At 40.9% G+C, this 144179-nt stretch overlaps 1 protein-coding gene and 2 pseudogenes across 5 annotated transcripts; 1 reads left to right on the top strand and 2 right to left on the bottom strand.

Moving 5' to 3' along the window:
* The first annotated feature begins 38194 nt into the window (after positions 1-38194).
* On the top strand, positions 38195-119899 carry SPIN1 (spindlin 1). 4 transcript variants are annotated; one of them, XM_027550383.1, is made up of 7 exons: positions 38195-38344; positions 71329-71542; positions 78262-78340; positions 92851-92899; positions 106176-106429; positions 111143-111376; positions 116363-119899. In XM_027550383.1, exons 2-7 carry the CDS (start codon positions 71537-71539, stop codon positions 116560-116562), a joined length of 822 nt encoding a protein of 273 aa, XP_027406184.1. In that variant the 5' UTR covers positions 38195-38344; positions 71329-71536; the 3' UTR covers positions 116563-119899. The 4 variants fall into 4 exon arrangements, 3 of the variants coding, with proteins under 3 accessions (XP_027406184.1, XP_027406185.1, XP_027406186.1); XM_027550384.1 differs by lacking the exon at positions 78262-78340 and having other exon boundaries at positions 38224-38344; XR_003512363.1 differs by lacking the exon at positions 78262-78340 and having other exon boundaries at positions 38243-38344; positions 106176-106311.
* Positions 52981-54265, bottom strand: LOC113897586 (annotated as a pseudogene).
* LOC113897584 lies at positions 88799-92844 on the bottom strand (annotated as a pseudogene). The gene has a single exon (XR_003512364.1). The product of XR_003512364.1 is annotated as a 40S ribosomal protein S3 pseudogene (transcript).
* Positions 119900-144179: the final 24280 nt, after the last annotated feature.

Raw genomic sequence — 144179 nt, 5'->3', positions numbered from 1 at the left:
TGGAGTGGGTGGCCATCTCCTTCTCCAGAAGATCTTCCTCATTGGTAAAGAATCAACCTACTAACCCAGGAGGCACACATCAGATCCCTGATCCAGGAAGATCCCACATGCCATGGAGCAACTAAGCCTGTGTGCCACAACTATTAAGTCTGTGCTCCAGAGCCTGGGAGCTGCAACTTCTGAGCCCACATGCTGAAACTACTGAAATCCATGCCCCCTAGAGCCCATGCTCGACAATAAGAGAAACCACTGCGATGAAAAGCCTGCACACCACAACTAGAGAAAAGCCTGAGTACAGTAACAAGGACTTAGTGCAGCCAAAAATTAATAAATAAATAAAATTATCTAAAAAAAGAAATTAAAGGGGGAGCAGATGGAGCACTCTTCAACACACATTGTCTTAAATGTGAAAATAGGCCGAGATTGGTAAAAGGATCTTGCAATGTCCTCCTGTGAGCTGCAGGGACATGGGTTCATGTGCAGACGCCTCCACGAGGCTTCGCCCCTGCTTTGTGTTCTCGCCACCCTCCCTCCAACACCAGAGGTTGATAGACAGGTGCTTGTCCCTTAGTTCTGAGAATGCAGAAGTGACACTTCCTACCAGTCCCTTGGTGACCACTGCCATGCCCTTCCCCAGCACCACTTTGCCCACACCTCATTTTCTATATTTTTTTAAAGAACGACATGCATTTCGGGAGGTAGTACACTGTCCACTTACCAAATACAGAAACTGACAGCTCTCTCCCCAAATTCCCTCTGGCCATAGTCCAGTCACCTGTAGGAACAGACCAAGAAGTGACAACTGGGCCACTTCTCTGTTTGCTTCTCAAACAAGCTAAAAGAAATTATTCTGATGCCTGTTCAAATGGTAAAGAACACTTTTTTTTTTTTTTTTCCAAGACAATTGCAATAAGGGGCAAGAGATCAGGCTTGACTCAGAATGGAGCAAAGACAGCTGGGGGGTTACAGCCAACGAGAAGACTGTGAGGTTGGTGGACATGAAATGGCTAGGAGGAAAGATCCAGGATGGGGGATTCTTGATGAAGGTATCAAGAATGAGCCATCCAGGGTAGGGAGACGAAGAGTTTGGTTAGATATAAAGGGTGGGTGAATCTGGTTAAAGTGACATAGCAGGATCTTTCGCCAAGATAATTTTCCACAGGCCAAGGATGAGGAGCTTGTCTAAAGCCTGGTCAAGCAGAAAGTCTTTGTGAACCAGCTGACTTAAATTGGGGTAGCTGGTAGACCAAGACGACTGTAAGGTTCATTGCCTTCATCAAGAATGCCTTGGCCAAGGACCTGGTACTGATGGCGTCCTTCACCATCTGGGGTCTGGTTATAACTCTGCCCACAATAAACCCCTACACCAAGTATGCCACCATGATCAGCCAGGCTATATCCTACACCTCCCCAGTGCTCCTTCTAGATGCTGAGAACCTAACCAACAGATTCAGCCAACCCCAAGACCCCCAGGGCCCAATCTTGGAGTGACTGAAGATGCTGTGAGCACCTACATTGAGAGGGAGAAGTCTCCTTCTCTGTATCCCTCAATAAATATATGAAAACTGGCACGGGGCGGGGTGGGGAATGAGTATATGTGTCTGTGTAGGTACTTGTGTTTAATTATTGGACTAGGAGAGGCAGAAACAAGTGCTATTTTAGATGAGACAATCCATGCCCTTAGGCTGAGTTACTCCAGGCTACTTGGGGATCAATTTCCCACCTCTACTCAGAGATTTGAACCAGCAAAGGTTTGTTCCATCTGTTTTTTGAAATATAACTATAATCTCAAGTGAAACCATCTGCCTCAGATTGGGACTCAAACCCAGCCAAAAACCACACTACCTGGTTTCAGGACCTAACGAAGCTCAGGTTCTTGATGTCTCATCATAGAAAGAATACAGTGAGAGACAAAGTAATAGGTAAGAAGTGAATTTATTCAGATTCAGAGAGGAACACACTCCACAGACAGTGTAGGCCATCTCAGAGGGTGAGTTTGGCCATGAAAAGTGGTGTGGTTAGTTTTTATAGGCTGGGTAATTTCATACCCCAATGAATGGGAGGATAATTCCAACTATTTTTCAGAAAGGGTGGGGATATCCAGGAATTAGCCAATGCCCACTCCTTGGTCTTTGACAGTGCCTTAGAGCTGTCATGGCACCTCTGGGTGTGTCCTTTAGCTTGTTGATTGAGTATCAAGATCTAATCAAAGTTGACTTGTCTGCCATCTTGGACCCATTTGATTCTAATTGGTTTATGTTGTGTCCTTGGGCCATGTCATTCTTTTAAAAGTTATGCCCTGCCCCTTTCTCTCCTGTTATAGAAGGACAAAAAACTGTTTGTCTCAGGGACAATCCAGCAAGGGAACTTTCAAAGAAATGAGACAAGAGTTGGGGGAAATGGCCCACAGCATTGTCGTAACTTATACTGCAGAATGCGTCTGGCTGGCTGCCCCCCCAAAATGTCTGGGCAGTCTGCATACTAAAATCTAAGGAAAAAAAATAAATAAATAAAATCTAAGGGTGAGAAATCTGCCTTTAATCCCCAAATATTTACTGAACACCTAACTGAGCTGGGCCCTGAGAAGGTGCCCAGATCACGGCATCTGGTCCCATCACTTCATGGGAAATAGATGGGGAAACAGTGGAAGCAGTGTCAGACTTTATTTTGGGGGGCTCCAAAATCACTGCAGATGGTGACTGCAGCCATGAAATTAAAAGACGCTTACTCCTTGGAAGGAAAGTTTTGACCAACCTAGATAGCATATTGAAAAGCAGAGACATTACTTTGCCAACATAGGTCCATCTAGTCAAGGCTGTGGTTTTTCCAGTGGTCATGTATAGATGTGAGAGTTGGACTGTGAAGAAAGCTGAGTGCTGACGAATTGATGCTTTTGAACTGTGGTGTTGGAGAAGACTCCTGAGAGTCCCTTGGACTGCAAGGAGATCCAACCAGTCCATTCTAAAGGAGATCAGCCCTGGGTGTTCTTTGGAAGGAATGATGCTAAAGCTGAAACTCCAGTATTTTGGCCACCTCATGCAAAGAGTTAACTCATTGGAAAAGACTTTGATGCTGGGAGGGATTAGGGGCAGGAGGAAAAGGGGACGACAGAGAATGAGATGGCTGAATGGCATCACCAACTCGATGCATGTGAGTTTGAGTGAACTCCGGGAGATGGTGATGGACAGGGAGACCTGGTGTGCTGGGATTCATGGGGTCGCAAAGAGTCAGACACGACTGAGCGACTGAACTGAACTGAACTGAACCATTATCTTCATTACCTCTACCATAGTTTGGCCCCAGGTAAATAGCAGGGAGGGAACACAGCTTCACCCATCAACACTTTTTTTGGTTTTTGTTTTAATTAACCCATTTTTTAATGACTCCACTTTTTTTTGTTTGTTTAAATGAATCCACTCTTTTTTTGTTTTAAGGATTAGCACATTCTTATGGAGGCCCCACATGTATGTAGTATGTAATTAAATTTTATTTTCTCTTGTTCTCTTATGTCAGTGTGATTCTTAGACCAGCTAGAGGAACCTAGAAAGAGTAGAGGGAAACTTTCTCTTTCCCCAACATGGCACCATGCACATCTTTCTATCTAGCATTGTATTGCCTCGTTCACTTTGCTGCTGCTTTTCCGTATTCTGAGAAACACAGCAGGTCTCCAAGGAATATAAGGGTGTCCAACCCCACTATGAGGAAAGGTATTGAGTCTGTAGGGGAGGAAAAAACTCTCTCCCTCTCTCTTACCAGGTTCTCCAGCTGGGGCCCTGCAAAATAGACTGATAAGAGAGACAGAGTAAGAAGAGAAACTTGAGAGTTTCCTGGTGGCCCAATGGTTAAGACTCCACACGGCCAGTGCAAGGGGTCCAGGTTCAATCCCTAGTCAGGGAACTAGATCCTCCATGCTGCAACTAAGGCCTGGTGCAGTCAAATAAAAAAAGAGAGAAAGAAACTCAAATAGAGTTTGTTAATGTGAGTAGCACATATAGACCTAGGGAAACTCAGGGATGTGGGCATTTAATAAAACAATAAATTTCTAGAGAAGTGACCAGACTCAGAAAAAGATGTTCAGGATTTAAAGGCAACAAACTTTGGAAGGTAAATATTTGGGGAGAACTCATGGAAAAGAAGAGTTGTTTTAATCGGCTCATTACCTACGTCCCTTTCCTGCTATTTCAGGGGCTGAGAAGAGACTCAGATCCATCCTCCTCTTTCTGGTACAGGACAGGGAAAAAGCTTTACAAATGGGAGTTTATGTGCTTTTAGGCAGATGAGGGAGGTGTTTGGCACCTGCTGTTTCTCAATTGTCTTCAGCTCGAAATAATCTTTATGGCCATGTGGCGTATTTTTGGGGTGGCCTGTTCTGACCCCTACAGTCCTTAATAATCTCAAATCTTGATTGGTGGCCAAATACGCTGCCCTCATTTGAGGACAATCACGGTGATGCACAATTTATGTACCGATAGTACAGTAGTGTTTAAGACACCTTGGAAGGAGGTGGGGCAGACTTGTCACCTTGTTCCAGAATTTTTAGGCAAAGCCTACCTAATGTGACAGGTTGTATGTCCTTGACTGTCAAAGAGTTAGATTTCTTTCTGCAAGCCTTGTAGTGAGTTACATTGAATGCCTGTGATGTGCATCGGATCCTGGTTTAATACTTTTATTCAATAATAATAACATATATTTTCCTTTCTACTTCTGTGGAGCAGTTTTCTGGGGTGGGAAAGAATTTTGCAATTGTATTTCTCCCACACTGGTCGAGAACAAGCCTCAGCACACCTGGCCGAGCACACCTCCAAGCGGTTGTAGACAGCCCCCTGACCCAGTGAGTGCTCTTCTCCTTGCCAAACCTAAAGCACTAGGGTGCTCTGGAAAAGACCAAGGCCCTGTGGGAGCCCAGGCCAATTATCACTGATCAAAATTTCTGGGGTAAAGCTTCCCTGATGTCTAGGTGGTAAAGAATCGCCTGCCAATGCAGGAGACACTGGTTCAACCCCTGATCCAGTAAGATCTACATGCTACCGGCCAACTAAGCCAGTGCACAACTACTGAGCCTGTGCTCTAGAGCCTGGGAACTGCAACTACCATGCTCACTGAACTACTGAAGCTACAACTACTGAAACCCAAACATCAGGAGCCTATACTGTGCAACAAGAGAAGCCACTGCAATGAGAAGCTCTTGTACCGCAACTAGAGAAAAGCCAGAGCGGCAACAAAGACCCAGCACAGCCAAAAATGAACAAGGTAATAAAAAATTTAAAAAGTAAAAATTTTGGACTAGAGCTGGGAAATCAATTGTTGCTGTTGTTCAGTCACTAAGTCATCTCCAATTCTTTGAGACCACATGGACTACAGCACACCAGGCTCCCCTCTCCTTCACTATCTTGAGGAGTTTGCTCAAATTCATGTCCATTGAGTCAGTGATGCTATCTAACAAATCTTATCCTCTGCCAAATCTTTCCCAGAATCAGAGTCTTTTCCAATGAGTTGGCTCTTTGCATCTGGTGACCAAGGTATTGGAGCTTCAGCATCAGTCTTTCCAATGAATATTCAGGGCTGATTTCCTTTAGGATTGACTGATTTGATCTTGCTGTCCAAGGGACTCTCAAGAGTCTTCTCTAGCACACAGTTCAGAAGTATCAATTCTTCAGTGCTCAGCTTTTTTTCTGGTCCAACCCTCAAATATGTACATAACTACTAGTAAAACCTTAGCTTTTACTAGATGGACCTTTGTTTTTGGTTTTTAATATGTTGTCTATTCTTGTCATAGCTTTTCTTCTTTTGATTTCATGCCTGCAGTCACCATCCACAGTGATTTTGGAGCCCAAGGAAATAAAGTCTGTCACTGATTCCACTTTTCCCTACTATTTAATTCCAGAAAAACATCTACTCAGCTTCATTGACTATGCTAAAGCCTTTGACTGTTTGGATCACAAGAAACTAGAAAATTCTTAAAGACATAGGAATACCAGATCAACTTATCTGTCTCCTGAGAAAACTGTATGCAGGTAAAAAAAAAAAAAAAAGCAACAGTTAGAACTGGTCATGGAACAACAAACTGGTTCAAAATTGGGAAAGGAGTATGTCAAGGCAGTATATTGTCACCTTGATTATTTAACTTATATACAGAATACAACATGCAAAACACCAGGCTGGATGAAGCTTAAGCTGGAATCAAGATTGCCGGGAGAAATATCAATAACCTCAGATATGCAGATGACATCACCCTTATGGCAGAAAGTGAAGAGGAACAGAAGAGCCTCTTGGTGAAGGTGAAAGAAGAGAGTGAAAAAGCTGGCTTAAAGCTCAACATTCAAAAAACTAAGATCATGGCATTCAATCCCATCACTTCACGGCAAATAGATGGGGAAAAAATGGAAACAGTGACATATTAAATGCAATACTTTAACAGCATTGTCTTTTAGGATAGTAAATAGCTCAGCTGGAATTCCATCACCTCCACTAGCTTTGCTCATAGAGACACTTCCTAAGGCCCACTTGACTTCACACTCCAGGATGTCTGGCCCTAGGTGAGTGACAAGACCATCATGGTTATCTGAGTCATTAAAACCTTTTTTGTACAGTTCTTCTGTGTATTCTTGTCACCTTTTCTTAATCTCTTTTGCTTTTGTTAGGTCCTTACTGTTTTTGTCCTTTATCATGCCCATCCTTGCATGAAGTCTTGATAGCTCCAATTTTCCTGAAGAGATCTCTAGTCTTTTCCATTCTATTGTTTTCCTCTATGTTTTTGCATTGTTCATTTAAGAAAGCCTTCTTATCTCTCCTTGCTATTTAGAAATGTTACTACACTTAGAAAATGAATGAATGAATCATTAAAATATATACATAGTGACTTCTAAGCATTTATGCACTGATTTGCCTTGATATTATTTTTAATTTATTAATAACATGCTTTGAGAGATGAGAACTTTGTCTACTTACCTACATTAAAAAAAATAAGCTGCCATTAGAATCTGTCCAAATAAATCTTCTATCCTACTTTTTCGTTTCTAATTAATTTTATTTTTGGTTGTGCTGGGTCTTCATTGCTGCATGTGGGCTTCTCTAGTGGAAGCCAACTAGAGAAACTAGAGGGAACTTATCTCTAGCTGCCATGCTTGGGCATCTCATTTCAGTGGCTTCACTTACTGCAGAGCATGGGATTCAGTAGTTGCAGCTCCCAGGCTCTAGAGCAGAGGCTCAGTGGTTCTGGCATGGGTACTTAGCTGCCAGGAGGCATGGAATTTTCCTGGACCAGGGATGGAACCCATGTCCCTTGCACTGCCACGTGAATTCTTAACCACCGAGTCACCAGGGGAGTCCTCCTCTATCCTACTTTGTGCACTTGTTGGCTTGCCGTGAGAACCAGGTAATGTAAAATGTTTTCTACCAAAAATGAACTGTCCTTTGGTTCAGTTAAAATTCTAAATGAGTAACTTATACATGTGTCATGTTCTTTCCTTTCCTGACTGTGAAGTGGGCTCTCTGGCTTCCACACTGTCTACGGAAGCTGAAATGAAAAGACATTCGAAGCTCAGTGTTTGAACACTCTAGGATTAAAAAAGCTTTACAAGTAAGCTTTACAAGTACGTATTAATATAACTTTATATTAAAACCAAAATGACCCCAAAAGAGGGAGACCTTTTGCTAAATTGTATGAAAATAATATGTGATCAAGGATCCCTGTGGTAATAACTTGGTAGCAATTGTTCTAAACCAAAGGCAAGCTAAAGAATGCAGCATTTTTCATGCCATGTATACATGCGATTGCTGTTTAACTTGCATTCCATTTTTCTCGTGTTAAACTAGTTAAACTAGAATGTGAATTGCATTGTTCTTGAGCTTGTTTCCTGAGATAGCATGTAATATGTGTATGAAGTAACAGACGAGATGGTTAAAAGGAAGAATGTGACTGAGTAGAGCTAGTGGATCTCCCAGGGGCTGCTGCTGGTCCGTGATCCCCTCATTCAATACACATGAAGGTCCTAGAAGACTGACCATTCACAGATCACAAAGGGAGGGATTCTCCTTTCACTAAGAGTAGAGTAAAGGGGACAGAAATTATCTTCTACCTTGCCCAAATGAGAAACGGACCAAATATAGGAAAAAGCTATGGATTACTGCCTTGTTGGTTTGCTATCCATGGAGCATAATGGGGTTCCCAAATGTAGCTCAGCAGTGGCAGGACCCCTGGGTTAAGGAGACACAGCTCAGAGATGGAGGTGGCCAAGGCAGCTATGCTTCACAGGTGAGAGTGTCCAAAAGGAGAGATCTCCATAGAGCACTCCCCAAATCTCTTTGCAAACATGTGAAAGAGTTCTGAAAAATGTGAGTATGTGAAGAGAAGGCCAGAGAAACATCACCAGAGAGGATCAGGGGAACAATCCCCACTCACACAGTCCAGAAATAATTCATGTTCCACCAGCCAGACTGGAAAGACTCCCAATAAACAGGGTATTGAAAAAAGTAGTCAACAGTGTAATGTCTTAGGAGTAGGTACAAATTAGCCCTAGAGTAAAAATCAAGTCTCAGAAATATCAAACTATTTCCAAGTACTTACAGTACGTATCAGAATAAAGGCTAGTAACATTTAAAGGAATGATAAAAAAATTCCTACACTCAAGAATATATTTAACATATCTATCATACAATTAAAAATTTACCAAATAGGCAAAGATCTAGGAAACCATAACTCATGATTAGTAGAAAAATAAATTGATACAGTTCCAGAAATGTCACCAATGATAGAATTAGTAGAAAGGAATGTTAAAATAGCTACTATGAATGTTTTTCAAATGTTCAAGAAAGCAGAGAAAATTATATGTATAGAAGAGTTATTGGAACATATGAAGGGAAAAATAGACCTATATAATAGAAAGAACCTCAAGAAATGAAATAAATGATGCCTGAGATGACGGGACATATGTATTCCTATGGCTGATTCATGTTGAGATTTGATAGAAAACAACAAAATTCTATAGAGCAATTATCCTTCAATTAAAAAATAAATAAATAAGAAAATTACAGAGGATGGAATTAATAGCATTTTAGACAATATCCCAGAAAAGATAAGTGAACTTGAAGACCTAGCAGTAGAAATCATCTGAAATGAAAGACTATCAGTGAACTGTGAGACAACATACATGACAGTATTTTTGGAACTTGAGTCCTAGGGAGGGGATTTGATGAAAACCATAAAACTACAGCTTAAATAAATGAACAAGAATAAAAATAAAACTCAGCAACCACAAACAGAAGGATCATGAAGAAAATTACTCCAAGTTATATCATAATGCTGCTGCTACTGCTAAGTCGCTTCAGTCGTGTCCGACTCTGTGCTACCCCATAGACGGCGGCCCACAAGGCTCCCCACGTCCCTGGGATTCTCCAGGCAAGAACACTGCAATGGGTTGCCATTTCCTTCTCCAATGCATGAAAGTGAAGAGTGAAAGTGAAGATGCTCAGTCGCATCCGACTCTTAGTGACCCCATGGACGGCAGCCCACCAGGCTCCCCCATCCCTGGGATTCTCCAGGCAAGAACACTGGAGTGGGTTGCCATTTCCTTCTTCAAAGCATGCATGCATGCTAAGTCGCTTCAGTCGTGTCCGACTCTGAGCAACCCCATGGACAGCAGCCCACCAGGCTCCTCCATCCACAGGATTCTCTAGGCAAGAGTACTGGAGTGGGTTGCCATTTCCTTCTCTATATCATAATAAAACTGCTTAAAGTGATTGAGGAAGAAAAATCTCCCCGGCATCTGGAAAACAAAGGGCACATTAACAACAGAGAGATGAGGATGGCAGGGGGGTGGGGCAGTGGCCAGGGAGCCTAGGGTCCTCTGCCTGTAATGTTGGTATGTCCTTCATCTGTCCTCCTGGGCCCAGATCACAGGCCAGCTCCTGTGAGAGACAGGAAGGGACACTGCAACTCTTGGTTTTTAGGGTCTGTTTTACTGATGGGGCAAGTGAGGGAAGATACCCCTCTCCCCTCACTATGTATCTGTCTCTCCAAACTGTCTTTGTGTTTAGAAGGGGTAGAGGGAAAAAGACTTGCCCTAGCTGGATCTATGAAACACACTGACAACAGACACAGTAACCAGAACAAAAAGTATGTAAATTAATTTATTGTTAAGAAAATATATTTATTTATTTGGCTGTGCCAGGTCCTAGTTGCAGTACTCGGGGTCTTTGATTTTCATGAGGTACGCAGGATTTTTAGGTCCAGCATGCCAATTCTTAGTTGTATCACGTATCTGTTTCCCTGACCCAAGATCAAACCTGGGCTTCCTGCATTGGGAACATGAAGTCTTAGCCACTAGGGCACCAAGGACATCCCCAAAATAATTTATTTTTAACATCACAAGATTGGAGGAGTCTCAGGGAAAAAAAGTGAATACCCAAAATGGTGATAAGATTTGAGATCTTATATACTATCTTCATATGGGAAGGGAAGAAGGGATATGAACGTTTTAGGGGAGAGTAAATTATTTTAAAACAATAACAAATACAAGAAAAAAAAGAATCAAACAGATGGAAATTATGGTCATTTGTCTGAGTGTGGTGGTGACTTCCAGTCTCTTCTCCTATGATAAGAATTAATCTTCCCTGCTGGGTGAAAAACTCCTGGGAGGGAATTAATGGCAATTGAGTTCTTTTGGGGGGATTTGTCTTTAGGCAGATAAGCACTTGCTTTGTTCAAGTGCCTTCAGATCAAAATAATCAATATACCAAAGAAGCATATTTTGGGATGGTGTTCCTGAATTCCTTCAAAGGACCTGGGAATTTGTGGGTACAGAGTTAGACAGACTCCAAGTAACATCACTTAAATATCTAAAGAGTCACAAAAGACAAAGATTAAAAAAAAATACAAAACCTCAAAAGGATGTTAAGAACAATCTTAAGGGGGAGGCTGCCAATCTTAAGATAGGAGAATTAGATAATGCACAACTTGACTGATCAAAACATGGGCTGGGAGATCCTTTGGCACAGAAATATGTCCCTCATTTTGAGAAGGATCATCTGGATTTTCTGGAGCTGAGAGAATATCTTGCTTGGGATGGTTACTTCATGCCATTCAGGTGGGATCACATTCTTGTGTCTTTACAGTGTCAATGTGTCTTAGTCCAAGGGCTTCCCTGGTGGCTCAGATGGTAAAGAATCTGCCTGCAATGCAGGAGACCCCGGCTCAGTCCCTGGGTCAGGAAGGTCCCCTGGAGAAAAGAATGGCTACCCAATCCAATATTCTTCCCTGGAGAATTCCATGGACAGAAGAGCCTAGTGGGCTACAGTCCATGGAGTTGCAAAGAGTCTAACACAGTTGAGGAAGATTTAAAAATACTAGTATTTAAAATACTATATATAAAATAGATAAATAATAAGGACATACTATTTAGCACAGGGAATTCTACTCAATACCCTGTAATGACCCTTTTGGAAAAGAATCTAATAGTGGATATATGTATATAAATAACTGACTCACTCTGCTGTACAGTAGAAAACATAACATTGTAAATCAACTATATGCTAATAAAAATCAATTTTAAAAAATGTTAAAAGCAGGTGTAGACCTGATTCATAAATCAAGATTATAGTGTTAATATTTTTGTGCATACTTAGTATTTTATGTATTTTTGAAGTTTAGGATATTTAGGGCCCAACAATCTTGCAATTTCAGTTTAAAATGTGTAATTAAATAACTGATTAGACTATTTTTAATTTTCAAAGAAAACCCTAAACTTTGTAAACATTATTACCATGTAAAAGAATTTATAATTTATGAATCTATGAAGATTGATGACTACTTGGGAAAATTTTGTTAATTAATCAAACAACTAAATTACTTATGAAGGAAATCAAATTTTTGCTTTTCTTAAATTGGTGTATAGTTGATGGAAATCAAGTATATTGTTAAATGCTTAAGGAGACTTAGGTTATATAAAAGTATATAATTAAAGTTTATTTAAAGATTGGCTAGATTTTGGAATAAAATAATATGAATTATGTTTGCTTAAAGAACTAGGTTTTTACAACTTTTAGATCAGATCAGATCAGTCACTCAGTCGTGTTTGACTCTTTGCGACCCCATGAATCGCAATTTATAACTTTGATAAACCAAGTCAGTTCAGTCAGTTCAGTTGCTCAGTCATGTCCAACTCTTTGCAACTCCATGGACTACAGCATGCCAGCCTTCCCTGGCCATCACCAACTCCCGGAGCTTGCTCAAACTCATGTCCATCAAGTCGGTGATGCCATCCAACCATCTCATCCTCTATCGTCCCTTCTCATCCTGCCTTCAATCTTTCCCAGCATCAGGGTCTTTTCCAATGACTCAGTTCTTTGCATCAGGTGGCCAAAGTATTGGAGTTTCAGCTTCAGCATCAGTTCTTCCAATGAATATTCAGGACTGATTTCCTTTAGGATTGACTGGTTTGATCTCCTTGTAGTCCAAGAGTCTTCTCCAACACCAAATGGCAACCCACTCCAGTGTTCTTGCCTGGAGAATCCCAGGGATGGGGGAGCCTGGTGGGTTGCCGTCTAAGGGGTCGCACAGAGTCGGACACGACTGAGTGACTTCACTTTCACTTTTCACTTTCATGCATTGGAAGAGGAAATGGCAACCCACTCCAGTGTTCTTGCCTGAAGAATCCCAGGGACGGCAGGGCCTGGTGGGCTGCCGTCTATGGGGTCGAATAGAGTCAGACACGACTGAAGCGACTTAGCAGCAGCAGCTTTCTTTATGGTCCAGTTCTCACATCCATACATGACTACTGGAAAAACCAAAGCTTTGACTAGACAGACCTTTGTCAGCAAAGTAATGCCTCTCCTTTTTAATATGCTGAGTAGGTGTGTCATAACTTTTCTTCCAAGGAGAAAGCATCTTTTAATTTCATTGCTGCAGCCACCATCTACTGTGATTTTGGAGCCCAAGAAAATAAATTCTGTCGCTGTTTCCATTGTTACCCCATCTATTTGCCATGAAGTGATGGGACCAGATTCCATGATCTTAGTTTTCTGAATGTTGAGTTTTAAGCCAGCTTTTTCACTCTCTTCTTTCACTTTCATCAAGAGGCTTTTTAATTCCTCTTCATTTTCTGCCGTAAGGGTGGTGTCATCTGCATATCTGAGGTATTAATATTTCTCCTGGCAATCTTGATTCCAGCTTGAGCTTCAGGCAGCCTGGCATTTCTCATGATGTACACTATATAAAAGTTAAATAAGCAGGTGACATTATACAGCCTTGAAGTATGCCTTTCCCAATTTTGAACCAGTCCATTTTTCCATGTCCAGTTTTAACTGTTGCTTCTTGACCTGCATACAGATTTCTCAGGAGGCAGATCAGGTGGTCTGGTATTCTTATCTCTTTAAGAATTTTACAGTTTGTTGTGATCCACACAGTCAAAGGCTTTAGCATAGTCAATGAAGCAGAGGTGTTTCTGGAATTCTCTTGCTTTCTCTATGACCCAGTGAATGATGTTAATTTGATCTCTGATTCCTCTGCCTTTTCTAAATCCAGCTTGAATATCTGGAAGTTCTTGGTTCATGTGTTGTTGAAGCCTAGCTTGGAGAATTTTGAGCATTACTTTGCTAGCGTGTGAGATGAGTGCAATTGTGCGGTAGTTTGAGCATTCTTTGGCATTGCCTTTCTTTGGGATTGGAATGAAAACTGACCTTTTCCAGTCCTGTGGCCACTGCTGAGTTTTCCAAATTTGTTGGCATATTGAGTGCAGCACTTTCACAGCATCATCTTTTAAGATTTAAAATAGCTCAACTGGAATTCCATCACCTCCACTAGCTTTGTTCACAGTGATGCTTCCTAAGGCCCACTTGACTTTGCATTCCAGGATGTCTGGCTCAGGTGAGTGGTCACACCATCATGGTTATCTGGTCATTAAGATATTTTCTGTATAGTTCTTCTGTGTATTCTTGCCACCTCTTCTTAATATCTTCTGCTTCTGCTAGGTTCATACCACTTCTGTCCTGTATTGTGTCCATCTTTGCATGAAATGTTCCTTTGGTTTCTCTAATTTTCTTGAAGAGATCTCTAGTTTTTCCCATTCTATTGTTTTCCTCTATTTCTCTGCACTGATCACTGAGGAAGGCTTTGTTATCTCACAGTGCTATTCTTTGGAACTCTGCATTCCCCTGGGTATATCTTTCTTTCTTTCCTTTGCATTTCGCTTCTCTTCTTTCCTCAGCTATTTGTAAGGCCTCCTCAGACAACCATTTGGCCCTTTTGGTTTTGATCACCGCCTCCTGTACAATGTGCTGGTTTTCTTCTGGCCACAGGCAACACCTTCTGGATGTTTGTTATCTGCTAGGATGCCGAAACAATGGAAACAGTGATAGACTTTATTTTCTTGGGTTCCCAAATCACTGTGGATGGTGACTGCAGCCATGAAATAAAAAGATGCATGACAAACCTAGATGGCATATAAAATAGTGGAGATGTGTTTGAAAATGTAGGATCTGTCAGCCCCAGCTCTCCTGGGGTCCCTGCTATCTGCCCCCCCCCCCCCGCCCCGGGTGGGGTCATGAGAACAGGGCCCAACATTTAGGAAACCCCAACACAGGTCGGTTCCCATGACTGCTCTGGGGTCAACGTCCCCTGATTTTCTGAAGGAGAGGATGAAGGGCCTACTGGGTCTGCCATGGGAGCAGGAGGCATCTCAGTGCACCTCAGCCTCGACGCAGAGCACACCTGGGGCCGGGGGCAGGGGAGAGATGGCCATTCTCACTGTCCACCATATGCAGACTGTGGACCATGCACATGCATGGCCAACCTTTAAACTTTCAACATATTAACTTCAGAGAGATCAAAAAAATGAGTGAACCCACCCCAGGGGAGGGAGAGACGGCAGGGATCCCAGGGGAGTTGGAGCCAACAGATCCTACATCTTCAAGGCCAAGGAGACGGGGGTCATGAGCTTTTCCAAGGTGGGGGGGTGGTCGCCCCCCCCACCCCCCGCCAGGGAACAATGACTGTCACCTCCAGTGGACATGGCTGTACTTCACACACAATTTTAATATTACTAACCTCCACCCATAGTTCTTTAAGATCTAATCCCTTAAATCTATTTCTCAATTCCACTGTATAATCACTAGGGATTTGATTTAGGTCATACATGAATGGTCTAGTGGTTTTCCCTACTTTCTTCAATTTACATCTGAATTTGGCAATAAGGAGTTCATGATCCAGGTCTTGTTTTTGCTGACTGTATAGAGCTTCTCCATCTTTGGCTGGAAAGAATATAATCAATCTGATTTTGGTGTTGACCATCTGGTGATGTCCATGTGTAGAGACTTCTCTTCTGTTGTTGGAAGAGGGTGTTTCGTATGACCAGTGCATTCTTTGGGCAAAACTGTCAGCCTTTGCCCTGCTTCATTTTGTACTCCAAGGCCAAACTTGCCTGTTATTCCAGGTATCGCTTGACTTCTTACTGTTGTATTCCAATCCACTATGATGAAAAGGACATTTTTTTTTTTTTTTTTGGTGTTCATTTTAGATGGTTTTGTAGGTCTTCACAGAACTGCTCAACTTCAGCTTCTTTGGCATTAGTGGTTGGGACTTAAACTTGGAGTACTGTGATACTGAATGGTTTACCTTGGAAACCAACAGAGATCATTCTGTCATTTTTGAGATTGCACCTAAGTACTGCATTTCAGTTTTAATGTCTGAAAATTAATTTTCTGTTAGGTACATACCATTTCTGTCCCTTATTTCAATAAAGGACAGAAATGGTATGGACCTAACAGAAGCAGAAGATACTAAGAAGAGATGGCAAGAATACACAGAAGAACTGTACAAAAAAGATCTTCACGACCCAGATAATCATGATGGTGTGATCACTGACCTAGAATCAGACATCCTGGAATGTGAAGTCAAGTGGGCCTTAGAAAGCATCACTACGAACAAAGCTAGTGGAGGTGATGGAATTCCAGTTGAGCTATTCCAAATCCTGAAAGATAATGCTGTGAAAGTGCTACACTCAATATGCCAGCAAATTTGGAAAACTCAGCAGTGGCCACAGGACTGGAAAGGTCAGTTTTCATTCCAGTCCCAAAGAAAGGCAATGCCAAAGAATGCTCCAACTACCACACAATTGCACTCATCTCACACGCTAGTAAAGTAACGCTCAAAATTCTCCAAGCCAGGCTTCAGCAATATGTGAACCGTGAACTTCCTGATGTTCAAGCTGGTTTTAGAAAAGGCAGAGGAACCAGAGATCAAATTGCCAACATCTACTGGATCATGGAAAAAGCAAGAGAGTTCCAGAAAAGCATCTATTTCTGCTTTATTGACTATGCCAAAGCCTTTAACTGTGTGGATCACAATAAACTGTGGAAAATTCTGAAAGAGATGGGAATACCAGACCACCTGATCTGCCTCTTGAGAAATCTGTATGCAGATCGGGAAGCAACAGTTAGAACTGGACATGGAACAACAGACTGGTTCCAAATAGGAAAAGGAGTTCGTCAAGGCTGCATATTGTCACCCTGCTTATTTAACTTCTATGCAGAGTACATCATGAAAAACGCTGGACTGGAGGAAGCACAAGCTGGAGTCAAGATTGCCGGGAGAAATATCAATAACCTCAGATATGCAGATGACATCACCATTATGGCCGAAAGTGAAGAGGAACTAAAAAGCCTCTTGATGAAAGTGAAAGTGGAGAGTGAAAAAGTTGGCTTAAAGCTCAACATTCAGAAAATGAAGATCATGGCATCCAGTCCCATCACTTCATGGGAAATAGATGGGGCAACAGTGGAAGCAGTGTCAGACTATTTTTCTGGGCTCCAAAATCACTGCATATGGTGACTGCAGCCATGAAATTAAAAGACGCTTACTCCTTGGAAGGAAAGTTATGACCAACCTAGATAGCATATTGAAAAGCAGAGACATTACTTTGCCAACAAAGGTCTGTCTAGTCAAGGCTATGGTTTTTCCTGTGGTCATGTATGGATGTGAGAGTTGGACAGTGAAGAAGGCTAAACACCGAAGAATTGATGCTTTTGAACTGTGGTGTTGGAGAAGACTCTTGAGAGTCCCTTGGACTGCAAGGAGATCCCACCAGTCCATTCTGAAGGAGATCAGCCCAGGGATTTCTTTGGAAGGAATGATGCTAAAGCTGAAACTCCAGTACTTTGGCCACCTCATGCGAAGAGTTGACCTATTGGAAAAGACTCTGATGCTGGGAGGGATTGGGGGCAAGAGGAGAAGGGGACAACAGAGGATCAGATGGCTGGATGGTATCACTGACTCGATGGATGTGAGTCTGACTGAACTCCGGGAGTTGGTGATGGACAGGGGGGACTGGCATGCTGTGATTCATGGGGTCGCAAAGAGTCGGACACGACTGAGCGACTGATCTGATCTGACTGCATTTCAGACTGTTTTTGTTGACTATGAGGGTTACTCCACTTCTTCTAAGGTATTCTTGCCCACAGTAGCAGATATAATGGTCATCTGAATTAAATTCGCCCCTTCCTGTCCATTTTAATTCACTGATTCCTAAAATGTCAATGTTCACTTTTGCCATCTCCTGTTTGACCACTTCCAATTTGCCTTGATTCATGGACCTCACATTCCAGGTTCCTACGTAATATTGCTCTTTAAAGCTTCGGACTTCGCTTCCATCACCAGTCACATCCACAGCTGGGTGTTGTTTTTGCTTTGGCTCCATCTCTTCATTCTTTCTGGAGTTATTTCTCCACTGATCTCCAGTAGCATATTGGGCACCTACCGACCTGGGGAGTGCATCTTTCAGTGTCATATCTTTTTGCCTTTTCATACTGATAAAGCAAATATTGACTTAAAAAACAAAGTTTGCTCCACAGAATAGGTAAAATGTGTATGAACAGCTATTCTCAAGTATATCTTTTCTTTGAAAAGAAAGAACTTTTCCAATAAGAGAGGTTCTCTTTAGGTCAATAAGTACCTTCCCTGAACAGTAAAGGGGCAGGTGGAGCTCATTTTATACATTTCAGGCATTCTTTGTATCTTTTACAACAAGTATGCATCAACTTTCTGATAAGAAAGTGTTTCAACTAGAAAAACAGTTCTTTATCTTTCCTTTGTGCCCAAGGATGACCTATCATTCATGTTGACTTACAAAAATCACACACAATGTGAGATCCATGAGTTGAGTATAGCCTGGGAGACAGTCTCTCAGCTCTGAGAAACTGTTCTGAAGCAGTAGGGGAGAAGCCAGGATATATATGAGGTTTTTGCTGGAAAACAAAACCAAGCAAAAAATGAATCATCATGGAGTTGACATCAGATTACTGCTAATCCTAAAGAATAAACATCTCAAGTTAATGATTTTAGTGCTTTTCTGTATATGAAAAGAAGCAAGAATTTGGGGTCATTGAAAGTTTTCCTTAGATATGCATCTTAGCTATTTAGGGATGGGTACCCAAAGCACAGACTGCTTCCGGTTTTTCTCCATTCTGAATTTCGCCTCAGGTGCACTGTCTTTGAGCAGCTGCAATGACTAATGGTTTGATCTTTGTAGAACTGGAAGAGCAGGTAACATTTTATTTTCTTTACACTCAGAAGTCTAATTCTTCATCTGCAGTGATGGAGGAGGGGTCTGGAGCCTGCTGAGGAGCCTGCTCACTGCTTGGAACATAAAAGGTGAACAAGGGTAATAATGGAATGATTTGTCGGTTACTACTCCAAGAAGAGCTTCCAGGGGCCAGCTGACATTTTTCCTTGAGAACCAAAAATCATCTCTCCTGGAATTAAAAATTCTTCACCTCCTATTAGCACAAGCAGGTAGATTCTTTACTGTCGGAGCCTTCAGGGAAGCCCACCTATTATCTCAGCATTATCATTAGCACAGAGTCACTGCAAGTACTCTAACTGGGTGAACTTATACTGAATTTAATTGACATCCAAGGCAGAGAAGCAAAAGCTATGCTTTGCCAATTTTTTATATACAGATAGCAGTAGTATATATGGACACACATTAGGAGCACATTCACTCATGGGGTACTTGCTCAAAAGGTTTTCAACTTTGAGATCAACTTTGGTTAGACTGATGCTGAAGCTGAAGCTCCAATACTTTGGCCACCTGATGGGAAGAGATGACTCCTTGGAAAAGACCTTGATCCTGGGAAAGACTGAAGGCAGAAGCGAAGAGGAAAAGTTAAAACTTTACATAACCTCCTTCTCCTTCTGCCTCTGTAACTCAGCTTGCTCCTTACAAAGTCTGCATCATGTAGGTCACATAGTCTCAGAAAGTGGGGACTCACAATACTAGGAACTGGAGCTTATCTCCCTCACCCTTGTCCTGCTCTTTGCAATTGCCCAGCCCCTGCAAACCCACGTAAACATGCCTGTCCATGTATAAAAACTCTGCAACCCCTTTGTTCAGGGCTCAGAGCTTAGACTGTTAACTCCTCTGGGCCCACTGGCGTAATAAACCTGAGTTCTCCAACTCTCCGAGTGTGGTGCTTGGTTTCTCGAGTACTGGTTTCTGCAACATTTCTGGAGGCCCCAGAGAGATTCCAGCCATGCTGGCCCCTTGAGCCACCACACTGGTGGCTCTGCTGGGCTGGAGTGAAGGAACACAGAGAGGAATGAGGAGGTGCGCCACCTGATGGTATTCTGGGTTCTCTTTCGGACCAGTGTTCTGACTCCTGAATGGCCGAGCCCCAACCATACTCATTGGAGGGTCGGACCACCTCACCAGGAATGGCCACAGGATCAGGTAAGGCCCCGGAGCCAGTCCCCAGTTAGGTCCTATCCCAATGGGTAGGAGAAGAAACTGATCATCTTCTTGGAGTTCCCAGGAAGGGAGCATCAGATAGGGAGGCATTGTGACTGATAACTTCCTTGGATGTCCCAGGACAGGAGCAACAGTTAAGGAAAACTGGAGACTTGGAAGAAGGGAGGCATTGTGATAGCCTCTGAGTGATTGTGAGTGTGTGATTGCTGATTGAATGGAGTGAGAGAAATTTTTCTTTTGGAAACTGCAAAACCAATTCTTTTTGCATATGCAATTAAAAACAACTAGCTTGTTAAAAGGCCTGCCTAGGGAAAAGCTTGATGTTAACCCTTTCCATGTCCTTGAAATACACAGCCCACTTTGCGTGAGACCTCAGCCTTGGGCAAATTAGAAGTTCAAGCAAGGAAAAAACAAGGGGGTCAAAGAGATATTTTAAATCTCAAACAGAAAACTATAAGATCTCCGTCTATCTGTCTGGATTTATGTATGTATGTCTCAGTGTATGTCTTTTTTTTCTGATAATATTGTTAAAGTTAAATGAGTTCTAATTTAATTGGCCTAACAATGTAAGCTGGAGAAGGCAATGGCCACCCATTCCAGTACTCTTGCCTGGAAAATCCCATGGATGGAGGAGCCTGGTGGGCTTCAGTCCATGGGGTCGCTGGAAGTCAGGCATGACGGAGCAACTTCACTTTCACTTTTCCCTTTCATGCATTGGAGAAGGAAATGGCAACCCATCCCAGTGTTCTTGCCTGGAGAATCCCATGGATGGAGGAGCCTGGTGGGCTGCCGTCTATGGGGTCGCACAGAGTCGGACACGACTGAAGTGACTTAGCAGCAGCAGCAGCAGCAACAATGTAAGCACTTACAAAGCAAACAATTCTAAATACAAGAAAAGTTAACCTAAATGAATTTCAGATTTACGTGAACTGGGAAATATTCAATATTAAATATCTAGTATTAATGTTTGTTTGCTAATCTAATAAGGAAAATAGGATGTATGTTTTTAATAAAAAAGGTATAAAAAATAAAATTACATTTTATGAAGGGAAAAGAAAGTAGGTCTGACTTACAGGTGGCTGTTACAAAAAGTGATTAGAAGGTTTGTGGAAAGTGAACCCTGAAAAAAAAGTTTTGTGTATGGTTAGGATTGACTAAGTTTAAAATATGTTTAATTAAGTTTACCTAAATGAGTTTAAAGTAAGCTGATGCAAAAACTTGAATTTGGCCTTTCTCTCTGTTAAGAGGACATATTTTCTTCAGATGCTGAACTGCTCTTAATAATAGATTTAAGTTTCTTTACCTCTTAATTGATCTGTTCTATATTTACCTTTGAAATCTTTGTTAACTTTGGCAAAGTGAATAACTCTTATTTCAAAGTAACTTATATGATCCTCCCTGCCTGAGTGTTATAAACCCTTTTGACATTTATTGACAAAACTTCCGAAATAACTTGACTTCTAGCTAACTTTGGGACGCTTCAGAGGGACCCTGAGACATTCCAAAGAGCTATTAAGCTACCTTGGTTCATTGGACATGTTAAATTACATGAGAAGTACTTTTAAAGGGGTGATAAATCTTTTCAGGTTATACTGTATGGTTGATATTACTAATATAGATATCCTAAAATTATGTAAAATTCATATAGATCTGATATGCCCTGATAGAATATGGTTAATTATAATTCTAGTTATCATATTAAAGTGTTACCTATCACAGTGACCAGGTTTCTTTGTCAATTGCAATAGAATCAGATTTTAAACATGGCTTCTATGGTTTTACTCTCATGCCTTTAGAAGAATACTGCTAAGAGAACTGCTAGAAGAACTGCTAGTCCTTCAAGATTTATGGAAAAGACTTTCTAAGATTAAACAGATAAACAAATTTTGTTATTAACAGTAAGCTGGTGAGAGGGTAACAGGCAAGAAGGCCTGCTGCTGCTGCTACTGCTGCTAAGTCACTCCAGTCGTGTCCGACTCTATGCGACCCCATAGCTGGCAGCCCACCAGACTCCCCCGTCCCTGGGATTCTCCAGGCAAGAACACTGGAGTGGGTTGCCATTTCCTTCTCCAATGCATGAAAGTGAAAGATGAAAGTGAAGTTGCTCAGTCGTGTCCGACTCTTAGCGACCCCATGAAGTGCAGCCTACCAGGCTCCTCTGTCCATGGGATTTTCCAGGCAAGAGTACTAGAGTGGGTTGCCATTGCCCTCTCTGGGCAGGAAGGCCAGGGGTCTCCAAATGGAGGAAATAGGCTGCAAGTGTCAGACATTTTCCCACTCCAGTACTGTTGCCTGGAAAATCCCATGGACGGAGGGGCCTGGTGGGCTGCAGTCCATGGGGTCGCTAAGAGTAGGACACAACTGAGCGACCTGACTTTCATTTTTCACTTTCATGCATTGGAGAAGGAAATGGCAACCCACTGCAGTGTTCTTGCCTGGAGAATCCCAGGGACAGGGGAGCCTGGTGGGCTGCCGTCTATGGGGTCGCACAGAGTCGGACACGACTGAAGCAACTTAGCAGCAGCAGCAGCAGTCAGACATTTTTCTCTCTCTTAAGCGGCAGGAGGAAACAAACCAGTGATTCTTTTTCCTTCTCTATACAAATTTAAAGGAGGTTTCTCTTAAAATACTGTGTTTCCATAATGACACCTGGTTTCACCTAAAGCTAACTATTCTCAAACCTTGAGTTAACCAATGCATTTTTCTTATGGAAATGTTTGTCTTAAGCTATGTTAATGTACTATGCATTTACCCCAAACTCTGTCTTTAAGTCAGTTCTGCCTAATGGCTCAGAACCTACTTGACAAACCAGTATGTTATACTCAGATATTGTTCCCTTAATCTATGTAAACGAAACTATTTGTATGGTAATCTGCCCTCCTACAAGATTCAGGTCAATCATTTTATGGCCCAGGATGAATCATCCGGTGCCAAGATTATCCCAAAACGCATCTTATGGATGAGGGGCCTGGTGCCATTCTGAGTTTTAAGACATTCCTTTCTTTCATTAACAGACTACTAGATCAGTCCTGGGTGTTCATTGGAAGGACTGATGCTAAAGCTGAAACTCCAATACTTTGGCCACCTCATGCAAAAAGTTGACTCATTGGAAAAGACCTTAATGCTGGGAGGGATTGTGAGCAGGAGGAGAAGGGGACGACGGAGGATGAGATGGCTGGATGGCATCACTGACTCGCTGGATATGAGTTTGAGTGAACTCTTGGAGTTGGTAATGGACAGGGCGGACTGGCGTGGTACGATTCATGGGGTCGCAAAGAGTCAGACACGACTGAGCGAGTGAACTGAGCTGAACTGAGTGACTATATAACATCCAGCTGAAGACTAGCAGGGGGGTACTCTTTCTGCCCCCTTCTGATGCCTATGTCAGAAGCTTTCTCTATCTCCTTTATACTTTAGTAAAACTTTATTACACAAAAGCTCTGAGCGATCAAGCCTATCTCTGGCCCCAGATTGAATTCTTCTTCTCGGAGGCCAAGAATCCTGGTGTCTTTTCGTTCAGCAACAACTTTTTACTGGTACCAGACTGGAATTTGGTCTTCTCTCTGTTTAGAGACAAGAAGGCAATGGCACCCCACTCCAGTGCTCCTGCCTGGAAAATCCCATTGATGGGGGAGCCTGATGGGCTGAAGTCCATGGGGTCACTGGAAGTCGGGCACGACTGAGAGACTTCACTTTCACTTTTCCCTTTCATACATTGGAGAAGGAAATGGCAACCCACTCCACTGTTCTTGCCTGGAGAATCCCAGGGACGGGGCAGCCTGGTGGGCTGCCGTCTATGGGGTCACACAGAGTCGGACACAACTGGAGTGATTTGGCAGCAGCTGTTTAGAGAACAAAGTCTTCTTAGAATGCAGCTTTCAATGATAGATTATGAATTTCTTTGCCGTTAAGTGATTTATATTTGTTTTTAAAATCTTTTTGTTACTTTGGTAAAGTAAATAAACATTATTTAAGATTATGGTACATGTAGATAAAGCTCATTCTGCTTCTACAAAAAATAGCCCCTCACAGTTAGACTGTTGCTATCCTGATGTCCTTTTAAAACATGGCAATAGTCTGCTTCTAAATCAGGAAATTAAAAATGGGTAAACAACAGCTAAAAATCAAAGAGCCAGGGCTATGGGAAATCCAAGACTGCTGCTTGGCTTTTCCTAGCTCCCGGACAGACCTCATTTTTATTTGATGGGTTAAAGCCTCCCCTGGCTATAGTGTTAATACCCTCACAGTGAGTTTTCCAAAAAAGAAAAAAACTATGTTTCATTGAATATTAAGTACTAGTTCTGTTCATTAAAGTCTGTGCTTACTAAGACTCACTTCTGAGATAGTTCCTTGTTATGTTATATTACTAAAAGATTTAATTAAGTTATTAAAAGGACACTCTAGGATTGTTTCTAAAGCTTATCTCAGTAACCAATCTTTGAATAAAGGTCAGATGCTCCATGATGTACAACCAGGAGATTAGCACTTGGCTATAATCATTTAACTGAGTCAGATGACCTGGGGTATACTAGGCTATATCCAATGAAAGTTCTTGACTTAAATTCTTGCTTGTGACCTTACTAATATCTGCTGCTGCTACTGCTGCTAAGTCACTTCAATCGTGTCCGATTCTATGCGACCCCATGGACGGCAGCCCACCAGGCTCCTCTGTCCCTGGGTTTCTCCAGGCAAGAACACTGGAGTGGATTGCCATTTCCTTCTCCAATGCATGAAAGTGAAAAGTGAAAGTGAAGTCGCTCAGTCGTGCCCGACTTCCAGCGACCCCATGGACTGCAGCCCACGAGGCTCCTCCGTCCATGGGACTTTCCAGGCAAGAGTATTGGTAGCTATATTCTTTTCTATGTAGGTTGCTTCAGAAGATTATTTCTTACGTTACCAAATGTGTGACGAAGCCTGTGGTAAAATGCTAATATGCAGTTCCTTATGAGATCAATAATTGTAATAATGTAACACTAGATACGAAAAGAAGGAATAAGAGGAAATATTTTCCTGGATCAACAGGCTAGTAAGACAGGTATGGTCCAGAGATGTTTGCTACTTGCAAGGCCTGGTCTAGTGACAACACATTGAGTGGCTTGTCAATGGAATCTTTGTTAGACCTGGGAAAGAGCCTTCCCAGCACCGTGGGACACAATGACCATGAAATGCCCCCAAAACATGGTCAAATATGTGGCTATGAAGGAGCCCTGCTGACTGGAATTTGGCCCTTGCCAGCTGCCTCTACAAAGATTAAGTTAAGACCACTACAAGATGCTGACTTTCAAACATCCCCTTCAAAGGAGTTCAGGGTGGAGACAAAAAAGTAAGGCACTCTGTGCTCTAGGAAAAACCTGGAAAAACAGGCCTTCGGATAGTCAGAGGTTTTCAGGTAAAGATTTTTATAAGTCCAGATTTTTGCATCTTCTCATACTTAGAGAAACACTAATGTCATGAACCAATGTCTGGACCTGGTTTTCCTGGCTAGCCACACAGCAGCTTTCCTACTTCTATTAATCTTTGGGCCATATATCTTTAACTTTCTTGTTATGTTTGTTTCTCCAAGTAGCAGTACAAGAATATCCCCCAGCCAAGACCCAGACAATGCTGAAACAAACTGCCTTATCATTCTGTGGACTGTCATCTCCCTCTGTAAATGCATCCCGAGGTCCTCAGGCTATTCTCCCTTAGAGATCTTATAAGGGAGACCATTCCCAGTGATAGAAAAGCTCAAGAGAGACCACCAACATCCAGCTGACCTGGAAATGTCCCAACACCTCCAGGCCCTGGGAAAAGTCTTCTGTCATATTGCCCAATAAATCTCAGAAAGGACATCCATTCTTTTGGGAAATTGGGTTCATCCCTATCAGCCAGGAGATGTGGTATGGGTTAAAGATTAGGAGGGGAAAAAGAAAAAACTTCAGCCAGTTTGGACAGGTCCTCACACAGTTGTCCTGGTAATACCTACTGCTATTAGAGTCATAGGTGTCATCTCTTGGATCCACCACTCCAGAGTCAAGAAGGCAGCAACTTCCTGTGATGAGGACACCTGGAAAACAATTTGGGACCCCCAAAACCTTCTCAAGATCCAGTTCCAAAGACAACAGCCCTCACCCACGAAGGATGCTGAGCCCTGCTCCAGTCACTCCAGAAGCTGACTAGTCAATGCATGGCAGAAGCTTAAGGATTCTTCAGCCTTACTCCAGCCACACTCTTGCAGCTGGCTGGTCAATGCACGGTGGAAGCTTGAGGATCTGGCTATCAAAATATTGATAGATTTTCATTGTCAACGCTGGCCTCTATCCCTAATTGGTATTATTGCTGTACTCTTCATTACAGGACCAGCTAGACTCCTGGCTGAGGTGGTTTTACAGAATAGGAGAGGGCTAGACCTACTGACAGCTGAAAAGGGAGGACTCTGCCTCTTCTTTAATGAAGAATGCTGCTTTTATGTAAACCAATCAGAAATAGTCAGGGACATAGCCCAACAGCTAAGGGAAAAAAATCATAAAAAAGAGAGAGAAACTAGCTAATTCCTGGGGTAACTGGAACAATATCTGGAGCTGAGCATCATGGCTTCTCTCTTTAACCAGTCCTCTTTTCATGTTATTTGGGGCGCTCTTGTTTGGTCCTTGTATTCTTAATGCTATTATCCAGTTCATAACCTCTCAAATTGAATCCATAATATTACAAATGGTAACAGCTCCATATAGCCCCCTAAACAATGGGGAGCTCTGAATGTACCACCAAAACATGAGGTGATGCTTTCTACAATGAGTAATAGAAGCATCAAGATGGAGGAATGAAGAGGAAAAGTTAAAATTTTACACAACCTCCTGTTCTTTCTGCTTCTGTAACTCAGCTTTCTCCTTGCAAAGTCTGGATCATGTAGGTCACATAGTCTCAGAAAGTGGGGACTCACAATACTAGGAACTGGAGCTTATCTCCCTCACCCTTGTCCTGCTCTTTGCAATTGCCCAGCCCCTGCAAACCCACTTAAACATGACTGTTCGTGTATAAAAACTCTGCAACCCCTTTGTTCAGGGCTCAGAGCTTAGACTGTTAACTCCTCTGGGCCCACTGGCATAATAAACCTGAGTTCTCCAACTCTCCGAGTGTGGTGCTTGGTTTCTCGAGTACTGGTTTCTTCAACAGGAGAAGTGGACAACAGAGGATGAGATGGTTGGATGGCATCACCAACTCTTTGGTGATGGAAATGAGTTTTGGCAAACTCTGGGAGATGATGAAGGACAGGGAAGCCTGGCATGCTGCAGTCCATGGGGTCACAAAGAGTCAGACACAACTGAGCAGCTGAACAACAGGATGCCAATGTCCATTGTATGTGTTCCAGACTTTGCTCAGTCCTCTGAATCATCCTCACACCCAGAGGAGGTGCGGAGGGACCCAGCACTTACACCAAGGCTGAAGTTGGCAGAAGACTCAGTCCTGAAGGCAAATTGTGAAAACCACTCAGGGTCATTGTTCACAAGCATGGTGGCTTCACAGATTAAATCGCTTCCATTTTATGCTAATTTTTTCTAATTTACAAAGCAGTGAGCTTTTATGCTCTTAAGGCAAATCTGGACAGGAGAAGAGGGGGTTGGGTTCTTTATTATAGCCTCCTAAGCAAGGACATCCTGTCCCATTACTTCATGGCAAATAGAGGGAGAAAAGGTGGAAGTGGTGACAGATTTCCTATTCTTGATCTCTAAAATCACTGCGGATGGTGATGGCAACCATGAAATCAGATTTGTTTCTTGGGAGGAAAGCTGTGACAAACCTAGACAGTGTGTTGAAAAGCAGAGACACTACTCTGCTGAAAAATGTCTGTATAGTCAAGGCTATGATCTTCCCAGTGGCCACGTATGGTTGTGAGAGCTGGATGGTAAAGAAGGGGAGCGCCAAAGAATTAATGCCTTCAAACTGTGGTGTTGGAGAAGACTCCTGAGAATCCCTTGCTGTCCTGAGCCAGCAAGGAGATCTAACCAGTCAGTCTTGAGGGAAATCAACTCTGAATACTCATTGGAAGGACCGATGCTGAAGCTGAAACTCCAGTATTTGGGTCATCTGATGCAAACAGTTGATCCATTGGAAAAGTCCCTGATGCTGGGAAAGATTGAGGGCGGAAAGAGAAGAGGGTGTCAGAGGATGAGAAGGCTGGATGGCATCACCAATGCAATGGACATGAACTTGGGCAAAACTTTAGGAGATGGTGAGGGCCAGAGAGGCCTGGCATGCTGCAGTCCATGGGATCTCAAAGAGTTAGACATGACTAAAGAGACTTATTGTGCATGCACACAAGCAAGGTGTACACCCTCAGAACAAGGAAAACTACACACAACACACACACAGCCAAAAGTGGACATTCATAAACACATATAGATCCAGAACAAGTGACCCCCAGGAAAGTTTGTCTTTGATTTCTAGAGAAGTCATCTGTGGATGATAGAATATTTAAACATGATAGAGAATGAAAGTGGAAGATTTTGACTATTTGACAATGTCAGCCACATTAAAAACATAGAAAAATATTTAAAGACAAAATCAAATTTATCTTTTCCAGTGCTTAAAGTTATATCTATAATTTTAAGTTTTTAAAGAACAAAAAATGTTTCTGAACATGAAAGGAGAAAGAATGCACTGTTTCAGTATAGGGAAGACCTTTCTAAACATGTGAAAATAAAGAAGCAATATAAGAAAAGAGTGACAAATTTGTTAACATAATTTTTTTTTTTTTGACTATGGCATGTGGGATATTTGCTCCTGGATTAGAAGTTCTAACTACTGAACTGCCAGGGAAGTCCTCTACATGACATTTTTAAACTGACAAATTTCTTGACTGAAAAAATGTACAACCTAAAAGTTAACAATTGTATTGTATTTGGTGACTTCCTGAGGACTTATCCTGGGAAGCAGCCTCTCAGATAGGCAGTAGTGAGGATACACAGGAGTTTTTGCAACAAAAACCAGGTAGTAGAATTAAAGAAAACTAATTAAAGAAAGCCAGACATCTCAAGGTAGCACTTTTCTGTGTTCGTGAAGATGCAAGAGTCTGGGCTCATTGAAAGTGTTCCTTTTATGCACACCTTAATTTCTAGTATCCTGCTTTTCTCCATCCATCCTGAATTTCTTAATGGTGAACAATCCTGGGCAGCTGCAGTGGCTGAGGACTTGATGGCTACAACATCCATTATTTGCTGGTATATTGTTCCTTCCCCTAATGAAGGGTTGTTCAGTCACTAAGTTGTGTTTGACTTTGCATCCCCATGGACTGCAGCATGCCAGGCTTCCCTGTCCTTTACTATCTCTCAAAGTTTGCTCAAACGCATGTTCATTGAGTCGGTGATGCCATCCAACCATTCCATCTTCTGTTGCCCCCTTCTCCTCTTGCCCTCAATCTTTCCCAGCATCAAGGGCTTTTCCTGTGAGTCAGCTCTTGGCATCAGGTGACCAAAGTATTGGAGCTTAGCTTCAGCATCAGTCCTTTCAATGAATCTTTAGGATTGATTCGTTTGATCTCCTTTCTGTCCAAGGGACTCTCGAGAGTCTTCTGCAGCACCACAGTTCAAAAGCATAAATTCTTCAGCGCTTTCTTTATGGTCCAACTCTCACATCCCTGCATAACTATTGGAAAAAACATATTTTTATTTATATGGACCTTTGTCAGCAAAGTGGTGTCTGCTTTTTAATTGAAGGGAAACCTCACTAAAATAGATTTGGGAGGGCAGAAAGGGGAGCTCTCATACATGTACCCCTTGAAGTCAATAAGATCCCACTGGATGAGCAGGAGGAAGACAGATTTTCTTTTTGCCTGGCCATAGCTCAGACAACGAGAGACTGTCACAATTTAGCATATGTGCTGCCTAAGCGAGCACTTTCACAATTTAGCCAATGAAAAGTTACTATACCTTGAACTCCCAGTTTCCTTTAGTGGACTTTTTATTTACAACAGCCCATCCCAACTTTTCCTTCTTCTCAACAAAAACTTTCCTTTCTTTGCTGGACTTGCATGTGTCATAGTTGTATGTCTCAAATTGCACTTGTTTTCTAGTCCCAAATAGATTTGCTTCATTGGTAAAATAACTGGCTGTTTTATTGCCTTGGGCTAACAAAGCGTTTGCAGGGGGGAAAAATACTATAAACAAAATAAAAACCCAAATTAAAAAAATTGGGTAAAATTAAAAAAAAAATTGGGTAAAATTTTTGCTACACCTATAACAAAAGAGTAGTATTCTTCAATGTGCAGAGTTCCTACAAATAAGAAGAAAAATATAACAAAAATCCAAATAGAAGAATTCACCAAGGATATAGACAATTCACAAGAAATAAATATCAAATGATCTTTTTTTTTCATTTTTGAACAGCTTTTCCTGAGATTAAATTCATTTACCAGATAATTTAACCATTTCAAGTGTAAAATTTCATGGTTTTAGTATATTCCCAAAGTTTTGATTCTATTATCATAATTACTTTTAGAACATTTTCATTACTCTCAAAAGAAACTCTGCACCCCTTAGTCATCACCCCTCAATCTTCCTATTCCCCAGCTCCAGGCAATAACTAATCTACTTTCTGTCTTTACAGATTTGCCTCTTTGGGACATTTCATATGTAGCATTGCTGCTGGGCTGCTAATTGCTTTAGTCATGTCCAACTTTTTGTTACCGTATGTACTGTAACCCACCAGGCTCCTCTGTCAATGAGAAGCCTGCACATTCAACTAGAGAGTAGTCTCTGTTCACTGCTACTAGAAAAGGTTTGTACTGCTCACTGCTACTTAAAACAATGAAGATCCAGTGCAGAGAGGAAAAAAAAATTGAGAAGGGTGATTCCTCAAATTTTATTCTTCTTTTTCAGTATTGTTTCGGTTATTTTGGATCCCTTAAATTTGTACGCAAATTTTAGAAGCAGCTCTTAAAATTCTGCAAAACAGTCATCAGGATTTTAATAAGGGTTGCATTGAATCTGTATATCAGTTTGGAGAGTACTGCCATCTGTAAATACTCTTCCCATTTGTGAACACGAGATACTTGCAAATTTATCTAGTTCTTTATTTTGTGTGTGTGTGTGTAATAAAGTTTTATTAAAGTATAAAGGAGATAGAGAAAGCTTCTGATATAGGCATCAGAAGGGGGCAGAAAGAGTACCCACTTGCTAGTGTTAACAATGAAGTTATATAATCTAAAGAATGTCTGGAGGTTGTAAAAACCACACCAGACTTAAAATTTTTAAGATAACAGAATTAGCCAGAAGATTTAATCCAGAGACTGTCCTCAGGCAGGATACATTATTGTTATATAATCCTAAGGAATGTAGAGAAGGAAAAAAAGTTTGTCCTTTCTTCCTCCTTGAGAATTCCAGACCCCTCTCTCCTTGGGGACCCCTAGACTCCTTATCAATCTGCCTAGGAAATGACTCTCTCATTCCCCACCCCCCCTTTTCTTTTAGGAGAATTATGTTGCCTAGGGAAAAGAGGCATCGTTCTCGTTCCATAACTGCTTCCGAGTTGCCAAGGGGCATTGTCCCTAAATTGGTGAGGCAACATATTCTCCTAATCCTCATACTGAGGATATCTGATCCAGGGGCCCCAAATAGTAGTTGGAGGAAGCTAGAGCAGTAGCAGGAGTTTGAGCAATCATTTGTAACTTAAAAGGTTTCATGCGGCTAGAAACAAATCTAGTTATACAGTTACAGATGCAGGCAACATAATCATTAAAACAAAATCAAAATTAAAAGTCACATTATGTCGATAGTTAAAGTGCAACGAGTTGCACCAGTCCATTTTAGGGTTGGTAGATGTCATCAGATGAAGAAGAGGCATCGCATGTGATTGTTGTCGAAGGTATTCACAGACTTGGAGAAAGTCTTTTCCTTGAAGTGGAGATGTCCACCTCCGGAAGCCTTCCACTGATGAAGAGGGGAGTGCTCCACAGACCCAGCAGTTAGACCGCCTTACTTGCTTCACACAGGGCCTGTCCATTCATTCACACAAGCACATGGTAGAGTTAGTAAAGCACAGCAGAAAACGCGTTCGCTAAGAGAACAAAGAACTAAAGCTCCAAGCATCCTTACCTTGTCCTGAAGGATCCTGGATGATCCCCCAAGATGAAAGGTTGTTGTTGAATCATGTGAAGACACTGGGATTCTTGGCCCCCAGAGGAGAAGAATTCAATCTGGGGCCAGAGACGAGGCTTGATCACTCAGAGCTTTTGCGTAATAAAGTTTTATTAAAGTATAAAGGAGATAGAGAAAGCTTCTGACATAGGCATCAGAAGGGGGCAGAAAGAGTACCCTTAGTTCTTTAATTTCTTTCATCGTTGTTTGGTAATTTTCAGAGTATAAACTTTGTACTTTTGTTAAATTCATTCCTAATTTATTCTTTTGAAATCTATAATAAAAGGAAATTGTTTTCTAAATTCCACTTTTGGTTTGCCCACTGCTACTGTATAGAAATGATTGATTTTTGTATATTGATTTTATATCCTACAACCTTGCTGAACTTGTTTATTACTTCCAATAGTTTTTAGTGGATTTCATAGGCTCAAATGACTTTTAAATATATGAAAAGCAAACAATCTCTCTTAAAATAAAATAAATGCAAACAAAAACTATCATGGGATATGGTTTTGTTCACCTACTGCACTGGTAAAGATCTAAAGTGTTCACATCATTATATGAATGTGGTACCTATTAATATTCATATTCTTTATTCAGCAATTTCTCTTCTAGGAGTATATCCAAGAGCAGCTATCTTCTAGTTCACGTGCAGTTTCCCTCAGTTCAGTTCAGTCACTCAGTCGTGTCCGACTTTTTGTGACCCCATGAATCGCAGCACGCCAGGCCTCCCTGTCCATCACCAACTCCCGGAGTTCACTCAAATTCATGTCTATCGAGTTGGTGATGCCATCCAGCCATCTCACCTTCTGTTGTCCCCTTCTCCTCCTGCCCCCAATCCCTCCCAGCATCAGAATCTTTTCCAATGAGTCAACTCTTCGCATGAGGTGGCCAAAGTATTGGAGTTTCAGCTTTGGCATCATTCCTTCCAAAGAACACCCAGGGCTGATCTCCTTCAGAATGGACTGGTTGGATCTCCTGGCAGTCCAAGGGACTCTCAAGAGTCTTCTCCAACACCACAGTTCAAAAGCATCAATTCTTTGGTGCTTAGCTTTCTTCACAGTCCAACTCTCACATTTATACATGACTACTGGAAAAACCATAGCCTTGACTAGACGAACCTTTGTTGGCAAAGTAATGTCTCTGTTTTTGAATATGCTATCTAGGTTGGTCATAACTTTCCTTCCAAGGAGTAAGCGTCTTTTAATTTCCTGGCTGCAGTCACCATCTGCAGTGATTTTGGAGCCCCCAAAATAAAGTCTGACACTGTTTCCCCATCTATTTCCCATGAAGTGATGGGACTGGATGCCATGATCTTCATTTTCTGAATGCTGAGCTTTAAGCCAACTTTTTCACTCTCCACTTTCACTTTCATCAAGAGGCTTTTTAGTTCCTCTTCACTTTCTGCCATAAGGGTGGTGTCATCTGCATATCTGAGGTGATTGGTATTTCTCCCGGCAATCTTGATTCCAGCTTGTGCTTCTTCCAGCCCAGCATTTCTCATGATGTACTCTGCATAGAAGTTAAATAAGCAGGGTGACAACATACAGCCTTGACGTACTCCTTTTCCTATTTGGAACCAGTCTGTTGGTCCATGTCCAGTTCTAACTGTTGCTTCCTGACCTGCATATAGGTTTCTCAAGAGGCAGGTCAGGTGGTCTGGTATTCCCATCTCTTTCAGAATTCTCTACAGTTTATTGTGATCCACACAATCAAAGGGATGCATAAATAGTATTCAGGTGTCATGTGATATATAGGTATGTCACTATTTGATTCCATTTATATAAAGTTCAAAACCAGGCAAAACTAATCTGTTGAGAGAAATCAGCATGACAACATCATCATATCATTTAATTAAAACTTTTCAGGATATTTCTTTAAATCATAAGGAGTTCTTCCTTCTTAGACTAACCAAAATGCCACCATCATCCCCCTCTTCAATAATATAACTCCCCTCTATCATGGAGTTGGATGCTTGCTCTTTAAAGTTATTATATTATCCTTTTCATAAGCACTGTATCCAGTTCAAATTCTGTCCCCTGAAATTATTACAGTAGCCTCCTACATGGTGTCCTTTATGTCATAATTCCCACTGTAAATTCTCTTCTAGATAGCACCTGATTGTTTTTAAAAAGTCACCCCACAAACCTGACTGAACATCTTCAATTATTTCCCATGGGATGGAGAAACTCGCTCACGTGTGCATAGGTCTGTATAGAGTTTCTGTTGAACCTTGATATAACTCTGTGAGTAGGTAAGAGTTTAAATTCCCCAGTATCTTGGCACTTGGGGCTCTTCCTAAACCCTATGTTAACAAAGCCACATGATCCAGTATTCAGACAAGTCATCTATTCATTTATAATAAATAGTTGTTGAACCCTTGCAGTCCTCTGCAAGGTATAAAGGAAAACAGATATTGGCTCTGGCCTTTGGACTTTATAATGGGGTGGGTGGTGACTTAACAAGTCAGTTCAGTTTAGTTCAGTTGCTCAGTCGTGTTCGACTCTTTGTGACCCCATGAATCGCAGCATGCCAGGCCTCCCTGTCCATCACCAACTCCTGGAGTTAACTCAGACTCACGTCCATCGAGTCAGTGATGCCATCCAGCCATCTCATCCTCTGTCGTCCCCTTCTCCTCCTGCCCCCAATCCCTCCCAGCATCAGAGTCTTTTCCAATGAGTCAACTCTTCACATGAGGTGGCCAACAGTCACCTCATATGTAGGTAATTACAAGAGAATCAGTGCTACAAAGAAAAATAAACAAGGATGACAGTTAAAGGGAATAGAGGGCAATCTACTTGTGCAGGTGGTCAGAAGAGGCTTTTCTGAGAGGGTATCATTTTGAAGCATATATTTGGCTGCTGTGTAGAGAATGACCTGGAGAAAGGTATGAATGAGCCAGGGAGGAAGCTGTATAGTTGACCAGATGGCCGAACTCTCCTCCTGCTGTTTTTTCTTGGAGTTATCCATTCAGTAAATATTTTTTCAGTACCATGTGATGTTCCCTTCATGAAGTGTAAACATTCTTGTGTATGTAGACATAGTGTCCCCTCCAGAGACAAATGCAGTGCCCTGTGCCTGATAGGGTCCAGTTGATATACGTTGAGCCAGGTAGTGTGAAAGACTCTTCTGGTTCTCTTTTTCATCCAGCAGTGATAGTTTCAAACTGTTGGAAAGAAGCCTGGAAGGGGCATAGTACTCTAACTGATGATTTTCCTGTGGTTTCAGAAGCAAGTTAAGCCAAGAATGAGCATGGAAAGAGAGTACCTTTTGAAAAACAGGATTCTTGAGATGAAAGTGGTCCTCTTTGGTTCTTCAGGTCCCACTTCCAAAGAAAGAATATTGCAACAATCCGGCTCCCTCCCCACTAATAGGAAGACACTTTAGTGTGGGGTCTACTGAAGCTTCCTGGGAAGCAAGATGGCCAGACCTCTCTATTCAGAACGGGAAAGGAAGGGACTCACAGCCTTCTGGTTGAGGTTGTTGGGGCACCCAGTGGACTGCCTCCAAATGTGCTTCAATGGAACATTAATTATTTTGTTGAAGTTACTTACAGGTTTCCCAGGTGGTATGAATGGTAAAGAACACACCTGACAATGAAGGAGACATAAGAGACTGGGGTTCAATCCCTGGGTTGGGAAGATCCCTTGGAGGAGGGCACAGCAACCCACACCAGTATTCTTGGCTGGAGAATCCCATGGACAGAGGGGCCTAGTGGGCTTCAGTCCATAGGGTCGCAAAGAGTCAGACCTGACTGAAGTGACTTAGCATGCATGCACAGTTACGTAAGAAAGAGTCAATGCAAGAGGGACACTCTGACCTTCCCCTCTGTCTCCTTAAAAATAGGAAAAAATCTCCCATGTGAAAATTGCTGAAACCATGCAACTCAGATTGGGACTTGAACTCAGTTTTAACTGAGATCACACACATGGTCTCAGGACTTAATGAAACTCAGGTTCTTGATGTCTCATCACAGAAAGAATTCAGTGAGAGACAAAGTGATGGATAAGAAGTGGATCTACTTAGAAACATTCCACTGACTTGTCAATTTTTACAGGGGTGGGTAATTTCATAAGCTAATGAGTGGGAGGAGTATTTTAGTTCTTTTGGGGAAGGGGTGGGGATTTCCAGGAATTGGGAACGCCCTTTATGGTTCGCCCTTGAACTGTTATGGCGCCTGTGGGTATGTCATTTAGCTTGCTGATGTTACAGTGAGCATATATTGAAGCTCAAGGTCTAGTGGAAGTCAACTCATCTGCCATCTTGGACCTATTTGGTTGTGTCCTTGGGCTACCTCATTCTTTCAAAGGTTTCGGTACCTTTCTCAGGGTGGCTCAGCAGTAAAGAATTTGCCTCTGAAGGAAATGGCAACCCACTCCAGTATTCTTGCCTGGGACATCCCATGGACAGAGGAGTGTGGGGAGCAACAGTCCATGGAGGGTTGAAAAAGAGTCAGGCAGGACTGAGTGACTGAACAATAAATACCTTTCTTGTACCAGAAGGTACAGAGAGATCCTTATCACCAGAAACAAGGAAATCGGGCTGTAAAGCCTGTATAAACAAACCTTGTTAATTTAAAATTTACTATCCTAAGCCCAATTTCTGTTTAGATTTTTCACTAATTGTGCATCCCAACCCTATCTTGTCAACTCCTCACAAATTTATTTTTTGTCTAAAAAGTATAAAATCTGCCTGCTTTGGCCACCTCATAGATCCAATTTCTATGAGACCTATATGTGCATGCATTCAAATTTGTTTTTCTCCTGCTAATCTGTCTTGTGTCAATTTTGTCATTAGTCCACTGCATAAGAACTCAAGAGGGAAATTTCTCCCTTCCCACTACTGTCTGGGTTATAAACACTGAACATTGTGGAAAATTAATTTCCCGACGCTTTCTCCTTGGTAAGTACAGTGACACACTTTTGTATATCTGTATCTAAATTGGTCCTCTAGTTGGCCTGTGAACTTGCAGTTCTTGCCAAGTGTGTCATCTGAGATGAGCACTTTGTTTCAACAGGCACGTATCACTCTTACTTGGAAGAAAAAGGTGCCAGCAAAATCCCACAGAGCAATGCTAAGCGACAATTGGGCTGCAGGTTACTGTGTAGAGAGCGCTTTCCAATAATACGACTGTCATTTGACCCGACAACATTCGGGCAGGCGGTTTATTACGAAGCTTTTCGCATTCTAGGAACCACGTCCGCCAAGTGACTCTCTGGACGCCCGGGTGGTGGTGGGGTTGGGGAAAGGGCGGCACCGGGCCAGTGGGGGAGGGAACTGCTGGGAGAGAGTTGAGGGGGTATGAGGACGAGGGGAGAGGCGAGCGCCAGTCTTGGGACTGAAGCAGGTAGAGCTCCAGGATGGGGTGCGGGGTAGGGGGATTCAGACTCCGGGTACAGCCTGTGGGTATTGCACTCCGAAGGAGTCAAAACTGTTCCGGACTCTTCCTTCCTCTCCCCCTCTTCCTGCAAACAACCAACCTGACACGCAAAGGGCGTCTTGGGTGAAACAGAAGGCAAACAAGTTAGCGAGTGACCGTGAGAATGCCTGGCTCCTGACTTCTGCGGAAGGCCGAGCGAGTTGGCCAGTTTGTGGAGGGGGCGGAATACGGACAAGGAGGGAGTGCGTCGTCAAGTGCTGCAAAGCTCGTCCTCCCCCGCCACGTAGGGCAGGTGAATGGGCGAGACCCGAATTTCGGCCGCGGTGGCGCAGTGCGGCGGTGGGGCCCGATTGGGAAGCCCTCAGCGCTGAGTGCTGCGTTTCCTCGGCCACCACAGCTCTGTCAGCGGATGGCCGTGTCACTGTACTCCGCTTCTTCCAAAGGGGCGGCGCGTGCAACGCAGGTCGACTTGCTGCTTAAATTCAAGGACAGGGAGGATCAGTCAGTCGGTGAAAACCCTCCCACCCCGCGAAAACGAAACTTCTAAGGATGCCAGACTTCCGGCGCAATTCCGCGCCGTCCCCGGCCGCCGGGCCTTTGGGCCCTTAATGCCGCCTCTTGGAGCGCAGCTGGGACCCAGCCAGGCCCCGCCCCCAGGTGAGAGCCGCGCCTGGCCCCTCCCAGCTGCCAGGCCCCACCCCGGCGCCAGGCCCTAGTCCGCTGTGCTAGGCTACCAGGTGAGTGGTGCCAGGCCCCTCCCTGCAGCACCACCAGGCCCCGCCCCACCTCCAGGCCCTCCTTTATTCGGTCCCGCCCCGCCGCCAGGTGAGCAGCCTCCAGCCGAGTCCTGCCGCCAGGCCCCGCCCTCTGTCCTCTAGGCCCCTCCCTCCAGCTGGAGCGCCTGCGCAATACGGCCCGTCGGGCCGGGGCCGGGCGGTGCTGCCGGTGCAGTCGGCGGACGCAGTGCGCGTGCGCCGTGCGGTCGGGGGCGGGCGGCGGCGGCCGCGGAGCGGAGCGGGGGCGGGGCGGCGCCGTCTGGCTCGGTCGGGCCGGGGCGGGATCGCGGCGCGGGACGGCAGGGCCCAAGGGCTGCAGACGGCGGCCTAGGAGGCCAGCAGGTGAGGCCTGTGCAGCGCCGGGGAGCGGGCGCCGCAGCGGGGCCGCGGGCGGGGCGCGTTGAGGGGCGGTGGCGCCCAGGGAGCAGCGGGCCGCGGCGCATTGTCCGGGCGGCGGGCGGCGCCTGTACAGCGCCCCCTGCCGGCCGGGCTTCGGGCGGGGGCCTCGGGCTCGGGCCGCGCGCCTTTGTTCGCCGCCCCCGCCAACATGGCCGCCGCCCCCGGCCCGGCCGGCCAGCCCCGCGCGCTTTGTTTGGGAGGCCTCGGCACTCGAGCGGGCGGGGGGCGCGGGGTGGCTGGGCCCGGGGAGGGGGGGCAATGCGGCGGGCGCTGGCGGGGGGGCGGGGCGGGTGAGTGTTGCATAACCCGGCCTGGGCGGGGGAGGAAGGAATGAGACCCTCGGGGCCTGAGGGGGCGGTGTAGGAGTCCCCTGGGGCGGGGGTGGGGGCTGGACCCCCGGGTGGTGGGAGGGGATGTCAGGGGGGAGGGGAACGGCCCTCGGGGCGTGGGAGGGGCTGGGGCGGAGGGTGGAAGGAGGTGGGGGTGGGAAGGAGGACTGGTCTCCGTAGCTCGAGGGGCGCTGGAACCGGACCACTGAAAGGGGAGGGGGTTCTCCAAGATCGGGACCCTCCGGAGGCCTGGCGTTGCTCTCCTACCCAGGGCTGTGTACCTACGACGGCGTAACCTCCCGGGTGGTTGCCGGGGTTCTGCAGCAGTGGGCTTGGCGGAGAAGGTGGTTTTTCGGGTATCTCGGTAACCCCCCCCTCAATTCCCCCGCCCCCTTGGCTGCTTGTCCACGCGCCCTGGGCAGCTCTGCGCGGGACTAGCCGACGGCGGGCGTTTCTGCACACGCACACTCAAACACACACACACACACACACACACTTTTCTTTTTCATCACGAGTGACCTTGAGCGCATTCCGCAAGCATTTGCTGAGATTAATCGCACGGCGCGGAAACTGCGCAGTGCCTACGGTTGGCTCTGTTCATCTTTCCTGTTGGGGATGCGTTGTCGACTTTACCGGATTGAATTTTAGTGATGGCCTCAGCCATAAATGCCTAGAAATAAGCACCCCAAATCTGTTTACGCAGTTGCTTCACGCTTATTTGCTTTTTTTATGATTTGTGGGTTGGGATTCCTGGTTTTGGAGAGGGTTTTCCATGCATGTTGAAGTAGCAAATACAGATCTGCTGTACGTCAGAAAGCAACCCTCAGTACATTTAAGTGTTAAAGGATTGCGCTGTATAACCTGACTTCTGCCAAAGACGACATACCTCCCCAAATGCGAATTCCTATATAACTTCTGTTGGAATTTTCTGGAAGGAACTCTGCGGTCTGAAGGGATTGATGGAGAGTACAGTAATTGCTTTCTACATACCTTTGTTAGGAAATGAAAACTAAACCTGTACTTGAGGGTGTATATACCAGGACAGATTGAGTCTGTTAACGTTCTTAGAGGTTGTGAACTTTTAAGAGGCTGTGAAATTTCAGATGAGGGTCAAGTGAGATGAGGAAACTTCTGCCCTTCCCCCAATTCTTGGGTAAGAGGCAAATACCAAAAAATTGTAGCTAACAATTTATAGAACCTTTATCATCAGACTTGGTTTGTTGTTGAGCAGCTAAGTCGAGTCCGACTCTTTTTGTGACCTCCTGGACTAACCTACCAGGCCCCTGTGTTCATGGGATTTGACTTGATAATTGCATGCAAAGGTCGTTAAATGTTTGTCAGAGTCGTCGATAGTAGGTGTGTGTTTCTTGTGAGAAAATAGAATGTCTTTGAGTAGCAAAATGGTTACTTCAAAATTCTGAGAAATGAGTTAAGGAAAGAGACCTTCAGTCAATCTCTGTGATTAACTTAGAGTTTTTTTTTTTTTTTTAAGATTTTAGATGATCCCCAGAGTTTTGATAGTACTGTTTCTTTATTTACTAGTTTAGAACCCAGTCATAATGTTTACTTTGTTTTGAGTATATATATGAAGCAGCGTTTAAGGTGGTATTCTTTGTGACACTCATGCTAAGAAATGCTACAGGAAAATCAAAGGAGTCTTTGGTCACCTTAGTTTGGGAAACAGTGCTATGTTCTTTTCCTTTTCCCCCAGGGTAACAATTCACAGTATCCGGTTAGTGGTGCTGAGAAATAATACCAACATTGTTTTCCATATTTGACCTTATATAGTTTGTTGTTTTTAGTGTAACATGTAGTAACACTCATGAAATCTAGGTAATGGCGAAATGTTGGTCATTGGTGTCCTTACAGGTAATGGTACCACTCTCATAAATCATGGAGTGGGAGGTTGATGTGATTTTTGTTTGCCTGTGCATCCTGTGGGAAAGAGTACCTCAAATTTGACTCTTAACGGTATTGATATGATATAATTGAGCTATTAATTTGAAATCTTAACTAGAAGAAATTTAATTATGCAGTGTTCTCTCTTCCCAATGACTTATCTGGTTGTATACAGATAAACTCCATTGGCTGTACTCCTTAATTGTTAGCATTTTTTCCTCTGGTATGTTAGAAACACATAAAAATGATACTGCTGTTCTGGAAGAATTATGGTGGGTTATTGCAGAGATTAAAAATAACAGTGTTGTTGGATATTTCTTTTGAATTAGCAGAATTCTAATTTGTTGAGAAAAATATATGTCATGGAAATACTCCCTTATATTTATTAGATGCTTAATTGTGTTTTTTTTTCTTTCCTTTGAACAAAAAGAAATTGGAAATGGGGAATCCATTGTGAAAAAGATGTGAGCTCTGGAGTTGGATGTGGAGATTGAATGGCCTTCAACTCTGAAGAGTCTGGGTTGAAATCCAACCCCACTCCTTACTGGTCCAAAGCCACATACCTGGTTGATCACGTAGCCCTTCTAAGCGCTATTCCTCAACTGTAAACTGGGATGAAGCCTATCATGTAAGGCTATTACAGTAGTTAAATGAAATGGATGTGTAGAGTTCCCAGTACAGTTCTGAAATGCAGCAGCTGTGCCAGTCATTGTTGATTTCCTCCTTCTTCATGCTTTTGAACTTTGCTATAGTTACTAGCATTCTTTTTTCAACAATAGGTTGCTTAGTTGTGCTTGTCGTCTACTAAATTTTTAATTAAATCTTTATTGGGTGCTTATTTTTTGGCTTTAAAATTGCCATAAGTCAGATGTGGGCATGATACATGAAGATGTGCCCTTCGAGACCTTACAGCTTGGTAGGGAAGATACCCAGGCATATGGAGAGAAGGTGATGTTCCTGCAGGGTTAAGAATATAGGTTAGAGGAAAGCAGTCTAGATGAAGGAACAACAGGAGCGGAGTCATGATGAGTGTCAGACCATTGTCAGACCATTACAATCAAAAGTTTTCCTGTGTTATCTGTTATTCCCATGTGAGTGATTCCTAGGGCTTCTGGATATCATAAGTTCCCTGTAGGTATTGATCATACAACTGCTGACACACTTAAGTTTGACATGATCAGTCTGTCTAGGAATGAATTTGGGGCCAGATTTTAAATAATTGAACATATCACATTAAGGTGGTTGCTGTTTTATTCAGAGGGTGGTGGTGGTGGGCGGGTGCAGGGAGCCATTGAAAGACATTAAACCTTCTGAAAGATGGATTGAAGGAATCTACCAGTGTTCCATCTCAAGTTTACAAGAGTCTAACCTGTTGAATAAGGATAAAGTAATTTGAAGCAAAGGCAATTTGTCTGGAGACACTAAAATGTTAAATGTGTTGATTTTTTTGGGGTGGGGAGCATCAATTCATCATAGATATTGTTTTATCCATATGTTGAGAGAGTAAATAAAGAGACTAATGAAATATTTGAATACCACTTGAAATGTTTTTAGATTGTAGTAATAAGAGGCAGGACAACTTTTTAAACTTAGATTATATTTGTTTGCTTATATTTGTTGTTCAGCTTGCTTATAGTTACATCCATATAACTTAGGTTTAATATTTGGTCCTGTCTGCAGATGATCTACATATTTATTTATAGATGGTCTATGTAATTACAGACATGTATGTCTATATGACCTCAGTTCAATTCAGTTCAGTTCCGTCGCTCAGTCCTGTCCATGAATCACAGCACGCCTCCCTGTCCATCACCAACTCCTGGAGTCCACCCAAACCCATGTCCATTGAGTCAGTGATGCCATCCAACCATCTCACCCTTTGTCGTCCCTTTCTCCTCCTGCCCCCAATCCCTCCCAACATCAGGGTCTTTTCCAATGAATCAACTCTTCGCATGAGGTAGCCAAAGTATTGGACTTTCAGCTTTAGCATCAGTCCTTCCAATGAACACCCAGGACTGATCTCCTTTAGGATGGACTGGTTGGATCTCCTTGCAGTCCAAGGGACTCTCAAGAGTCTTCTCCAACACCACAGTTCAAAAGCATCAACACCACAGTTCAAAAGCATCAATTCTTCGGCGCTCAGCTTTCTTCACAGTCCAACTCTCACATCCATACATGACCACTGGAAAAACCCTAGCCTTGACTAGACAGACCTTTGTTGGCAAAGTAATGTCTCTGCTTTTCTATATGCTATCTAGGTTGGTCATAACTTTGCTTCCAAGGAGTAAGCGTCTTTTAATTTCATGGCTGCAATCACCATCTGCAGTGATTTTGGAGCCCCCAAAATTAAAGTCTGACACTGTTTCCACTGTTTCCCCATCTATCTGCCATGAAGTGATGGAACCAGATGCCATAATCTTCATTTTCTGAATGTTGAGCTTTAAGCCAACTTTTTCACTCTCCTCTTTCACTTTCATCAAGAGGGTTTTTAGTTCCTCTTCACTTTCTGCCATAAGGGTGGTGTCATCTGCATATCTGCTGCTAATGCTAAGTTGCTTCAGTCGTGTCCGACTCTGTGCGACCCCATAGACGGTAGCCCAACAGGCTCCCCCGTCCCTGGAATTCTCCAGGCAAGAACACTGGAGTGGGTTGCCGTTGCCTTCTCCAGTGCATGAAAGTGAAAAGTGAAAGTGAAGTCGCTCAGTCGTTTCTGACTCTTTAGTGACCCCATGGACTGCAGCCCACCAGGCTCCTCTGTCCATGGGATTTTTCAGGCAAGAGTACTGGAGTGGGGTGCCATTGCCTTCTCCGGCATATCTGAGGTTATTGATATTTCTCCCGGCATTCTTGATTCCAGCTTGTACTTTTTCCAGCCCAGCGTTTCTCATGATGTACTCTGCATATAAGTTAAATAAGTAGTGTGACAGTATACAGCCTTGACGTACTCCTTTTCCTATTTGGAACCAGTCTGTTGTTCCATGTCCAGTTCTAACTGTTGCTTCCTGACCTGCATATAGGTTTCTCAAGAGGCAGGTCAGGTGGTCTGGTATTCCCATCTCTTTCAGAATTTTCCACAGTTTATTGTGATCCACACAGTCAAAGGCTTTGGCATAGTCAATAAAGCAGAAATAGGTGTTTTTCTGGAACTCTCTTGCTTTTTCAGTGATCCAGTGGATGTTGACCATTTAATCTCTGGTTCCTCTGCCTTTTCTAAAACCAGCTTAAACATCTGAAATTCCACAGTTCACGTACTGTTGAAGCCTGGCTTGGAGAATTTTGAGCATTACTTTGCTAGTGTGTGAGATGAGTGCAATTGTGTGGTAGTTTGAGCATTCTTTGGCATTGCCTTTCTTATGGATTGGAATGAAAACTGACCTTTTCCAGTCCTGTGGCCATTGCTGAGCTTTCCAAATTTGCTGGCATATTGAGTGCAGCACTTTCACAGCATCATCTTTCAGGATTTGAAATAGCTCAACTGGAATTCCATCACCTCCACTAGCCTTGTTCGTAGTGATGCTTTCTAAGGCCCACTTGACTTCCCATTCCAGCTTGTCTGGCTCTAGGTGAGTGATCATACCATCGTGATTATCTGGGTTGTGAAGCTCTTTTTTGTATAGTTCTTCTGTGTATTCTTGCCACCTTTTCTATCTTCTGCTTCTGTTAGGTCCATACCATTTCTGTACTTTATTGAGCCCATCTTTGCGTGAAATGTTCCCTTGGTATCTCTTATTTTCTTGAAGAGATCTCTTGTCTTTCCCCTTCTGTTGTTTTCCTCTATTTCTTTGCATTGATCCCTGAGGAAGGCTTTCTTATCCCTCGCTATTCTTTGAAACTCTGCATTCAGATGCTTATATCTTTCCTTTTCTCCTTTGCTTTTTGCTTCTCTTTTCACAGCTATTTGTAAGCCCTCCCCAGACAGCCATTTTGCTTTTTTGCGTTTCTTTTTCATGGAGATGGTCTTGATCCTTGTCTCCTGTACAATGTCAGGAACCTCTGTCCATAGTTCATCAGGCACTCTGTCTATCAGATCTAGTCCCTTAAATCTATTTCTCACTTCACTGTATAATCATAAGGAATTTGATTTAGGTCATGCCTGAATGGCCTAGTGGTTTTCCCCGCTTTCTTCAATTTAAGTCTGTATGACCTACTTATCCATATATTAACTAATCATATCTTAATTAATATTCCTAGTATGAGTTTTAGGTCTTGACACAAGGCTAAGAATGTTCTTTTCCCTGTGTACAGGGTTGATTTGTTATTGTGTATTTCCTTTTGCTTTCTCTCCTTTAGGATCACTGTGGACCTATGGAATTTTATGTATTGTGTGTCTTAATCAAGTAGTCATCGTTCTTTTTCCTCACCTTATCCTAGTTTGGTCATGGCTTGGTGCTTTCAAACTAGTTTCTTGCCTTGGATGTGACCCTGTTAACCTTTGAACTGTTTCTTGCTCATGTTACACGATGTCTGAGACTGACTTTATGCTTTTTCTGCCCAATATCTATCAACCAGTTCTTTCAGCTCTTCTTAGCAGGCAGTGGAGTTTAGATACCAAAATCTAGTGCTGTGTGTCCTTATTGCCTTTGAGATGCCCTTGCTGTCATTGGCCGGACTTGGGAAATACTAGTTTTGATTTTGTGTTGCTAGTTCCAGTTCACATTTAACTTCATAGGGTTTTTACTTTGGGTTTATCCTTCTCTAATGTTAAAAATTTGCATTCTTATCAACTTTAATTACTTTCCTTTATCCTACAGTATAACCATAATAGTTCGAAAACTTTTTAACAGTTGAATGATTGTAGGTTTTCTATTTTATTCCCTTTGTTTTAAAAATGTTTACATTCTGAATTATGGAATTATTTGAAGACATTTTCTTTCTGATTTTGTAATCAATTTGATTATTAGTTTGGTTTATTTGAATGAAATCCCTAACATTTAAGGATTGCTTTAATGTTTTTCTAAACGCATTTTTTTCAGTGTGTAAAACATTTATGTAGTTCCAGAGTCAAAGCTGCATTATAAAGGTGTGTTCACATTCTGCCTTCTTTTCCTATCTCTAAACTCTTCTCCTCATGCTCTATTTTTATTTCTGGTTTATTTTTCCACTTATTTTTGCAATGTAAGGAAACATTTTTTTACCTGCTTTTCTTAAAAAAAAGTTTGTATGTGCTTTTGTTTCCAAAAAGCTTGTATACACTGTTGTTTCTTCTTTTTTACCTAATGTATTCTGCAGATCACTTCATATACACTTCTATATTCTTGGTATGTACTCTTTTGTGCTTGTAGTTCATTTTCTAAATATATATATAATGTTTATATTCTGCTGCTGTTAAAAAATTATTGCAATGAATAACATTTGATATATTGTTTTGTATTTGATCAGGTATAGTCATCTCTGCCATTAGGGAGCCTGGCCCTTGTTCTTTCCCTCTTCCTGGAATGCTTTTCTGTCCAAATTTCAGTTCTTCTTAGTCTGCTTTCCTTGTCTCAAGCCTCACTTTCTGATGAAAGCTGTTTTAATGAAAGTGTTTGTAAATTTTATAATAAAGGTAGAATAGAGAATCTCAATATATCCATCACTTGCTTGCAGTAACCATCAATTTTCTGAAGATTTTGAAGTTTTTTCTTGACTTTCGTCAAGTCCTTACATTAGAGACATTGCTGTCCTTCCCAAGTGCTTATCAAAATTACAGGGTTACATTTGTTCACATGATTTAATGAGTTTTTGTTTTCTTAAAAAGGCTGAGCTTCATGAGAGCAGAGATTCTTAATTGTTTTTGTCCATCAATACTTTTCTGGTCCTTAGCTCAGTTCTTGGGTTCTGAGAGCTCACGTCCCCTGGGCCCTAGCTAGCATTGTCCAAAGGCAGATTGAGGCTGTGTGGTTAAATGTGTGGTTTTCTCTCCAGGAGTCTGTCAGATAGTCTTTTTCAGAGATCTCAGTTAATACAGTGTAGGAGCTGGCGATGCAGCTTGTGTGCCTCATGCTAGACTTGTAGTCCATAGGACAAGAATTTGAGAAAGAAAGGTGGAAGTGCCTTGGGGAAGAAGACAGACTGGAAGCCACAGCAAGACAGATGGAAAGCTGTGTCAGTTGTGTTGCTTCTGACACTGGTGTGTGGGCATCCAGAAAGAGCTGGGCCTTTGTCTTGGAGCTGACCACACACATTGGCTCAGGAGACAGAGACTCAGGGAGCCTGGGGGAAGGTAGAGAAGCTGTTGCAGCCTCGCATCAGTGAGGCAGATGGGGAGTTAGTGAGTGCAGATGTCCTGCCAGATGCGCCCTCCGTCTGTGGCATGGTAGTCTCTCTGTAGCCCACCCAGTCCTGAAGCAAATACAAGGGAAAGCCTGGGAATGCAGTTTAGCCTAGCCAAGTTAAAACATTACAAAGCAAAATGATGAGCTCAGGGTTTTAAATTCCCAGTGAGGGTTCCCATAAGAAACCTGAAAGTTTCTGTGCTGCCCTAAAACTGCAAATTGAATTCCCTGTTAGTAGGTGAGAACTTGGATTGGTTAGGAGTGGAATCCTGAAAATTGGATTAGAGACATATGGTCAGTTTCTGATTTAGCTGGAGATCTTGAAGACCTAAATTCTGTTGGGTTACCTTTGCCAGTAGAAGCAGCCTTTTCATCCCCTGTCTGAACTTAATCTCTGTTTGCCTGAAAAACCTGCATTTGGCTTCACCTAGAATCCTCCCAGAAGGCCCCAAAGGATGAGGTGCAAAGTGTGATTCATGAAGAGGTAGACCTACCCTCCAAGAGTTTGCCTGGGGAATAATTGTGGGAATGGATGTTAAGGGTGTGAGATGATCCTGGAGGGAATGTAAAGTTGGGTTAGGCCAAATTTATTGATGTGGACAGGACACTGAACTGGGATCTGTAAATGCTGTGGTGACAGTTCCATCTTGGGCTGTCAGGTCTGTTAAATGGTCTTTTTTATTTAGAAAATTAATCATTGGGTTATAATAGGTAATTTTTGGTGACTCTGGTATTTTTGTATAATCTTAAAAAGTTTTTCTTTAAATGGACTCAGTTCAATTCAGTTGCTCAGTTGTGTCTGACTCTTTGTGACCTCATGGACTGCAGCACGCCAGGCCTCCCTGTCCATCACTAACTCCCGGAGTTTACTCAAACTCATGTCCATTGAGTCGGTGATGCCATCCAACCATCTCACCCTCTGTCATCCCCTTCTCCCGCCTTCAACCATTCACAGCATCAGGGTCTTTTCAAACGAGTCAGTTCTTCACATCAGGTGGCCAAAGTATTGGAGTTTCAGCTTCAACATCAGTCCTTCCAATGAACACCCAGGACTGATCTCCTTTAGGATGGACTGGTTGGATCTTCTTGCAGTCCAAGGGACTCTCAAGAGTCTTCTCCAACCCCACAGTTCAAAAGCATCAATTCTTTGGTGCTCAGCTTTCTTTATAGTCCCAACTCTCACATCCATACATGATAACTGGAAAAACCATAGCTTTGACTAGATGGACCTTTGTTCGCAAAGTAATGTCTCTTCTTTTTAATATGCTATCTAGGTTGGTCATAACTTTTCTTCCAAGAAGTAAGCGTCTTTTAATTACATGGCTGCAGTCACCATCTGCAGTGATTTTGGAGCCCCCAAAAATAAAGTCTGACACTGTTGCTCTATTTGTTTGCCATCAAGTGATGGGACCGGATGCCATGATCTTAGTTTTCTGAATGTTAAGCTTTAAGCCAACTTTTTCACTCTCCTCTTTCACTTCATTAAGAGGCTCTTTAATTCTTCTTTACTTTCTGCCATAAGGGTGGTGTCATCTGCATATCTGAGGTTATTGATATTTCTCCTGGCAATCTTGATTCCAGCTTGTGCTTCCTCTAGCCCAGCATTTCTAATGATGTCCCTGCATATATGTTAAATAAGCAGGGTGACAGTATACAGCTTTGACATACTCCTTTTCCTATTTGGAATCAGTCTGTTGTTCCATGCCCATTTCTAACTGTTGCTTCCTGACCTGCATGCAGATTTTTCAAGAGGCAGGTCAGGTGGTCTGGTATTCCCATCTCTTTCAGAATTTTCTACAGTTTGTTGTGATCCACAAAGTCAAAGGCTTTGGCATAGTCAGTAAAGCAGAAATAGATGTTTATCTGGAACTCTCTTGCTTTTTCGATGATCCAGCGGATGTTGGCAATTTGATCTCTGGTTCCTCTGCCTTTTTTAAAACCAGCTTGAACATCTGAAAGTTCACGGTTCATGCGGTACTGTTGAAGTCTGGCTTGGAGAATTCTCCAAGCATTACTTCACTAGCGTGTGAGATGAGTGCAATTGTGGGGTAGTTTGAGCATTCTTTGGCATTGCCTTTCTTTGGGATTGGAATGAAAACTGACCTTTTCCAGTCCTGTGACCACTGCTGAGTTTTCCAAATTTACTAGCATATTGAGTGCAGCACTTTTAACAGCATCATCTTTTAGAATTTGAAATAGCTCAACTGGAATTCCATCACCTCCACTAGCTTTGTTCATAGTGATGATTCCTAAGGCCCACTTGACTTCACATTCCAGGATGTCTGGCTCTAGGTGAGTAATCACACCATCGTGATTATCTGGGTCGTGAAGATCTTTTTTGTACAGTTCTTCTGTGTATTCTTGTCACCTCTTCTTAGTATCTTCTGCTTCTGTTAGGTCCATGACATGTCTGTCCTTTATTGAGTCCATCTTTGCATGAAATGTTCCCTTGGTATCTAATTTTCTTGAAGAGATCTCTAGTCTTTCCCATTCTATTGTCTTCCTCTGTTTCTTTGCACTGATCACTGAGGAAGGCTTTCTTATCTTTCCTTGCTGTTCTTTGGAACTGTGCATTCAAATGGATATATCTTTCCTTTTCTCCTTTGCTTTTTGCTTCTCTTGTTTTCACAGCTATTTGTAAGGCCTCCTCAGACAGCCAGTTTGCCTTTTTGCATTTCTTTTTCTTGGGGATGGTCTTGATCCCTGCCTCCTGTACAATGCCACAAACCTCTGTCCATAGTTCATCAGGCACTCTATCAGATCTAATCTCATGAATCTTTTAAATGGACTCAGTAAAAGATAAAAGCAATCTTATGTGCTTTCCCTTTATAAATAGTCTTCACCACAAGTTTTAGTCCATAAAGTAGTGTTTACCTAAAATGCATTAGCTTTAAATAAATAAATAATTTACATAACTGTGGGACTATAATTTGGTAGAATCTTTTTGGAAAGTGGCTTCACTGAAGAAATATAAATTGCCTATACTCTTTTTATTTTATCATTTTTTAATTGGAGTGTAGTTGCTTTACAGTGTTGTGTTTCTGCTATGCAAAAGCGTGCATCAGCTATAACTGCATACATCCGCTCTCTCTTGAGCCTCCCTCCCATCCCCTGCGTCCCACCCCTCTAGGTCATCCCAGAACTCAAAGACAAGCTTCCTGTGCTCTGCGGAAGCCTCTCAGTAGCTAGCTGTTTTACAGATGGTAGTGTGTATATGTCAGCGCCACTCTCTCAGTCCACCCCCACCCCCCACCCAAAGTCCATCCTCTACATCTGCATCTTTGTTCCTGTACTGCAATTTGGTTCCTCAGTACCATTTTTCTAGATTGCATGTATATTCCATGTATACATGATATTTGTTTTTCTAACTTCCCTCTGTTGTATGACAGATTCTAGGTTCATCCACGTCACTACAAATGACCCAATTTTGTTCCTTTCTATGGCTGCTGAGTAATATTCCATTGTATATATGCACCACATCTTTATCCATTCATCTGTCAACAGACATCAAAATTGCTTCCACATCCTTGCTGTTGTAAACAGTGCTGCTGTGAACATTGGGGTACATGTGTCCTTTTGAATTATGGTTTTCTCAGGGAGTATGCCCAGTAGTGGGATTGCTGAGTCATATATGGTAGTTTTGAGAGTTGTATTGATGTCTTTACTCAAATGAATACTAAGGTGAAGGTAAGAAGCGGGAGAGAGGGACGGAGAAAAAGAGGAAGGAATTACTTTTTCCTTTGGCCCCCATCACCCTCAGCATCACCTTTGGGCTTCCCAGCTGGCTCTGCGGTAAAGAACCTGCCTACTAATGTGGGAAACTCAGGAAACACTGGTTCGATCTCTGGGTCAGGAAGATCCTCTGGAGGAGGAAATGGCAACCCACTCGGATATTCTTGCCTGGAAAATTTCATGGATAGAGGAGCCTGGTGGGCTGCAGTCCATGGGGGTGCAAGGAGTCAGGCATGACTGAGCACACACAGATGATACTTTTATTCTTAGTTATTTAAGGATCCTCCACACTGTTCTCCATAGTGGTTGTATCTGATTAATAGTAAGTAGCCAATTCCTGTTTTGGTTTAAGGACAGTTGACTTTTCAGAGTCTTGCCTTTTTTTTTTTTCAGTGAAATATACTGAAAGTACAGAAGTAATTACAAATCTGTGGTTTGTGACACATTACCCGTGCAATTGTTACTCATTTTTGTCATTCATTTCATTCACAAGGTCATGTATAGTTGTGGTTTGTTTATGCATGTAATGATTTACTCATGTATTATCCATGGCTGTTCATTCTCCTGCTGTAAAATATTAGGTTGTTCCCACTTTGAAACTGTTCACTTCCTCCCAAGGACAAGAAAGGAAGTTCGGATTAGATTTTGCAGTATTGGGAGAAATACTTGTGAGAGAGTGAACAGCCCCTTGCAGGTCTGATGCATGTGGAGGAGGAAGAAATTGAAGAGAATGCCTGGTAATTTAGGACTTAAGTGCTGTTCTAAGAAAGTTTTAGCAAGGCCAGTGACATGTCCTCTAGCCAAAGATGGGACCAGAGGAGTCCCTTGTCCTGCTGAAATGGCCATTCTTAAGCATCCTGCCTATGGCCAGTCATTGGCTAGAACACCCTGTGGGAAGTATTGGTCTGGGTCAAGGGCCGTGATGGATTTAGAACCGAGCAGCTCCCCATATTAAGTGATCCAGGAGGCTCATTTCATGAGTGTCACGTGGCTTGTGTAAGTGGATGTGCTCTGAACATTCAGGTTTCTTGATTGCTTTTCTGTTGGGTAGACTTAGTAGAATTGTTGGGTCTTTTATGCCTATGTTCAGTATTAGATAATGACGAACATCCAGTGTGGGTATACCTATCAGTTTCTTTTCTGGTGAATGCATTCTTGTGATTCCACATCCTCACCAGTATTAAGTTTAAATCTTTTCTGAGAGCGTGTGGCAGTATTTTTGCTTTTAGTTTCTGCCTCTGAAGTTAAGTAACATGTGATTTGTCTTGGCCAGTGCAGTGTGAGCTGAAGAGACTTGTCACAGGCTTTAAGAGCAGTGGTGAGATTTCCCGTATTCCCTTCCTTTTGCCAGTGATCCTGTTTACAAGTGGAGCTTCTTGCAGTGCAGGTCTTTATGTGTCTAGAGCAAACTGAGAGCTGAGGATGTGGGGGGCAAGAGTGGAGAAAAGAGGAAGAAGGCAGGAAGTGGGAGTTTCTTTGGTCTTAAGCAACTAAGATTTTGAGAGTTGTTTGCAATCATAGCATACTCATTAACCTAGCCCGTCAGGTAAACTTTTTTTTTCCTTATTTCCAAATACACTTTTATTTTTAAGGGCAGCTTTAGGTTCACAGCAATACTGAGTAGAAAGTACAGAGTTCCCTGTATCCCCTGATCCCACACAAGCACAGCCTCTCCTGTTGGCAACATCCTGTACCAGATTGTACATTTGTTAGAGTGGATGAACCTACGTTGACATCATTGTCATCCAAGGTCACATAGGGTTCACTCTTTTTAAAATATACTTGTTTGTTTATTTGGCTGTGCGAGGTTTTAGTTGTGGCATGCGGGACCTTCTGTTCTCAGTGATGCGTGCCTGGTCTTTAGTTGTGTCATGCTAACTCTCAGTTGTGGCATGTGGGATCTATTACTACTTCGCTGACTAGGAACGAAAGCTGGGCTGTGTGTGTTGGGAACATGGAGTATTAGTTACTGGACCACCAGGGTTCACTCTTGGTTTTATATAGTCTGTGAACCTTTACATTTGTAATGTGTATCCACCATTACAATTACATACAGAATAGTTTCTTTGCTCTAAGAATCTTCTGTATTCTGTGTGCTTTTTTCTGATTTCTGTTTTGATTCCTTTGTGGTCAGAATACTATGGAGAATGCAATGGCACCCCACTCCAGTACTTTTGCCTAGAAAATCCCATGGACGGAGGAGCCTGGTAGGCTGCAGTCCATGGGGTCGATAGAGTCGGACCCGACTGACTTCACTTTCACTTTTCACTTTCATGCATTGGAGAAGGAAATGGCAACCCACTCCAGTGTTCTTGCCTGGAGAATCCCAGGGACGGGGAAGCTTGGTGGGCTGCCGTCAATGGGGTCGCACAGAGTCGGACATGACTGAAGTGACTTAGCAGCAGCAGCAGCAGAACACTATATGATTAAAAGCTTATGACATTTTTTGAAGCTTACTTTATGGCCTGACATATAATTTGATCAGGTTCTTTTTTTTTTTTTTAATGATTGGGCTAAGTGGCTTTATTAGAGAAAGCCAAGGTTATGGAGGACTTGAGAGTTGGCACTGGGGCCCTTCTTGCCCAAAGTGGGCACAACACTGACAAAGTGCTGGTTCTACTGCATAGGCTTCTTGGCCCAGTCTGTCTTCTTTTCGTCTTGTTTGGCACCTTCAGAGTCTGACCCTTACTTTCCCAGCAGGGGCCAGGGAACCATGGACCAACCATGAGGCTGGCTACTTCCAGAGTGCCCAGAACCTCTAACCCACACTGGCCCAGGGTAACCTCATCCTCTCCGGGCGTGCCTGCCAGGAGCAGGACTTGATCCTTTGGAGCAGTGCTCTCCAGTGAGACTACATACATGAGCCTTGATCTGGGCGACTGTCTCCTGGCTGCTCACCTGGAGAGTGTGTAGCTCCTGCGCGCTGACAGAGAGCTCCTTGTTGGCAACTAGATCATGGACGCTGCTGCTGCTACCACAGATGTGGAGTAGTGTGGGCGAGCACATTCTTGCTGCTGCTGTGCGCCACACCACTGCTTTGATCAGTTTTTGTAGATGACCTGTGTGTGCTTGGAAAGAACATGCTTGAACTTTGTTGGACGCAGTGTTCTATATTTGTTAGTTCAGCTTTGCTAGTTGTGTTAAATTCTTCTTGTCCTTTTATCCCTTCTGTTTGCTGGTTGTATTGGTTATCAAGAGAAATGTATTGGTATGCTTCTTTTGCATTTGTCTGTTTCTCCTTAATGATAATTTTTGCTTTATCTATTTTGTGGTTATGTTACTAGGTGCATACATGTTTAGCATTGTATATTTTCCTCACCACTGAGTCTTTTAAAATAATGTGTCCTTTAAGGCAAAAGTAGTATTAGAGGTAAAGTTCGATTAGCTTAATATTAATGTAATTGCATTATCTTTTCTCTGATTAGTTGGTATAGTGTGTGCCTTTTAATTTTTTTAACTTGTATTTGCAGTCTTTCTGCATACTTTCTATTTTTCTGTTGTCAACAATACATAGCTGGGATTTAAAAAATCTAGTCTGACAATATTTCTTGTAACTGGAGTGTTTGGTCTATTGATATTTAACAAAATGACTAACATGAAAGTGAAGTTGCTCAGTCGTGTCTGACTCTTTGCAACGCCATGGACTGTAGCCCACCAGGCTCCTCCGTCCTTGGGATTCTCCAGACAAGAATACTGGAGTGGGTTGCCATTTCCTTCTCCAGTGGGTTTAAATGTGTTCTTGTGTTTTCTGTTTATTGTACCTGTTCTATGTCTTTTCCTCAGTTTTTTGGATGTCTTTTTTTTTTTTTTAACTCTGCTAACCTCAAGGTTACTTAAAACACGGATCGCTGACTTGTCAAAATCTAACGTTTGGTTATTTCCCCCTCTTTGTGGACGCTGAAACTCCATTTATTTTATTTTCACTTATGTAGCTCAGTTGATGCTATTTTAACTGTGTATATTTTATCTTATACATTATTAATTTGTCCAGTAATCACCATTTATTTATTGTTTTTAAAAACCCCTCATTTGACTATGTCAGATCTTGGTTGCCGCACGTGGAATCTTTGCTGCCGCAGGTGGGCTCTTCGTAACTGCCTGTGGACTTTTCTCCACTTGTGGCGTGCAGCCTCACTAGTTCCAGCGAGTGGTGGGATCTTAGTTCAGTGACCAGGGGTCAATGCATGTCCCCTGCATTGGAGGGCAAAGTCCTGACCCCTGGACCTCCAGGGAGTTCCCCTAGTACTGGCCATTTACCTTAACCCTTTTCATTGCTCTTCATTCCTTGCTGTAATTCCAGTCAGTCCAAGTCCAGTTTCGTTTTCCTTCTGCCTGAAGAGCAGTCTTTGTTTCTCCCCTGTTGTGTGACTCCTCATAGTGAATTCTATGAGTTTGTGTTAGTTTAAAAATATCTCAAATTGATTTTTCTTTTTGAAGGATATTTTTGATATGTATAGAGTTTTAACTTGTCAGTTTTCTTCTAAGGTGTTGAAAGAACTTACTGAATTACATTTTCAGCTTTTATTTATTTTTTTTATTAAGTAAACTGTCAGTTTAGTATTTGCTGTCATGGATAGACTCTTTTTTACTTCATGCTTTTTATTTATTTATTTCGTCTTTCGTTTTGAACAGTTTTTGTGATTTTTTTTAAATTTATATTTTGTGTGTTTATATTTTGTATTTTATGTATTTTTTAATTTATATTTTGTGTTTACAGGTCTTACTGAATCTGTGGTAATGCTTTTTATTCTTTGGAGACGTTTGCAGTCATTGTTTTTTAATGTATTTCTGCTGCCCTGTCTCCCAACCCTCCACGCCATTAAAATACTTGTGAGATTTTCCTGATGTTTTATTTACCCTTTGCATGCTTCATTCTTGATATTTTTTCTGATCTCCCTTTGTTCACTAATTTTTAACGAAACTAGCTTACTGATAATCTGTCCATTGAGGTTACTGTGTTTTTTCACTTCTGGAAAATCTGATTCTGTAGTAGTTTTCTACCAGAGTTTTATATTTCATTTTTAATCACTTTGAATGTGATAGTTGCAGATGTTTTTTCATTTATTTATTTATTCCTGTAGCCTTCCTCCCATAACTTACTTTAAAGGATAATTTTGTAACTGCAATAGCCGGCAGCCCAGTTCAGTTCAGTTTAGTCATGTCCAACTCTTTGTGACCCCATGAACCGCAGCACGCCAGGCCTCCCTGTCCATTACCAACTCCCGGAGTTCACTCAAACTCATGTCCATCGAGTCGGTGATGCTCTCCAACCATCTCATCCTCTGTTGTTCCCTTCTCCTCCTTCCCTCAATCTTTCCCAGCATCAGGGTCTTTTCAAATGAGTTAGCTCTTCTTATCAGGTGGCTGATGAGAAGTATTGGAATTTCAAAACTCAAAGTATTGGAGTTTCAGCGCCAACATCAGTCTCACCAATGGACACCCAGGACTGATCTCCTTTAGGATGGACTGGTTGGATCTCCTTGCAATCCAAGAGACTCTCAAGAGTCTTCTCCAACACCACAGTTCAAAAGCATCAATTCTTCGGCACTCTGCCTTCTTTATAGTCCAACTCTCACATCCATACATGACCACTGGAAAAACCATAGCCTTGACTAGACGGACCTTTGTTGGCAAAGCTTTTTATTGTGCTCTCTAGGTTGATCATAACTTTCCTTCCAAGGAGCAAGTGTCTTTTAATTTCAGGGCTGGAATCACCATTTGCACTGATTTTGGAGCCAGAAAAATAAAGTCAGCCATGTGTCCACTGTTTCCCCATCTGTTTCCCATGAAGTGATGGGACTGGATGCCATGATCTTCGTTTTCTGAATGTTGAGCTTTAAGCCAACTTTTTCATTCTCTTTCACTTTCATCAAGAGGCTATTTAGACATTAGTGGGTCTTGCTTTTTTTGGTTGTTGTTGTTTGTTGTTGCAGCTTGTTTTTATTTTGTCTCTTTGTGGGTTAACTTACATGGTTGCACATGTATTAGATTATATTTTTTAAATTGTTTGAGATAATTTGGGCTCTGGGATGGTATTCCTGGAGAGGATTTATGCTTGCTCTGCCAGACATCTGAGGGATTAGGTGGTTTAGGATAATCTCAGTTAAGTTTTAAGGTAGAGATGAGTTGCAGCTAGGTTTCTTACCTACCATTCCCTCAGATCCCAAGAGCAGTTCAGGATTTCATCTTACAGAGAGATGGATATACTAGCCCCCTCCTTCCTTTGGTAGTCCCTGGGTTCTGGCCTTTGGCCCCTCACCTTGCAAAGTTGTTACCTTTAGCTGCCCCAAACATTTGGCCGTTACCCTCAGGGATAAAAGTGGTTGCAAATTTGGGGTTTACCTCTCAAGGCCCTACCTCTGGAAGCACTATCTTAAAATTCTTTGATACCTGCAAGCATTTGATTAGGGTATGTGTCAGTGTGTGTGTTAAAGTTTTGGCCTGTGGACATTTTCAGTCATATACAGTTGTTCCTCAGTATTTGCGGGGGATTGATTCTAGAATCCCCTGAAGAAAGCCATGGATGCTCAAGTCTCTTCCATAAAATGACATAGTTTTTGCATGTAACCTCTGCACATCCTCCCATATACTGTGTCATTTCTAAATTATTTGTAATACCAAATGCAACATAAGTACTGCATAAATGGTTGCAAATGCAACATAAATGCTGTGTAAGTAGTTACCAGTGCCATGGGGGAACTTTCTGAAATTTTTTTCCCTTGAATATTCTTTATCTAAGGTAGGTTGAATCTGTGGATGTGCAACTTCGATACAGAGGGTGAATGATATAACAGTCAAGAAAATAATGTAAAAGAACCCCCTTTGTCTCTGTGACACCACTCCAGTGATACCTTCTTAAGTTGGATAACTTCCTGGCTTCTGGTATGCGCAAGATGTTCCAAGCTCTTCATGTATTTCCTCCCCTTTACCTGGAATTAACCATTCCTATAAGAAACCCTGGTTCCCGATAGTTTTTGTTAGTGTTGTTCTTCCAGATTTTATGTTACTATTCTAGCTCTCAGGTGAGTGGTCTAAGTCACCAGTCCGTCACAGTGACTCTAGTCCGTCACTACCAGGATTGTCTGCTCCTCACAGTGATTCCTCTGTGTCCTTGTAGAGACACACCGAAGATTCGGAGCTGTTTTTTTGCCAGTGGTTTTAGGCAGGAGTGGTTTTGTCATGGGTCTTTTGGCAGTCTGGCGAAACCTATGGATACCTTCTCAGAATGTTTCTGAATACAGTAAGTTAAATACAAGGGAGCAAAGGAGAAATAAATTTAAACATTTAAATAGTTAACTAAAATATTAAAACTTTAGTAATAGTGCTTTTTTGTTTCTGTATTATGTGGCAGATAAGACATATAGATAAACAGTTTTTATATTTTAAGGTACGGAAATGGTAGTTCTTGATGTTCATCAGAGAGTGAATTGAGGTGGCCTTTGACCTTTCACATTTGTTGGTTATTCAGTCATTCAGTCGTGTCTGACTCTGCCACCCCATGGACTGTAGCATATTGAGCCATAAATAATTGATGATAGGGAATACAGGAGAGCATTATAGATGTGTGGGTCAGTGCATATAATCCTATGACGCTAGCTGCTCAGAGTGAGGCTACACTTTACAGGCTGAAGCATTGTCCTCCATAAAACTACCCTCACTGCAGACACCAGCAATAAACTTGGTCCACAAGCCATCCACATTTCTGACCACCTGGGTTACAAAGTCAGGGATTCCCATGACCACCTCAGATTTGAGAATTTACTAGAAGAACTCATAGAACTCAGGAAAATGCTACAGTTTCATTATAGCAGAAAAGGATCCAAATCCCCATGACCACCCAAAAGAAGAAACACACAGGACGAGGTCTGTAATAATCTGGGTGGGGATCATCCAGTTTTCTTTGGTGGAGTCAGGAGTATCACTGTCCTGCACATGGATATGTAACGGTGTGTAGGGCTGGAGTATTGCTGACCAGGGAAGATTGGCTGTCCAAAGTGTTTTACTGGGGCTTTGTTATGTAAGCATGGGTGATTGAATCATTGGCCATAAGGTTGAGCCCAATCTTTAGCTTCTCTCCTTGAAAATTGACTGCTGTCAGGGGATTCAAAATCCCAATTCTCTAATCCCCTAGTTGATCTTTTTGGTGAGTCATCTTGTTAGCACAAACTATCTAGGGGATCGTAAATCAAAAGCACTCCTGTTACTAAGTACATTCCAAGGGTTTAGAAGGTACTTCCTAGGAACTGGGACGAAGGCCAGCCAAACTCTTTGTTTTACAACAGTCACCAATTCTGTTTTCATAGTTTGATGACTAATACCCTGATGGCTCTGGTCATGTCTGTTCTGTGGCAGGGCATGTAACTTAATTTAGAAGTAGTGGATGAGCTTTAAAGCTATTTTGAGATCTGTAACATATGCAGTGGGGGTTGGAAAGATCTGTGATTTCTATTGTTTGAGAAAGTCAGGGATACTCAAATAATATTGTGGTTTCATACACATGATGGAAGTCAAAGGAAAATGAAGATAGAATTTTTCCCTTGTCCAAGTTCATGGTACTTGTGAAGTTTGTCCATGCTTAAGAGCTCTTATATTAGAACTTGGTGTCTAGATGTCTAGTGATTTAGACTGTTTAATGGTTTTCTTTATATTGATAGTTTGGGGCTCTGAAGGCCTTCCAAATATACTCTTGGTATATACTGTAGCCAAACACTGGGTAGTTAATGATGTTGCGTTCAAATTGAGCCCTTCATTTTATTATTATTTTTTTTAAATTTTATTTTATTTTTAAACTTTACAATATTGTATTGGTTTTGCCATATATCAAAATGAATCCGCCACAGGTATACATGTGTTCCCCATCCTGAACCCTCCTCCCTCCTCCCTCCCCATACCATCCCTCTGGGTCATCATCCCAGTGCACCAGCCCCAAGCATCCAGTATCGTGCATCGAACCTGGACTGGCGACTTGTTTCATATATGATATTATACATGTTTCAATGCCATTCTCCCAAATCATCCCACCCTCTCCCTCTCCCACAGAGTCCAAAAGACTGTTCTATACATCGGTGTTTCTTTTGCTGTCTCATATACAGGGTTATTGTTACCATCTTTCTAAATTCCATAAATATGCATTAGTATACTGTATTGGTGTTTTTCTTTCTGGCTTACTTCACTCTGTATAATAGGCTCCAGTTTCATCCACCTCATTAGAACTGATTCAAATGTATTCTTTTTAATGGCTGAGTAATACTCCGTTGTGTATATGTACCATAGCTTTCTTATCCATTCATCTGCTGATGGACATCTAGGTTGCTTCCATGTCCTGGCTATTTTAAACAGTGCTGCGATGAACATTGGGGTACACGTGTCCCTTTGCCTTCTGGTTTCCTCAGTGTGTATGCCCAGCAGTGGGATTGCTGGATCACAAGGTGGTTCTAGTTCCAGGTTTTTAAGGAATCTTCACACTGTTCTCCATAGTCGCTGTACTAGTTTGCACTCCCACCAACAGTGTAAGAGGGTTCCCCTTTCTCCACACCCTCTCCAGTATTTATTGCTTGTAGACTTTTGGATCACAGCCATTCTGACTGGTGTGAAATGGTACCTCATAGTGGTTTTGATTTGCATATCTCTTATAATGAGTGATGTTGAGCATCTTTTCATGTGTTTGTTAGCTATCTGTATGTCTTTGGAGAAATGTCTATTTAGTTCTTTGGCCCATTTTTTGATTGGGTCATTTATTTTTCTGGAATTGAGCTGTAGGAGTTGCTTGTATATTTTTGAGATCAGTTGTTTGTCTGTTGCTTCATTTGCTATTATTTTCTCCCATCCTGAAGGCTGTCTTTTCACCTTGCTTATAGCTTTCCTTTGTTGTGCAGAAGCTTTTAAGTTTAATTAGGTCCCATTTGTTTATTTTTGCTTTGATTTCCAATATTCTGGGAGGTGGGTCATAGAGGATCCTGCTGTGATGTATGTCAGAGAGTGTTTTGCCTATGTTCTCCTCTAGGAGTTTTATAGTTTCTGGTCTTACGTTTAGATCTTTAATCCATTGAGCCCTTCATTTTAACCTTAAAGTTTTAGCCAAAGGGATGTCAGCACCAGAGACCTAGAGTGCTGGGTTTACCTGCCATCCATTGAAAGATTTGTGACTGGACTTTCTAGTAAATTCTTTTAGGTACTTAGAAAGGTTCTAAGTTGTAAACCGATGCTTTTTCTTTCCAGATTTATAAAATCTGAAACTATTGACTCTTTTTCTCTCTTACCATTTATTGTGAAAATTTTCAAACATAGAAAAGTTGAAACAGGCTTTTGAACATCTGTATACTTGCCATCCAGATTCAGGAGTTGCAAATACTTTGCCACCTTTTCTTAATCTATTAAAAAACAAAGCCCATCTTAGGAAGTAAGCTGCAGACTGTTGTACGTGGTAAGCCGTGCTATTGCCACTCGTTCCAAACTCTGCTGTTGTCCTCTCTCTGCTGTTCCCCGTCCCCCAGGCTTTTAAAATGAAATTTCCTCTACGTTGAAAGGTTAAAACTATAGCTTAATTATGCCTGTATGTTCTCCATTGAGATTTCATTTGCTAACATTTTGCTCTACTAATATTTTTTGTTGAGCCATTTGAAAGTTGCAGTAAATTGCAGGCATCATAACACTTTTAAGATTTGGGTGTTCTTCTTTGTATCTACAATATCTTAAGAAAATTATTTTTTATTTAATGTTTAGGTCCTATTCAGATTTTAGCCATATGTCATTTTTCATATAAATATTTGTGTTAACATAAATTCCCCCCCTACACTCTGAACCCTCTATGATGACAACTTTAAGACCCTTGCTGGCAGCCCAAACTTCAGCGTACACATGATGTGTTTGGCCTTTAATGTTCCTATGTACTTTTGCATTGGTGTTGAGACTTCTTTGGAACATGGCACTTTTGCTTAAGCAGCTTTAGGAATTTATAAATAGCACTGTTTGGTGATAGCAGCTGGCAGCAAATATTTTGATATGTAACTTCTGCTTTGTGTTTATTACTTAATTTTACATCTGAAAATGTGAAACATTCATTTCTTAACCTTTTGGAGACAACAGCGCTGTGTCATTGATTTTTTTTTTTTTTTTTTGCGGTGTTCTTTTCCTTTACGGGCACCATCTATGTTTTTAATTTTTGTTTGGTTTGTGGGCCACACCGTGTGGCGTGTGGGATCGTAGTTCACCTGCCAGAGATTGAACCCATGCCCCTGCAGTGGAAGTGCAGAATTTTAACCACTGGACCACCAGGGAAGTCCCTGTGTTTATTTTTAAAATAAGAAATATATCTCAGTAGCACTTCTTGCAGCCCACTTGCGAGCTGTTTTAATTTTGGTGCCGTAGGTTTTTAATTTCCAAAATGAAACAGCTATAGTGTGTGTGCGCCTCGTGGTGGCTGTGTCGAGTCTGAGTTGTTAGATGTATATCAGTGTGTGAGACATAGCATGTGCTTGGGGACAAACAGCCTTTGAGATGATTATCGAAGACTTTTGAGCTCTAAAACGAAATTAATGACATTTTAAAAGTGGTCTAGCAAAATCGCATACCTGGATAGCTAGCTATATTTAATACAGATGGACTTAGCAGAGGGAAATCCAAGGTCATCTTTTCTCCAAGTTTTATTACGAAAAATTTTATTTTTTTAATTTAAATTGAAGTAGGAATTTGGAGAATAACATTAGTATGTTCTTTGTTTTGATTCAGAAATTAATATTTTGTCATTTTCACTTGATTGATTGTTGTATGTATTGCTTTCTTCCCCTGAACTGTTTGAAATTCACTTGCAGACATTATGTCACCCTACCTGTAGAAATTTCAGTATGCGTTTCCTAAAAATAAGTGTATTCTTGTGCATAACTATAATGTCATCGTGCTTTTAAAGGTTAATGATAATGTCGTAATGTGTTATCTATTATATAGTCCCTATTTAAATTTCCCCATTTGTCCTCAGTGTCTTCTACAGCTTTTCCCCCTCCAAACCATTCATTTAGGATTTACTTGTCTGCTTTTAGTCCCTTAATCTAGATCAGTATGTCTACCTTTTTTTCTTATGACATTGAACTTTTATAGAATATGACCCATTTGTCTTGTAGAAGCTTCTTACCTGCTCTAGTGCATGGTGTGCTTTGCATTACATCATGTCTGGAAGACTCTGAAGTGTGGTTGGCTCATAATTAGTGCTGTTGAATGGTTTGGTCCCTCCACTGTCAACCACCGTTCATAATCAGCGGGTAATTTGGGGTGATTCTTTGGTACTATGCAACATTATTCTCTAGAAGCCTTTCGCCTCATGGGGTTAGCAGTCTGCTGGGTTTAATCCTGAATACAGGGCTATCTTTTTTATGGCCATCAAATTAAGCTTCACTTGATAACATTTTCTGTGATATTTGAAAAAAATTGTGACTCCTGCTATCTTAGAAATGAGATTTTGCTATATCATTTCTAAGATAAAATCAGGCAGTTTGGAATAGTAATTGGAACTCAAAAATGGGGAAGGACTTTTGTATTATTAAAAAAGCTCCTGTATCCTTTCCTGCTGCAACTCTTCAATCTTTCTGTTTTACTTTCTGTGAAAGTATTGTAACAAGTTTAACCTGAAAATTTTAATTCAGTGGTAAGCAATAGAAAATCATACAAAGACAAGCTTATATCTGCTAGTGAGAAGGGTGCCTTTAGATCATCAGTAGCCAAATTTTTTATGTTACAGAACCAAGTTGATTTATTAAGTTAGGGAACATTGGTACTTGTGGAGGTTAAAATATTCTTCAGTCTTTGAAGTAGCTTTGTAAAGAATGTCAGAAAAGGAGCAGAGTTGTGAGATGTTTTTAAAATTGGAAAATAACTACATCCTTTGTTAGGTGCTGTTGATAATATTTTAGTGGTAAGGGAAATTGATACAGAAGATGGGATTTGCAAAACATATGAAAGGGTTGAATTGAAACAGTTCGTCTCTTACTATAGTAGGAGAAGGTACCGGTCAGCTAATAAATTTGGTAGTGGAGAAGGCAATGGCTCCCCACTCCAGTACTCTTTCCTGGAAAATCCCATGGATGGAGGAGCCTGGTAGGCTGCGGACCATGGGGTTGCGAAGAATGGGACACGACTGAGTGTCTTCACTTTCACTTTTCCCTTTCATGCATTGGAGAAGGAAATGGCAACCCACTCCAGTGTTCTTGCCTGGAGAATCCCAGGGATGGGGGAGCCTGGTGGGCTGCCGTCTATGGGGTCACACAGAGTCAGACACGACTGAAGTGACTTAGCAGCAGCAGCAGCAGCAGCAGTAGGAAAATGAGTAGTTCTCTTTTGTTTGCTTCCATCTGACTAGCAAAAAGGACGCTTACCTGCTGAGGATGGGCATGGTATTGTCAAAAGCTCACTTGAGATATAAGATTATAAGTTTGAAGTTTTTCAGCCATGTTTAATGGCTCAAATTGTGGCTGTAGTAAATAAGAAGTTGGTTTTGGCAGAAAGTGCCAGAGGCAAGCAAGGGAGTCACTATGCAATTGACCATCTGTGGAATCTAAGCTGAGTAATGAGGGCGGTTAGTACCCAAGGAGATAAAAATCAAGCCGTAGTTTGGAGGTAGTGGTTGCATAAAGTAATTGTTGGGAGTAGGATGGCTGGTGTAAGAAAAGTGCAGTGACTAGAGGTTGTTTTGAGTGTGAGATGCTTAAAATAAAGATTCCAGAGGTCTTGGAGTGATTGGTAATGAGAAGGTTGAGGTTGTGACTGTGGAGATGGTTGGCTGGAGTTGGGTAGATTGAAGTTAGAACCAAGGGGGCATGTTGTTCAAAGGATCCTATGTTGCCAAAAATGTAATGGAAAACAAGCAAACCAGGAACCAGATTTTCAAAAATATGTGCAGATGACTAGAGGGTTAATGGGTAGATAGAGGTCTGAAACAAAAAGTTCAGTTTAGTTGCTCTGTTGCGTCCAACTCTTTGGGACCCCGTGGACTGCGGCACACCAGGCTTCCCTGTCCATCACTAACTCCCGGAACTTGTCCAAACTCATATACATCGAGTTGGTGATGCCATCCAACCATCTCATCCTCTGTCATCCCCTTTTCCTCCTGCCTTCAATCTTTACCAGCATCAGCGTCTTCTAATGAGTGGACCCTTTGCATTAGGTGGCCAAAGTATTGGAGTTTCAGCTTCAGCATCAGTCCTTCCAATGAATACTCAGGACTGATTTCCTTTATGATTGACTGGTTTGATCTCCTTGCAGTCCACAGGATTCTGAGGAGCCTTCTCCAGCACCACAGTTCAAAAGCATCAATTCTTTTGAAGAAAAAGGGAGGCCTTTTATTACTAGTGAGTGCTGTGGCACATGCCTCCACATTAGGGTGTGGGGGTAAAGATAGTGGAGAACACAAACAACCACTTTGGAGGGAGCTACTGGATGGCGGGGACTGCCTTTCAGAAGGCAGTGGAGAGGTTTGGACAATTGGAGGTTATGGGCTGTAGGGTTCCAGTAGGGAAAGCTACAGCAGCGTGGGAAGAGTTGAATGTGGAAGCTGAGATTTCTGGTGTGAAAGAGGTAGAGCTGTGCAAGGCTTGCATGGCTGTTGGGTGGACTCTTGGGAAAGGTGGATGTCTATCTTTGTTGTCATGACACCTAGACTGATTTCCTCAGCTCAATGTGGGAGAGCCCCTAGGAACAGCTTGGGAACCTTGCGTGGGGAAAAAGTCACCTTTAGAGAAGGTGCTGCTGCTTCTACAGAGACCAGCCAATTCTGACTCCATGTTGGACCTGTTTCTTCAACTTGCTTTTTGTTGCTGTTATTGTGATCTTACTTAATCAGTTCAGTTCAGTTTAGTCGTTCAGTTCAGTTCAGTCGCTCAGTCGTGTCCAACTCTCTGCGACCCAATGGACTGCAGCACGCCAGGCCTTCCTGTTCATCACCAACTCCCAGAGCCTACTCAGACTCATGTCCCATTGAGTTGGTGATGCCATCCAAACATCTCATCCTCTGTCGTCCCCTTCTCCTGCCTTCAATCTTTCCCAGCATCAGAGTCTTTTCAAATGAGTCAGTTCTTTGCATCAGGTGGCCAAAGTATTGGAGTTTTAGCTTCAGCATCAATTCTTCCAGTGAATACTCAGGATTGATCTCCTTTAGGATGGACTGGTTGGATCTCCTTGCTGTCCAAGGAACTCTCAAGACATCTTCTCCAACAGCACATTTCAAAAGCATCAGTTCTTTGGTTCTCAGCTTTCTTTATAGTCCAACTCTCACATCCATACATGACTATTGGAAAAACCATAGCTTTGACTAGACGGACCTTTGTTGGCAAAGTAATGTCTCTGCTATTTAACATGGTGTCTAGGTTGGTTATAACTTTTCTTCCAAGGAGCAAGCGTCTTTTAATTTCATCTGCATATGATGGAGTCATCATATGCAGTGATTTTGGAGCCCCCCAAAATAAAGGCTTTCACTGTTTCTATTGTTTGCACATCTATTTGCCATGAAGTGATGGGACGGGATCTTTGTTTTCTGAATGTTGAGCTTTAAGCCAACTTTCTCACTCACCTCTTTCACTTTCATCAAGAGGCTATTTAGTTCTTCGCTTTCTGCCATAAGGGTGGGGTCATCTGCCTATCTGAGGTTATTGATATTTCTCCCAGCAATCTTGATTCCAGCTTGTGCTTCATCCAGCCCAGATGAACTCTGGATGAACTCTCTTCATGACGTACACTGCATATAAGTTAAATAAGCTGGGTGACAATATACAGCCTTGACATTCTCCTTTCCTGATTTGGAACCAGTGTGTTGTTCCATGTCCAGTTACAACTGTTGCTGCTTGGCCTGCATACAGATTTCTCAGGAGACAGGTCAGATGGTCTGGTATTCCCATCTCTTGAAGAATTTTCCACAGTTTGTTGTGATCCACACAGTCAAAATCTTTGGCATAGTCAATAAAGCAGAAATAGATGTTTTTGGGAAACTCTCTTGCTTTTTCGATGATCCAGCGGATGTTGGCAATTTGATCCCTGGTTCCTCTGCATTTTCTAAATCCAGCTTGAACATCTGGAAGTTCATGGTTCACATACTGTTGAAGCCTGGCTTGGAGAATTTTGAGCATTACTTTGCTAGTGTGTGAGATGAGTGCAGTTGTGCGGTAGTTTGAGCATTCTTTGACCTTGCCTTTCTTAGGGATTGGAATGAAAACTGACCTTTTCCAGTCGTGTGGCCACTGCTAAATTTTCCAAATTAGCTAGCATATTGAGTGCAGCACTTTCACAGCATCATCTTGCAGGATTTGAAATAGCTTTACTGGAATTCCATCACCTCCACTAGCTTTGTTCATAGTGATGCTTCCTAAGGCCCACTTGACTTCACATTCCAGGATGTCTGGCTCTAGGTGAGTGATCACACCATCATGATTATCTGGGTTGTGAAGATCTTTTTTGTACATTTTGTACATTCTTCTGTGTATTCTTGCCACCTCTTCTTAATATCTTCTGCTTCTGTTAGGTCCATGCCACTTCTGTCCTTTATTGAGTCCGTCTTTGCATGAAATGTTCCTTTGGTATCTCTAATATTCTTGAAGAGATCTCTAGTCTTTCCCATTCTATTGTTTTCCTTTATTTCTTTGCACTGATCACTGAGGAAGGCTTTCTTATCTCTCCTTGCTATTCTTTGGAACTGTGCATTCAAATGGATATATCTCTCCTTTTCTCCTCTCTTTTCACAGCTATTTGTAAGGCCTTCTTAGACAACCATTTTGCCTTTCAAATCTTACTTAATGGCCTGCCTCAAAGGACCCTGCCTCTCTGCCTCTTGTTCAGTCGCTAAGTACTGTTCGTGACCACATGAACTGCAGCACACTAGGCTTTCCTGTTTCTCATCATCTCCCAGAGTTTGCCCAAGTTCATGCCCATTGAATCCTTGATGCCATCCAGCCATCTCATCCTCTGTCTCCCTCTTCTCCTTCTTCCTTCCATCTTTCCCAGCATGAGGGTCTTTGCCAATGAGTTAGCTGTTCTGCATTGTGCGTGTGTGCAAAGTCACTTCATTTGTGTCCAACTCTGTGACCCCATGGACTGTAACCTGCCAGGCTCCTCTGTTCCATGGGTTCTCCGACAAGAATACTGGAGTGCGTTGCCATGCCCTTCTCCAAGGGCTCATCCAGCCCAGTGATTGAACCCATGTCACCTGCAGTCCTTGTATTGCAGGCAGAATCTTTACCACTGAGCCACTGGGGAAGTAGCCCAGCTCTTTGCATTAGGTGACCAAAGTATTGGAGCTTCAGCTTCAGTCCTTCCAAAGAGTATTCAGGGTTGATTTCCTTTAAGACTGACTGGTTTGATCTCCTTGCTCTCCAGGGTACTCTCATGAGTCTCCTCCAGCATCACATTTCAAAAGCATCAGTTCTTCTTTGCTCTCCTTTAATGTCCAGCTCTAACATCCATACGTGACTACTGGAAAGACCATAGCCTTGATTATATAGACCTTAGTCGGCAAAATGAAGTCCTTGCTTTTTAACACACTAAGTTTGTCACAGCTTTCCTGCTTAGAAGCAGCGGTCTTCTAATTTCATGGCTGCAGTCACCATCTGTGATTTTAGAGCCCAAGAAGAGGAAATCTGTCACTGCTTATACCTTTTCCCCTTCTATTTGCCATGAAGTGATGGGACCAAATGCATGATCTTTGTTTTTTTTTTGATACTGAGTTTTAAGCTGGCCTTTTCACTCTCCTACCTTCACCCTCATCAAGAAGCTCTTTAGTTTCTCTTCAGTTAGAGTGGGATTGTCTGCATATCTGAAGTTTTGATGTTTCTCCTGGACTAGCTTGTGAGTCATTCGGCCCAGCATTTCTCATCGTGTGCTTTGCATATAAGTTAAATAAACAGAGTGACAATAACAGCCTTGTATTCCTTTCTCAATCCTGAACCAGTCAGTTGTTCCATACAGGCTTCTAACTTGCTTCTTGACCTGCATACAGATTTCTCAGGAGACAGGTAATGGTCTGGTATTCCCATCTCTTTAAGAGTTTTCCACAGATTGCTGTGAACCACACAGTCAAAGGCTTTAGTGCAGTCAGTGAAACAGAGGCAGATGTTTTTCTGGAATTCCCTTGCTTTCTCTATGATCCAGCAAATGTTGGCGATTTGATCTCTGATTCCTCTTCTTTTTCCTAAACCCAGGTTGAACATCTGGAAGTTCTTGGTTCACGTAACGCTGAAGCTTAGCTTGGAGGATTTTGAACGTAACCTTGCTAGAATGGGAGATGAGTGCAATTGTCCTGTTTGACCATTCTTTAGTACTGCCCTTTTTGGGAATTGGGATGAGGATTGACCTTTTCCAGTCCTGTGGCCACTGCTGGGTTTTCCAGATTTGCTGACATATTGAGTGCAGCACTTCACTAGCATCATCTTTTAGGATTTTAAATAGCTCTGCTGGAATTCCATCACTTCCACAAACTTTATTGTTTGCCTGTTAAACTAAAATGCCTTGCTCAGCTCATAGATAATCTGACCCTGCCCATCTGTGAATGGCTGCAAAGAAAAGATTTACACATTGTTTCCAGAGGCTTGGCCATTCCCAGAGATATTTGCAAGACTGAAAACCCTTTTTACTTTACTTCCTCACTGCCTCCCTCTCTATTCTGCCTTTTGACTGTGGTTCTTCATTGCTTCTCTCTTGGGTTCTATAAAAGAACCTGGCATCCAGACCCAGACAGGATGGTTATTTTGAGACGTTAGTCTGCCGTCTCCTTGGTCAGCCAGCTTGTCTCTACACCTTGTCTCTTGGATTCACTGCCTGTTGTGCGGCGAGCAGAATGAGCATGGACTTGGTAATACTGCTTCCAGTTTTTTTTTCATTATAGGCATACCTCGTTTTATTGAAGGTTTGTGGCAACCTGGCATTGGCAGATGATGGTTAGCTTTTTTAGCAATAGAATCTTTTAAAATCAAGATATGTACGTAGTTTTTTTCAGGTATGATGCTACTGCATACTTAATAGACAACAGTATAATGTGAACATAACTTTTATATGCATTGGAAACCAAAAAATTCATGTGACTCATTTTATTGTGTCAACTTAAAAAACAACATGAGAGTTGTGAGTTAAGTTTTATTTGGGACAGAATGAGGACTGCAGCCAGGGAGACAGCATCTCATACAGCTCTGAGAGACTGCTCCAAAGAGGTAGTGAGGGAAAGTGAATATAAAGATTTTGTGAAGGGGGAGTTCAGTGCGATCAAGCTCTTAACCTAATAAGAGGTTTTCTGCTAGTCATGAGGAGCTGATGTCTTCATGAAGGGATTTAGTGCTTTTCTAGATATGAGGAGATGCAAAGATTGGAGTAATGAAATCAGTTCTTGAAAATATCCAACTGTCTAAAGACCTGTCTACCAGATTCTGTGGAGCAGAGTGCCTTATTCTCTACCCTGAACTCCCTCAGGGGGTGTTGAAGGTCAACAGCTGCAGCAGCCCAGTGTTCAGTCTCCACAGAGGCAGATGGCAAACGCCCTTGGCAAAAACCAGTTTGTAGTTGACAATTGACAATAATCGCTTTGTTGTGGTAGTCTGGAACTGAACCCGCCATATCTCTGAGGGATGCCCTATAACTTACTGCCACTTGAGATACTATCTCCTTTGATTACTTACTTGTGTAGTGTCTCTCCCCTTCTACCTTAGCTTCAAACAGTAGTCGTTCTGAACATTCATTGAATTATATAGTCCATTTGATTTTAAATTTCCCTTGAAGTTTTCTGAAGTTTTATTTGTGTAGTTAAGAATTTTTTACCAGTTAAAATGATTCCTTTTCCCCTTGTTATTTAAACTTTTTAAATTATTTTAACTATTATGTTACGTTTTAGTCTCTAGAAAATGCATTCCCTTTAGTTCTTAAACCTGTGAACACATGGCTATAAGTTGTAGATAGGTAACTAATACATGAGAACTGAATGTAGTCGGGTGGTTCAGTTTGTGAACTGAAATTTGTGGTGGATATTTTTGTGTTTTATGAGAATATGTTTCCATAGATGTTTTACTACATGGACTGTAAACTGGACCCAAATTTGGTTTAAAGGATAAACCATTTTTATAAGATGATTTAACTTTTTGCCTGGGAATGAATGAAAATTGCTTTAAGGCTCCTCCAGAGTTACTGGATCTTTCCCTCTGGTTCTGGAATCTTGGGAGCAGAAAGGGAACTGCTAAGTCTTACTGACTGTAATCCCTTATCTTGGTTCACCGACCTTCCACCCAGCAGTGGCTCAGGCTTGAAGCGGATTCCAGTGTTGCCTCATCCTCCAGGAGTTGTTCCACTGTGTACCTGCTGCACCTGTTTCTTACTCCTGGTCTTGCTGGGTCTTTTTGTGTCCCGTCAAGAAGATGGGCTGTGCCAGTCTAAATCTTCTTTGACATACCAGTGTCTACCCTTTTCTGACTTCTGCCCGCAAAATGGATTGGGATACAGGGAAGCCCAAGGCTGTATTATGTTCAATTGACCGCCAAGAAACTACCCTTTTCTTTGTTGAAGGGTCTAGTACTTTCTTTTCTCTTGCTTCTCTGTGCAGTCCTTGGCACCAAGGACTGAGAAATTAAAGTTAATTGCTTCTGGGCAAAATGCATTTTCACTGATGTTACATTTAAAATAATGTCATGTTTGATGGCTTACTTGGAGAAGTTTGCTCTTGTGTGATGCTCTAGTAATGAACTGTTATTTCACTGTTTTACAGAGTACTTAAGATTTCACGTATTTTTGCTGAACTTGTTAAAAAAAAAAAGCGCTTGGGATGATGGATTAACAAGAACATTGCAAGTCTGTGAAGTTTCAAATTGGAGCGTGTTGGATTTTCACCCTAGTCCAGCAGCTGTGCTGCTCACCTAAATACAGATGAATGAAGACCCCATTCGGAAAGACACCTGGCCAGCGGTCCAGAGCTGATGCAGGTAGGCAGTGCACTTCCACACTTGCTTTAGTGCAATAAATTTGAAGCGGTTGTAAAAATGGGGAATGCTCTCATGTAATTCCTAGTGGTTTGCTGTGCTTAAAGCTTCGTGTGATTTCTAGTATTTTATACATGTGAAAAACACAGGTTTAGGTTTGTGAAAGGTAGGAAATCATATTAATTTTTCCTGTGGTCTTTTGCAGTAAGTTATGGATGTCCAGTAAATTTAGCAAGTGAATTGTAAATACTTAAGAGGTTTCTAGTAAGTAAAGGTTTTATCATTGGTTTTTGAAAGAAGTGAAAGTGAGATGACTAGATGAGTATTAGATTTAGTGAGATTTAGAGTTTAATAGGAAAAAAGGTAAACTCAGCTTTTTGTGTATTTACTTGAAGGAACTGGAATGTGATGTATGGAAATGAAATGAATATTTAATAGAAATTCTTATTTTTGTGGCATACAGCTGATACTAGAAGTTTAGACTTTGCATGGTTTTTGTCTACCCTAAAAAACTAAAAGGTAAAAATCTTACAGGCTACAGAATAAAATGGGTAAGTAATAAATACATTCTTTTGTTGTTGTTGTTTTTTCACTAAGTTGTGTCTGATTCTTTTTCGACCCTATGGACTGTAGCCCTGCAGACTCCTCTGTCCAGGGGATTTCCCAGGCAAGAATACTGGAGTGGGTTGCCATTTTTTTCCTTTAGGGATCTTCCTGACCCAGGGATCCAACTTGTGTCTCCTGTGTTGGTAGGCAGATTCTTTACCACTGAGCCATCAGGGAAGCCCAGTGTTCTCTTTTGGACTTTTATTTTTCTCCATTCCAGAAATACATTTGAATATTGAAAACATCTGTCAAATATAAGTGAATCTGAGAATTCAGCTAGCAAAATTACTAGTAATCTTAAAATGGTTGCTGTGTGGTTTAGAATTTATTATATTTATTCGCTATGGAGTTTGTAATTCCTTTGTAGAGGAGCCACAGGGATTAAGATTTTAAGTTGCTTTTATCTCTTTGATTTTAGTGCCTCTCTTGTAAACATTGATTCAACTGTTACATTTGTCGATAAGATTAACTTGCAGTCATGGTGACAGACTGGAGTGTAAGTCAGCTGAGGGTTTACTATTCTCATTCCAACTCTCTCATCAGTTCTATCCTGCTCTTTTTTTATTTCTTTACTTCTTAATTTTTTAATAATTTGTTTATTTATTTTTGTTTACACTAGGTCTCTGTTACGCGTACAGGTTCTCTAGTTTCTCCTAGCAGGGGCTGCTCTTTGTGGTGCATTGCCGTGACTTCTTGGTGCAGAGCACAAGCTTAGACACATTGGCTTCAGCAGTTGCCACATGCGGGCTCTAGAGTGCAGGTTCAGTTGCCACATGTGGGCTCTAGAGCGCAGGTTCAGTTGCCACATGTGGGCTCTAGAGCGCAGGTTCAGTTGCCACATGCGGGCTCTAGAGTGCAGGTTCAGTTGCCACATGTGGGCTCTAGAGCTCAGGTTCAGTTGCCACATGCGGGCTCTAGAGTGCAGGTTCAGTTGCCGCATGTGGGCTCTAGAGCACAGGTTCAAGTTGCACACAGGCTTAAATTGCTCTGCGACATGTGGAATCTTCTCAGACCAGGGATCAAACTTGTGTCCCCGGCATTGGCAGGCAGATTCTTATCCACTGCACCAGCAGGGAAGTCCTGTCCTGCTCTTTTACTAGCTGTGTAAACATTGGTGCCTTCTGTATCTTCTTAAGCCTTGTTTTTCCTTATCTAAACAGTAGTACTGTTATGTATCTACTGGGGTTATTATGAAGAAATAAATGTGTTTTTGTGTGTGAGGTGCTTAGCTATATGCCTAGCTGCTCTGCAAAAAGCATTGTTTTTGTTGATCATACTATTTTAACAAAATGTTTATTTCATCTCATTTGTTTCAAAAATTGCTGTCAACAAAAGTTTTTGTTGATTGGTGAACCCCGCATGTTTCTGTAGCTTGAGATAGTAATTGTACCCCAAGTCTTTTTAGGCACACCATTCTGAATTCATCACTCCTATTTTCTTCATTGATTTAAAGTCATATTCTTAGTTAGGAGAGAGAACTGATTAAAGTGATGTGTAGTATGGTATAAGTAATTGAAGGAGCTAAACCAGGAGATGTTACTGTTAAGGGAGAGATTATCTAATCCTAGCCAGTACTTTGATCTTATATTTTCTTATCCTTTGATAATTTCTTAGAGCATGTGGCATAGCACTAGAGACAGAGTGGGTACTCTGTAAATTCCGGTTGGCCTATTGTTTAATATTTTAATGTGTAAGATCCTGGGGTCATTTATTTTTCACTGTTACGTATTATACTCTTAGATCAATGATCCCTTTGATCAGTATTATTTATAAAATTATTTTAATCATTTTTCCTGTTAACATAAATGGAGGCTCTGTTACTTTTAAATCTTTATATCAGTAACAAATGTGCCCATTAACAAATAAAATTCACCTAGAAAGGGGGTTTCTTATTTTCATGCATCAAGAAACCTAGATAGACATTCCAGAGTTGCTATGGTGGCTCAGATGTGCCCTTAGTCTGGTGCCATCTCAAAACTGAAGCGGGGAGCCTTCAGTGTATAGGGCTCCTAGGATATTTCTCTTCCACTGTGGGCCATTGGATATCTGGACTTATTACTTAAGGCTCCCAGAGCAAGTACCTGAAGAGAAACAGGCACAGAAGCATGGTGTCTTCTATTGGGGGTCTTGAAAGTTATATGGGTTCACTTTTGTTGCATTTTGTTCATTGATGCAGTCTCAAAGGTCTGCTCAGGTTCAAGGGAGTGTGCATGTACTCTGCTCTATAGGAGAAGTGTCAGAGAATTATGGTCATGTTTTAAAACCACCACAGTGGGCAAATCCTAATACCTGACAGTGTTTGTCATTAGGGCATGTGTAATCAATAAAAATTTGAAAATTGAATATTTGCATTATCTCTGTATACATAGTTCACCATAATAGGGATTTCTGTTTTTTAAATAACTTAGATTTATTTGTATAATTATGTTGAATTTTAATTGGTTTCTAAAGTGGTAGTTTATATATATATCTAATGATGTTAAGCCACAAGTCCTTTTACCTGATAAAATTTTTCATGTTTTCCCCCCATAGAATTAGCCTCCATTTTTACTAGTTTATCAAATATAAATTTTCTCCTTTTATGACATTTTAATCATACTGATAAGTACAGGGAATGGTAATAATAGATGGATGTGCCTGCTGCTGCTGCTGCTAAGTCGCTTCAGTCATGTCCAACTCTGTGCGACCCCATAGACGGCAGCCTACCAGGCTCCCCCATCCCTGGGATTCTCCAGGGAAGAACACTGGAGTGGGTTGCCATTTCCTTCTCCAATGCATGAAAGTGAAAAGTGAAAGTGAAGTCGCTCAGTCGTGTCCGGCTCTTAGCGACCCCATGGACTGCAGCCTTCCAGGCTCCTCTGTCCATGGGATTTTCCAGGCAAGAGTACTGGAGTGGGGTGCCATTGCCTTAATACTCAGATTAACAACTGTTTTTACTATATTCAGATGTTTTTAAAACCTCGATTTTTCTGTTTACCAATCAATAGAAATTCATGAGTGAAATGTCAAATAGTGCCAAAGACTTTTATCAAAAAGTAGGCGTTCTGTTCATTTTGAGTTTTGCCTTCAGTATTTGTAAATAATGAATATACAAATTTTTCTTTATTAGATATTGAAACCTGTTGAGGATTCTTTTTCACATAACATCTTCTTCTCTCATTAGCCTTTTTGTTTTTTTTTTAAATGAAATCTATTTAATTTTTTTATTGAAATACAGCTAATTTGCGATGTTGAGTTAGTTTCAGGTACACAGCAAAGTGATTCAGTTGTGTATGTGCTGCCGCTACTGCTGCTAAGTTGCTTCAGTCGTATCCAACTCTTTGCAGCTCTGTAGACTGTAGCCCACGAGGTTCCTCTGTCCATGGGAGTTTCCAGGCAAGAATACTGCAGCGGGTTCCTGACCCAGAGGTTGAACCTGCGTCTCTTACATCTCCTGCATTGGCAGGCAGGTTCTTGACCACTAGCTCCACCTGCATATACATGTCTGTTTTTCAGATTCTTTTCCATGATAGGATATTACAAGATATTGAGTATTGTTCCCTCCACTATATGGTAGGTCCTTGTTTACCTGTTCTATATATGATAATGTGTTTATGTTAATCAGAAACTCCTAATTTATCCCCTCCCCCCATTATATCTCTTCTGGTAACTGTAAGTTTGTCTTCTGTGTCTGTGAGTCTATTTCTGTTTTGTAAATAAGTTCATTTGTATTATTTTTTAAAATTTCGTATGTAGGTGATAGCATGTGATAGTTTTCCTTGACTGCAGTTAATATTATAATCTCTAGGTCTCTATAGTAGCTGCAGTGCCATTATTTCATCTGTTTTTATGGCTGAGTAATAGCCTATTGTATATGTGTACCACATCTTTATCCATTCATCTGTTGATGGTTACTTCTAGGTCTTAGCTGTTGTAATTAGTGCTGTTATGAACATGGGGATGCATGGATTCCAGCGTCATACGGTAGCTCTGTGTTTAGTTTTTACGGAACCTCTGTACTGTTCTCCATAGTAGCTGTACCACCTTACGTTCTCCAGCCGTGTAGAAGAGTACCACACTCTGTGTAGCATTTATTGTTTATTGACTTTTTAAAAACAGCCATTCTGACTCGTGTCTGTCAGTGAGATACCTCATTGTTTGTACTTTTGATTTGCATTTCTTTAATAATTAGCAATGTTGAGCTTATTTTCATATGCCTGTTACCCATCTGTGTGTCATCTTTGGAGAAATGTCTGTTTAGATCTTCTGTCCTTTTTTGATTGGGTTGTTTGTTTTTTGATACTAAGCTGTATGAAGTTTGTATATTTTGAAAATTAATCTCTGTTGGTAGCATCATTTGCAAATATTTTCTCCCAGTCTGTAGATTGACTTTTTGCTTTGTTATGGTTTTCTTTGCTGTACAAAAATTTTTAAAGTTTAATTAGATACCATTTGTAAAATTTTTGCTTTTATTTCCATTACCGTAAAAGACAGAGCCAGCCGCCCCGCCCCCACCCGCTCCCCCCACCTCCCCAAATATTGCTGTGATTTATGTCAGAGTGTTCTGTTTCCTCTAGGAGTTTTATAATACCCAGTCTTACATTTAAGTCTAATTCCTTTTGAGTTTATTTTTGTATATGGTGTTAAGAGAATGTTCTAATTTCATCCGTTTACATGTAGCTGTCCAGTTTTCCCAGCAGTACTAACTGAGAAGACTGTCTTTTCTCTATTGTATGTTCTTGCCTCCCCACAAACTCTCAATTGTATATTCTTGCCACTCAGAAACTCAAAGTGTGTGAGTTTATTTCTAGGCTTTCTATCCTGTCCATTGATCTCTATGTCTGTTTTTGTGCCAGTATCATACTGTTTGATCACTGTGACTCTGTAGTATAATCTGAAGTCAGGGAGCATGATTCCTCATTGTGTTCTTTCTCAAGATTGTTCTGGCTATTTGGATTCTTTTGTGTTTCCATACAAATAAAATTTTTTGTTCTAGTTCTATGAAAAATACCATTGATAATTTGAAAGGAATTGCATTGACAGTAGATTGCTTTGGGTAGTGTGGCCATTTTAACATTATTGGTTCTTCCATTCCAAGAACACAGTATATCATCAGTTTCTTTTCATCAGTGTTTTATAGTTTTTGAAGTTCTGGTATTCTGCTTCCTTAGGCTTTATTTATAGATAAATTATCTTTCTTAACGCTTTATTATTATTTTTTGATATTTATTTATTAATTTGGCTCCTGTTCATGGATCACAGCCTTCTCGTGGTGAAGAGGCTTGTGTAACTAGAGATCTCTTCAAGACAACTGGAGATATCAAGGGAATATATCATGTAAGGAGGGGCATGATAAAGGACAGAAATGGTAAGGACCTATCAGAAGCAGAGTAAGAAGGGTGGCAAGAATACACAGAACTATACAGAAAAGGTCTTAATGACTTGAAGAACCATGATTTTGTGGTCACTCACCTAGAGTCAGAAATCCTGGAGTGTGAAGTCAGGTGGGTCTTAGCATTTACTACCAACAAAGCTAGTGGAGAGGTGGTAGAATTCCAGCTGAGCTATTTACAGTCCTAGAAGATGAGGCTGTTAAAGTGCTGCACTTAATACGTCAGCAAATTTGGAAAACTCAACAATGGTCACAGCACTGGAAAAGGTCAGTTTTCATTCTAGTTTCAAAGAAAGGCAGTGCCAAAGAGTGTTCAAATTACTGTAGAATTGTACTTATTTCACTTGCTAGCAAGGTTATGCCCCAAATCCTTCAAGCGAGGCTTCAGGAGTTTGTGAACCAAGAACTTCCGAATGTACAGACTGGTTTAAAAAAAGGCAGAGGAACTAGAGATCAGATTGCCAACATTTGTTGGATCATAGAGAAAGCCAGGGAATTCCAGAAAATCATTTACTTCTGCATCATTGACTATGCTAAAGCCTTTGACTTTGTGGATCACAACAAACTGTGGAAAATTCTTAAAGAGATAAGAATACCAGACTACCTTACTTGTCTCCTGAGAAACCTGTATGCAGGTCAAGAAGCAACAATTAGAGTGGGACATGGAACAACTGACTGGTTCCAAATTGGGAAAGGAATATGACAAGCTGTATATTGTCACCCTGTTTATTTAACTTCTATGCAGAGTACATCATGTGAAATGCTGGGCTGGATAACTCACAAGCTGGAGTCAAGATTGCCGAGAGAAATATCAACAACCTCAGGTATGTAGATGATACCACTCTAATGGCAGAAAGTGAAGAGCAACTAAAGAGCTTCTTGGTGAGAGTGAAAGAGAAGAGTAAAAAAGCCGGCTTAAAACTCGATACTCAAGAAACCAAGGTGGTATCCAGTCCCCTCACTTCATGGCAAATAGATGGGGGAAAGTGTAAGCAATGACAGACTTTATTTTTTTGGGTTCCAAAATCAACACGGACAGTGACTACAGCCACAAAATTAAAAGACACTTGCTCCTTGGAAGAAAAGCTATGACAACCCTAGACAGTATATTCAAAATCAGAGACATCGCTTTGCTGACAAAAGTCTGTCTAGTTAAGCTATAGTTTCTCCAGTAGTTATGTATGGATCTGAGAATTGGACCATAAAGAAGGCTGAGTGACAAAGAATTGATGTTTTTTAATTATGGTGCTGGAGAAGACTCTTGAGAGTCCCTTGGACTGCAAGGAAGTGAAAGTGGTCAATCCTAAAGGAGGTCAACCCTGAATATTCATTGGAAGGCTTGATGCTGAAGCTCTAGTACTTTGCCTACCTGTTGTGAAGAGCAGACTCATTGGAAAAGACCCTGATGCTGGAAAAGATTGAGGACACGAGGAGAAGGGGGCGACAGAGGTGAGATAGTTAGATAGCATCACCAACTCAATGGATATAAATCTGAGCAAATTCCTGGAGATGGTGAACGACTGGGGGCCTGGTGTGCTGCCGTCCTTGGGGTCACAGAGTCAGACATGACTTAGCGACTGAACGGAAACAACAGTGAATATTTGGCTGCACCAGGTCTTAGATGTGGCCCACAGGATCTTCGATCTTCATTGCAGCATAGGAGATCTTTTAATTGTGGCATGTGAACCCTTATTTGCAGCATATGGATCTAGTTCCATGAGCAGGGATTGAATGCAGGCCCTCTGCATTGGGAGCATGGACTCTTAGCCACTGAACCCCAGTGAAGTCCTTAGAGTCTTTTTGATGCAGTGATAAATGAACTTGTTTCCTTAATCTCTCTTTCTGATACTTCATTGTTAGTATACAGAAATACAAATGATTTCTGTATATTAATTTTATATCCAGCAACTTTATCAAATTCACTGATGAGCTCTAGTAGTTTTCTGATAGCATCTTTTAGGATTTTTTATGTGAAGAAAGCTGAGCGCTGAAGAATTGATGCTTTTGAACAGTGGTATTGGAGAAGACTCTTGAGAGTCCCTTGGACTGCAAGGAGAGCCAACCAGTCTACTCTAAAGGAGATCAGTCCTGGGTGTTCTTTGGAAGGACTGATGCTAAAGCTGAAACTCCAATACTTTGGCCACCTCATGCGAAGGGTTGACTCATTGTAAAAGACTGATGCTGGGAGGGATTCGGGGCAGGAGGAGAAGGGGACGACAGAGAATGAGATGGCTGGGTGGCATCACCAACTTGATGGGCGTGAGTTTGAGTGAATTCTGGGAGTTGGTGATGGATAGGGAGGCCTGGTGTGTTGCAATTCATGAGGTTGCAAAGAGTCGGACACGACTGAGCAACTGAACTGAACTGAACTTACGTATAGCATTATGTGATCTTGACAGTTTTACTACTTCTTGAAACTTCTAAAAAAGCTTTGGCTAAAAATGTATTTATTGTTTCTGTCGTGATTACTACATAAATATTGAACATTTGAGCCAAGTAATGCAGTATGGTTACTTTTTTTTGGTACATTATGTTTTTCTTGGAGTTTTGTGATTGCTTAATTTTTTTCTATTTGTTTAAGTTTCTTTGCAAGTTGGAGTCTTCTAGAACCTCTAACAGCTTTATGAAACTCCTCTCAATGTAATTTCCTGCATGCCGAATGTAATAGATAATCCATCTGTCCTTGTTTTTCTTAAGAGAGTCTTTTTCTAGCACCTTCTGTCATTTTCTATTCTGTTGATTATTCTCTCGATCTGATACAACATTGTCATCCTTGGAGTTTCTTTTTCCTCTTTTATATGTTAGATTCTCCTTTTTCTTGGTTGCTGTGCCTTTGTTTCTTAGTGTGTACTCTTGCCTAGCTAAAGCGTGTACATCTTTAAAAGTTTCATGAATAGACAGTGGATGAGTTGATTGTTAGAAAGCTACAGGTGTAATGTATAGTGATTCATTCATATTCTTTTCGGTTCTCAGATTTACTGAAATTGTCTCTAATAACAATTTTCAAAAATGCACATAAAAAGGGCTTCCTTGGTGGCTCAATAATAAAGAATCCGCCTGTCAATGCAGGAGACACGGGAACATCCCACATGCTAAGGGGCGATCAAACCCGTGTGCCACCACTATTGAGCCTGTGCTCCACAAGAAGAAAAGCTGCTGCCGTGAGAAGTCTGCACTGCAACTAGAGAAAGCCTGGGCAGCCAAAAATAAGTAAATAATACCGTAAAAGTAAATTTAAAAAAAAATGCTGTTTATTTTGGAACTTGTCTGGATGAGCTTGTTAAAACAGTTTGAGTGTATATAGTTTTTCTTGCCTGTTATTGTTTGGGACGATTCAAGTGACTGTACTGTTAGGTGAATCATAGAACAGTTTATTTTGTAAATTATGCTTGTTTTTCCTCACTTCAGTCAACAAATAGATGTAACTGTAGCTACCTAGTGAAGGGTCTTGTTCTGTTTTCCACTGGAAAATCTGTGATCCTCAGATGGGTGATATGAAGCCATTGTCAATAACAAACTAATCTTAGTGCCCAGTAAGTATATACGTACCTACCTGTTCTTCTGTTACTTGCCTTTTCCCCTGAACAGTATGTAGTTGTGACGTCTTCTTAGCAATATATAGAGAAATGGCTCATGGTTCTTTACAACTGAGTAGTATCCCATTGTGTAGAAGTGTGAAGTTAGTTTGTAGAGTAGTCATTTATTTGGACGTTTGTGTTGCTTCTACTCTCCTGCTATTGGAAATAATAACTGCAGTGAAAAGCCTTGCCCATTTGTCTTACCACTGTCATTGGGATAGATTTCTTGAGGTAGCACTGAATCAGATCTCAAGTATATACGTAGTTACGTAATACACCGTCACCTTCCCCTGTGTGGGCTTTGTACCGCTTCGTGTTCCTAGTAGCAGGCAGTCTGTCGGTGTTTCTTAGAGTCTTGCCAGTGGTGTGTGTCACCAGCAGTGTAGGGTTTTCCCATCTGATGGATGAGGAACGGTATCGCTGTAGTTTTAAAGGCCTCTCTGACCTTTTTCTGTTCTTATCTCACCCATTTTTTCTTCTCTGCTTTCTGAAAGTCTTTTAATGTCAGAGATAGTAACTTTTGTCTATGTTATGACTGATTTATCTTACATGCTGTTGTATGGCATCAGCTTCTTGGAGAAAACCTTTTTGCGTCCCTTGTTTCTTGCTCCCATCTGTATGGGTCCCTTAGCCTGCTTCTCAGGATTGTGTTGGACTTCTGACGTGGTTTCTTGAGTCCTCTGTGTCTACAGTGCTTTTCTCTCAATTTCTGGAGTATCTTCCAATAATTTTGAGAGATTTGTTTAAGCTGTAAAATTTTGAGCCCATACGTGAATGTAAATGCCAGTTGGTAATTTATCTGATTACAGAATTCAAGCTTTGGAGTAATTTTATCTCAGTTTTGAAGGCATCACTTACCTCTTGTTAATCTAGCCCAGTGTTGATGGTCAAAGAATAAGTCTAGTACCTCTTTTTTATAAAGAATTTTTTAAAAATAGACTATTTTTGTAGAGCAATTTCAAGTCATAGCAAAATTGAGCCACAGGTACAATGGTTCCTCATATATCCCGTCTCTTCAGTGTTTCCCAGCAGCAGCAGCCCACAGCCACTTGTACTTTTGTTAAATAAATGCGTCTGTTGCAGTGACACATCATCACCCTGAGTCTATAGTTCACCGCAGTGTTCACTCTTGGTGATGTGTGCTCTGTGGGTCTTGACAAGTAATGACACGAATCCTCCCTTGGAGTATCACACAGAGTGGCTTCACGGCCCTAAAATTCCTCTTTGCTGCAGCTATTCATCCCTGCCTCCGCCTTAACCTTTTATTGTCTGACCTTTCATTGTCTCCATAGTTTTTGACTTTTCCAGAATATCATATAGTTGGAGTCATAAAATATGTAAACTTACCAGGTTAGTATTATGGATTTAAGTTTCCTCCATGTCTTTTCATGGCTTGATGGCTCTTTTTTCTTTCAGTACTGAATAATCTGTTGTCTGGATATAGTACCAAGTGTTTATCCATTCACCTACTGAAGGATGTCTTGTTGATTGCTTCCAAGTTTTGGCACTTCTGAATAAAAGTCCTATGAACATCTATATGTAGGCTTTTATATGGATATAAATTTTCACCTCCTTTGGGTAAGTGTCAGGGAGCATAATTTCTGGGTCATATGGTAAGAGTTTTGTTAGAAACTGCCAAATTTCCATTTCCATCAGCTTTGAATGAGAATTCCAGTTGCTTCACATCCTCTCCAGAGTTTGCTGTTGTCAGTTTCACCATTCTAATAGGTGTATTAGTGGTGTCTCATTGTTTTGAGCCTGTATTTCTCTGATGACTTACAATACAGAGCATCTTTTCATGTGTTTATTTGCCATCTCTGTCTTCTTTAATGAGGTGTATATTAAGGTTTTCGGTTCATTTTTTTAAAGGATGTTTATAATTAGTTTGTTTTCTTGTTGCAGAATTTTAAAAGTTGTATATATTATAGATAACAATACTTTATCAGATGTGTCTTTCACAGATATTTTCTTAGCATCTTGACATTGTCTTTCATAGAGCAGAAGTTTTAAATTTTAATTGTCTGACTTATCAGTTATTTTTTTCATGGATTGTGCCTTTGGCATTGTATTGGGTTGGCCAAAATGTTCCTTTGGTTTTAAAGTAAAAATAAAAGACACTTTTTTCATTTTCTTCAAGAACTTTATTGGACGACATATTGTTTTTTGTTCCATTACCTTCTGTAATTTTTTTAAGGCAACTTCATAATTCCTTCTTCCCAAAGCTTTATATCTTCTTGAGCAAAGAACTGTTCCAGGTGCTTTTTACAGTCTTCCAGGGATTTGAAATTGTTTCCATTAAGAGAATTTTGTAAAGACTGAAATACGTGGAATTTTGAAGGTGCAGTGTCTGGTGAAATGGTGTATGAATCAGAAGTTCCCAGCAAAGCTGTTACAGTTTTTGCCTGATCATCAAAGAAACATGCGATCTTGTGTTATCCTGATGAAAAGATTATGTGTTTTCTGTTGACTAATTCTAGATACTTTTTGTCAGGTGGTCTAATTGGGAGCAGTGCTTGTCGGAATTGTTTGATTTTCCAGAAGGAGCTCATAATAGAGGACTCCCTTCCAAATCCCACCATATATACTATATAATCTTTGGATGAAGACCAGCCTTTGGTGTGGTGATTCCTTTTGCTTGTCCCACAATCTCTTCCAATTATTATTCAGTGTCTACTTTTCATCACTCGTCACAGTTTGTTTTAAAAACAGAATGTTTTCATTACGTTTAAGTAGAATTGCTTGCAGAAATACCGTTTCTTCATGGGGCTTCCCTGGTGATCTAGTGATCAGGAATCCACCTGCCGTTGCAGTGGACACGGGTTTGGTCCCTGGTCTGAGAAGATCGCACATGTTGCAGGACACCTAAGCCTGTTGTGCCACAACTACTGAAGCCCACATGCCTCGAGCCTGTGCTCTGCAGGAAGAGAAGCCCCCACAATGAGAAGCCCTTGGCACTGCAACTAGAGAGTAGCCCCCATTTGCTGCAACTAGAGAAAGCTGATGTGCAACAGCAAAGACCCAGCACAGCCAAAAATATATATGTTTTTTTAATAAAATAAGGTTTTTCCCACTTATGTGAAACCCAAATACCAAAGTGATTAACATAAACCAAACTGGTGCACATGATTTTCAGCACTTGATTTGGATGTTTTGAGTATGTTGGCTGTCTCCCACGTGGTATAACATTGATCTTTCTCAGTTAATGTCTGGGTTTAATGGCTATCAACTTCAACTGGTCTCTCTGATAAGTCACAGCACCTTCTCCATACACTGCACAAATCAGTTGTGTTTTCTTGAAATAATAAAGTTTTCTTCTGTCTTCAGTATTAAAATGACTGGAAATGGCTACACAAAATTTCACCAATTTTGATAAGTTTTTTTTTTTTTTTTATGCACACTGAGATGACAACGGTCACAATACAGTCTAACAGAATTGTTTCAAATGAAGTTAAAGACAGCTAAGCACTACCACAGCCATCTTATAGGAAAACTGAATGAACTTTTTGGCAGACTCAGTATCTAAAATGTGTTCAACATAACCAAGGTTATCTAGATTTTCTCCTATTACTACCTTTTAGGGATTTTATATTTTATAGTTTTTAATTTTACATTCAGGTATATGATCTGTTACGAGTTCATTTTTGTGATGGATGTAAGGTCTGTGTCTAAATTCACTTTTCTGCATGTAGCAGTCCAGTTGTTCCAGCACCATTCGTTGAAAACACTGTCTTCGTGTGTATTACCTTTGTTCATTTGTCAAAGGACAGTTGACTGTATTTATGGAGGATCTCTTATGGGCTTTCTATTCTGGTTTTTTTTTTTTTTTTGATCTGTTCATTCTTTCACCAATTCTTTTACACTGTCATAATTAATGTAGCTGTATCAAGTCCGATAATGTCCTCCAGTTTTGTTTTTCAACTTCAGTATCCTGTTGGTTGTGTCTTTTTGCCTCTCCATTAAAAACTCTAGAATTAGTTTGTTGATATCCTCAAAATAACTTGCTAGGAATTTGATTGGGATTGCGTTTAAAACCTATGAATCAAGTGGGGAAGAGGTGACATCTTGATGATATTGAGTCTTCCTGTCCATGAGCATGGAATATTTATCCATTTAAATGGTTCTTTAATTTCTTTGATCACAGTTTTGTAGTTTACCTCATATATATATTTTGTATGTGGAATCAGTACTGATGTCTTCTTTCATCTTTTGTACTAGTGATTTGTATCTTCTTAGTTAGCACAGCTAGAGATTTATCAGTTTGGATCTTTTTGAAGAACCAGGTTTTGATTTTGTTGATTTTTTTTCTCTCTTGACTTGTAATTTAAGTTTTGTTGATAGCTAAGTTTTATAATATCTGCTTACTTTGCATTTAATTTGCTCTTCTTTTTCTGGTTTCCTAAATTGAAAGCATAGATTTTTGGTTTTAAATCTTTCCTCTTTTCCAATATATGCATTTCATTTAGTCCTATAAATTTTCCTTTAGTTAGTATCAGTCACTCAGTCATGTCCAACTCTTTGCAACCTCATGGACTGTAAACTGCCAGGCTCCTCTGTCTGTGGAATTCTCCAGGCAAGAATACTGTAGTGGGTTGCCATTCCCTTTTCCAGGGGATTATCCCCAACCCAGGGATCATCTCCTGCATTGCAGCCAGATATTTTACCATCTGAGCCACCTGGGAAGCCCAAATTCCCCTTTAAGCACTGCTTTATCTGAATCCCACAGATTTTAGTAAATTGTACTTTTGTTTTCATTTAGTTCAAAATATTTTTGTCTTAAAATTTCATCTTCGAACCATGTATTTAGAAGTGTGTTATTTAATCTCCGAGTATTTGGGGATTTTCCAGCTGTCTTTCTATTACTGAGTGTAGATCTCATTGTGGTCTGAGGACATTTCTTTTATCCTCTTAAATTTGTTAAAGTGTGTTTGCTGGTTCACGATATAGGCCCTCTTAATGAATACTCCAAGGGATCTTGAGAAGAAGGTATATTCTTCAGTTGTTGGGTAAAGTGCTATATATATGTCAGTTTTATCCATGTGATTAATGGTAGTATTGGGTTCAGCTGTGTCTTTTTCCAATTTTCTTAAGGCTGAAGCTGTCCATTTCTGATAGATATAGTGAAGTGTTTTCAACTGTGATAGTGAATTCATCTATTTCTCCTTGTAGTTCCTATGGGTTTTTGCCTCAACTAGTTTGATGCTCTGTTGTTAGGTACATACACATTAAGGATTGTTATGTCTTGTTGGAGAATTGAGACCATAATTGTTACATAATGCTTTTCTCTATCCCCAGTGAAATTTTTTGCTCATAAATCTCTCTGAAATTGGCAGCTCAGTTGGTAAAGAATCCACCTGCAATGCAGGAAACCTGAGTTCGATCCCTGGGTTGGGAAGATCCCCTGGAGAAGGGAAAGGCTACCCACTCCAGTAGTCTGGCTTGGAGAATTCTGTGGACTGTGTATAGTCCATGGGATCACAAAGATTCGGATACGACTGAGTGAGTTTCACTTTTACTGGGAAGCCCAAATGCCCCTTTAAGGGCTTTCTCTTGATCCTTGTTACCTTGGTACCTCTTTCTCCATCTGTTTACTTTCACTCTGAATATATCTTTGTTTTTAAAGTGAATTTCTTACAGAAAATCTACAATATGGTATTGCTTTTTCATTCAGTATGACAATCTCTTTATTGGAGTGCTTACTTAGACCATTGGCATTTAAGGAGATTACTGGATTAATATCTGCCATACTTATTGCTATATTGCCCTTGTTCTTTGTTCATATTTTTGTCTTCTACTCTTTTTCTGCCTTTTAAGGTTTTTTTCTTGCTTATTAATTTATGGCTGCACCGTGTTGTCATTGCTGTGCACAGCCAAACTTCCAGGTTCTATGAGTGGGTGCTACTTCCCAGTTGCAGTCCTCAGGCTTCTCGTGTGGGGACTTCTCTTGCTGCAGAGCACAGGCACTCAGGCATGCAGGCTTCAGTAGCTGCTGCGGGCTTCAGTAGTTGTGGCACTTGGGCTCTGGAACGAGCAGGCTTCAGTGGTTTTGGTGGGTTGGCTCAGTAGTTGTGGCTCACAGGCTTAATTAGTTGCCCTATGGTATATGTGATCTTCCCAGACAAGGGATAGAACCCATGTCCCCTCTATTGGTAAGCAGATTCTTAACCACTAGACTATAAGGCAAGTCCCCTTTTATGGTTTTAATTGAGCATTGCTCTTGATTCCCTTTACTCTCTTTTCTTACCTTGTCAATTATACTTTTTAAAAAAACTTTCAGCTCTAGAGTTTGCAATATACAACTAATTCTGGTATACTGTCAAATAATGTGGTAGAGCTTCATTGGCAGTGCAAATATCTTGTAACAGCAAAGTATTCTAATTCTTCCGCTCTAGTCCTTTGTATTGTTGTCTTTTGTTTACATATAAGCTCCATAATCATCTAGTACATTGTTGCTAATATTACTGTGAACGAAATGTTATCAGTTCAATTAAAAATCAGAAAAATAAAAAGTTTTTATATTACTTTCACTTATTCTGTTTCTAATGTTCTTTCTTTATGTAGATCTGAGTTTCAGAGCTATCTTGTTTTTCTTCTCTTTGAATAATTTCTTCTAACATTTTTTGAAGGGCAGATCTACTGGCAACAGATTCCCTCATCTGTGTTTGAGCAAGTCTGTTTCTCTCACTTTTGAAGGATACTTTTGCAGAATATAAAATTTTAGGTTTTTTCTTTCTTTTCACTATAAATATTTCACTCCAGTATCTTTTTGCTTCCATGCTTTCTGAGGAGAAGTAGGATCTAATTCTTAATTTTGCTTTTTTTTTAATTGTGGCTTCTTAAGAGGTTTTTTTCTTTATCTTTGATTTTTCTCACATTTGAATATGAAAAGCTTATTTAGGTTTTATTTTTGTTTCCTTGGCACTTTTCCTGGTTGGTGTTCTCTGTGCATCCTTGTCTGTGGTTTGGTGTCTGACATTAATTTGGGGCAAATTGTCGTTACTACTTTACATATTTTTTCCTGTTTCTTTCTTATCTTTTTGATATTCTCATTATGTACATTATTATACTTACGTTTTTATTTAACAGTTCTTGGATATTTTGTTTTTCCCTGCATCTTTATCTTTTTTTTCTCTTTACTTTTCAGTATTGGAAGTTTCTTTTGACATATCTTCAAGCTCAGAAGTTGTTTCCTTAGCTGAGTCTATTTGGTCTACTAATGAGTCTATCAAAGCATTCTTCATTTCTGTTTTGGGGTTTTTGATTTCTGCTGTGTCTTAAATCTCTTTGATTTTTAAAAAATATTATTTTGGTTATGGTGGATCGTCTTTAGGACTTCCCTGGTGGCTCAGACGGTAAAGTGTCTGCCTACAATGCGGGAGACCCAGGTTCGATCCTTGGGTTGGGAAGATCCTCTGGAGAAGGATGTGGCAACTCTTGCCTGGAAAATCCCATGGATGGAGGAGCATGGTAGGCTACTGTCCATGGGGTCGCAGGCTTTTCATTGCAGTGGCTTCTCTTGTGTGGAGTCCTGGCTCTAGGCCAGTGGGCTCAGTAGTTGCTGTTCCTGGGGTCTGTCTAGAATACAAGCTCAATAGTAGTGGCAATAGGGGCTTAGTTGTTCTACAGTATGTAGGATCTTCCCAGACCAGGGATCAAACCCATATTTCCTGCATTGGCAGGGGATTCTTTACCACTGAACCATCAGGGAAGCCCATCTGCCATGTCTGTCTGTTTTTTCTTAAACATTGCATTTTTCTGCTTATATTACTCATTTGCTCTTATTTATTGTCTACTTTTTTCATTAGAGCCTCTTAGAGGGTGGAGATATTGATTAATATCCTCTGTACTAAGGAGGAACTTTGAGACCAAAAGTGAAGTGGGCATAAAGTGTGATTATGAAATTTAGTGTGGGTTGACAGGATCGGCTGGACGACCATCCATGGGCATTTGCAGCTGCACTTCATACGGCTGAAAGGGCTCTTCTAGAGATGCTTCGGGTAGATTTGATCTCTGTTCAGCTGCCCACTCATCAGTGTATGTCACATGCTGGATGAAACTGAGGGGGAATGGCACTCTTAGCATTTGGGATCGTGTTTGGCACTTTTTATCTGTGAAGTAGAATGGACAGCCCTGTACAGACCAACTGACCTTTTTCGTTTATCTTTTTAGAATTGTTATGTAATTGCAGAAATTTATGTTTAAAAACTGCATGTCTTGATGTAATGCCAAGGAGAGAACTTTGTGATAACCCAGAAGCCTTCTTCCTCCACCCAGGTGGATTATGTTACTTAGTGTGAATTTTGATCAATATGGTATATATTTTGAAGCACTCTGTAGATATTGATAAGTTGTTGTTTTCTTATTCAAAATATTTGAATTTTCATTGTGACTTAGTGTTTGAAACATGAAGTTTTAAAAGATTGTTTAATTTTCAAATATTGGGGTGTTTACGAATATTTATTTCTAATTTCTGATGTGGTCAGAGGACTTATTTTGTATGGTTTGACATTAAGTGTATTGAGAGTTTGTATTCTGAGTAGCGTATGGTGTATCTGGGTTAATGTCCCATGTGAACTTGGAAAAAAGGTTTATTTTGGCATTACTGGATTGACATTCTGTAAATGTCATCTAAGCCTAGTTGGCTGTGATGTTTAGGTCTTCTATATCCTTTTCTTATATTCTTACCCACTTGTTATATCAATTACTGAGAAGTGTTTATATTTTTAAATATGAGTATGTCCGTTTTTCTTATTCTATCAGTTTTTGCTTTATATATTTCAGTATACTGTAATTAGGTTTATATACTTTTAAGATTGTTATAGCTTCATTTTTTATTTTTGACTGTGCTACATGACTGTGGGATCTTAGTTCCCTGACCAGATATTGAACTCAGGCCCTCAGTAATGAGAACTGGGAGCCCTAACCATAGGACCACCAGCCCTGTTGTGGCTTCTTTTTTTTTTTTTTTCTTTTTCGTATTTTAAAAATATTTTATTAAAAATCTTGATAGAGCAACATCCAGGCTCCAGACCCAGGGGTCAAGGAAATCTGTCTTGCCTTGGTTTACCGGCTAGGGCATGGCATGCAGCTCTGGCTTCCCACTTTTCTGTTCATGGGATTAGTAGGCAGCATTTTCATCTCTGGGTTCCAGAGTGTTCCCGTGATCAAGCAAAGGCTTCTTAGGGCCAGTCTTACTGGTTGGGTCCCAAGGCAGCATGATCTTTTACCTTGATGCCCAGCACACCCTGTCTGAGCAGCACGTGGCGTGCGGAGGTGTCAACATAGTAGTTAACAGGGTCCTCACTGTGGATCATGAGGCCATCCACAAACTTCATGGATTTAGCCCTCTATCCTTGGAGTTTCCCAGACACCACGACCTCACAGCCTTTGGCCCCATGATGAACCTCAGCTCACCGTAGTAGGCCCTTCACACAGTAAGGCCTCCTGGGAGTCTGTAATGCAAAGACTCTGCCTGGACAATGGCACACAGATTTCCTGTGGCTACCTTTTCAGCATATAGCGCTACAGTGCACTCAGGGAAGCCACATCTCTTCTGAACCACAACAGTGAATTCCTGGATCCGCCAGCCCTCCTTACCAAGAGCATTCTCTGTCCTTGTGGCCATGATAATGATTTCTGTCCTGGTTGGTGTAACTCGGACCTCAACTCCAGAGTACCCATCTTCAGCCATCTCCTGAGTGAGAAACTCGTTCAGTTCAGCTTTGAAGATGCCGTCTTCTTCAAAGACAGACTCTATCTTGGAAATCTGCACTGCCATCTTACCTCCCACACCCCGGAAAGGAAAGAGTGTTGCAGCTTCTTAATTGACTCTGTTATCATTTTGGAATATCCTTTTTGATGCCTGATACCTTTGATTTTAATAATTGTTTCTTCCTTCTTTGTATAGTCTCTTAATTGATGTATTTAAACTATATTTAGTGAAATAATATTGTTGGGGTTGGAAAGATTTTTGCTATACATAGTATTCACAAGTAGATTGTTTTCTTTATCTTGGCAGCACCTTAAAGATTTATTCCACTGTTTTTTTCTGGCCAACATTGTTTCTGACAACAAATCTGGAGCCACTATTTTGTTTGCCTAAATTTAAGATGTCTTTTATTGTTCAGCTGGTTAAAAGTATTTTCTGTGTCACTGGTTTTCAGAAATTGGTTAGAATGTGCCTTGTGGTTTTTCCCTTTGTTTTTTATCTTACTTTGGCTTCATTGACCTTGTTGGTTCTATGTTTATGTATTTATCACATCTGAAAACCTTTCTGCCATTATTTTTGTCAGACTTTTTCTTCACTCCTCTGTTCTCTTTTGTGGAGTCCGTTTTGTTTATGCTGGCCCGGTTGCTATTGTCCTAGAAGTCACTGAGGCTGTTTGTGTTCTGTTTTGGATATGTTGTGTTACAATGTCTCATATTCACTCCTTTTTTTATTTGTGGGGTCTGATCTGCTACTAACCACATCCAGTGGATTTCTTTTTTTCTTCTTCATTTTGGATCATATATTTTTCATCAGTTTCATTTATTTCTTCTCCTTCCCCCATTCATCTGTTTTAAGTGTTTATGTCTTCCTCTAACTGTTTGAGCATAGTTATTAATCATTCTTTTAGCATCTTTGCTTGCTAATTACATTGTTTCGGTTGTAACCTGTTTGCTTATGGGGTTACAGTTTGCTGCTTTCCCACAGACCTAGTTCTTGGAGTTGGGGTGTTGGACATCTGAAGTATCCAACCCAGTTGTGGAGCATTGGGTTTTACTGGTGTCCTTTAACTGAATATTGGAGCTTTGTTTTGGCAAGCAAGTTCTGGGATGTGTCTGTAGCAGCTTTTCTTCTTAGGGCTGCTTCATCCTCCTGCCAAGGGATTATCTTGATGGTTTTTCCTGATTATCCTGTGTGTTGAAAGAGGTGGCTAGATGGAGTTTGAACAGCTCTCATGCCTTTGCAAGTTAGTATCTAGCCAAAGACTAAAGACCACCATACCTTTTCCAGATGTTTGGCGCTCCCTGTGAGATCTCGTTCCTTGCCAGCACTCTGACCTACGACTCCCAGCCCACCTCGCCTCCTTAGCTTCCATCTGACTCTCAGTGTAGCACAACCTCAGTGTTCTTGGTTACCCTTCATGCACCATTGTCCTCAAATGGTTCTTGGGATGCACTTGGTTGGTGTAGGGGCCCTTGGGTGGGTTTTCTGCTCCCTGGTTCCATAGTCCCGTGCTGCCTCTTGTCCTGATGTCTGGGTCCAGATGTTTCATATCTCTTGTCCCATTTTCTAGTTGTTTGTGGCAGGAAGATGAGTTCTATACCTTTTAGTACTTTATGACTAGGATTGTCACTTTTTTGGCTGTGGTTTTTATCCATGTGATTTTGCTTTTTGTGTGTTCTATGGCCATTTTAGGCAGATAAACTGCTCTTACTGTCATTTTATCTTCCCAGAACCCCTTATCTTCCGTTTAAAAGATAAGTAAGCAAATGGTTTTCTTACATTTTGGCTGTTGTGGGTTTTTTTTGTTGTTGTTTTTTGGCCACATCTTGTGGCTTGTGAGGTTCTGCAGTGTTCCCTAACCAGGAATGGAACCTGGTACCTTTGGCATTGAAAGCAGAGTAGTACAGAGTCCTAACCCTAGGCCATCAGGGAATTCCCTTGTGGTTTAATTTCATACTTTATATGGCAGTTTTTCGTAAGTTAACTTTTTCCTGAGTTTGAGCTATTTTTTAATCCAGTTTTCATTGACGTATACTCACTTCTCTTTTAGGCCATGCTGGTGTATCTGCAAGCATGATGAAGAAAAGGACATCCCACAAGTAAGCGGTTCTGAAACTTGCCTTTTTATTTATTTTTCATTAATTAATTTTTATTAGAGGATAAATACGTTAAACATTGTGATAGTTTTTGCCATACATTGACATGAATTGGCCACGGGTGCACATGTGTCCCCCATCCTGAATCCCACTCCCTTGTTTCTTCCCACCCCGTCTCTGGGTTGTCCTAGAGCACCGGCTTTGAGTGCCCTGCTTCATGCATTGAACTTGCACTGGTTATCTGTTTTGCAGAAACTTGCCTTTTTAGATAGCACACTGTGGCCTTTGGTTACATGGGCTGTGAGGTCATCTCTGTGAGACCCTCTCTTGAACCCTCTGCGCAGCCAGCCTCACATGGAGCCTCGCTGCACACTGAGTAACGGTGTGCCTTCTTGCCCCTGTTCATCGAGGACCTAGCTAGCACTCTGCCAGGCACACTCACTTCTTCATAAAATTTTCAAATGAATGAGGATATTGTAATGTAGAGAAAGCGTATTCATGTTGAAAGATAATTTTAAGTGACAAACGTGGTATGAATCTTAAATTCTGTAGGTACTAGAGAGTAAAGGCAACTTTTTTCCTTCCTGCAATTTTTTTGTATGTGTATAGTTATGTCCAAAAAGAAAATTTACTATCTTAAACAACAATATCCACTGGTACTGTGGTACTGTGATGGCTACTGCACCGTGAAATCCTGACAAATAACTATGATTGTGTGAGTGTTCATCATAAGGTTGTTAAATATGGGAGACCCTCATTGTGACCCTAGCACCTCCCAAGACTGATTATACAATTAATTATTTTCAAATTATTCATATTGAAATGCTTGTGCCTCTTGGTCACCACTCTGTAGTAGCAGAAGAGTGTGAGAGTCCTCTGGGCTGTTATAGAAGGTCTGGATGAATAAAGGTGCCTTTCATTAATTGTTGGTAGTTAAACCAAAATATGTCTCTATTTAAAGGAAAACTTGGATATGTAATGTAAATATATGTGATACTCAGTTTAAGAAATGACTTGAAAAGCAAAAATATGAAGATAGGGCAAGTCCTGAGGTTTGATAAAACATTTCTCAAATTTCACTTATTTGCCCATCATCTTCACAGTTCTGTCATATATAGTGATCTAATAATTTATGTAATATATCTCCACTCATTATCTTTACCATAAGTAGTAAACTATCTCTTGGCATAAATAGAAGGTAATGAAAAAAAAACTTAAATATAATGGGAGATGAAAGCAAATTACACATTAACTTTGCAAAACTAGCTTTGTTCATCTTTTTTCCCCTAAAAAGGAATAAATTCCTATGCATTTGATTTTTGAAGTTCATACATGTGCAGCTAAAGAATCTCTCATCCCATCTGTTACATGATTCAGGAAACGTGATCTAGGGCTTTAATATGAGGTGTGCTTGTCTCATTTAAAGAGTAGAAGTTTTGAACATAGCAAAAAGGAGAAGTTGAAAAGTTACCAGTCATTTTCCTATTTTTTTCTGATGTCAGTGCAAATTTGAGGATGGGTGGGGTGGAAAAAAACTGAAACAGAAGTTTCCGCATATCACAAATGAAAGCTGTTAACTGTTGTCCTTGAATCGGTAAGTGGGGATGATGGGTGGTGGAGAGGCTGGCCTTGGAGTGGGAAGCCCCACTGGCCCAGCTGTGGGCTTTACCAAATCCCTCGTATGCCTAACACTCAGCTTAACTTGATTAAGTCATGGTGTTGGACTGGAACAGTGAGGTTTTCGGGTTTTCATTACAGATGAAGTGTTTATAGCAAACAGATACAGGAAAGCAGAACTTGGAGCCTCGCCCTCTCCTTGCCTGCCTCCACTGTGGCCCTCCAGAGAGTAAGGTGCTCAGACTCCTTGTGTGCAGCCACTGACCCGTGGTCATGCCTCCTCTCGCTTTCCGTGTTGGTACAGGGGGGCTGTGCAATAACAACTCGATGTGCACATGCCTCTGCTTGCTTGAGAGAGTCACAGGAACACCCAGGAGACAAGGGCTGGCAGAGCCCATGTCCTGCAAATGGCATCTCCTATCTCCGTGGGTGTGAGGGGATTCTGGTAATCAGGTCCAAAGTGCTTGGAGCAGTGTCTCTGCACCCAGAAATGTTGCATAGCTGAGTCTCGTTCTCATTTTTTGAGGTAAATAGAAACTTTTGTGCTTCTTATGAGCCAGGGTTCTTGGTATATTTTGGGGACAAGCTGGTGGACATTTCTTTTCTGGCTTCCCAGGAGGTTGTTTGGGAATTATCTCTTAACTGAAGGCACATCTTGAAGGCAGGTGTAGTTGGGGGCAAATAAGGTGGATGTAGCTGTAGTGATTCTTTGTTTTAGTTTTCAAATATGGATCTGGCTCTTTTTCTTCCTTAATTTGAATAGTCGATAGATTGACATTTCAGGGAGGTGTGACTGGGCTTTGGTATCTTTTCCACTAATGTACATTTGAAAAATGGATCAGGACCTGTTAACACACTGAATTGAGGATTTCTAGGGAATGTTTTCCTTTTTCTAAGACACCAGTACTAGTCACCAACCAAGGCTGTCACTGTGCTCCTTCCCCTCCTCCTCCTCTTGTCCCTGGGGTAGTCTCATTCATGACATCCCTTGTCAAGTAGGGACCTTGAATCCTTCTATGCGAAGAGAGTTTGAGTCTGTGGTCATCACATCTAAGAAATAGCTAGGATACAGCAACAGGACAGTATGATTCTGGAACCTATAGTAACTATTGATACCACGTCCTGTTTCCTGAACTGTATGTTTTGTTGTCTCGTATATGAAAAATATTTCTGTCACAAGCACACAGACCTAGATCACAGTTGGAGCAAGCATCTAAATGAACCATGGTATTGACAATGATAAACTGGTCAAATGTGGAATACTTTTTAATCAATTTGCCAGTAGCTCTGTTACTCACACCAGTGAAAGTGAATAGTGCTTTGGAAAACCCCTTGAGGCATTTGGATGCTTGCCATGGACGTCTCTGAATACTCTCAGTGTGCACAGTGTGTAGACAAAATAATGAAAAGGCCAGAGTGATTTGGATAGAAAACTTGACTTTCTCCATCCTGTTTTTTTATTGTTGGTTTAAGCTGGGAATGCCAGTTTCAGCTGTAGAACTCTTAACAAGCAACAAGTACTAGAGAAGCAGTTTTTTTCTATTTGCTGCTGTGCATCTTGCAAAAAGACAATTATTTTGACTTAGTTTCTTTTGAAATCTGCTGGAACACAGTAAGGAAGCTGCTTTTATCTCACAGTATTAAAAAAATAAAAAAATTAGGAAAGAGATCAGTTAATTCATACACCAAAGTATGCAGTATATGGCTGTCATTACTGGTTTATTATAGGAGAATTATAATAGTTAAAAATGTAAGAAGTACGGTGCCTTTAAATATTGACTATAAAAGTAAGATATTTACTGATGAGAAATGGTACTCAACTTAAGTCATTAAGGGAGTCTAGATAAAGGGTGAAAGGCCTTTCAGCACAGATTTTGTTTCTTAAATCGACATATAATTAAGTTCTACAGTGTTCTAGGTGTATGACATAGTGTTTCACAACTTTTAAAGATTATACTCCATTTACAGTTATTATAAAAATATTGGCTAGATTCCTTATACTCTACAGTATATCCTTGTTTGTTTTATACACAGGAGTTTATACTTCATCTCCTGTTTCTCTTTTGCCCCTCCACCTTCCCTTTCCTTACTGGTAACCACTAGTTTGTTCTCAGGAATTCTGTTCTTGATGACAGAATAATTGGAATGGTACTTTCAGTACCATTATTTAAAGTATTAAGCAAAGTACAGAAGTGTTTTCTATAGTCTTGGTTTTCCTTTTTGGGAACTTGGATGTATAGAAGTTACTGTTTATTCTGGATCAGTTCTGCTACCAAAGGTGTGGGACCTAGGTGAGCAGTGCACTTGGAAGCTTGTTAGAAAGTCTTTGGTTCTTCTTCAGGCCTGCAGAATAGAATGGAACCCAGAGTTTCTGGGACAGGCTTGGGTAACTGTTTTCAGAAACTGTAGGTGATTTGATGCATGCCTGAGTTTGAGAAGAACTGGCCTAAACCATCATCAGAACTGATATCTTAAAGCACATCAGATAACAAAGTCAAGTAGTTTGGAAATTAATATACACAATTACAGCAATGAAAGGTGATTGGATGCTGTATACTTGGTCAACATTTACTCCCATTGAAACTATAGGAAAAGCTGTTTATAGCTTATGGAGATGACAAGGAAAGTGATTATAGATGTTTAGTTCTGGTTTCTCTACTTTTATCCTTGAATTGTTTGGATCCTGACACAATACAGCCTTTTATTTGCCCTTGGAGCTATAATTCCATGTGTCCTCAGTTGAATGAGATGTCTTGGTATTTGTTTATAATATTGCTGTTTGTTTATTGACTACCTGGTAAGTGACAGTTAAGAATACTTTAGACTTTTTCCCCCAAGAAAATGCCAGACAGTAAGGCTATTAAAAATAACATATCCAAGGAGAACATGCAAAGCAAAATCACCATATTCCAGAAACTCTCATTTTAAATTTTAAAAAGTTAGTTGCTTTAAATTGTTAATCTTACATCCCTTTTTGTACTGGCTTGTGGGATCTTAGTTCTCCAACCAGAGACTGAAACTCAGCCTTCAGTTGTGAAAGTTTAAAGTCCTAACCACTGGACCACCAGGGAACTCCCTGTACTGTTCTTTTTAAAAATATGTTTATTTTCTGTTCTGTTTTGTTTATTTTTGGCTGCACTGGATCTTTGTTGCTGCAACATGGACTTTATCTAGCAGGGAGCGGGGCTACTCTCTCGTTGTGGCACACAGGCTTCTCATTGCAGTGGCTTCGCTTGTAGATCGTGGGCTCTAGAGCACGAGGGCTTCAGCAGTTGCAGCACACGGGCTCAGTAGTTACAACATGCAGGCTCTAGAGTGGCAGCTCAGTAGTTGTGATGCATGGGCGTAATTGCTCCATGGCATGTGGGATCTTCCGGACCAGGGATCAAGCCAGTGTCCCGGACCAGGGATCAAGCCAGTGTCCCCTGAATTACAAGGCAGGTTCTTAACCACAGTGGGACCATCATGGAAGCCCTATACTGTTGTTAGATTGAACTACCTAGAGATATGACCATCTAAGTGTGTTTTTTATCTTTTTGTATCTTCTGCCAGTTATCTGACATGTTCTTATTGTTTACTTTTATATGTACTATTTCAACTCATGTAAGTAAGCTTTAATTTTTATTAAAATTTTTCTTACTGATTTTTGAATCTGAATTAGTGATTAGAATTAAAAAACAAAAAAGTTTGTTTAGTATGTAATTTTTAACTTCTCTAGTATGGAAAATTTCAAATACACAGAAAAATAAAGTAGTAAATATTTTTTCACTCTTAACATTAATAATTACTAGTTTAACATACTTAAAAATATTTTAAAACAATACTTGTAAACTTTGGCTGTAAGGGTATTTGAACAGTTTGGACATTCAGGGAGCAGTAATTGGAAAGCTTGGCTTACGATTTTTAGAAGTATTGTATTATTCTAATTACCGTTTTTGACTTTAGTATTCATTGAGGCATCCGTTCATTCTTTTCTTTTTTCTTTTTCTTTTTTTTGGAGCTGCACTTTGCTGTGCAGCTCCTAGTTCCTCAAACTCGTGCCCCCTGCAGTGGAAGCTCGGAGTCCCAACCACTGGACCTCGAGGAAGTCCCATCTGTTCATTCTTTCCTGCCTCTACCTTTTCAATCAAATTAAGTTGTTCATTAAATAAATTTGGCAAAAATGGTATCTATATTAGATCTTTAATTCTTCTTTTAGAATTTAGTGAAATGGTATTCTAAAAATGAAATTACTCTTGACTAAAAAGGGAACAGAAATAAAATTTGAAATTTATAATGCTAATATGTATAAATCTATTTTTATGTATAGTTTCTTGCAGAATTAGGAATCAACTGCATTAATTTAAGCATAATTACAAATTGTATTTTATCTGCCTATAAAAGTACAGTACTTAAGTCATAAAAAATTTTGAAAATAACAAGTGAATGCAGGGAAAGGCAGCTTAATTATTTTTGATCCACCTTCATCCAGAGACTATGCCTCTCAATAATTTAATGTATGTTTTAAAAGTTTTTTTTCCTACATATCTGTTTGAATGATTGTGTATATATTTAAAATGTGTTTATATTATTTCTGTGATTTTAATAGCTATGTAGTTATTCATCATATAGATAAGTATTACTTACTAAATCAGTGAGACCTATTGAACTTCATATTCAGTTTCCCGTGGTACAAGCACTGCTCAGAACATACTGTTTGCTGTAGTTTTGTGCTTGTCCATTGTTTTCTTTTGATCAATTCCTAGACATGAAATCACTGAGACAATGGATGCCAGATTATTTGTTCACTAGGAGGGTTGTATTTATTCTATAAGCAGATAGAAAATAGTACTTCACTGTAATTTACATTAGGTTTGCAGTTTTTGTTATTGATATAGAAAGATCATCCCACCAACAGATCAGAACACTGAGAAATCTCTGCAGGATACACAGCAGACAGGAATAGATTTATATCAATATAAAAGCTAAGCTAAGCTAAGGAACTCTCAACAACTTTGAGTTGAAAAAGAAGACCTCCAAAAAGTTGAATGTTCAAACTAGACCCTAGCGTCTATTCAGGTTAGAGACAGCACAGGCTGGCTGCAGTTCCCTTTGTCATTATGGTGAGAGAAACCAGCTGCATTAGGCAGTAGGTGTTCACCTTATCTCCCCTGGCTTGAAGTTGCCACACAGTCTCAGCTGCTCTGAAATTACCTAGGTCCTGGCTGCTTTTTCAGAACCTATACTTCATACTGAGAACTCAGAGACCCTGACTTGGCCTGAAGAAACACATCTCAGCTACGGTTACCACTTGATATCTTTCCTTGCATCTGAAAATATGGACACCAAGAATCATCAGGCACCTGAGGAACTCTGACAGCACCAAAGAAAGTCATACATAGAACAGGAGAGTTAACCTCGCTCTCCTGCAGGTGTGAAGAATGCTGCCACTCAGATGGCAGCAGATGCAACAAAGACAAGGCTCAACCCAGAAGTTCATAAGGAATCCAGAAAAGTGAAAATTATCCTCATATCAGGTGTTGCACTCATTACAAAGAAAAATCATTTAAGATAAAGAAATGATCAATTCATATAAATCAAAATATTAGGTAAGATATTCAATAGATAGGCTAAAATTCAAGCCTGTTTTACCTAATTCAAGAAATTGACCAAGTCTTAGTGAGGGATACTTAGACACATGTCACGAGTCCTAGGGACATTTCAGAATCTAGTAACAAACAAAATTCTAAAAGCAGCCTGAAGAGGGAGATGGATTACCCTCAAAGGAGCAAGGATCAGATTGGCATTTGGTATCTGTGACTCTGGAAGATAAAAGACAATGAAAATACCTTTTTGCAATAAAGGTACTGAAGGCAAAGGGAATTTGAGCCTGCCTTGCATACCTAGGCAAGTCAAGGATAAGAACAAAATAACAGTATTTTGAGGCTTCCAAGAATTTGTAGTTTGCATTTGTGAACCCTGTCTGACTACCAGAGAATATATCTAGAAAAACCAAATATACATGAGAAAAAAATAAATGCTGCAAAAATTTGTTGCAAAAAGCAACAAAAATCCTCTTTGTTTGCTACTGAATAAGGGAATGTTTTTTAAAAATTATTTTTAAGATAGTAGCAACCTGTAGGCAAGTCAGGAAGCAACAGTTAGAACTGGGCATGAAACTGGTTCCAAATAGGAGGAGTACCTCAAGGCTGTATATTGTCACCCTGCTTATTTAACTTATATGTGGAGTACATTATGAGAAACGCTGGGCTGGAAGAAGCACAAGCTGGAATCAAGATTGCCAGGAGAAATATCAATAACCTCAGATGTGCTGATGACAGCACCCTTATGGCAGAAAGCAAAGAAGAACTAAAGAGCCTTTTTGATGAAAGTGAAAGAGGAGAGTGAAAAGGTTGGCTTAAAGCTCAGCATTCAGAAAGCGAAGATCATGGCATCCAGTCCCATCACTTCATGGCAAATAGATGAGGAAACTGGAAACAGTGGCTGACTTTGTTTTTTGGGGGCTCCAAAATCACTGCAGATGGTGATTGCAGCCATGAAATTAAAAGATGCTTACTCCTTGGAAGGAGAGTTATGACCAACCTAGACAGCATATTAAAAAGCAGAGACATTACTTTGCCAACAAAGGTCTATCTAGTCAAGGCTATGGTTTTTCCAGTGGTCATGTATGGGTGTGAGAGTTGGACTATAAAGAAAGCTGAGCGCCGAAGAATTGATGCTTTTGAACTGTGGTGTTGATGCTTTTGAACTGTGGTGTTGGAGAAGACTCTTGAGAGTCCTTTGGACTGCAAGGAGATCCAACCAGTCCATCCTAAAGGAGATCAGTCCTGGGTGTTCATTGGAAGGACTGATGTTGAAGCTGAAACTCCAATACTTGGGCCACCTGATGCAAAGAGCTGACTCATTTGAAAATACCCTGATGCTGGGAAAGATTGAGGGCAGGAGGAGAAGGGGATGACAGAGGATGAGATGGCTGTATGGCATCATCGACTAAATGGACATGCGTTTGGGTAAACTCTGGGAGTTGGTGATGAAAGGGAGGCCTGGCGTGCTGTGTGGTTCATGGGGTCACGGAGTCGGATATGACTGAACGACTGAACTGAACTGAGCAAAATTAATAACAATTTGGAACAAAAGAGTAAATTTCTGATAGTTTGGTGAAAGTGGCCAGGAAAGGGTTACTAAGGTGCTAAGATGTTTGTTTAAAAAATTTTTTTCCTTCCTTTGCTAAGAATTTTTTTTGTTGTTATTTAAATTTTTTTGGTAATTTTTCGTCTTACTTTGGTTTTAATTGTGTACTTTAGTAGAAAATTGTAAGCTTAATAAGTAGGTTATTTATTTATTTATTTGTATTTTTGACCACGCCATACGGCTTGCAGGAAGTTCCCCAAACCAGGGAGTAATCCAGGCATATTATTAACATGTATTGTGTAACAAAAGTTAATGATTAAAATTCCCTTAAAGAAAGTGAGAAAATAAAATCCATGCAAAAAAGGAAGGGTCGTGTTTCTTCAGAATTAAAGGATATAGGAACCACTCTGAATAGGGCTGCTTGCTAGCTAGATTTGAGTCCCTGGTGTTGTTCGGAGGAGGGAGGAGAGTCTCATGTACTTCCACTGGAGGTGACCGGGATGAAAATGCTTGTTCTGAAATGAGATTAAAGAGAGCATCATGCATCTCCCTCTTCAGAAGCAACTGCACGTTACAGAAGAATGCCACTAGTGAGTGTAGGAAGGATGAGTGACTGAACTGCTCTGAGTCTTCCAGTTGCCCTTTTCTGCTGTCAGTTTTGTTGAGAATCATAGTAGTAGAAAATTTCATGCCTCTGAATCTAGGATAGAATCTTTTCTGTTTGTAGTCAGTGTTTTCCAGAGAAACAGCACCAATGTTGTGTGCACAGAGATTGGAGATCAGATCCAGGGAAGAGCTGATATTAATACCTTCAGCTGATTGGATGAGACTCACCTATGTAATGCAAGGCAATCTATCTGCTGATATACATGTTAGTTTTATGTAGAAAAATATCTTCACAGAAAACATTTAGAGTAATGTTTGACTAGGTATCTTAGTACTGTGGCCCAGCCAACTTGACACATTAAAATTAATCATCACACTGGTAAAGATGCTATATTTGCTTATAATTTTGGTAGTAATAATAGAATGTCTGTGAATTATAAAATGGTGCATATGACTGAATTCTTTCTTCAGTGAGTTTTGGGGACCAACCTCTGCCTTTGCTTTGAAGAAAACCTGATCCTGTACACAGGATGAATCACAAGGACTTTTTCCTAAAGATCAAAAGAAGATAGGTAATTGTCTATTTGAAGAAAAATATAATGCTCGAAAAGGTACTTGTATTCTAAAGAAGAAATGTAATCACCTTCGCAGCCGTATATCCCCACAGAGGGCCAGTTGGATGTAGAGGCCCATTTTAAGGGATTATGAAGAGGCCTTGAGTTCACTTTTAGGTTTGAGTATTATTAGTAGTTACAAGTTACTGACTGATAGTATGTTATTAAGGCTTTTCTCTCCACTAAGTTTTATACTGCAGTCTTTTAAAATTAACCGATCTTTATTTATTTTAGGTTATATAGATTGGTTCCTTACTATAAACAGTATTGAATTTAGCTCCCGCTTCTCTGCTTTCTCTCCATTTAATATAAGGTACTCTGTTCCAAATCATACTCTTTTGTTTAGCGAACTTCTTGTACTTTACAGGTATTCTTTTTTCCTTCCCCTTTTCAGAGTGGTGTTAACTCTGTTGTCAGAGCAGGTAATAGTTACATATTGCTGTATTTCTCTTTTTCCCTGTTTGTTCTGCAGTAAAAGATGCTCACTTTCACTTACTGTCAGCTTAAAAGATGCTTACTGTCAGCTCTGTGCTGAAAGCTTTCTAAGCATTCTTGATTATCTGAAACTATCCTATACAGTGGTCCCTTGGTATCTGGGTGGATTGATTCTAGGACCCTTGACACCATACCAAAATCCACGGATGCTCAAGTCCATTATACAAAATGGCCTAGTATTTGCACATAACCTACACACATCCTCCTGTATACGTCAAATCGTCTCTAGATTATTCATAATACCTAACACAGAGTAAATACTGTGTAAATGGTTGTAAATACAATGTAGATGATATGTAAGTTGTTGCCTGCATGTGGCAAATTCAAGCTTTGCTTTTTGGAACTTTGTTTTTCTGTCCACATTTGGTTCAATCAGGATGTGGAACCCATAGATATGAATGACCAACTGTTAACTTCTTCAGGAAGCATCTGTAAGAACAATATTCCTCAAGTTCTTATTTGTCCACAGTTTGATCTGTGTACTTTACTTGGAGGGTAATATAGAGTTCTTGGCCAACTGTGAAATCACCACCTCACATTTTCTTTCCTGAGAACTTGAAGGTTCATCACTGGCAGCGCACAGGGTCACTGTCACATTGTGATTTGCTTTTCCTTACAGGTGATGCAGTTCTTTTGCTTGGATGCCAGGAGATGTTATTTTCCTTAAAGTTTGTTTGTTTTACTGGATGTCTTAGCGTCAATAGTTCTGCGTCCGTTTTACCAGAGATGTGTTTGTACATTTGAGTCTTTCAGGATATTTTTCTTGAATTATTTTAGTATTTTTTCTGTTCTTCTGATTTTAGCTGTTGGGTGATTCTGTCATATAGAAGTTGGAATTTCATATCTGTTCCCATCTGTCTCTTTTTTTATTATCTATTTTCCTTAAATGGACATGAATTTGAGCAAACTCTGGGAGATACTGGAGGACAGAGGAGTCTAACGTGCTGCAGTCGGTGGGATTGCAGAGTTGGACACGACTTAATGACTGAAAAACAACAATTTTCCTTAAATGCTCCTTGGTGTCAATTTCTTCCATCTTCCTCTAGTCTGGTCTTCATTTCTGCAAAGATTTCAAATTGCTGCTTGTTTCTTGACTGTCTGATTTTTCTTGCCTCTCCTCTCGTGTGGCTGCCTCTCATCTGGGCTCTTCTGTTTCTGACGTAAGCTCCTCTTTCATGGCCTTTGTGTCTGCATAACATGAGGTGATAGTTTCCGTCTACCTTGTGGACATATTCTGGGGTTTGCTTCCGTTGCCCCTTGTTGCCACCATGGTCCTCTGCTGAGACTCTTGTACATGGGAAGGGGTGACACTATACCAGGAGAGCTGTCTGTGCTGCAGAGCTCTTCAGTATTCCCATGGCACACTTAATACACTTCTGTGTGTGCTCCTCTGTATTACCTGTTGAGATCTGCCTAGCACCTGAACCTCATCTTTCCTTTATCCCCGGGCCTAATCCTATTCAGGATGTTATTCTCAGCTTATGGCCTCAGTGCATGGTTCTGCCTTTCCTGGAAGGCCTTTTGGCTGGGTGTGTGCAAAGCCTTAAGTGCTGGGCAGACACAGCGTCTTCTGGTCTCATGGTCTCACAATCCTGTATGTAATCCCGTGAATCCTTTTACAGTCCGACTGGAGAAGTTTTCCTTCTGAGATGTTCCCCAAATGGTGTTCCCTCTCTTGCTTAGGTAAAGGATTGTGTCAACTGATTATAGGCCTTATTAATGCAGCTTTAATGGTTTGCTGTATAACCTGTTTTCTCTGTTTCACAAACCTACGAAGTTTACCAAGCTGGTCTACTTCAAATATATACAATTGTAATTTTAAATATTATATCCTATAATAAATTACTTGTATTTTTTAAGGTACATTTGTATTTATTCCATTTATTCACCACTTTTATGGTTTACCAGATGAGAGCTTTATGCCTATATGTAGCAGAAAAGCATTTCTTTTCTGCTCTCTAAATTTTTCCATTCTTGGCATATAGCAGCATCCATGTGCCAGCATGGCTTTGGCCTTCAGCTTTCATTCAAGCCAAGTCTTGTCCGTTGTCTTTGGATTGCTCCATGAAATGAAGGTTTTTTCCCCCTAACATCAAGAGCCAGGTGTATTATTTGTAAACATTGTATGTAGGTTTTTCAATTGTTTGTAACTGATGTATGTCGCTTGAATAATTTTCAATATTACATTATTTGCTACAGATTTAAGGGTTGAAGGTTATGTGCTTTCTAGAGAAGTAATGATGGTACAAATGCATGAATATAAGCCAGCTTGGACTTAGTTTAAGAAAAAGTTAAATGTCTAGTTTATTCTTATTATTTAAGCCAGTGGGAATAAAGTTATGTGGGCATAAGAATGGTTGAAATTGAATAGTTACACATTTCGTTTTGACAAGAAATGGATTTCTGTTTCATAAGACCATATGCACATGCATTTATTTCATGTAGTCAGCGCTTGTCTTTCTTTGATTAATTTGGATAACTGTAAGTTGATTGAATTGAAAGAAACTCAGAAAGCTGAAAAACTGATGCTTAATTTTAGGGCTTAGTTGCTACGGGCTAGTCCTGGTTTTTCTGCCTCCACACTTAAGATGCACAGGAAGCTCCTGTTGCTTGAAACGGGCCCCCTGTGAGCCACCGCTGCATGGCTCTGGGACTGGGAGATGCTGGCTGGAGCCACCTGAACCCTGGGTGTGGCAGTGTTAGCCTGCACAGGACCAGGGTCATTTCTGATGAGAGCATGCTAGCTAGCAGTAGTTGTGTTGGTAGGAGTGCATACTTTGAGAAGATACCTTATATGTGTATATGTGTGAATACAGAAAACATCGGAGCAGTGTGGGACCAAGCAAGCCTGTTTCCCAGCCCCGGCGGAACATCGTAGGCTGCAGGATTCAGCATGGGTGGAAGGAAGGGAACGGCCCTGTCACCCAGTGGAAAGGAACCGTTCTGGACCAGGTGCCTGTAAACCCTTCTTTGTATCTTATAAAATACGATGGATTTGACTGTGTTTATGGACTAGAACTTAATAAAGATGAAAGAGTTTCTGCGCTTGAAGTCCTCCCTGATAGAGTTGGTAAGTTCTCTTTACTATTTGTGCATTATATGCTTTAAAAAGGATTTCTGAAATGGATGCTTTTTGATTATTTGCAACTGGTATTTGTCTTTTTATTGGAGAATAAGCACTTCTGATACATATTTAAATCAGTCACCTAAGACCATGAAAACTGCTGAACAGATGTCCTGAAACCACAGTTCAAAGGAACTGTGAGGGATATAAAGATGTATAAAATTGTTCCCTAAGAAGCTGACAATCTAATAATTTCTAATATGATTATTTCCCACATTTTGCTCACAGTTTATCTGGACTCTGATGGGTAAGAGTATTTCTCATTAGCTCAAATATTCAGTGTACTTATTTCATCGTACAATAACTAAGAAAAATTTCATGTGTTTATTTTAGAATCTTTAGGTGAAGTGTATCTTTCATTGTGTATTATTATAAAAGTGATCATTGCACTTTCAGCCAAAATTTAAACAACCAGTGCATGTGAATTTTATTATATTTTTAAGGGTTTGTTTTGCAAGGTTTGTGGGAAATGAATGGCTTTTTTTCTTTTTCTTTTAATGACAGCCTCAGTTTATTTTTTATATACACAAATGGTCATAGGAGCTATGAATGACTTTAAATGTCATATGAATCAGTTTTGCCTTGCATACCTTAGGCATAATGACTGGTTTTATTTTTAAGAATAAAGTAAAATAGATTTTATTTTTAAGATCAATAGAATACTCCCAAATGAATGTTCCTTTCTTCAGAGTATTTGCATTTTTACAGTGATGCTGCCATTGCCTGAATCTGGTTTATGTTTTTGTAATTGTCCTTTAAAAGCCTGTGTTTTTACAAATATAGCTTCAGCAGTTCTGTACTTGGAGGATAGAATTTTGGCATCAGATTGTCAAGGGAAGCAGCTTACCCAGTCCCCTGTCCCTTTGCTTTTACCCTGTGTTCCTGGGACAATGCTTCCCCATCCGGTTAAGTTTAGCAGAGCAGCAAGTTACTTTTTAATCTTCGCTTTAGATAGCAGATGTTGTCTTTACTCATCCTGTATAAATACAGTTCTGTTTTCACAGAAGTCTTTTTTAAATTTGTGTTTTTAACTACAGGTGACTAATTGTGTAATAGTAAATCTTTGGCATTTTAAACTTTATCTCTTTTAAGTGTGACTGAACACATTGTTCCTTGTGAGGCATGTCCTTTTTCCTCTTGATCTTGAGAGCAGTCCATTTCCCACATCAGAAACTAACATGGAAGAATCTTCCCTTCAGGGCTTAAAAAGTATCCTCACCTTTATATCAATTATTTGTGCTCATTAATTATCATAATTCTTTTTCTGACCCCTTCAAGGGCAAGACTGCTAGCTTATTTGAGATTTTACTGCATTCTGCCACATGACCTGTGTTAGTTCTTTTGTCATCATAGAGCAGAAAAAACTTAGCTTGATTTATTAAAAAAACTGATTTTACCAAACCAAGATATCCAGAAATATATGAGTGTCTCTGGTGATGAGATTTAAGGGTTTCTTAATGTTTTTCTTTCTAGTTCTGGGCCATTTCAGTTTGCATCAATAGACATGGATTGCTTTTCTAAGGAAAAAAAAACAATTTTTAAAAGGAAATCCAAAGGCCTATTTGCAAAGCAGCAGTATGTTATATGCCTAATATAATTATCAGTTAATTATAGTATTCCCTGTGATACTTGATTCTGAAAAGTTATTTGGACTTCATTTATATTCCATGTAGAAAGAAAATGATTTTTCCTAATTTGCTTTAGGCAGTACATTCAAGTTAGTTTTGTTTTCCTTAATCTTAAGCTAAAGGTGAGAGAAAGTGACATCCCAGAGTACTGATTCCCAGAGCGTGGTCTGGGGACTGTTGTGGTACCCTGAAGCATATTCATGAGCCTTATGAGATCAAAATTCATAGTAATCTTAAGGTATAATTTGCCTTTATCACTCTCATCCATTCACAGTTATATACTGAGGTTTCCAAAGATCTGCATAGCTCAGTGAATATATTTTTGATACGAACAGAGTGCATGATGTTACCAAACCATGTATTGGTGAAAGATCCATTCAAAGACCAACAGGTTTTTTTTTTGTTGTGGTAAAAAACACAAAACATTAAATTTACTACCATAACTGTTTTTAAGTGTACACTTCAGAGGTATTAAGTATATTCACATTGTTATGAAATAGATTTCCAAATTTTTTTATTTTGCAATTCTTTCCTCATTAAACAACTCATTTTCCCCCTCCCACCAGCCCCTGTATCCACCATCCTGTTTCTGTGAATTTGATAACTTTAGGTACATCATAAGTAGAATCATGTTGTCTTGCTTTTTTGTGACTAGATTCTTTCCCTTAGCATAACGACCTCAAGATTCATTCATGTTGTAGCACGTGACAGGATTTCCTTCCTTCTTAAGGCTGAGTAATATTCCATTGTATGTGAATACCACATTTTTTCCCCATTCATCCCTGATTGTACTCTTGGTGGGTTCCTTCTATCAGGGCTATTGTGAGTAGTGCTGCTATGACATGGGTGTACAAGTATGTCTAAAAGCCCTGCTTTCAGTTCTTTTGGGCATTTACCCTGAAGTGGAATCATACAGCAATTTTGTTTTGAGGTGCCTGTATACATACTGTTTTTCCATAGTGTTCATTAACATTTTACAGTCCCACCAGCAGTGCATAAGGATTTCAATTTCTCATCTTCACCAATATTTGTTATTTTCTATTGGTTTTGATTTGAATTTTTTTTGATGATTAGTGATGCTAAGCATCTTTTTATATGCTTTTTGACCATTCATATGTCATCTTTGCAGAAGTACCTATTCCTTTGCCCACATTTTTGATTGGATTATTTCAGTTTGTTTTGTTTGTTGCAGAGTTATAGGAATTCTTTATGTATTCTGCAGATGAATTTTAATTTAATAGTTTGACAGAGGTTATTGATAATGATTTCAGATTCTACAGTGCAATTAACCTTTAAGGAAAGCCAAGACTTGCTGAGTTTTGATGTGATATCAGAGGAGAATATCTAGAATTATTTGAAAAGACGAATAAAATACTCTTTTTCAACAGCATATCTTTGTGATTTTAAAAGTCAACTAAAAGTACATGCAAAAAAGATTGAATATTGAAACAGATATGAGTCTAGCTAGCTGCCTGTTTCTAAAGCTAGATATATATTAAAATTTTGTTAGAAAATAGTTATTTTTCCTTAAAAATGTATTTCTGTGGGTATCTTAAAATGTCTTTAGATACATCATTTATAATTTTAAAAATAGTGATACTGATATTTATCATACATATAAACAAATACTCAAAAATTTTAGGAGTCCTGAGATCAGAAAGTTTGATACCTTCTGGTTTGGAGAAACTGGTGGGATTTTGCTTTAGTGTTGTGCAGCAGAGAATCTGTTATGTTTGGTAATTATTGCACATGTAAACAAAACTACCATTTGTGTCTATTAGAGTGTCTTTCTGATAAAATTGAATAGCAGTATCTTTAAACAAAAATAGAAGCTCTCATGAATGAGATAGAAGTGCCTTTTTTTCCTTAAAGAATTATCTGAAATATGAAGAATGGAAAAATCTTAACATCAATAGGCTCCTCCATAATTATCCCAGTGTTAAAAAAGAAAAGAAGCTTGTCATTTTTCACCTGTGTTCCTAATGACAATCTAGAACAACCTGCTTTTCCTCTGAAATAATTAATTCACACAGCAGTGTTGAACCCCAATGATTACAGTGGGATCATATGATGGGATGATCATATGATGATCATATGATGGGAAGAGGCCTATGATGGGAAAGGCCTCTGCTGTCATCACTGTGCAGTCTAAAAACAAATAAACAAACATGTAAAACAAGATGATTATAGATAGTGGTGAATGTCCTTAAGAAATAAAACTCAAGTGACCGAGCGGTGGGGTGCTTTTCATAACATGGTCCTGGAGAGCCTCAGGGAGGACACCTGCTCAGGATGAGCCAGCCCCTGAGGATGTGGGGGCCGTGGTCAGCCCAAGGGCATCCCAGAAAAAGATGCCCATGCTGCTGAGGTGTAGGCAGTAGGAGGAAGGTGACAGAACAGGAGGGCAGAGGACCAGCAGGGAATGAAGGCTGAGGGGCTTTGGCTCTGGAGAAACAGGTTGTTATTCAGATGATGAAAGGAAAATGCTGGAGTATTTTAAGCAAATGATCGACATAATCTGGTGTAACTGCCACAAATACCACTCTGATTACTGTAAAAAATAGATTGTAGGGGCAAGAGTAAAAACCTATGCCTTGAAGCTTAATATCTGGATTTTAATAAATGACCATTTTGTAAATGTAAGGGAAGGTGGGTAAAAGTTATATAGGGACAATACTAATTTTGGAACTTTTCTGTAAGTCTATAATTATTAATAATTTAAAATAATTATTGTAACCAAAATACTTTATACCTTGAATAAACAACTAAAATTTTTAATTAAGTACAGTACCAAGAGCAGATGAATTAGAGAAAGAAAAACAGATTCTCTTAGTAACATGACTTTGGGGCATAGTAATTCTGTGGAATCCATCCTGGGCTGGGTCAGTAATGTGAATTTGGTGGTTGTCCTTCGTACAGCCCTCCACATGATTCTGAAGCCTGATAGTGTATTTCAGAATCATTTCTTTGAATAAGTTCAGTCTTCACAGTGCATATTTTGTAAACCATTGTTTGCTTTTTTTGTCCCTAGCAACATCTCGAATCAGTGATGCGCACCTAGCCGACACGATGATTGGCAAAGCAGTGGAGCACATGTTTGAGACAGAGGATGGCTCTAAAGACGAGTGGAGGGGAATGGTCTTAGCACGCGCCCCTATCATGAACACATGGTTTTACATCACCTATGAGAAAGATCCTGTCTTATACATGTACCAGCTCTTAGATGATTATAAAGAAGGCGACCTTCGCATTATGCCCGATTCTAGTAAGTATAAATCGACAGCTTTTACTTTTGATACTTCAAAAAGAATTTGAATTTCAAAACAAGGTCTTTGATGAATTCTTATGGAGATACATTTAAAGTTTTTAATTATTAGGGATAAGTGATTGTTTTAGTTAGGTTGTAAAGAATATTTTCCTTTCTCTGTTCTGAACTTTGGGTTTTTATATGAATAGAATATATAATATGGGGTCCTTTGTAACTGGCTTCTTTCACTCAGCTTAGTGTTTTCAAGACTCATCCGTGTTGTAGTGTGTCCATACTTCATTTCTTTTAATGCCCAAATACAACTCCATTGAACAGATACACTATATTTGTGTGTTCATTCGTCTCTTAACTTGCCTTTTTGAATCTAGATATCCTGGTGGTAGTAAAATGAAACCTCATTGTGATTTTGGTTTTCATATTTTTGATGACTAAAGTTGTCAAGTATCTTTTCTTGTGTTACTGGCCTTTGGTGTGTCTTGTTTTGAGAAATCTATTCACGGCCTTGGCCTGTAGTTTCAGTTACGTTGTCTTTTTGTTACTGAGTTCGAGTCAGTAGTCTAGGTACAAGTCTCTTGTCAGATGCATGACTTGCAGATACTTCCTCTTATTGTCAGAGTTGTCTGTGTACTTTCTTGATAGCCTTCTTTGAAGTACAAAAGTTTTTAATTTCATGACATCCAAGTTGTCTATTTTTCGTTCTGTCGCCCATGCTTTTGGAGTCATATCTAATAATTCCTTGCCAAGTCCAAGGTTATAAAGATCTACCTCATGTCTTCTAGAAGCCTTGAATATGTTGATCTTCAACTCTTACTTGGATTTTTGATACATTTTCATTTAATTTTTGTTTATGATGTGATGTCAGGTCCAACTTCATTCTTTTAAGTTTTAAAATCAATAAGTATGAATCTTCCTCCTTTTCTTTCAAAATTGTTTTGGCTGGTCTTTGCAATTTCATATAAATTTTAGAATCAGCTTGTTGGTTTCTGCAAAGCAGTCAGCTGAGATTGTGTTAGATATTATGTTGAATCTCTTGGTCAGTTTGGCATGAGCGTATTGCCATCTTAACAATGTTAAGCTATTGATCCATGAGCGTGGGATGTTTTTTCATTCATTGAGATTTTTTTCTGTGAATAATATTTTGTAGTTTTCTAAGTTTTGCACTTTTTACATGTATTCCTGAGTATTTCATTCTTTTTGATGCTGTTGTGACTAGAATTATTTTCTTAATTTCAGTTTTAGGTGAGCCTTTTTTTTTTTTAACTACTCAATGGCTTTTCCTCAAACACATGAAGTCTTGGCCTTGGACAAATGTGTCTGATAGACAGTGGATATATGAGCAATGTGCTATCCTCTCCTCGTTTTTGTCTTTTTTTTTTAAGCTCTCCCTGTGAACATGCTGCTCGTAAACCCACTCATGGTCATCTGGCCCTGACTTCTGCCGCCTTAGAGTTTTTTTTTTTTTAGTTTGTGTGTATTCCTTATGAGTGTATAGTGGAAAGTGTTTATATAGGCAAGAATTTAGTGATGAGAACATTCCTTAAAAGCTTTTCTCCAACCTATATGAAATTTTTAACATTTTTGTAGAGAAATGTCTAAAGCAGGTGCTGTTGACTTGATAATAGAAAGTATGGGGTCATTTGCATATTACCCATTGCCTGTACCGACCATGTCTTTATCCTCTCACTCCTTTCTTTTGAACTGTATGAAAGTCTATTTGCTGTTAGAATCTGTGGTGATGTTCTGATACAAAGAGCTCCATGGTGGCCTTTGTTTGAGTCTCTTGCTTCTTCATTCATGGTTGCTATAAAACGTATGGCAGTCATGTATATGGGATTTCTTCATCCACATGAGGTGCCATGAAAGTGTGGTGTGGTATGATGCTGCTACTTGATGGAAGAGCACTATTGAAGAAGAGTTCAGCTTAGATTTCCTCTTTACTCCTCCAGAACTGGTAACATGCTCATGTGGATTATTTGTATTATGTGAGATCAGAATTGCAGGTTCCGGATTATATCATTCAGTGAGAGAATTTATTATAATCAAAGAGCAAACTGCTGTTAATGTAAATACAAGATATGGTCCAGACCAAGATACATGTGGGAATTAAAAGGCGCACTTCTAACTAGTGTGTCAGGATGACTGGCATAAGCATGGAAACCCGGGATACCTGGTCGTCCTGCTTGAAGGCTCTCTGTTGCTCCATAGGAAAGGGTTCCAGTTACTCAGGAGCAGTAAGGGGTTTCTTAAAATAGAAATGTAACTGCCTGGTGCCATCCCCTTGCCAGCCCCCTCTCCCCTTTGTACATTGTTTCTTTGTTGTTGGTAGTGATAATTTGCTCTCATTTTTATGTGTTTTCCTAGAATTTACAGAGTTCTTGTTAGGTCGTAGGGTGAGCAATGTTTTCCAACACTCAGATTTTCTTAGGGACTTTTAAAAAAAGTTCAGGTGCCCCATCCGTCCTCCGAGATTCAGTTGAGTTCACCTAGCACCTATTTTTATAGCATGAGAAATCGCTTTTATTTTGAAACTGGGTTAGGAGAACCATGTGTAATGAAATGAAGTTGAGGGAGAAAAGCTTTAAGGAGTCCCAAGATAAGGCAGGAATTCTTAGGCATTTTAAGTGTGTAGTACATTCTCAGTAATCCCAGTAGGCATTGTCTGCCTTAAACTCATTTCAAAGTAAAGCAATACTTTGTTTCACTAAAAGGAATTACTAGATTTATTATGTATTTTTGGCTGCATCGGGTCTTAGTTGTGGCATGTGAGATCTTCCTTGTGAAATGTGCAGGCTTCTCTCTGGTTGTGGTGTGCAAGCTCCAGAGCCTGTGGTCTCACGTTGCAGCACCCATGGGCTTTAATTGGCCTATGACTTGTGGGATCTTTGTTACCCGACCAGAGATCAAACCCGCGTTCCCTGCATTGGAAGATGGATTCTCAACCACTGAGGGAAATCACCAGTGCAGACTTATTTTTAAGAAGTTATAAAACACAACAATTGTAAATCAACCTCGTGGTTCACAGGTTAAAGTGTCTGCCTGCAATGCGGGAGACCTGGGTTCGATCCCTGGGTCGGGAAGATCCCCTGGAGAAGGAAATGGCAACCCACCCTGGTGTTCTTGCCTGGAGAACCCCATGGACTGAGGAGCCTGGTGGGCTACAGTCCACAGGGTCGCAGAGAGTTGGACACGACTGAGCAACTTCACTCACTCACTTATATGTCAATAAAATTTTTTTTTTTAAAAGAAAGATATTATTATAGTTGACAACTGAACAACCTGGGGGTTGAGGTGGGGAACTGATCCCTCTGAGCAGTTGAAAATTTGCATGTAACTTATAGGCAGCCCTTCATTTCTGTGGTTCCTCTGTATCCATGAATTCAGTCAACTACAGATCTGTTTACTGTTGGAAGAAATCCCGTATAAGTGGACCCATACAGTTCAAACTCCTGTTGTTCAAGGGTGAACTGTATTTAGTTTTTTCTTGACCTTTTCCTTCTTTTAGTCCTTATTACTTCATTAGGTAATTATCAGATCAGATCAGATCAGTCGCTCAGTCGTGTCTGACTCTTTGCGACCCCATGAATTGCAGCACGCCAGGCCTCCCTGTCCATCGCCAACTCCCGGAGTTCACCCAGACTCACGTCCATTGAGTCAGTGATGCCATCCAGCCATCTTATCCTCTGTCGTCCCCTTCTCCTCCTGCCCCCAATCCCTCCCAGCATCAGACTCTTTTCCAATGAGTTAACTCTTTGCATGAGGTGACCAGAGTACTGGACTTTCAGCTTTAGCATCATTCCTTCCAAAGAAATCCCAGGGCTGATCTCCTTCAGAATGGACTGGTTGGATCTCCTTGCAGTCCAAGGGACTCTCAAGAGTCTTCTCCAACACCACAATTCAAAAGCATCAATTCTTTGGCACTCAGCCTTCTTCACTGTCCAACTCTCACATCCATACATGACCACAGGAAAAACCATAGCCTTGACTAGATAAACCTTTGTTGGCAAAGTAATGTCTCTGCTTTTGAATATGCTATCTAGATTGGTCATAACTTTCCTTCCAAGGAGTAAGCGTCTTTTAATTTCCTGGCTGCAGTCACCATCTGCAGTGATTTTGGAGCCCAGAAAAATAAAGTCTGACACTGTTTCCACTGTTTCCCCATCTATTTCCCATGAAGTGATGGGACCGGATGCCATGATCTTCATTTTCTGAATGTTGAGCTTTAAGCCAACTTTTTCGCTCTCCACTTTCACTTTTATCAAGAGGCTTTTTAGTTCCTCTTCACTTTCTGCCATAAGGGTGGTGTCATCCGCATATCTGAGGTTATTGATATTTCTCCCGGCAATCTTGATTCCAGCTTGTGCTTCTTCCAGTCCAGCGTTTCTCATGATGTACTCTGCACAGAAGTTAAATAAGCAGGGTGACAATATACAGCCTTGACGTACTCCTTTTCCTATTTGGAACCAGTCTGTTGTTCCATGTCCAGTTCTAACTGTTGCTTCCTGACCTGCATACAGATTTCTCAAGAGGCAGGTCGGGTGGTCTGGTATTCCCATCTCTTTCAGAATTTTCCACAGTTTATTGTGATCCACACAGTCAAAGGCTTTGGTAATTATAGCTATAATTAAATATGAGCCAGAGGAATTTCTGGTTATGCTTTTTGAAATTGTTTACATATCTAGATTTTTGTAAATAAAGTTTTATTGACACACAGTCACACCATTCATTTATGTGTCATCTGTGTCATCACAGATGTATCATCACAAAGAGATACAGCTGAGTAGTTGGTACAGAGACCATATGGCTTCAAGCCTGAAATATTTATTGTTTGGCCATTGAAGAAAAAGTTTGCTGACTTTTGGTCTAGAAAATCAAGATGAGTGCAAGATACTAAAAACATTTTTAAAAATTATTAAAATATGTGAGTTGGTGTGTATCTAAAAACTGACTCTAAATTCTTTTTTTTCCTTCCCCCTTTAAATATAGATGATTCGCCTCCAGCAGAAAGGGAACCGGGAGAAGTTGTGGACAGCCTGGTGGGCAAACAAGTGGAATATGCCAAAGAAGATGGCTCTAAAAGGACTGGCATGGTCATTCATCAAGTAGAAGCCAAACCATCTGTCTATTTCATCAAGTTTGATGATGATTTCCATATTTATGTCTACGATTTGGTGAAAACATCCTAGATGTCATCACGAACTTTACCAAATTTGTGGAACTATTAAATGTATAATTTGTAGACATAAAGACTTGATTGCTTTCCAGTTTAATGAAAGCTTAAATGTCCCTGCGAACCCACAATCTCTGCCAGCAGAACTGGTTTTGTTCTGAATCGTACAGATTTATGTGAACACAAAGCATTTTGTGTAAGGAACTCCTTCCTCTTAAAAGAAGTCTGTCTGTCTGGAAGGGAGTTACAGGCAAGTCTGGTAAAAATTAAGCTAGTATCATAGTCATTTAAAACCGTAATAGATCTTATCCACTTTCCCCTTCACTCTTAACACTTATTCTGCTGCCACAATGCAAGCATAGTTTGGTTGCATTTTTGTTACTGCCTTTTTTTTTTTTTTTTTTAAGATATATATGTATGTATATCTCTACCTATCTATATCTGTGTGTATACATATATAATATATATATACACACACACACAGATCTGTGTACACACACACACACACACACACACACACACACACTTCATTGGCAGTTCTTTGTGGATTGAGGTAGGAGTTAAATAATTTTCTCCAGTTTAACAGGAGTGCTTGACTTTATATCACTGCTGTTTATTTAAAAATTAAATCTGGGCACAGGAAGAACATGGGGACATTCAGCTTGTGTTGAAAGTCAGAAGTTCAGAGCACCATTTCAATCCAGAGGGTTTAAACTGTAAATTCAAACATGAATCACTTGTGGATATTTAATGACCCACATTAGAATTTATAAAACAATTAGAAATCTAGGTAAAAGGCTGCCTTTAATTCTAAGCTTTGTACATTTTTTGTTTACATTTTTTTTAAATCTTAAATACTTTTTTAAAGCGAAGCCCAGGTACTTGGTCCACATTGTGTAATACAGGTGTGTTTTGGATGATGCATTTGGTCCACTATTTGTACAAATTAGTACTAGTCTGGGTTTTAGTACATGGATTTAAAAGGCAACAGTATATCAGTGGTTTATGTGTATTTGGTAGGTTCCTGGAAGAACATAGTACTTTTATATTAGAAATGTAAGAATGGCATTGTTGTCTTTTACCAAGTTCTCTCGGATCCCTTTGTTATTATTACTGTTATTATTGGTGTATGATTATGGTCAGAAGGCTTTTCCCCCTCAAAGAATATCTAGACAATTAACAGCTTAAATTCCTGACACCTTTTTTGGTGCTGTGTGTTCTTGCTCACGGTGTGCTGATAATGTGGATTCATTCCATGTGGTGGGTCCTGCCACATCAGGGTCGGTCACCTGCGCTGGCTTGTGGGTGTGACTGATAGCAGCCCTTACCTGTTGGAACCTTCCCTGCAAGGCTATTTGAACTAAAATAGAACTGCAAAAGTGGTTCGTTTAGCAGCAAAACATCAGCCTATCACTTTGTTTTGGATGATCTCTGGCAGTTTGAAAGCTGGCTGGGAGAAAGATGGTTTGTGAAACCAGTCTTGTAGAGGTTGAAAATCTTACCTAAGATTTGGGCAGAAAGCTTAAATACATAGGCTGGCAATCAAACACCAGGTCTGTGTGACCCCTCTCATAGCTGTTCTTGATGTTAGTTTCAAGGCCATGCTGTACGTGGTTGGTATGATGCCCATTTTCACTCTCAGGAAGGCTTTGCCTTGTTGTGCTGGCGTATGGTAACCTTGTGCACCATGTAAATCCAGCACCTGGTTCTCTGCAGTGTGCCCTCACCCAGGGTGGTCAGGGGTGAGCTTCTCCATGCAGTGAGTACCTAGGTCTTAGGTGTTCCTTCTGTGGTTGAAACAAGTGTCATACTACAGAGCTGTCGTCTGTTCTGCTGGTGGCTCTTGTAAGAGTTCCTGCATGTGAATCTCAAGGCTGAGCCCAGCTCCCCGAGTCCAAGAGGACACAAATGGCCAAGAGAGTGAGTTGTCCAGTGTGCACTGCAGGAACAGGACACAGTGACTATAGGCTGAAAAACAAAGTCCTCTGGTGGTATCTTGAGGGTTGGATCAGTTGAAACAATTCTTGCATTACTTAATGACTTGCATTGTGGTTTTTCTGCAAGTACCTTTAGGAACTTTTAATATACCACATGATCTGCCACTGTCGAGATAAATGTGACATGTGATTTGTTATCATTATTTTAATCATTGTTCCATTTATTGCCTTTAGGGTTGAAGGAAGGGGAAGGGGTTTTATGTTGTTATTTTCCCTTTTTTTTTTTTTCATTCTTTTTCTTTTGGTGGCTTAAACCACACTTCCTGATGCCGTGACTAACTCTGCTTCCCAGCTGAGTATTTCAGGCTTCGTTTAGGCTCATGTTTCAGATCTGCATGCATTGCTTGCATTTTCCTGGTATCGGAATGTTGGTTCCTTGTTCTAGGAATACAACATTAATTTCCAAAATTATCATGGGACTTGTGACAACACAAGACATGAATCTCTGTATAAAATGTATTGGCCTTTCTCATTGACCTGCTATAGTATTATTGTGTCGTGTGTGTGCGTGTGTGATGTCTGGCTGCCACGTAAAGCTTCAAGGGAAGACCTTAAAAGCAGACCATCCTTTTTTGCATGCTCTATTCTAAGTAGAATGTTCAATGTAACTAACTAAAATTGCATGTTAAATATATTTAGGTTTTTTGTTTTCTATCTTTGTTTTTATTTGTTTTCAGTTTCTGTATATTTGCTTAACTGTGCTGTTGTAGTGGTTGTAGGATATAAATGCACTGGTGAAGCAAATGTAGTGCCAACAGAAGGTGATTTTCCTGTTGTGTATGTCTTGCAGCATTTGAAGGGACTGTGCATTCTTGAAACAATCACAGTTGCTTCTAAACCAGATTTCATTTCTGCTATTGTTTTACGTGCCAAACCCCCAAGTGCATTGGGCTTGAGTCTCTGAACGCCGTGGACCCATTAGAAGACTGTTTTGATTGTCACAAATTGTAGTGCCTGAAAACATTATTAAGCTGATTGTCTTAAAAAAAAAAGAAAGTTCTCCAAAGACAAAACAGGAATAATTATTATAACAGAAAACAATTATGGTTGAAATGTCTGTGGTTCCTTGGAAATGCTGCGCTTTTTGTATTTTCCATCATTAGTGCAGTTGAACGAATGTGTATAGTTCAGAGGTCTTCGTGTTCGCATTTTAAAATTAGGTAAATGACCTCATCTTTCAAGCTTGAATTCATTTTTAATTTTAATTTTATTTTATACAATGTGTAGACAGTTCCCTGTTCTCTGCATTTAGAAGTATAAACAATATAAAGCTGTTAATTCTGTAAGTAATTTTTATAATTATGATGTAACTCTATCCTATCCTTAAAACATTTAAAATAAACCCTTTATGTGCAACTTTTGACTGCAAATTTTGTGCTTATGAGCAGACTGTGATGTGTTAAACCTGCTTCTGTGAAAAGATTTTTTGAAGTTTTACTTGAAGATTTTAAGTAACCTTTTCCCCTCTTTTCACCAATGTAAATGTCAGGTATACATATAGGAACAAAAAGAAGTAGAATTTTTATTTGAATGGTAATTAATACTACCTAAAAAGAAAAGGGGCAATAATCAGTAGCCCCAATATATTATATAGTCCAAAGTATTAAACTTTGTGATTAGCAATTAAGAAATTTCAATTTATCATAAAATTTTAAATTTAAAAAGAATTTTTAAATAGGATTAAATAATGTGTTTTATACTTTCATATCTTTTCTTGCTGTAATTGCATATTGTTTTTATTAATACTTAAGTACCAATTAGATTCTGTAGTGGAAAATCTTCATTTTAAGCACCAAGGCATATAAGTACTGAAACTATGTACTCTGTTTTATCTTCCTGGATAATTTTATCAGAGTAAAAAGTAGAATTTATGGTATTCCTACACTTAAATTAGATTTTTTTTTTTTTTTTTAATGTTACCCTGTTTGGCCCAAGGATCTGTGGTTAAAGGTGACGGGACAGGTCTTCCTGCTGGCAGAGTGGCGGGGGAGGCTTGGTGTGGCAGCCACAATGGCCACTGCCAAGGCCATGGCCGGGGGAGGCAGGGTCACCTCTCAGGCTCTGGTGGGAGGAGCCACAGACAGATACAGGAAGGAGATGGACCTGGAAGCATAGGGTTCACCCTGAGCGAGATCTTACAGTCTTCTTCCTGGAAGTAATCACTCATTGCAATAACTGAAGGTACAGCTTTGGAAATATTTTTTCCCCAAAATAACAAGGCAGGCTTAGTCTAAAGGTGGGTGGTTGCTGACTGCTACTTGTAAACTGAAGAACTGCATCTAAAGCAGTCACCACTGTAGGAGAATTGCAGGGGTGGGCTTACTTTCCATTGTTTCTTCATTTGGTACTGTCAGCTCTGTGATAATAAAAGCATTTGACACTAATAAAGCACTAGCAAAAGTGCTTAATAAGTACCTCACCAAGCACTTTCCACCCATTTCATTTAATGCTTTTTGTTTTGGTTTTGGTTGTGTGTTTTGTTTTGCTGTTGGCTTGTGTGTGTGTGTGTGTGTGTGTGTGTGTGTGTGTGTGTGTTGCCATGCCACACAGCGTGTGGGATCTTAGTTCCCCAACCAGAGATTGAACCTATCCCCCCTGAAGTGGAAGCACTGAATGTGAATTGCTCAACTGCCAGGGAATGCCCTTCATTTCATTTTTAATCCTGTGAAGAAGGCATGATGTTTTTTCATGTTGTGCTGATGTAAAAGAGATGAGGGTGGGGTCCCTTGTACAGGATTACAGAAGCGAATGAAACTCAGACCCCCAACACTGTGCCAAGGCTGCAAGCTGCTTCATTCTTGCATCGGAATTAAATTACTTCAGTGGAGTGATTAAGTCACTATAATGTAGAAAGCTATATCTCTTTATAGTGAGAATTATAACCCCAAATGATAGCTAATAAAAGATACAAAAATATTTATTATTTAGAGATTATATGGGAAATATTTTAAGAATTTGCAACACAAGAATGTACTATTTTATATTTTCAAGACACTTCAAACATCATTAAATTAATACTCCTATTAAACCTGGACTCCTATCTAATTAGAGTAATTAGTTTTTCATTCATATATATATATATATATGTATCTAGTTCTTAGGTTGCTGAATTTATATGTAGTTCTCAAGTTCTTAGGCTGCTGAATTTCAGAAGATTAAATGAGTCTGTAAACTGTTTCTCCAGACATTCTTAGATAGTCTCTGTCCTTACATTGTCCATAAAACTCATAGGTTTTGGTAACTCAGTGGCAGATGGTTTTGGGGTACTGCCTTGGCACATTATTTTGCTTAAAATGACATTGCGTTCTTTCTGCTTAATTTTTATGTGAAGGGCACTGGACCAGGTGGTGTTTTGACACCAGTCAGCTCTAGTGATAGCAACCCGGAAGTCTGGGGCCTTTCCATGCATTTCTTTTTTATGTTGGCTGTTAACAGTAGGTGAGTAGGCTGCCATGTGTACTGTTAGGCACGTTCCTGCTTCTGTTTTTATCTCCATCATCCTCCATTACCTTCAGCTTACACCTTGAAAATTCATCCTCTGGGAAAACATAAGAGCTTGAAGTACCATGTGAACTACCTGGAAATCCTTTATAGGATTGGCATATTACATAGAGCTTTTGAATTCTGTGTCTTCATGTTGGAACCAGAGCAGATCATGATGTGAAAAGTAGAGAAGGAAGACTGTTTTAAACCCTTGACATTAACATAAAGAGTTAACAACTGAACTGAAGATTGAAATCCAGCATTCTAAATTGTCTTCATATATTGATTGTGAAAGTAGCTTTAAAGCTTTTGCCTTGAATTTGTCTCCTCAAGGATCTATAAGAAATCTGGGCGTGACTGCTAGTGCACTGTGCACTCTCCCACTAGAAAAACAAGGAGAGTAGTCCCTGGTGACCCTGGCTTTTCTCACAAGAGTTAGACTTTGTGGTGGACTCTCTGTGTGTCTTATTTATGGGGGACCTATTTTGAGCAAAGTACTGCTTCATGTCCTGTAGTACCATGGCTACGTAGTTTTAACCACTGAATTTGTCTTTATTCCAAATCTGATCTGTCACACTAGAAGGACAAGGTTGTGGTCGTTTTCAGACCAGTCCAGCAGAGAGCAGTGAAAAACGTCTCAAGGGATGGAGTCCACGGTCTGCATTGTCCTACAACCAGAATCACTGCTTCTGATCAGTTTGTAAGGGGGAGATCACACAGAGCACAGGAATCTTAACACCCATTGCTGGATGTCTCTTTAATTCACAAGCATTTGTAAAAAAAAAAAAAAAAAAAGCTGTTGTCACTGACCCTTTTTAAAAATTTGATAATTGTGGTTTTTTAAAAAGGGCCATGCTCTGCTCAGATTACATGTAGTAGACCAGTGGAGGATTTTTTTCTGCTACTGCTCTGCATATTATATGTATCAGCTCAGGCTGCTGTAACAAACACCACAGACCCTGGGGCTTAATAAACAATAGTCATTTGTTCTCTCAGTTCTGGAAGCTGAAAGTCCATGGTTGAGATGTCAGCAGGCTGGTTTCTCCTGAGGCCTTAATTTTTGGCTTGCAGACATGTTCTCTCCTTCCGTCTTCACATGATGTTCCCTGTGTCCATGTCCTGATCTTTTCTTGTAAAAACATCAGTCACATTGGATTAGGGTCCGCTGTTAACCACCTCATTTAACCTTAACTGCTTATTTAAAGGGTTTCCCTGGTGGCTCAGACTGTAAAGAATCTGCCTGTAATGCAGGAGACCCAGGTTTGATCCCTGGGTCGGAAAGTTCCCCTGAAAGAGCAGTGGCAGCCCACTCCAGTATTCTTGCCTGGAAAATTCCATGGCCTATTTAAAGACCCTGTCTCCAAATACAGTCGCACTTTGAGGTGCCAGGTAAATTTTGAGGGAATGCCATTCAATCCGTAGCACCATGTTGGATTTTCTTATTGTTAAACTTACAAGGGAAAAGAAATCTTATTGGGAGGGCATTATTTTCGACAGTCTACTTGTTTAAAAATTAATACTAATTCTGGTTTTATATAATAGAGATGGATAAATTTAGTGTACTAAAAAGAGCATTAAAAGAAGAACCAAATCTGAGTTCTAGTCGCTCACTTTCTACTGGTGTGAACTTAGGCAGATTACTTAGCCTTTGTACCTTCTTTTTCTCATCTAGTTAGGGAGAATCCTGCCCTACACACTGAAGATGCCTGTGAGTTTCCGATGATGCAAACCTGAGCCTGATGCAGGAAGGATGAGTCCCTTTTGTGCTGGGATTTCATTGAGTGGCAGAGCCTCACACAGGCAGTGGCTCTGTCCTTTCAGGCATTGCCATGTTTTGCTTTGATTTTATAATCTTTGAGATCCTAAGTTTAGTTTCACTTATGTAACGTCAGTTGGGAAGATTTCCGTTTTTATGTTTTTTCAGAACACTAGCATCTCCCAGCTTATGTAAAAATTGTTATAAAAAGCACTGCTGAAGGGTTAGTGGCTGTTCCGTGTTTTCCGTTTTATTGTGACTGAGAGGTAGACTATAAAGGTAATCTTGATGGATAAAGCTTTACTTATGTTCTCACATTGTCATAGGGTTCATGAACATTGAACTGCCTCCTCAGTGCTTTTGTTAAACGTGGTGCTAGAGGTTTGCGGTGTCAGCCGGGAGCCCGGTTCAGAGTAATTTAAACAGCGTCCACTCTAAGAATGATTTGCCGCCTATGAGGGGAGATGTGTCTTTAAACCAGGATAGTTATGCCCCATGAAATGTAACTGTTACGTGCAGTAGAGTAAGGACCACTCTCCTCCGTCCCACCCCAGGCGAGGCCTTGGTTCACTGTCTTTAATCACCACCGTTGCTTTTTCTCTAATATGGTCTGAAATCGGTCCCTCTTTGGAGAGGTTTTAAAAGTTAATTATGTTTCTGCGTGGTCGCGGGGGTGGTGTGGAGATTTATGGGTATTAAAATTCACCTTAGAATTTGACATCCCATCATTAATTTCTGGTATGGATTTTTAACATTGGGTCTTACACTCTAAGTAATGCCAACAGCTTATTTTAACTGCAACAGAATTTCATTTTCTTTTCATGGGTGCTAAAAGAAATGACCCTCAAGATTGTGAGAGAATGGTAGCTGGCAGCTGGTACATAACTGCCATTGCCTGTGTTCTTCTGTGGGGCGCCTGGGAAGTGGTTGAGGTGTGTTTTGTCCTTCTGAGAGAGTGAAGACAGCAGGCTGCTTTCTTCTAAAGGGTTAACATTTAGGGAACATTCTAGACCTTTGGTCTAGAAGTTATAACTGGAGGTAAGGGTTTATACAGACTTGAGAGTGAAATTTCAAATGTTGCTATGTTGTAAGTGTTTATTATAACCTGTCATAAGTCAGTTCTAAACTAATTCAGCTTTAATGCTCTTCAGATAGTAGTAGAAATATACGTTTGCCTGTAGTATATTTTGTAAATGGGGGTAATATACAAATAATTTCATAAAATACCTAAAATACTATATAGAACAAAACAGGTATACATTGTTACTTTGCCCTTGAAAATTATCCACCCTTCAGTGAATTTTTAAGTCTCCTGTGGAAAATTGCTCTTTTTTAAAAAATTATTTTTTTAATTAATTTTGATTGGAGGATAATTACTTTACAATATTGTGATGGTTTTTGCCGTACATCAGCATGCATCGGCCACAGGTGTACATGTTTCCCCCCATCCTGAACCTACTTCCTTTCCCACCCTATCCCTCTGGGTTGTCTTGTCTCTTTTCAGATGATATAAATTGATACAGTGTACTGCCACCTCAGAGAGACACTTCTCTGATATGGCTCCTAAAACTTGTGGTCACTGTTACATGGTTAAATTCACCAGTGCATGAGTTTTATGGTGGTTATAAGTTGGGACTTTGGGGGACACTGTGGTTCAGCAGCTGGACTTTACAGGGTAAATTCACAAGGCCTAACAATTAGCATCGGGCAGATACCTGCATTCTGCTGTCTGTTCTCTGTTTGAAAATATCTCTGTGCTGTTTCTTTCTTTGCATGATTTTTTTTTTAAACATCTCTGAACTTCTCATTTGTTTATCCAGAATAAGTTATGATTTCCTGTTCATTAGGAAAGGGTAACTTTTTTTTTGTTTGTTTTTTGCAAAAATACCTCAGAATAAGTGACCTTATTTAAACTATGACATTTAAACCAGTAGAGTAATTTGGATAGCAGTTAGCTTGTATCTGTTCTAAGTATTACTACATCTCAGGCTTCCCACTGCTCACCTGGTTCAGCAAGTTGCCTTATATCAACAATTACCTTGGCTGATGAAACATGAAGTTTATGAAGGTGTTTGTTCCTAACCAGTGTCATCCCTACTAGGCTGTGCCCCATGGAGTAGCTTCCAACTGCCACATAAGCATTTTAGTTCTCTATGACACTAAAGAAGGGTGTGGTGTAACTTTTAGGATGAGAAAACAAAGTAAAATGTAAATTGCAGCATGTTCTCAGTCAAAAGTCTCCCAGCGAACCACCATTGGCCAACAGACTGCTAATGCACTGGAATCCGCTAGGGCTGTTACTGCCCAGCCTCCTCCAGCCAAGGGCTTTCTGCGAGGCAGCAGGACAAACTCATGTTCCTTGTTCCAGCAGGATTTGTTTGGCTGTGGTCCGGCCTGGTTGGGTTGTCATACCTGTGCTTCTCAGGTTTTACACACCCTTTATAGTTTTATCATGAGGTACAAAGTTAGATTTCAAGTTACTTACCATTACTATCAGAAAAATCCAAAATCTTTCCCTCAGTTTCTGTGTCTTTGTAATTTAAAATATTCTAAAATTGTTTGTCATTGGTTTCCAAAGTGCTTAAAACCATTCTGATTTCACACGGAATGAGGGTAAAAGGCATGATTTTTGTCTAGACGCCGTCTTAACTACAGTAGCTCTGTTTTCTTACCTCTATCTCCTTTGGAGAAAAGACCAACTTTACCTGCTTTATCTTTCTGATGTGGCAGAATTTACTGGATTTCAAAACATTTTAAGTATTTTGAGGAGAGAAACTATTAAAATGGGACCTTTGTGTACCTGTTTTTTAAAATATTTTCATTATACTGTAGAAAGCATCCTAGGTTTGATGTAGTAGTTTTTATGCTCCTTCAGCACTGAATTAGAAATTTTTCAAAATTTATTTGAAGCTTTTACTCTGAGGCTGATTGTTAATTTTCCCCAGAAAATTAAGTTTGTTTTGTACCTAACCATGTTAACAAAATTCCTTTGCACTTTGTAGAAACCATAATTTCCATAAATTAGACGTACCTTTATTTTTTTTTTTCAGGGTCATGTTAATATAATTTTGTGTTTAATTTATTTACTTTTTATGATCTTTAAAGGTGAGATTTTAAGATTCATGTGTCACAGATTTTTTCAGATAGTAAAGTCCTATCTAGTTCCCTGGGAAGTACTACCCAGAGTATCCTTTTGAAAGAGTTCTGGTGTGAGTTATTTTGAGCAGAAAATCCCCCCAAAAAGGAAGTATATGAAAATATGTTACTGAAAAAAGGAGTAAGCTAATACAGTGCCTAGGTTACTTTTATGTGTTAGAAGAAACACTCTGAGCAGATCCATCTCAGGTTCACCCGAGAGTCCCATCTTTAAATGGCTCTCCACCTCAGGCTGCCTGCCAGCTCCCGAGTGCCTGACAAATGTGTGTGAAGCTGCGTGCTTGGGCAGAGGCCCACAGTGGAGTCAGGAGGGCCTCCATTAGGCCTCTCACTGCCCGCAGGGCGTGTCCATAACACTGTGACTGGTCTCACTAAGAGTTGGTGCTGTCACCTGTCATCCCTCACGGCATCTGTAAAGTCAAGGGAGCAGCCCAGGCCTCAAGGGCCAGTGGTGAGTGCAGTCCCTGGTAAAGAGATTGTGTCCTGTCTGCCGGACATTGAGATGGCACTCACATCTCAGGTCACAATATCCACCTACCCCCAACTTCTTCCTGGAAGGAGGAGTAGTGAGGTAATTGCTCTCTTTGCACAAAGATCAGTTGTGTAACCACTGTCTCAGTTACACTCCTACTGTGAATGGTCAGGAGGCTCCAGAAGAAAATGGTCATAGACAAAAAGCATCAAGTGCAAATCCCAAGTGACCATGGTGGATTTACCGCTTTGAGAGACGGTCCTCCCTGACTGTTAATGGAGAATGTGTTTGATGGTGGGTTTGCTGTGGCAGCTAGGCACACCTCTCATTTTTCAATGTGGGAATTCTTTCTCTGAGTGGTGCCTGTGAAGGCCAGTGAGGATCTAATAGCTCCCTTTCACCTTAGTACCACACATTGGTGACCAGGATTGCAGAGAAAAGAGCAGCTACCCAGCCCCAGGTTGCCTGTTGGAGCTGATGGCTAAGCAGGTACACTTACTGTGATGAAATGTTGGCTGATGCAACCATTTTCTCTCACACAAATTAGTCCCAAGTCTCTTAGTGTTTTATTTCCCTAGCCCTAGAGTGAAAACCACAATCACAGAAAACTAACCAAAATGATCACATGGATCACAGCCTTGTAAAACTCAATGAAACTATAAGCCATTCCATGTAGAGCCACTGAAGATAGATAGATGGGTCATGCTGCAGAGATCTGACAAAACGGGGTCCACTGGAGAACAGAATGGCAAACTACTTCAGCATTCTTGCCTTGAGAAGCCTGTGAACAGTATGAAGAGGTGAAAATATATGACACTGAGAGATGAATCCCCCCAGCTAGGTAGCTGTCCACTATGCTACTGGGAAAGAGTGGAGAAGTAGCTTCAGAAGAAATGAAGAGGCTGAGCAAAAGCAGGAACGATGCAGTTGTGGATGTGTCTGGTGGTGGAAGTAAAGTGTAATGCTGTAAAGAGTAATAATATTGCATGGAAACCTGGAATGTTAGGTCCACAAATCAAGGTAAATTGGAAATGGTCAAACAGGAGATGGGAAGAGTGAGCATCAACATTTTAGAAATCAGTGAACTAAAAAGGATGAGGATGGGTGAGTTTAATTCAAATGACCATTATATATACAGCTGTGGGCAAGAATCCCTTGGAAGGAATGGACTAGCCCTCATAGTCCGCAAAAGAGTATGAAGTGCAGTACTTCCATGCAGTCTCAAGAATAACAAAAAGATCTTGGTTATTTCCAAGGCAAAACCAAAATGACAGTTACTCAAGTCTATGCCCAAACCACTAATGCTGAAAAAGCTAAAGTTGAACAGTTCTGTGAAGACCTACAAGACCTTCTAGAACTAACACAAAAAAAGATGTCCTTTTTATCATAAGGGACTTCACTGCAAAAGTAGAAAGTCAAGAGACCTGGAATAATATGCAAATTTGGCCTTGGAGTACAAGATGAAACTGGGCAAAGGATAATAGTTTTGCCAAGAGAATGCACTGGTCATAGGAAATACTCTCTTCCAACAATAGAAGGGATGACTCTACACATGGAAATCACCAGATGGTTCATACCAAAATCAGATTGATTATATTCTTTGTGGCTGAAGATGGAGAAGCTCTATACAATAGGCAAAAACAAGACTGGGAGCTGACTGTGGTTCAGATCATGAGCTCCTTATTGCAAAATTCAGACTTCAAGTAGAGACAACCACTAGGCAATTCAAGAATGACCTTAATAGAATCCCTTATGATTACACAGTGGAGGTGATGAATAGATTCAAGGGATTAAATCTGATAGAGTGCCTGAAGAACTATGGATGGAGGTTTGTGACATTGTATAGGAAGTGTTAACCAAAACCATCCCCAAGCAAAAGAAATGCAAATGATTGTCTGAGGAGGCCTTACAAATATCTGAGAAAAGAACAGAAGTGAAAGGCAAAGGAAAAAAAGATGTACCCATCTGAATGCAGAGTTCCAAAGAATAGCAAGGAGAGATAAGAAAGCCTTCCTCATTAATCAATGCAAAGAAATAGAGGAAAATAATAGAATGGGACAAACTAGAGATCTCTTAGAGATACCGAGGGAACATTTCATGCAAAAATGGGCACAATAAAGGACAGAATCAATGTGGACCTAATAGAAGCAGAAGATAATAAGAAGAGGTGGCAAGAATATACAGAGGAACTATAAAACAGTCTTAACGAACCAGATAACCACAATGGTGTGATCACTCACCTAAGAGCTCTCAGACATCCTGGAATGCGAAGTCAAGTGGGCCTTAGGGAAGCATTACTAGGAACAAAACTAGTGGAAGTGATGGAATTCCAGCTGAGCTCTTTCAAATCCTAAAAGATGATGCTGTGAAAGTGCTGCACTCAATATGCCAGCAAATTTGGAAACTTAGCAGTGGCCGCAGGACAAAAAAAGAGCAGTTTTCATTCCAATCCTAAAGAAGGGCAATGCCAAAGAATGTTAAAACCACACAGTTGCGCTCATTTCACATGTTAGCAATGTAATGATCAAAATCGTTCAAGCTAGGTTTCAACAGTACGAGAACTGAGAACTTCTAGATGTACAAGCTAGGTTTAGAAAAGGCAGAGGAACCAGAGATCAAATTGACAACATCTGTTAGATAACAGAGAAAGCAAAGGAATTCCAGAAAAACACCTATTTCTGCTTCATTGACTATGCTAAATTCTTTGTGTGGATCATAACAAACTGTGGAAAATTCTTCAAGAGATGGGAATAGCAGACCACCTTATCTGTCTCCTGAGAAACCTATATATAGCAGGTCAAGAAGCAACAGTTAGAACTGGACATGGAACAACAGACTGGTTCCAAATTGGGAAAGAAGTACCACAAGGCTGTATATTGTCACCCTGTTTAATTTCTATGTTGAGTACATCTTGCAAAATGCCAGGCTGGATGAAGCACAAGCTGGAATCAAGATAACTGGGAGAAATATCAACAACCTCAGATATTCAAATGACACCACCCCTATGGCAGAAAGCAAAGAGGAACTAAAGATCCTCTTAATGAAGGTGAAAGAGGAGAGTGAAAAGGCTGGCTTATTACCCAACAATCAAAAAACTAAGATCATGGCATCCAGTCACATTATTTCATGGCAAATAAAAGGGAAAAAAGTGGAAACAGTGGCAGACTTATTTTCTTGGGGTCCAAAATCACTGTGGATGGTGATAGCAGCCATGAAATAAAAAGATATTCGCTCCTTGGAAGAAAGCTATGACAAACCTAGTCAGCGTTTTAAAAAGCAGAGACAAAACTTTGCTGACAAAGGTCCATCTAATCAAAGCTATGGCTTTTCCAGTAGTCATGTTATGGATGTGAGAGTTGGACCATAATTCAAAGTCCAAGAGTTGGTGAAGGTGTTTCAGAGTCGGACATGTTAGCAACTGAACAACAACGATTTCTTCAGCTGAGTGCTAAAGAATTGATGCTTTCGAATTGTGGTGCTAGAGAAGATTCTTGAGAGTCCCTTCAAAAGCAAGGAGATCAAACCAGTCATTGCTAATGGAAATCAACCCTGAATCATTCCAATCATTCATCATTGGAAGGACTGTTGCTGAAGCTGAATCTCCTATACTTTGGTCACCAGATGCGAAGAACTGAGTCATTGGAAAAGATCCTGATACTGGGAAAGATGGAGGGCAAGAGGAGAAGGTGGCAGCAGAGGATGAGATGGTTGGATGGCATCATCAACTCAGTGGACATGTGTTTGAGCAAGCTCTGGGAAATAGTGAAAGACAGGGGAGGCTGCTGTGGTGCAATTCATGAGGTTGCAAAGAGTTAGACATGACAGCAACTGAACAGTTTCTGCATGTGCTACTGTATGAGGTTTCTCCATATCAGTTTCCAGTTGCTGTCATTGCAAGGGAATTCCTCCACAGTCATAACTGGGAATACCTTGCTACTCCTCTTGGGCATTTTGCACGTTCTTTGCAGTCTGCCCCTGCCGTCCTGGTGTTTCCATGGCCTGGATGTTTTACTCAGTAAGTTAGTGGTCGGCTAATGCCACCCACAGCCTTGACCTCAAGGGCAGTGACTGCCAGTTCCTCATTTCTTCTCAGGTTTGGGTGTGCTTCCTCCTTCAAGATCCAGACAAGAAAGACAGCTGCATCCCGATGCAAAGGGAAGAGAGCCACCTTCCACGTTCCAGTGGGACTTCCGGTCCATTCTTTGTTGTTACTGTTACTCAGTCCCTGCGTCGTGTCTGATTCCGTGTGACCCCATGAACTGCAGCATGCCATGTTTATGGGAGATCACCTCTAGCTTCTGCTGACTGCACTTTGCCATGAGAACTTTTAGTGTGCACCATATGTTCCAAAATGTGTAGTGTTTCATGAAAACTGAAGCCCTAAAAAGAATGCCCACACTCTAGTGAAGACAAATGTTCATGCTTAGGAACTGGTTGCCATCTTTCACAGCATAGGAACATAAGAGTTTGAGTCCAAGGGAAAAGGCAGCCAGGTGATACCCACCTCTGTTCTTATGGCAGCCCTGGCCTTGGCCTGTGCTTTGTTTTATGGCCCATGTCTCAGAAGCCTCTGATGCTAGTCATTTCAAAACTGCTTTATTTCACGTCTGTGTAAATGTATTCACCTCTGAATATCAGTGATACTCTTGTCTAAATTATGTACAAAAGAGTAAAACCTAATATCAGTCCTAGGTTATAATGTCTTTAAAAAATATATATATAATGTATTTTGGAGAGGTTGTTCACCACAACAATGAATTAATGGTTAATGAGTAACTCATTAACCTCCATCCTTCTCTCCGTCCGGGACCCACAGGAGTTGTGGATTGGAAGGCCGCCTCCAGGGGTGTGTCATGACTTCGCAATAAGTTGAAATTGTCTTTTAAAATCCACAAATCCATGTTTAATCATTTCTAAGGAAGTCCTTAGAAATACGGTTGCCTGGTGGTTGCTACTAAGAAATGGGATTTACTGGTGCATCTTTGAATGAGAGATGAAAGTCTCTCAAGAATAAAAGGTGTTTTTTTCTAAGGGGCACACCACACAGCATGTGGGGTCTTAGTTAACCTGTGCCCTCTGTGGTTTAAGTGCAGAGTCTTAACTGCTGGACTGCTGGGGAATTCCCTAAAAGGTGGTTTGGATTTGTGGATGAAGGACCTAGAAAGAGAAGTGTGCAACCTGTGGCTTGTGGAGGATTCTGGTGGAGAGACGTTATGGACCTTTAGTTATCACTTACCCCTCATCTGCTGATGGCTACCAACACAACGGTGAGCAATAAACATTTTCCAAGGGAATAACAAGCAACTCAGACCTCACAGGGTAAAGCAGCTGAAATCAGGGTAAAGTCTTCTGAAATGACCTTGCATTTCAGAAGAACATCTTGGAAGAATCCAAGATGGAGAGAGATCCTGGGTAGGACAGGAATGTTGCAAGCATTTCAGAGTCAGATTTCCTCAGGCCTTTAAGGGATCAGAGTACTGCTGTTCAGTCACTCAGACGTGTCATACTCTTTGGGATCCTATGGACTGCAGCACACCAGGCTTCTCTCCCCTTCACTATCTCCCAGAGTTTGCTCAGTCATGTCCGTTGAGTCAGTAATGCCATCCAACCATCTCGTCCTCTGTCGTCTGCTTCTTCTCCCACCTTCAATCTTTCCTAGCATCAGGGTGTTTTCCTGAGTTGGCTCTCCACATCAGGTTGCCAAAGTATTGGAGTTTCAGCTTCAGCATCAGTCCTTCAAATGAATATTCGAGTTGATTTCCTTTAGGATTTACTGGTTGGATCTCCTTGCTATCCAAGGGACTCTCAAAAGTCTTCTCCAGCACCACAGTTCAAAAGCATCAATTCTTCAGCGCTCAGCCTTCTTTATGGTCCAACTCTCACATATGTATGTGACTACTGGGAAAACCATAGCTTTGACTATATGGACCTTTGTCAGGAAAGTAATGTCTCTGCTTCTTAATACACTGTCTAGGTTTGTCATAGCTTTTCTTCCAAGGAGCAAGCATCTTTTAATTTCCTGGCTTTCCCACAGTGATTTTGGAACCCAAGAAAATTTAAGTCTGTCACTGTTTCTGTTGTTTCCCATCTATTTGCCATGAAGTGATGGGACCAATGCCATGATCTTAATTTTTTGAATGTTGGGTTTTAAGTCAGCTTTTTTACTCTCCTCTTTCATCAAGAGGCTCTTTAGTTCCTCTTCACTTTCTGAAACAAGGGTGGTGTCATTTGCATATATGAGGTTGATGATATTTCTCCCAGTAGTCTTGATTCCAGCTTGTGCTTCATCTAGCCTGGCATTTCGCATGATGTACTCTGCATACTAATTAAATCAGCAGGGTGACAGTATGCAGCCTTGACGTACTTCTTTCCAAATTTGGAACCAGTCCATTGTTCCATGTCCAGTGCTAACTGTTGCTTCCTGACCAGTGTACAGGTTTCTGTGTCTCATATCAGAGACAAATAAGGACTCCAAGGACAAGCATGTGTGTCTGCACGAAGACACTTCGCAGAAACTTGAGCCCATATGTAGGCTGTGTCTCCCCAGAATTACTGTGTTAAATCCTGATGCTCCATGTGATGGTATTAGGTGGGGCCTTTGGGAGGTGATTAGGGCATGAGGGTAGAGCCCCTGATGGGATTGGTGACCTTACAAAAGAGACCCTAGAGATCTCCCTTGCCCCTTCCTGTATGTGATGGCAGACAGCAGTAAGTCATCCATCTATGAACCAGGAAACCGGTCCTCCTGCTGGTGCCTAGATCTTGGACTTATAGCCTCCAGAACTGTGAGCAGTTCTTGTCTATAAGCTGCCCAGTATTTGGTTTTCTGTCACAGCAGCCCAAGTGGACCAAGACCCAGTAGCTACTCAGATGTATCAGGCGGCAAAACACCACGTGTGTACGTGCTGGGAAACTGGTTGGTTTGGGTGTATGTTTCATATATGAGATATAAAAATCTTACAGCAACTTCTTCAAGGTTAGGCACTATCATCATTTTACAGATGGGGCCACTTGAGTGTCTGAGTAGTAAGACTCATACCTGTGCTATAGAAAGCTGAGCTTGCACTGAGCAGCTTAGACAAGGCTGTCCAGTTAACCTTGGGGGATGAGGGACATATTCTGTCTCTGCTGCCCAATGTGCTAGCTGCATGTGGTTTCTAAGCACCAAGAATAGTCCTTGGAGCTGAGGAACTGAATTTTTAATTTTATTTCATTGTAATATAAATAGCTACATGTGGCCTGTAGCTGCTGTCGCAGATAGTGCGGATAAGGCTTTAGCATAACCTAACCCAGGTGGTTATCTGTCTCATTGCTGTTCTGTAAACTGTACAGTTAAGTCTTGATACCATGTATTTGTCAGTAGATAGGGTGCATTCTCGGAGAAGGCAATGGCACCCCACTCCAGTACTCTTGCCTGGAGAACCCCATGGACATAGGAGCCTGGTAGGCTGCAGTCCATGGGGTCACTAGGACTCGGACACGACTGAGCAACTTCACTTTCACTTTTCACTTTCATGCATTGGAGAAGGAAATGGCAACTCACTCCAGTGTTCTTGCCTGGAGAATCCCAGGGATAGGGGAGCCTGGTGGGCTGCCATCTGTGGGGTCGCACAGAGTCAGACACGACTGAAGTGACTTAGCAGCAGCAGCAGCAGCAGAGTGCATTCTTGGCCAAGAGGAGCAACCCCACATCCAAGGAGCGGTGGCTGCGTGGGCACAGGAGGGCCAAGAGGAGCTATTCCACATTCAAGGTCAGGAGGGGCGGCTGTGAGGAGATACCCCGATCCAAGGTAAGGAGCAGCAAACCACTTCAGTATTCTTGCCTTGAGAACCCCATGAACAGTATGAAAAAGCAAAATGATAGGACACTGAAAGAGGAACTACTGGGTCGGTAGGTGCCCAATATGCTACTGGAGATCAGTGGAGAATAACTCCAGAAAGAATGAAGGGATGGAGCCAAAGCAAAAACAATACCCAGTTGTGGATGTGACTGGTGATAGAAGCAAGGTCTGATGCTGTAAAGAGCAATATTGCATAGGAACCTGGAATGTCAGGTCCATGAATCAAGGCAAATTGGAAGTGCTTAAATAGGAGATGGCAAGAGTGAACATTGACATTCTAGGAATCAGCGAACTAAAATGGACTGGAATGGGTGAATTTAACTCAGATGACCATTATATCTACTACTGCGGGCACGAATCCCTTAGGAAAAATGGAGTAGCCATCATGGTCAACAAAAGAGTCCAAAATGCAGTACTTGGATGCAATCTCAAAAACGACAGGATGATCTCTGTTCATTTCCAAGGCAAACCATTCAATATCACAGTGATTCAAGCCTATGCCCCAACCAGTAATGCTGAAGGAGCTGAAGTTGAACAATTCTATGAAGACCTACAAGACCTTTTAGAACTAACACCCAAAAAAGATGTCCTTTTCATTATAGGGGACTGGAATGCAAAAGTAGGAAGTCAAGAAACACCTGGCTGCTAAGTCACGGCAGTTGTGTCTGACTCTGTGTGACCCCATGGACAGCAGCCCACCAGGCCCCCCTGTCCTTGGGATTTCCCAGGCAAGAGTACTGGAGTGGGTTGCCATTGCCTTCTCCGAAGAAATACCTGGAGTAACAGGCAAATTTGGCCTTGGAGTACGGCATGAAGCAGGGCAAAGGCTAATAGAGTTTTGCCAAGAGAATGCACTGGTGATAGCAAACACCCTCTTCCAACAACACAAGAGAAGACTCTACACATGGACATCACCAGATGGTCAACACCGAAATCAGACTGATTATATTCTTTGCAGCCAAAGATGGGGAAGCTCTATACAGTCAGCAAAAACAAGACCAGGAGCTGACTGTGACTCAGATCATGAACTCCTTATTGCCAAATTCAGACTTAAATTGAAGAAAGTAGGGAAAGCCACTAGACCATTCAGGTATGACCTAAATCAAATCCCTTATGATTATACAGTGGAAGTGAGAAATAGATTTAAGAGACTAGATCTGATAGAGTGCCTGATGAACTTTGGACAGAGGTTCATGACATTGTACAGGAGACAGGGATGAAGAACATCCCCATGGAAAAGAAATGCAAAAAAGCAAAATGGCTGTTTGGGGAGGCCTTACAAATAGCTGTGAAAAGAAGAGAAGTGAAAAGCAAAGGAGAACAGGAAAGATATAAGCATCTGAATGCAGAGTTCCAAAGAATAGCAAGAAGAGATAAGAAAGCCTTCCTCAGGGATCAATGCAAAGAAATAGAGGAAAACAACAGAATGGGAAAGACTAAAGATCTCTTCAAGAAAATTAGAGATACCAAGGGAAAATTTCATGCAAAGATGGGCTTGATAAAGGACGGAAATGGAATGGACCTAACAGAAGCAGAAGATATTAAGAAAAGGTGGTAAGAATACATAGAAGAACTGTACAAAGAAGATCCTCATGACCCAGATAATTACGATGGTGTGATCACTGACCTAGAGCCAGACATCCTGGAATGTGAAGTCAAGTGGGCCTTAGAAAGCATCACTACGAACAAAGCTAGTGGAGGTGATGGAATTCCAGTTGAGCTATTTCAAATCCTGAAAGATGATGCTATGAAAGTGCTGCACTCAATATGCCAGCAAATTTGGAAAACTCAGCAGTGACCACAGGACTGGAAAAGGTCAGTTTTCATTCCAATCCCAAAGAAAGGCAATGCCAAAGAATGCTCAAACTACCGCACAATTTCACTCATCTCACACACTAGTAAAGTGATGCTCAAAATTCTCCAAGCCAGGCTTCAACAGCACGTGAACCGTGAACTTCCTGATGTTCAAGCTGGTTTTAGAAAAGGCAGAGGAACCAGAGATCAAATGGCCAACATCTGCTGGATCATCAAAAAAGCAAGAGAGTTCCAGAAAAGCATCTATTTCTGCTTTATTGACTATGCCAAAGCCTTTGACTGTGTGGATCACAATAAAATCCTCTGTGGAAAATAAAATCCTATATGGAAAATTCTGAAAGAGATGGGAATACCAGACCACCTGACCTGCATCTTGAGAAACCTATATGCAGGTCAGGAAGCAACAGTTAGAACTGGACACGGAACAACAGACTGGTTCCAAATAGGAAAAGGAGTACATCAAGGCTGTATGTTGTCACCCTGCTTATTTATCTTATATGCAGAGTACATCATGAGAAACGCTGGGCTGGAAGAAGCACAAGCTGGAATCAAGATTGCCAGGAGAAATATCAATAACCTCAGACATGCAGATGACACCACCCTTATGGCAGAAAGTGAAGAGGAACTAAAAAGCCTCTTGATGAAAGTGAAAGTGGAGAGTGAAAAAGTTGGCTTAAAGCTCAACATTCAGAAAACAAAGATCATGGCGTCTGGTCCCATCACTTCATGGGAAATAGATGGGGAGACAGTGGAAACAGTGTAAGACTTTATTTTGGGGGGCTCCAAAATCATCGCAGATGGTGATTGCAGCCATGAAATTAAAAGACGCTTACTCCTTGGAAGGAAAGTTATGACCAATTAGATAGCATATTAAAAAGCAGAGACATTACCTTGCCAACCTTGTTTGTCTAGTCAAGGCTATGGTTCTTCCAGTGGTCACGTATGGATGTGAGAGTTGGACTGTGAAGAAAGCTGAGTGCCGAAGAATTGATGCTTTTGAACTGTGGTGTTGGAGAAGACTCTTGAGAGTCCCTTGGACTGCAAGGAGATCCAACCAGTCCATCCTAAAGGAGATCAGTCCTGGGTGTTCATTGGAAGCACGGATGCTGAAGCTGAAACTCCAATACTTTGGCCACCTCATGCGAAGAGTTGACTCATTGGAAAAGACCCTGATGCTTGGAGGGATTATGGGCAGGAGGAGAAGGGGGCGACAGAGGATGAGATGGTTGGATGGCATCACTAACTCAACGGACATGAGTTTGGGTAAACTCCAGGAGTTGGTGATGGACAGGGAGGACTGGTGTGCTGTGGTTCATGGGGTCGCAAAGTCGGACACGACTGAGCAACTGAACTGAACTGACATGGTCCAGAGTTTGAAGGTGGACTTGCTGGGACAGGGCGTTTAAACAGAGGCCTGAAGCGGGAGGAGGACTAGTGAACTGAAGAGAGGCAGAAGAAACAGCATGTGCAAAGGCCCTGGGGTGAGGAAGCACATGGCTTGTTATGTTAGAGAAACTGGAGGGTGGGCAGTGAGGGTGGGAAAGGAGGAGAGATGGGCAGGATGAAGTTTGGTCTCAACAACCATCTCAGGCAATATTTTAATTGTCAGTGTTAGTGTACTCAGGCCAGAGGGGGCCAGTGAGAGCTACACCTGCTTGTGTCCTGTATCCTCTAACATGCTCTCACACTTTGTATTTCTCTGTTTTAATTCTCTCACAGACTTCTTTGTAAGATCAGCTCTTATCAATAAAGATTTTCTGACTTTCTCATGGGGTCTTACCTGGTGGCTCAGTGGTAAAGAATCTGCCTGCCAGTGCAGGAGATACAGGAGACTCAGGTTCAATCCCTGGATTGGGAAGATCCCCTGGAGGAGGAAATGGCAACCCACTCCACTGTTGTTGCCTGGAAAAGTCCATGGACAGAGGAGGTTGCCAGTCTAGGGCTCATAGGGTCACAAAGAGTCAGACAGGGCTACGCAACTGACCATGAGCGTGAACTTCCTCATGCCACATATTTGTGATCTATCAGAGAGCCCTCCATGCATTTTGTTAGTTCATTCAAAGGTGTTAAGGGATTTCCATTTGTAGTTACAATTGAGGTCTATGGGACTGCCCATTGGCTTCTGAAAACAATAGTCCTCTCTGACAGAGTCATTGCCTGTGGACCAGATCTCTGCAGTAGAGAAGGCAAGGGGGTGGTACATAGAGCCCTGTGTTTTAGGGGATCCTCTGTAAGCAAAGCAACAACATAATATATATTCTGTTCTGGCAAAACAAGTTTGGGTGCCAGGACAGTAGGTCGAGGTCCCATGTATGTGTGTGTGTGAGAGAGAGAGAGAGAGAAAGAGAGAGAGTGTGCGTGCAAGTGAGCAGTGGCAGGGGTTACAGGGAAAGGACAGTCAGAGTGCTAGCCATTCACCATGTGCTTTTAGAGGCTTGAAGGATGCTGTACATGGGGAGTCTGGAGACAGTTGACACAGGTACCTTGAGCTAATGGTTTCCATTACTGTACATGAGGAACTCTAGATCTCTCATTGGAAACTAACCATCTCTAAGCAAGAAATCATTTCAGCTCTTTATGTCCTAACAGGCGACTCATCTCTGCCTTCATGCCTTGTCACGCAGGGTGTGGTGGTCAGGCTTCAGATCTCCACCTTTAAAATGGGCTCATTACCCCCTTTAGGAACTCTTTAAGGGGCTGTCACAAGGGGTGAGTGTGACCTCCACCAGAGTGACCCCAGGAACAGGCAAAGGCACTGCAGGTCTGACTAGACGCACCTGTCAAATCGTGATTCTGAACTGCGTTGTCTCCCTGAGATTCCATCACATTCAGTAGGAAAAGTATCTGGCATGATACCTTATACAAGATAGAAATTTTAGACAAAGTACCACCTAGGGTATTTTCCACAACAGTGATAGAACACGTTGGCTCAGACACGAATGGATCATCTCCCATAACTGAAGGCTCTCAGAAGGGGCGGTATGATGAGGCATAGTACATCAGGGTCGCCTCTGTCTTCTCCATCATCAGTTTTACCCATAAAACTGCATCAGTCTGACAGCAAGATGGGTGCTGCTGTCCCAGGTATCATGTCTACTCCTCGTCCAGTCCCGAGGACCTAAGTCTGTTAAGGGATAGTAGGACCTGAGTAAGAGGAGCAGGACATAGGCGAGAAAGTCCACACAGACGGGTACTTTCCGGGGGATCTCCCTTGCCTGCTGGGAGGCCAGACAGAGGGGTTGGAGTGGTCAGGACCCTGCTCGCAGGATGCATGCCAGCTTACCAACAATCAGGGCAGAGAGAGATGGACTGCTACCTTGCTGCACTTCCCAGCCCGAAATGCATACCAGATGGGGCTTCTAGTACCAGCAGCACCTAGGCACTGAATCTGGGGTGGATGGGCCCTGGGAGAAGACAGTCTAGCTGCACAGAGATGGCCTGGGGGTCTGGGGTGTGATATGGTTTGAACCTTGGAGCCCCTCGTTAGCGTGAGAATGCCAAGTGTGGTCCTCCACTGGAGCCCATTGTCAGTGCATTAACAGTGGGGCACAGGTCCAGCAGAAGCAGGGGTGCTGGCGTGCATATCTGGGTGGTGCCTCAGAAACACGTCTTACGTGGACAGCCCCTGGGGAGGAATATGCAGCAGTTCCTTTCCTGGGAGGAGTGCTCTGCTTCTGCCCAGCCCTTACCACAGTTTGGAGCTGGATCTGGGATGATCAGGTCCTGGGAGAGACCTACTATAGAGGCGGCCAGGTCCCATGCAGCAGCACAACTACCCAACTACCTTCGTCCCTGTAGCCACAGTGCCCTGGCCCCCAGCACCAGCCCAGGATGAGGTGTAGGACAAACACAATGGAGGAAAGGATGTGACCTTGGGCTGCTTCCACGTGACCGTGGACTACAGCACAGGTGGTGAGTGGGCTCACTGTGACCACAGGGACCTCAGTTGCTTCAGCACTCACCTCCTTTGGGACAGAGCATGCAGTCAAAGGCAACAGAATGTTATTTAATCCATCTATCAGGGCTTCTACTCCAACAACAGGGGAGCAGACCCTGCCCCTGACAGGGCTGTGATGGCTATGGAACAGAGAAGAGCCCCTGCCCAATAACCAGTGCTGGCTCTGGATCTCACAACATGAATTATACCCACTGTCGAGTGGATAGGGCTTCCCAGATGGCTCAGAGGTAAATAATCCATGTGCAGTGTAGGTGACGCAGGAGAAACAGGTTCAGTCCTTGAGTTGGCAAGAGCCCCTGGAGGAGGAAATGGCAACCCACTCCAGTATACTTGCCTGAAAAACCCCATGGACAGGAGCCTGATGGACTATAGTCCTTGAGGTCACAAAAAGTCGAACATGACTGAGCAGCTGAGCACAGCACATCACGTGGGGAACAGCCAGCACACACTGACAAAAGACACCCATATCAAAAATACTGGATTCTCACAGTCTACACAGAGGAGCTCCCACAGAAAAACACCCCTTCAAGGACCATAAGAGGTAATTTTCTCCTAAAGTTATACAGGCAGAGAAAGTGAAGTAAAATGAGGAATCACTCTCAATTAAAAGAACAAGAAAAATCCCATGAAAGAACAAATAATGAAACAGACCTCACCAGTCTATAAGACACTGAGCTCAAAAAAGAGGTAATAAAAAGGCTAAAGGAAATAAAGATTTTAAATAGAAATGCAGATCACTCTAACAAGAAACTAGAAACTGTAAAAAGGAATGAATCAAAATTAGACAACTCAATTGCTGAGATAAAAACCAATCTAGAAGCAGTTAATACCAAACTAAGTAACACAGAAGAACAAGTAAGTGATCTGGAAAATAGAATAATGGAAATCACCCAATCAGAACAGCACACAGAAAGGCAAATGAAAACAAATGAAAGCAACATACGAGATTTGTGGGATAATATAAAGCATGAAAAATAAAGGTACCAGAAGGAGAAAAGAGAGAGAAGGGGATCAAAAATGTATTTGAAGAAATGTTGGCTGAAAAATTCCCAAACTTCAAGAAGGAAATAGATATTCAGGTGCAGGAAGTACAGAGGGTCCCAAATAAGATGAATCCAAACAGACCCACACTCAGACATAAATGTTAAAATAAAGAGTTGATATAATTAAAGAGAGGATTCTAAATGCAGCAGAAGCAGGGACAGAGGATGAGATAGTTGGATGGCTTCACCAACTCAGTGAACACAAGTTTGAGCAAACTCCAAGAGATAGTGAGGGGCAAGGAAACCTGATGTGCTACAGTTCATGGGGTTGCAAAGAGTTGGACACGACTTAATGACTGAACAAAAGTAGCAAGAGAACCTTCAAAAGGCTATCAGCTGATTTCTCTGCAGAAATTTTGCAGGCCAGAATGGAGTGGCATGATATATTCAAAGTCCTGAAAGAGTAAAACCCACAACCAAGGATACCTTACCCAGGAAGATAAACATTTTGAATAGAGAGAAAGAATTTCTCAGAAAAGCAAAAGCCAGAAGAATGCAACAGTACTAAACCTATTCGAAAAGAAATATTGAAAGGTGTTTTCTAAATAGAGAAGGAGCAAGAATCCATAGAAAAGGGAAAATCACAATAGGAAAGGCAAATATATGAAACTATTGAAGATCACTTTAAAAAGTCAGTTGTTTAGTCACTAAGTTGTGTTGAACTCTTTTGCAACCCCATGGACTGTAGCCCACCAGGCTCCACTATCCATGGGATTTCCCAGGCAAGAATACTAGAGTGGGTTGCCATATCCTTCTTCAGGAGATCTTCCCAACTCAGGGATCAAACCCGGTTCTCCTGCATTAGGAGATGAATTCTTTACTACTGAGCCACCAGTTGTTCAGTCACTCAGTAGTGTCTGACTCTTTGCGACCCCATGAACGGCAGCATGCCAGGCTTCCCTGTCCTTCACCATCTTCCTGAATTTGCTCCAACTCATGTCCATTGAGTCAGTGATGCCATCCAACCATCTCATCCTCTGTCCCCTTCTCTTCCTGCCCTCGATCCTTCCCAGCATCAGGGTCTTTTCCAATGATTTGGCTCTTCACATCAGGTGGCCGAAGTATTGGAGCTTCAGCTTTAGCATCAGTTCATTCAATGAATATTCACGGTTGATTTCCTTTAGGATGGACTGGTTTGATCTCCTTGCTGTCCAAGGGACTCTCAAGAGTCTTCTCCAGTACCACAGTTCGAAAGCATCAATTCTTTGGCACTCAGCCTTCTTTATGTTCCAGCTGTTACACTGGAAAAAATCATACCTTTGGCTATCTGGAACTTTGTCAGCAAAATATGTCTCTGCTTCTTAATACACTGTCTAGGTTTGTCATAGCTTTTCTTCCAAGGAACAATGTCTTTTAACTTTATGGCTTCAGTCACTGTCCACAGTGATTTTGGAGTCTAAGAAAATAAAATCTGTCACTGTTTCCATTTTTTCTTCTATTTGCTATGAAGTGATGGGACCAGACACCATGATCTTAGTTTTTTGAATATTGAGTTTTAAGCCAGCTTTTTCACTCTCCTCTTTTACCTTCATCAAGAGGCTCTTTAGTCCCTCTTGCTTTCTGCCACTAGAATGCTATCATCTGCATATCTGAGGTTGTTGATGTTTCTCCCCACAACCTTGATTCCAGCTTTGATTTATCCAACCCAGCATTTCACATGATGTATTCTGCCTAGAAGTTAAATAAGCAGGATGACAATATACAGCCTTGTTGTACTCCTTTCCCAAAATTTGAACCAGTCCTTTGCTCCACGTCCAGCTCTAACTGTTGCTTATTGTCCTGCATACAGATTTCTCAGGAGGCAGGTAAGGTGGTCTGTTATTCCCATCTCTTGAAGAATTTTCCAAAGTTTGTTGTGATCCACACAGTCAAAGGCTTTTGCATAGTCAATGAAGCAGAAATAGATGTTTTTCCAGAATTCCCTTGCTTTCTCTATTATCCAACAAATACTGGCAAATTTTATCTCTGGTTCCGCTGCCTTTTCTAAATCCACTTTGTACATCTGGAAGTTCTCTGTACATCAGGAAGTATATCGGTCTCCTGAGAAACCTGTATGCAAGTCAAGAAGCAACAGTTAGAACCCTACATGGAACAACAGACTGTTTCAAAATT

The sequence above is a fragment of the Bos indicus x Bos taurus genome, chromosome 8 (assembly GCF_003369695.1).
Source record: "Bos indicus x Bos taurus breed Angus x Brahman F1 hybrid chromosome 8, Bos_hybrid_MaternalHap_v2.0, whole genome shotgun sequence".
In the NCBI taxonomy this organism is placed as follows: Eukaryota; Metazoa; Chordata; class Mammalia; order Artiodactyla; family Bovidae; genus Bos; species Bos indicus x Bos taurus.
Note: the sequence above shows the minus strand (reverse complement) of the source record. Positions and strands in the feature narration are given on the sequence as shown.

What these genes read in the sequence shown, in the direction of transcription:
- SPIN1 (XM_027550383.1), top strand. An exon ending in AAGAAAAGGACATCCCACAA is followed by an intron (nt 92,900 to 106,175) that starts GTAAGCGGTTCT and finishes GTGTGAATACAG; the next exon opens with AAAACATCGGAGCAGTGTGG. An exon ending in TCGCATTATGCCCGATTCTA is followed by an intron (nt 111,377 to 116,362) that starts GTAAGTATAAAT and finishes CTTTAAATATAG; the next exon opens with ATGATTCGCCTCCAGCAGAA.